Source organism: Melozone crissalis, unplaced genomic scaffold (genome assembly GCF_028551555.1).
Source record: "Melozone crissalis strain CALT ecotype California unplaced genomic scaffold, PUWL_Pcris_2 ptg000042l_1, whole genome shotgun sequence".
Taxonomy (NCBI): Eukaryota; Metazoa; Chordata; class Aves; order Passeriformes; family Passerellidae; genus Melozone; species Melozone crissalis.
Genome location: NW_026535820.1, coordinates 21,880,816 through 22,024,994, shown reverse-complemented (window position 1 = coordinate 22,024,994; position 144,179 = coordinate 21,880,816). Strand labels below are relative to the sequence as shown.

Sequence of the window (144,179 nt, the reverse complement as noted above, 5' to 3'; positions counted from 1 at the left end):
TGGAATCCCCCTTGCTTGGCTTCCAGAGCTCTCTGTCCTTATTACCACTTCAGCTGAGACAGCAGGACAGAGTGATAAGAAAAAATGTTGGTGGGAATTTTTAGATCCTAAGCTATTTTCTCCCCAGCTGCAAGAACTGAGTTTTCAGCCAGAGATTCAGGCTTGTTTTGGCACACATGGCTTTGTGGATTAGTTCAGAAATTGGCTTTAAAGAAACACCTGGAAGGATGAGGAATGTTGTCACTATGGCTTTGGCACTGCAGAGCTGCAAGGAGTCACCCATCATGGGAAGGAATCTCCCAGCTATTTTAGGGCCCAGTCCTTCTAGCAAGGCTCCAGTATTAAAAATACTGCACTGTGCACCTAAGATAATCAAAACGTAGAACCGATGTCCATCCTGTCCTCTGCTCGTTTTATTGCTTTTTAGTTTATGTCATGCCCCAGTGAGCTTTTTACTAGAGAGTTCTTAATCCTGTTTGGACTCAAACATCCTTTGTCTCTGTTCCTTGTTTTCTTTGAATGCCTGTTTTTAGAAAATAATCTTTCCCTGAAACACATGGAAAAGGAGTGATTTGCAAAGCCTCAGATAGTGTAATTAAGAACCAAGAGCAGCTGACCTAAAAAAGCAAGAGCGAAATATACAGTCAATTGTTAAACATAAATTACTCCATAATTAAGCCAAATTGCCTCATAACAGAGCTAGCTTTTTCCCTTGCCCATTACATGGGCAAAAAATCACACTGAGGGAGTTTATATGTGGTATATTCTTCCCCTAATAAGTTTATGACATTGTGAAAGATAGTATCACAGCAAAAAAGGTTTGTGTGGGCTTAGATTCAAATGCTGGTCTCAAGAAAGCAATGGATCCAGAGTACATCCAGCGAGGGGCTGGAGCCAGCTGGTGTCTCACAGCTGTGAAAGGGATGTTTCTGCTTCCTCCCTCACCACCCCAACCTCTCTTTGCTGCTCTCAGTTCGATGCAAAAAGTTTCTGGTTACCTCAGCCCCTTCATTTGGGCACACTGTCAGTGACTACAAGGCCATCAGGTGGGGCATTCCTTGGCAGCCCAGCTGGCCAGACCCTCACAGCTGGGGCAAAGCCTTCACAATTAGAAGGGCTGCACAGAGCTGCGGTAGTTCAGGACCACAGCGGTCAAAGAACTACAAAGGTGAACTACAGACAAGTAACAGAGAGTTAACAGGGATCTTCCTGGGGTTTGCCAAAGGAGTCACCTCTGCTCACAGTGTGATGGTGGCCAGTGGTGACCAAAAAAGAAAACAGGCTGACTTGTTGTTTGGTTTTCTTCAGGTTTTGAGCAAGGGCAACAGGAATCCCTGGTTCCCAGGTTAAATTGCCTTGGCTCACAAACTGGTTTTGGAGGATCAGCTCCTGGGAGGAAAATGTGTATATAAACCAAACCAATACACTGCTCTGCCAAGGTCTCCTCTAGGAGATGATAGAAGCTTTCAAATTCACTTCAGAAGAGAAGGGACTGTAACAGAAATTCTCTCCTACTATTGATAGATTCAATCTATATAAGTTATTTTTAGTTTTATAGCACTGCCTTTTTCTTGCTTTCTGGCTTTGTGAGTGGGGCAATCACAGCCATAAAGTTACTGTCATCATTGCCCTTGATGTGTCAGGGAACAGTGCAGCTAGTCTGCCCCATGGCAGGACAGAAATGTGTGGTTAAAAGGCACTGGCATCTTCATCTCCAGAAAAAAACATTATTTCTCTTACAATTGAAGATACTTTTTGTGGATATATCTGCAGTAACTTCACCAGTTGCAGTTAAATTACTCAATTAAATGTTCTTTGTATTTCACTAAGGTACTGACAGACCTCAACCTGCTTGCACAATTTAGCTGAAAAAAACATATCTTAAAATTTGGTAACAAGCTCCACAGTGTTTGGAAAGGACTACATCCACTTTAAGAGCATGTCAGCACATGTGGTCTCCAGAAGACCATGTGTTTAGGGGTGGAAAGACCCTCGAGAGGTCACCAAGTCCAACCTCCTTCCTCCTCAGAGCAGGGCTGTGGGCCAGCAGTGGTTCAGATCAACCAACACAGATCCTGTGCTTTCATCTCTCAAGGACTCTCCTCAATCCTTCCTGGAGAGAGGGAGGTGCACTGGCAGGTTACTCACATCCACCACATTCAAGCTGTGAGGTGTTTTCCTGAGGTGCACTGAGTTAAGAGCTAAAGCTCAAGATGCAGCCATCTGGGAGATGTACAGAAATACTTTTTCTATGTACACCTTTCCAGCCCTCTTTTTTGAGGCCTCTCTGAGCACCCTCTGTAACATAAATGCTCATATTCACAGCTCTTACTTTAAAGTCCACATGAGCTGCTATGAAGCTCAGCGTTTCTCCCCTCACTGCCTTCAGCTCTGGCTCACTTTAGAGGTGACATTCACACCATCTTCATTAGTGCCCTGAATTCCTCCAATAAAATGACTGTAGGTAGCTTCAGAGAATCAACTTACAACACCCACAATATGTCTTTTACACATATTAAACAGGGTTTATATTTGCCCCATCCCAGATAGTCATCCAAAGTCTTTTCAGCAATGGTGAAATCAATGAAATGGCTGCTGTTCTGTCTCCCTAGGATGTAGAATAATGGTCTATGTGAAGTAGCTATAAAGGGTGTTGCTCAGAAGGTGGAAGCCTCAGCCTGAAATTTCTCCACTCCTGCCACAGACTTGGAGCCTGCAGGCCCCTCCTAAGACACCCCAGGTACTCACATTTGGGGCCAGGGGTGCTTGGCTGCTTGAGGCTGCTGCATGGCCCAGAGTGGCGAGCCACCCTGGAGCTCAGCATGTACCACAGCCCCTGCTCCTGCTGGAGAGGGCCATAATAAAGTTTTCACCGTTTCCAGCAGCAACCAGCCACATCACACACTTCCCAAACATGTGTTAGGGCTCAGCAAAGCTGAAAGAGTTTAAAAAGCACTGGTTACTATTCTCCCAAGGTGCCATCCAAAATGAAAGAAGTCCTTATAACACCTATGTTTATCTACAGTAACAACTAAAATTAACAACTAAAAGACAGATAAATAAGAGTTCAGCAAATGTATTGATTTCTGACACAGGCATTGCAAAATCCCTATCATCATAGTAAATTACCATCTGCCAGCTTCTTGTATGATCTGAAGGATAAAGTCAGCCTTTTCTAGATCCTGAACTAAAATGTTAATTTCAGATAAATGCAGACAGGAGAATTCATTTATTACATGCCCATCTCCTGTGCAGACTTATGAATACAAAACCAAATAGCACCACTAACAAGATCAGAAATGACAATGCATTCCTTAAAGTGGAGCTGGTGTCACGTCAGCATGAAGTGGCTGGCCTGATACACTGCCCTGTATCCCAGGTGATGCCAACTGAGGGTTCCTGTCTGCTTTGTTTCAGAACCACGACCACAAGTGCATCGCGTGCAGGATCATCTACCGCTCGGACGAGCACCACCCGCCCATCCTGCCCCCCAAGGCGGACCTGACCATCGGGCTGCACGGAGAGTGGGTGAGCCAGCGCTGCGAGGTGCGGCCGGAGGTGCTCTTCCTCACCCGCCACTTCATCTTCCACGACAACAACAACACCTGGGAGGGCCACTACTACCACTACTCCGACCCCATCTGCAAGCACCCCACCTTCACCATCTACGCCAAGGGACGCTACAGCCGCGGAGTCCACTCGTCCAAAGTCATGGGTGGCACAGAGTTTGTGTTCAAAGGTAGAGTAGCTTGATACAATGGGGAGGAAGGTAGTTATGGACCAGAGCAGTTTGCTCATAATGACTTGGTTGCTGATGATTTCATTCTGGGATTTTCAGGAGTTCATCATTTCTTGGGAAGTTTGCAGGCATTGTGTCAATGCCCAGCCAAACTATACAGCTGCATGTCATTTCACACCACTGAAGCAATACTCATTTGAGGCAGAAGTCCTTAAGTACACACAAGAAAATAAGACTCCACATTACTTAGTGATCTTGAAGGCCAGTGGCCAGATGTCAAGCCTCTAAGAGAAGTGGTTAGATCTGTGTCCTAGGGCTCCTTCCGTAGAGAGAAAAAAGCATCTTCAGAAGGCATTTCAGATCTGAAGGGGTATAAATAATTTTCTCTGGAAAACAGATGCAGCAGCATGCATCTTTTCATGTGCTCCCAAGGGGCCCTAAAGCAAATAAGGGTGTCCCTAAAGACAGCTCTGATTAAAGATGCCAGAGCAAAGACAAAATGTATCCAACCCAAACCATCGGGTACTTTGGAAAGCAGCTCTCGGTGGTGACGCCACCCATGGCTGAGAAGCTTTCTTTTGCAAACAGACCCATGGAATCCTGCTTAAAAAGGGCTCAGGGGCCTGAGCCACTCACACAAACAAACATCTCCAAAACACAACATCCCACCATGGCACCAGCCCCAGCGGAGCCTCTGGTAGCCTCAAGCCCTCTGTAGGCTCTTCTCCTTATTTCAGTTACCACATTAGAAGTGTAAAGCATCTTACATGGGTCTAATTTAGAAAAGCATACGACTAGAAGAAATAATTTATTTATCTGAGATTTTTTGTAGGAGGTGGGAGATGCCCTTGCCTGTCAGAACTTTGGCTCTTAAGAGCCGCATGTGCAGCATGTCCCAGCTCAGCTCCTGGCATCAAATCCAGCTTGCATTTCTGGTTTATGTTGTGCCAACGTACCTTACAGATCAAGGTCACTAATTTGGGCTTAGGTAAAACTTTCAGGTTCAATTTCTATAAATTACCTTTTACTCCAGCTAGAGTAAATAATGTGAATTGTAGAGCTATTGAGTCAAATGGCTGTTTATAAAAGCTCAGGAAAAGCTCACAACAAATCTTACTATGAAATGATCTGCAAGAGAATTTGGGATTTTGGTATGTTGGGAGGCATGAGGGACGGTTATTTGCTTCTGTTTTGGTAGCACCAATCCATTCAGATCCCTTTTTCTTGATTTACAATGTCAAACACACACCAGGAAAAATCTCTAGTCAGCTTCTGCAGGCTCATTCATTTTGGCTTTTCTCAACTTCTTTAACTTGGCTAGAAAATGAAACTTTATATGCCTTAAACTCCTTTGAAATACAAGCAGGTTAGAACTAAAGAAACTGCAGCAGTTCTACATTTGATACTGCAAGCTGCAGCCAATGTTGAGAGATGAGAAAAAACATCTTTCTGTAGGTCGTCTATATTTTATAATTCATGCAAAAAAGGACAGGTAATATAGGATGATAGTGCAACTGTGTTGTTTTACAGATTTCCCAGTGGGAAGTAATTATTTTATTAGGTTTGCAGGGTAGCTAGCAAATGTTAAGAAATGATGAAAAATATGTGATAAATGCCCCACTTACGAATTAATACAGGCAGTAATAAAACATGAGTAAAGTTTTATTGTTTCCTCTTTTCCTTATCTCCTAGTACAACAAACCAGGCTTTATCTGTGAAGGATTGTCTGGAATTTATGAAAAGCTCTGCTTAATCTCTGGCTGAGATACGTGGCCATCAGGTTTTCTTCAGCTGAGTTGGAGGGAGGTTGTTCTTTGCAAAAAGCAATTTTTGCACAGGCAAAGACAAAGACATTAAATGGTGCTCCTAGATTTGCTGGCCACACCTGTAATGTGAAAAACAAGTTTAAGAAGAAACAAGGGGAGACAATTTTGATTTAACAGGTGTGCCCCAATGTGCATGTTGGCTTTGCTGTTGTTTTCGTCCTCCCGCTCACAGCTCCCCTGTTCCTCTCTCACAGTGAATCACATGAAGGTCACTCCCATGGATATATCCACAGCCTCGCTGCTCAATGTGTTCAACGGGAACGAGTGTGGAGCCCAGGGATCCTGGCAGGTTGGGGTTCAGCAGGACGTCACCCACACCAACGGCTGCATCGCGCTCGGCATCCGCCTGCCTCACACCGAGTACGAAATCTTCAAGATGGAGCAGGATGCCCGGGGCAGGTACCTGCTCTACAACGGCCAGAGACCCAGCGACGGCTCCAGCCCCGACCGACCCGAGAAGAGAGCCACTTCCTACCAGATGCCTTTAATTCAGTGCACCTCATCAGAGCCCAGACCTGAAGAGTCACACGAGGAGAATAAAATCAGGCTCTACAGCAGCAGGGCACCAGAAAAATATCGCAGCACCCCAGCTCTTGCTCTGTTGTTTATTTGTACTGTGTCATATTGGGACATTCTCAGCTAGAAGCGAGGAAAACTTCTTTTTCATGACTACAGAGCCAGGATTCCACCAGACTGGGGGTTGTTTTTCTTCAGACAGAAAAGGACATTTATTTTCTTGATGCACTTGAATGCCTGAGAACTGTTGTTCTTTTCCTTACTTCCCTCTTCCTCCTCGAATCCCGAACGGCACTCGTTTGATGTTTGTGCTTTGAACTTCATCCAGTCTGATCCCTGGCCTGACACGACTGCACAAAAGTAATTGCACTTTAGGACTGCAGACTTCGGGGGGGAGGGAAGGGGTCTCCGTTTATTTTTTTTTTTTTAACTGCTGGGATGAACTCTATGATCCTGCTTCAGTCATCTCTGCCATCTTACTGTTGTGGTACTCTTATCCCCAGTGCCTGATTTCTCATCAGAATTTAGCTCTGGGGAAGGGCTCGGTGTTGTGCCAGTACTGTGATAGCAGCTTCCCCCTCTGACTTCACAGCTCTGATGTAGATATGTATATAAGGAGGAAACCCACAAAGATTTATCTTGCCATTATCTCACAGCTCATAATACAGAAAGAATCAGCAAATCAACAGCCCTCTGTTCAAAAAGTGCTAAATGGTTGATACCCCTAATTAAAACAAAAATACTCCAAGTAATTTAAGCTATTTTTACAATCATTAAGTTGTAAAAATAACCAGTGGTTTAGTATTTTCTCATTCAATTAGCTTGGCTGTGTAATTGCTTCGAGGCCTCCCTTTTTATCTAGAGAGTAGCTACAATGAAGCCCCCTCAAAGCCAGCCAGCAGCAGCAATTTTCCTGTCAGATGCACAGAGTGCAGGTAGCTGCCAATACAAGGCTGCAGGAAAGACTTCCCATATTCCTGAGGCCTTACATACTCCACGTGCAGTACTTGGGTCAGCTGGGTGGGCAGAGTAAAACAAATGGGATCTAATGTGTTCTGCAGCCCTATTTAGCAGCATCTTTTTAGTCATCTGACCTTGTGTAAGAACAGAGAAAAGGGTTACAGCAGCAAACACGCTGTGGCTCCTGGTAAAACAAGAAAGCAGCTGGAAACACCCCCTCAGATGGAGGAACACCAGCCCAGTCTTAGAGAGGGAGGAGCAAGAGATGCACTAATGCAACCACGTCCTTCCTTTTCTCCTTGCTGAAGTGTCCCAACACATGCCATGGTTTCATGGAGCTTAAATCAGCTTGGTATGGAGAGACACTGCTGGGAAGGTGGAGAGACAGCCCTCAGAGAGCATTTGTCAACTAGAGCCTGCCCTGGAAACTCTCAAGTTCCCCTCAGTGGTGAATACATCCTTTTGTGCACTGATGCAGGTCAGAGCAGACTCTGGAAGCAGTAGGGGAGATGTTTAAGGCCAGCAAGGGGTTGGAAGTTCATAGATGAACCGCATTCCCATGCTTTAATGGGGAATGAACTGAGAACGTAGCTTAATCGTGTGTTTGGGCTGTGGCTTTTACTGATGTACACATTTTGGCTCACAAGAAGAGCAGGAACATGTGTAAGAAACATAAGGAAAAAAGTTGTAGTGTTTCTTCACAGCATAAGCAGCTGCTAGCTGCCCAGCCCAATACTGTGTCAAAAAAAGAACCTTTAATGTATTATTTTCAGTATCCTAGGGAAAGTATGTTTTGAATGAAAGTCTTTCAACTTTACATAGTGAGTCTTCATAGTGACTACTATAGCAAAAGCATTCCTTGAAAACATGGATGTGACTTTCCTCAGAGTTGGAACAGAATGAGTTCACCTAGTTTTGAGACAGCAGGAAGACAGAGGGAAGGAGCAGTATCATGGATAGATGCACTGCTGAGTCAGACCACATCTTTCATATTTTTCCTCAGACAAATAAAAACTCACAGAAAACTGTTACTTAAGAGTCAGGAATGGAGCTCTGGTTGGCTCAGTAATCACCAGACAAAGTATTTATCCATCCTTTTAATGTTAGATCCTTCTTCAGCCTGTTGGAAGGATCTGAAAGCCGTGGTGAATTGAGCCCAATGAACAACAGCTGTTCTGATCAGCATTTCTTGATGTATTTTTTGCTCCATGCAGTCAAATGTACTTGAAGAGCCAGCTCTGGATCCGTTGCTGATGGGGAGCACAGTTTTAACTAGAGGGTCAAGAAGGAGGCTGGATGACTCTGACAGAGTAGTTATGAACCAGCATGGAGTTTGGTTTTCTCTAGATTGAGTTTTATAGTCAGCAGAGTGATACCAGCATTTCTGTAACTGGGCTACTGAGCTGTTACAGTCAAGCAGTACCTGCTGCATTTGAGATCTCTTCTATTTGAGATGTAGCACCAGGAGTGAATCCACATTTGGGTTTTTTTTAAAGGATGGGTACTGTGTGGCATTCCTTAGATCACACAAGACAAGCTGCTTTTACCACCATCGACCACTCCCATATGGTCCTATCTCTGAAAAAATATCCATGGTTAGGAGTTGTCAGACTGTGTCACTGGCCTGTGCAAGTGCCACACACACTCGATCCCAGCTGAAATCTGCACATCCTTGTGATGCAGGATTAAAGCAAAGACCAAAGGAGCTGTTCCACAACATGATTTTCTATACTTATCAGGGCAATCATCTACAGTTTGTTAGTGCCTTGTGACTCCTCTGTGAATTGTCTAATGTCAAAAATGTTGCAACAGTTTCAAGAGAAAGATCTGTCCAGTTATAACCTCTAAAAGCACATTCACATCTCAGCTGTTTTGAATCACAGACTTGCAAAGGTCTAGGTTTTAAAAGGTTTATGATTAGACTACATGAAAATGTAACTCACGGTACAAATTGTACCATAAATGTTCTTTTTCCCCCTGTTATTTAAAGACACTTAAAAAGGAAGTATTTTTAAAAGGTCTTCACAATGCATTACATGAAATCTGACTGGGGACTTCTGTAGTTTATTTGTAGTGTTGACAGAAACAATTTTATGATCTGGGTTCTTAGCATTTGCTGCACCAGCTTACCTCCACGTGCCTGTATATTTTTAATTTTTCTTTTAGCCAATACAAGTCAAGTTGGACAAAGCTGTAAGTCTTCAGAGTGCATAGTTTATGTGCTGGTCTGTATTTTCTGTGAGGCTTCTTCTTGCTTGCAGGCGCAGAACGAGGAGCTAAGCTTACCCCCTCTTTTGGTTTCATCACTCACTAAATTAACTGCTGCACAGCACCACATACATGAGTGACACAATATATTCCATTCATTTTATTTCTCCAACCTGACCTCATGTGCTGGCAGCCCTGGCTGCTGAAGAGGTTAAGCTGCAAGTGGTTTAGCAGTGAAAGACCTGCAAGCTGGGTGATTTGTCCCTTGCTGAAATGCAGAAGGTTTAAAAAAAAATTAATCCATTAATGTTGGTATCTTCAGCTGTTGCCAAGACAGGTGAAAGCTTTTCCCTCAGTAATATCCTACTCAAGGATCCACCTGACAGAAGAAATGGCAACCTAAAGAAATTCTTAGGCAAATTGTTTCAAGAGGCTCTATTCAAGAAATAGGACAAAAGGGATCAGAAAAGTCAAAACAAGTGTTCTTACTCTGTTTCTATACCATTTACTTATTGTGCCTGCTGTCCTGGAGTAGAATGTCATTTCTATGAACTGAAGTTTGTATTTTAAGATATAATGTCAGTCTTGCTTGAGTCGGAGTGTGCTTGCCTAAAGTGCAGGATTTTAAAAGAAAAAAAAATCTTTTTATTTTTGTAAAGTTATAGAAGATATTTTTCTTCTCAACTATGTTCCAGATTAAACTGCTGGGGAAGTTTAAGCACTTGTTAAACTATTGATTGAAATAAAAAAAAAGCCTAACTGTAAAATTAAGGCATTTTTGCCTCTTCTATATGTTAGTTTCCTGTTCTGTTGACTCTCTAAGTGTAAAACAAATGTTTGGTGTCTTGGAAAGAAACAGCCAAAAACCTGAATGTTGAGTAACTTGTGCACAGAAAAGCTCACTTTTTACTACATACACATTATCTGTTTCAGAACACGTCTGTCACTAGGAACAGTTCTGATGGACACAGACATGGGATTTGGGGTTCACAGCACATCTCCAGGTTTTCTGAATAAAATTGTGGCTGGAGGTGCCCAGTGAGTAACGAGAGAGTGTGGTGAGAACAGCTGTGTCAGGACAAAGGACATTGTTCAACAGAAACCTAGTATTTTTTGTAAGTGAGATGTAAACAAAGAAACAACTATTGCCTCTCTGCTGTTCCATCCCAGTTGCTTTAAGGGCTACAGCCTGGGGCAAGGAGCAGGGAGGGAAGAGACACTTCTTAAAAAGAAAGAAAAACCTGAAACAAACCACAAAGGGAAAGCAAGACACGGGATAACAGAATTATATTTGCTCAGTGCTCTGCAGTTTCACTCCTGCCTCACACACAGAAAGAGGTGAAAAGCAGGCTTTGAGCCTTCCACCACCACGATAAAAAGCTTTGGAGTTTACCCGTTCCTGAGTTTTTCAAAGTGACTCAGGAGATCCCTGAAAGATGAGTTCTGTTTTCAGGAAATATGCCCAAAATTACAAGGTACTCCAAGTGCAGAGGCCACAGCCTCTGAAGTGGCCTCCCTTCCTCACAAAGCAGTGAGTATGGATAAATTCAGGCAATTTATTGCAAAATTCTGCAAGATTCTACTTGGCATAATTTACTCGGTCCTGACAGAACAGGGAAGGACAGACAACAAAAAAACAGCACCACTCATTCTGGTTCATTCTGTTCCATTAACTTTCCATCATTTTTACTCTCTACAAGTATTTTTTTCCTTTTAGCCTTCTCTAGTGCAATCACTTTGGATTTTTTTCATTGCCATTTTCTACCAGCAATAAATAATAATAAGAGACTCCACTTCTGAATCAGGCAGAGACAAACACAGTTTTGAGGAATCATACCACGAGTATAGCCCTAACAGCCAAGGCAGAAGTGCTGTTGGCCTGAGCAATTATTTATCAGGCACCCTCTGCCCATCTATATTCTTCACAAGTCTGTTCCAGGGTATAGACCAGTCCGTGGCATGGATTCTAACTAAGGTACTACCAAGCCCTGAGGACAGTAAATTAATTCCTGCATGTCATCCAATAATGGGAACTGCCCACGATCACCACCTTAAAGCAGGCAGACATCCGTTCCCATGAGAACACCAGTGCTCCTTGTCTCCTGCCATTTCCAAGATGGTCTGTTGGAAAATGAAAAAGCACACTGCACAGGGTAGTGCTGTCTTCAAAGAAATAAATGAAAAATGCTGGGAGAAAAAAGTTTATGCTTGGGATAGTTGGGCATTATACCTCCTAGATTAACACAGTAAAATAACAGAATCAGACATATGTACTGTCATTCAAAGAACAGATGCTTACTGGACAGACACATGCATTATTAATCTACTGAAGTAACTGTCCAACTACTGAATCCCTTTGCATATAGCGCCAACCAAAGACCAAAAAAATAATCTAAATTATCTATGGCCATCAGCTTTATTAACTGCTCAATATGAGAGCTCACCTGCCCATCCGGAGTGCTGCATCCAGCGCCAGAGTCCTCAGCACAAGAAAGACACGGACTTGTTGGAGCAGGTCCAGGCAAGAGCCGTGAAGATGATCAGGGCTGGAGCACTTCTCTTGTGAGGAAAGGCTGAGAGATCTGGCACCGTTCACTTCAAAGAAGGCTCCAGAGACACTTTATTACTGTGTTTCAATACCTAAAAGAGGTCTACCAGAAAGATGGGTACACACTAAAAAGTGTTTTGCAGCAAGGCCTGCTGCAAAAGGGAAAGGGCCAAAGGCTTTAAACTGAAGGAGGGTCGATTTATACTGGATATTAGGAAGAAATTTTTTTACTGTGAGAGTGGTGAGGCACCTGTTGCACTCTGGCAACAGGTTGCCTGAGAACCTGAGGATGCCCCATTCCTGGAAGTGTTCAAGGCCAGGCTGAATGGGGCTTGGAGCAACCTGGAAGATGATCTTTGAGGTCCCCTCCAACCCAAGCCATTCTAGGATTCTCTAAGGCCTTTCTGGAAACAATCGCATCTTCCAACAAACACTACAAACAATAGTTTCAACACTACAAACAAGAGACACCAAGTCTCCAGACACTCCGCCGTTTTCTGGGAGAGCGGGAGCGGAGTAAAGAGCAGCGCCCGGGCCGGGCTGTCAGGAGGCGGGAGCGGGGCCCTGCATCGGCCCGGGCCGGGCTGTCAGGAGGCGGGAGCGGGGCCCTGGATCGGCCCGGGAGCGGCGCGGGCCGGGGGCACAGCGCCATCTGGCGGCGGGAGCCTGCGGGACACCGGTTCCCGTCCCAGCGTCCTCCCGCCAAAATCCAGCGGGAGCACGGCGAGGGAGGGGAGCGGCGCTCAAACCCTGCCAAGCCGTCAGGCTCTGTCCGCTTTATCGAGCACAAGCTGCAAAAAGAAACACCCAGAAAACCTGAATGAGTAACAAAGCCAGTTTCTCTACGGAAACCATGGTTTTAGGGTACAGAAAATAAAGCATCCATCTCTTCAAGCCAGTTCACAAGTTTTCCCTGAGGCTCAGACTAACGCTGCAATTTCATTCCACATGATGCATGATGCTGTTTTCTTACCAGAGGGGCGCACCATCCATGGGAGCAGTAGTGATAAAAGAAATCAGGAATTGCACTCAGAAAAATGTGAATATACACTCCCAGAAGCTAGGAAATGCCAAAATGAAGCTTTGCCCCTGCAGCCTTCATTGAAGCCCTCCTTGCACGCCCAGTGCCATATGATCAGGTCAAAATTTGCTGAACCTATGCACGAAACAATTCCCTTTTCTACACTCTGCAAGGAAATACAGGGGAAATGGTTACATGACCTAAGCTGTACCAATCACTTCTGCATTTATGCGTTTTCCATAGAAGGAAAATACTGTTACTAAACTGGCAGCCTTGCACTGCCTTAACATATGACCATCTGTCCATATTCAAAATCTGGCCAGAAATGTATATATAGGTACCAACCAAAAATTGTAGTGATACATACACAATGCATGTGAAAGTACTTTATCCAGGGAATTACTGACATTTATAATAATTATTTCACACTCAATTTAAACTAAGAGCTGTATAAACTCTCAAATACACTAAATATGGGGGAGAATTACAGAATTTTGACAGATACACTATAATTTTAAATCTTAAAGTATTATTGTCTCACCCTGTTATAACAGCAAGTTTCCATTATTAGGAGATAACTATCCATGTTAAGTGACACAGAAGGGGGCATACAGGACTTAGGGGCCATCAGCAATGAGACCAGGAAGGATGTCCTGTAAATAAAATCTATATTTAAATTACTTTAATATAAAATGCTTTTTCATTTACAGCAGAGACCTGTGCACTACACAAAAGCAGTAGCAATTGCTCCTGGATGTTGGAAGTTCAGGTGTGTGAGAGCCTTCTGCTGCTTAAACCTCATGTTTCTCTTTGAAGGTCTCAACACTTGCAAAGGCTCAGAGTGCACTTCAGAGGGGTTTCAGATGAGATGGCTCCAATTTGGCAAGAAGGAAGGAAGTGTGCACGCAGCCACCCTCAAAATCAGCAGTATTAAAGTAACTCAAAAATTAGGAGCAGCTGAAGGAAGAAAATTGATTAGAGGCAACTGAAGCAATTACAAATGCATGACACAATGCAAAGCTCTCTAGAAAGCCAGTCTGCTGCAACCACCAGCCCACAGACAGGCACCCCAGAAAGATCAGTCTTCGCAACTCAGACGTAAACATGAACAGACACAGACACAAAAAATGGTTTTGCATAACCCCCTTGTCATGCCTGCCCACAGGGCAGCTACTGCTGGTGTGGCTGACCTAGTGTGCTGAGTTGTGTGCACAGAGCACCAGAGGACTCTAGTCACACACTACTGTTCCCTGCTGCTCTCCCTGAGCAGTAGCCAAGGAAATCAGGAGGTCCCTTTCATATGCTGCTGGTTTACTTTTGATTAGCTGCTTCATTTCTAAACCTCTACTTCCACAAATGCAACCTCTACACACCTCACAAAGTGGATTTAGAAATCCAGAATTTATTAAAAACCTCTGATCTACAAGGAGCTTTGAGCTCAGTTTTGGCCACTCTGAACAGCAGACTCCTCTGATCTCTTTGCAATCATTGAACCATTAGTGTTTCTGAAGTGCCTGAGCAGACCAGTGAGGATGCATAACATGCAGAATTATACTTTCTTCCAATTTTTAGCATTTTTCAGCCCATTTATTAGCAGTTTTCTTGGATCATCCATTCCTACTCCCTGGTAGATGAAGCAGTCTTACCTCCACACCCCCTCCACAAGCTTAGTCTGGGGACAGCTCTTGCCCCCACTGCTCCTGCCAACCCAATCCCTTGTAGCCCACTCATCCCATTGCTGACAAGAGCAGGGACACTGCCAGCAGCTGCCAGGGTGTTTGATCTGTGCCCATGCCCACAGCTTGGCAAGGATGCCAACAGCAGCAAGAAGAACAGATATCTTTCCAGCCTGCCACACAGGCTTGCCCAGGCTGGGAGACTCAATTGAAATGTCTTTCATCCGAGCTCTAATCTTCCTTTAATTGGAGGTAATTGGTATCTGTGAAACATGCACCTCTCTATCAAATGTGGCTTGAACTAGATTTCAAATTCACACAGGGAACAGCAGCATTAAAATGCTGCAATCACATAAATCTTGTCTCTTTTAAGTCAGGTTTTTCCACAAATACGCTGACCTTCCTTTGCCATTGTAACCTGGTTCCTGTGGAGGCAGGATGAAGAGATATTTCACCTAATCAGGAAGGCAATCTGTTCTCATTTTCTTGAAGCTGGGATGTGAAATGAGAGGCCCAAGGGCTAAAGTATTTCAAGGTATTCAGTGCAGCCAGAAAGCACTGCCATGAAGCTGAAGGCTGCACTGGAAATCTGAAGTTAGACAATCCTGGGCACAAACAAAATTAAAATCCTTCTCCTGGCGTTCTCCTGTTTACAAGGGCAACCACCATGTTAGAGGCTTTACACCCTAAAACTGGAGAGAAATCTCCATGCCTGGAGAAGGCACGGCAGCTCCCAGCATGTGTCTAGAGAGAAGGTAGCACATACAGACCTTTCTAAGAGTCCAGGCGTCCTAGCACTACAAAGCCACCACAAAGCCACTTCTGATGCAGTCCACCTCACTTTTGTCATGGCCATCTCTTCCTACCATACTCTGAATTTCTTCACTTGACACCAACCACTCCTGAGGTGTGGGACACATATCTCATACTTATCACTTCAACATTTTAAACTAACCAGAGAATAAGGCAAGCAGTGAAAAATAGCCACTATATAAGCTTCCTCTTCTAAGAATCACTCACTTGATTATCAAAGCTGCACTCTTAGTACTTCTGATTGCAGTTCCAGAGGGCTGGACCCAAAGTTCAGGTTTTGTTTTCTGTAGACTTTCTTCCTAAACCTTTCCATAACATGGTTCCATAGACTCCAAAAGGATTTAATGTCTTTCAAGCATTAAGAAACAGAGATAATTATTCTCATTACTAACATTTCTCAGACCAACCTTCATCCTAGTGCAGAAATCTACTGCAGTCTGAAAAGCAGTAATAGAAACATTTACTAATTTTGAGTGAAAACACATCAGTGGGCTTAACCTCTGAGTCAGATGGATTCTGGAGCATCTTTGCTTGCAGGAGTCAAACATGTTTAGTTTTTAAAAAAAGAAGTGCTTTTTTTAAAAAAAGAAGTGCTGAAGTATCTGTCTGTATCATCTGTGTTTGGGCTATCAAAGCAGCAAAGGAAAAATACTTCTCCACTTCCATGGGAAGAGCAATTGTGGTGAGTTGACCGTGGCTGGATATCAGACGCTGACCAAAGCTGTACTATCACTCCCCTCCCCTACAATGGAAGGCTCACGGGTTAAGATAAGGACAGGCAGAGGTCACTCACCAATTACCATCATGGGCAAAACAGACTATTGGGCAAATTACTTTAGTGCCAACCACATCAGTGTAGGATAATGAAAAAGACAACCAAATTTTAGAACATCTTCCCTCCACCCCTCTCTTCTTCTCAGGCTTGATTTTATTCCTGATTTCCTCTCCCTCCAAACAGTGCAGAGGGAAGGGGAATGGAAGTTCTGATCAGTTCATCACACATTGTCTCTGCCACTCCTTCTTCAAGGAAGGACTCACACAATATATCCCTGTTCCAGCATGGGGTCCCTCCCATGACACAGTCCTTCACAACCCCCTAACATGAGTCCTTTCCATGGGCTGCAGTTCTTCACAAACTGCTCCAACATGGCTCCCTTCCACAGGGTGCACTCCTCCAGCAGCAGACTGCTCCAGCATGGTCACAAGTGCTGCCAGAAAACCTTCAGCATTGGCTCCTCTCTCCATGGGTCCATAGGTCCTGCCAGGAACCTGCTCCGCTGCAGGTTTCCCACAAGGTCACAGCCTCTTCAAGCATCCACCTGCTCCAGCGTGGGGTCCTCCATGGGCTGCAGGTGGATTTCTGCATCCCTATGAACCCCCATGGGCTGCAGGGGAGTGTCAGCACTGGTGCCTGGAGCAGCTCCTGCCCCTCCTTCTTCACTCATCTGGTGTCTGCAGGGCTCTTTCTCACACATATTCTCCACTCTGGCTGCAATCTGCTCTTAGGCAGTACCTTTTCCCCTTTCATAGCCACGTTACCCCAGAGTCACTACCACCATCACTGATAGACTCACCAGTGTTAGACCTGTCTTGGAGCCAGCTGGCATTGGGTCTGTAGGACACCAGGGAAGCTTCTGGCAGATTCTCACAGAAGCCACCCCTGCAGCCCCCCCACTACCAAAGCCTTGCCAGGGAAACCCAATGCAACAGTATATACCCCCACCAACAGGGCAGCTGTACACATTTAGGACAGTTTGCTTTCTTTTACTTGTTAAGTGCAAACAGCACTGGCTCCACAGAAGTTTTTTGCAACACAGACCGACTTTTATGTTTCAGGACTACAAACACAACACACCCAAATGCTTAGCATATTTTTTCCTTTTTTCCTCCCTCAACTATGTTTGGCTGAGGTCAGGCATTATAATCCCAGTGAGCACATTCCACTTCTAAACACCTAACAGTTACATTTTCTGTCTGTTCAACACCTGGCCTCAGGAACAGACAAAGCAACAGCTCAGTCTTTAGGAGGCTGCTTCAAAAGACTATTACAGATGTCTGAGCAACACGAAGCAGGATTTTTGAAATCCAACAAACAAAAAAAAAGACTTGGACGTGGCTCAAGGAATACTTGATGAGAAACAGGATAGAATGTATGCTAGAAAATAAGGGCTGTGCTTAAACTACCTAGTCATTTGCCTCAACACTGATGCCTCAGTTTCCCTATCTCAAAAGCCAGGATAACCCATCCTTGACAAGGCAGACCAGGACATTCACAAAGACTGCTATTTAACTATTACCCACTGCGAGAAAAGTCTAGATACTCATACCAAATAAGTCTCTCTAAATTGATCTTTGCATGTGAGCCTCCACCAATATTAGTAAAAACTTTCCATAAAATCCTGAAATAATTACTCCTAGGCTATGGCAATCTGTTGGTTGGTTGATTGTTGGGGGTTTTTTTCCCTTTGCAGAACTTGGATGATCAGCAGTCTAACATTAAGAAAAAAAAAAAAAGAACAAACCATCACAACTAAACAACTTACAAAGCCTTTTTTTCTTATCAACCAATTCAAAAGGTAACAATAACTATTTCAGCCACCCTTCAATTACTGTTTCACTTATTCCAAGTGCTTGAGCTCAGATTGCTTTGCTGTAATTACAGCTGTCTGTCCATAACTCTGTGCTTGGTTACCACAAACATCCTTTTAAGTCTTTTCTAAGGAAGAGGGAGGACATCAGCCTTCCACCATTGCCAGCAGGAGAGTAGCTGCAGTACAAACACAGATTCAATACCCTGCTGGCCGTGTTACCAACATGACATACACTGGTACCAAGTTTTAAATAAAATGGCACTGCATGCTTATATCAGGATTCAGTTAAAACATAATTTGTAGTGGATAAAACAGTGATTTCATCCAAAGCAGGTTCCAGATCTAGTTCCCCACACAAACACATAAACTCTTCTCCCAGCAAATGAGGCACGGACCTTACCAGTCCCTGCCAGTAACAACGCCAGATAGAAGAATCAACTGTTCTGCCTTTGCACAAGACCTCTGTTCTATGTGATCATTTGTCACATACAGGGCAAATAAATAGGTGACAACACCAGCACTACCTCTGCTTATGCAGCCCTGTCAGAATCAGCAATTCCCCAACATACCTAACACACACTGAAACAGAAAAACACAACAGACCAACTTCAATCAGACGCTTGCACTATTTCAGTGTCCCTGGGAAATACATTTGTACAAGAAACAACCTACTTCATTTTATCATCATTAGTTTCAGCACTTCCCACAGGAAGGAGCTCAAACCCTTGTGAAAACTGACTCCTGCATTTAGCTCCCCCTCTTGTCCAACACTCCAATGTGCCACCACCCTAAAGCTACCACAGAAGCTCAGGATCAGCCAAGACAGAGGCTCCCTAGCAGCAGTGGCGAGTGCTACACACAAATGGGCCTTCCAGAACAATCCCCCAAAAGCCATTCCACAGGAACCAGAGTAGCAGGCAAGGCAGTGAACTATTACCTTCACAGCAATGCAGCTGAAAAGACAGGCTACAGAATTTCAATCCCACCTGCAAACTTGGAGAGGAGGGCATTGCAGTGTTATTTATTTATTTATTAGGGTTGCTCTGTAACTGCATAGCTCTCATTCCATCTTTTGCTACAGACTGAAACAAGTGTTTGCTCCAGCAAGTCAATTCACACCTAAAAACCAGTGGACTCCCAAAAGGAAAAAGAAAATTTGTCAAGATGATTCTTCTGAATCTGAGACCCATGAGCATCCCCAGTGCTGCCTGGATTGAGGCACCTGTTCTTCACTCAATGGAGTCAGGGAGAAGTTCCAAAATAAAAAGGACACCGCTACATTTTTAATAGTTTATTAACACTTCAACCTTTAATAACTTTGAAGAAGGCCTGAAAGATAAGTTTTGCTTATTGACTTTGTCTTTTCCCCTTTGGCAAAATGTCACCTTTCAACTCCTCCCTCCACCCTCCCTCCTCCCAGGAGGATAATGAATTTCCAAGCTAATGTTTGGTTGCTTCTTTTAAGTAAGTTGGCTTCAAACATAGCAGCAGAAACATGCAAGCCTGGGCAATAGTGTCTGTCAACAGCTTTTAGAGGATGAGTAGAAACACACAATTAACTTGTGCATTGATACAAATAACTTTTTCTTAAATGAACTTTATAGATATATTTTTTTAAGTGGGTTAAATTCGGTGCCCAGAATTACTACAGCAGCTGTATCTTCTAGTTAGCTATGTTTTTTTTTTCCCCCTGAACCATACTACTCTTTTTTAAAGTGCTATATTCATAAAAAAATTTAAATAACTACTTTGATATTGTATACTTGTATCATCTTGCCCTTTCCAGAAATTAGAGGAGCAACCTGCAACATATATTTAACTGAAATTATGCATTTACCCTGACACAACTTTACGGGCATCATGGTCTGCTCATCTCACCAGGAGCAGATCAAGAGACTGTATTTCCCTGTGCTTACATACATGAGTAAGCAGGCAGACAAAGCAAGAAGTTCTAACCATTTCAGGAACAAAGACAAACAATTTAATCCATATTACATAATTCACTGAATACAGCTGATCTCATCCAAAGTGACTCCTGAGAGCAAAATAGTTTTAGCATTACATTTTATATACAGCTATGAAGGGATTACGGGAAACCAAGACAGTCTCCTTAGAGCATTACTGAGAACTCCGGTTACAAGAGCGCTGTACACTTGAAAGCATCGCTTAAACCACGACCAAAGTTTTACCACCAACTTTTTTCTTATTTATGAAAAAAAGTTATTTCACTCTGATTTTATCATTACTTTTACCATATTTCTGCTGCCAGATATCAAAACCTGAGTCAGCTGCATCGAGCAATGACTTTTTTTTTCTGGTTTTAAGTCCTCTAAGTGCTAGCACCTTTGAAAACCTCCGCACACCACGCTGTAAACATTTTAAGATCTTCCAGAGTGTTTTGTGTGGTTTTTCTCCTTTCAGTGCAGGAATGACTGCTCTACATGAAGCAAACTACATCTTGCACAATATTGCTTTCGTTATTTTCCACGTAATCAGTTTGGAACAGGCTATGAAAGTTTGATGTGGAAATGTTCTGTTAGAGAAAAAATTAGAAGAAATACACCATTCTGAACCAGCGGAACCAAAATAATCAAAACCTTAACACAGTTTTTTCCAGTCACTGGGATGGAAGGAGACTTGAATGCAGACACTGGAACAAGTAATTGGAAACATCAGTGCTTGCATGCTTAAGTGAAAAGATAAGCAGTATTTGCATTTTCTCCATCATCTTCCTTGTACATGTGCAAGATTTTATAAAAAAAGTTTATCACAGAGAGTTATGACAGAACATGATGTAATTAAAAAAAAAAAGCAGTAGAAATCAAAGGCAACCAAGATAACGTACATCTTTCCCAGAACATTTTTCTCAGCTACGTAAGGTGTGCATACACCAAGGTCTAACACACTTAGCTGCACCACATCAAGTCAAGCTGTCCAAAAGCATACACAATTTTGCTTACAGGAGTATATCTCTTCCACAATTTTTCAAGTTTACAAGCAATTCCCTGTATTGGATTATGCTTACTCAGAAGTACAGATAATATTTTGTTTCAATACTACTGTTTGTTTTTATGACATATTCAGAGATGAGGCAAGACGTAAGATTAAGTGCAGGGAAGCATTTCAGACCCCAAAAATGCATTTTTTAAAACTTAGCTATACATGGTTAAAACAGGTAGATCTGCCAAGAGTTGCATAAAATGATTTTTATTTCCCAAAGGTGAGCAACTGAGCCAAAGGTGAGCAACTCAGCAAATATCAACTCTTCTGCATCATGGAATACGCTACGGGTGTCTGAATGTTCATCTTGCATTTTTTAGTATCTGCTAAGACAGAATTATAAACTGAGTAAGTTAATATATGTGAATTAAGTACCCTTAAGAAATCAAAGAATAATGTTGACTCCTGGAAGACACCCAGAAGATCCAAAGATGGAACAGAAGGTTGATTATTACACTCCTGCACAATCCAAGCAAATTGTTAATATATTGAAAACATTCATGTCTGGCATTTGCACCTGCTGGATATCCAAATTGTTCTGTCCCAAAACAAGTCTGATAACCATCTTCTTTGTAGCTGAAAGCAGCCAGAAAACAGTTCATTTTTTTAAACAAATGGAATGGAAACCTTTTTTTTCTTTCCCAAGCTTCAATTACAACAGTCAAAGCCAGAGACTTAAGCAAATAAACTTCAAAATAGCCATTTGTTACAAGTAGCAAATTACCATGAACAATGAACTTGTTAAGAATCCCCTCTAAAAGCACGACACACACAAACAGGCTACCCAGCAGAAAAATCTGTTAACAATTTTATTTCTTTTGTCATGTTAAATATTATGGGACAGGACTGTTAAGGATGAAGAACTCTCAACAATGCCTCACAAGGAATAAGAAAGAAATTCTGCCATGATATTAGCAAAGTAAGGTAAGGAGAAAATTTACACAGTAAGAGGCACCATTTCCCCCAGAATACCTCTTGTCATATTCCTGAATGAGTGGGATTAGCAATCTAATAAATCATTTGTCAAGAGGTAACAGCAACAGATAAAATTTTAAAGGATTATTAAAATAACATTTACAAGACTCTGAACAATTTTCGAATTCTTATTAAAACCACAGAAAGAAAGAACAATTCTTTATTTATGAATTTTCATAAAGGACTGACTGTGCAACTGATACCTGCTATTGATGACTGAATGTACAATTTTGTCCAGCAGCTGAACAGTTTGTCTTTTCAGATTGTGTTTTCTAACCGTGCGAGATCATTAAAGGCAAAGCCTGTTATGATGCTGTACACAAGAACGGCCGCTCGGGCCATACTACCCATGATGTGGTAGGTAAACAAACCTTTTTCTGGCCAAGAGAAAACAAAAAAAAAAACAAAAACAAAACAAAAAAAAAAAAAAAGGAAGCTGCAGTTTTGCATGCTTCTTTCACTCATTCTTTCTACAAGATGAACTTCCCTAGAAAGAATCCAATGAAAATGGCTGCAATTACAACAAGAAGTGAAGGAAGAGAATTAGAGCCATTATCTCTGAGGGCCAAAGCTGCGGGTGATCCAGATTTATCCGAGTGCGCTACCTTTCTGAGCCTCAAGCCTTCATCCTGAGGGGAAGAAAAAACACAGATGGAAAAAAACCATAAATACATCACTAGGATAGTAAAAGCTGAACTCAAAAGGCCATATTTACTGGTGAATATTTAAATGAAGTTTAAAAAAAACCCCTCAACAGATACAACACTGCATCACATCCAAATCCAAAACATGAACATAGAAAAACATATTTTAAATAAGGATCATAATTCACTAGTCTCTCTGCTTAAAAAATATACCAAAAATCTTGCTAAGCCAAATGAAGCATTCTGCTCTTACTTAATACGTGTCAAAATTAAATAGCAGTAATTCCTTATTGTTAAGGAGATACACCTGTTTTGTTTAGTGTCAATGTCATCAGAATAACAGGTGTGGAGGTATCATATTATAGTTCTTTAAAAGACTACCATGGCAAATGAAATTGCCAGAACTGTTCCAAAAGCAAATATATAGAAAAGACACAAAGCCATGTATTGTCACTGGAATGACACCTTTACATAAAGGTACAAGGAAGTAGTGTTTGCTTACCTCCTCTGGCCAAACAATTGCTCTTGTTCACTAGCTGTTTGTAATACAAAATGTTACTGCTCTAGAGCTCACTCATTATTAATGAAAAATAAAGCACTTTTACAAAGCTACTAATTCAGTAGCTTCAACTTGGACTTAAAGTAACTAAGATCACCTCAAATAGGACCACTTCATTTAAGAAGAAAATTCTGCAGCTTCACTGTCTCCTCCAGGACAACCAAAAAGTCTCAATCACTGACAAGTTCAAAATATACATTATACACAGGACAGTGAAGTCATATTATGAATCGATCTTGATAGTCTAACAGCTTTATCTACTTGCTGGAATGTACATCTTCTGGCCTAATTCAAAACCAGACCTTTCACTCAAGAAGCCACTTCAGTATAAAGGTGGATGCAGAACTTACTCTCAGGTGCCGATTTTCATCTGTCAGCTTCATAATCTCTGCCTGAAGTCTTTTGCACTCCTCCACCAGCTTCCTTGTTTCAGTGTCATTAAGTGAAACACTATGTGGTTTTGGCATCGGTCCATCCTGCTTAGATGTGTTCAGTACTGGGGTGGATTTGCTTGCATCTATATCATTCTACAAACATCAAGAATGATTTGAGAATTTACTTACCTAGAGAAAAATCATCTACAGCTTAAAAGTGAAACAATGAAGCTACTAATATAGTTCAATGAGGTTTGTATTTACAGTAAGCTGAACAGACACTGACAGTTCAATTCTGATTAGCTCAAGCATTAAAAAAGCAAGAGCAGATTGCACTGTCTACCTGGTATTATTACTCTACTGAGACACAAATTGATATTTTAGCTGCTTAACACTGACCCAGGAGGCATCCAAAAGAGGGCATAAAATACACCAAAGAGCATTTGAACTTGGGGGCAAAAAATAAAAGCAAGAAAGTAATCCTGCAATAGTAAGAAACAAAAAGTAAAATCAGAACAGGTCATGTCACAAACTCCTATGAAGTATGTGTGACACAATGTTTTGCGCTTGTAATACCTTTTAGTGAAGGAAAATAAAGTGCTGCACAAACATGAAAATTAGGTCTGACAGCATCTGAAATACACATTACTAATTTTGAAGAGTCACAAAAAGCTGTGAAAAGAACAATATTAAAAATAACAATCTAATTTCCACAGCTCTGCTAAAAATCACACAATCATAGAATAGTTTGGGTGGGAAGGGACCTCAAAAAAGATCTAGTTCCAACCCCTTCCCCCCAGCCCACTACAGGCAGGGACAATTTTCACCAGATCAGATGTTCAAAGCCTGATTCAACATAGCCATGAACACCTTCAGGGATGGGACATCCACAATTTCTCTGGGTAACCTGTTCCTCACTACCTCCTGAGCAAAGAATTTCCAAAGATCTAATCCAAATCTTTTCTCTTTTAGTTGAAAATTATTCCCCCTTGTGCTATCAGTATCTGTCTGTGTTAAAAGTTGCTGCAATGAGGTGTCCATGGAGCCTTCTCCAGGCTGAACAACCCCAGTTCTCTCTGCCTGTCTTCATAGGAGAGGTGCTCCAGCCCTTTGAGGATCTTCATGGCCCTCCTCTGGACTTGCTCCAGCAGGTCCACATGCTTCTTATGTTAGGGAACCCAGAGCTGGACTCAGGACTTTAGATGGGGTCTCACAAGGGCAGAGTATAAGGAGGGAGAATCTCTTCCCTTGACCTGCTGGCCACATTTCTTGTGGTGCAGTCCCAGATGCAATTGGTTTTCTGAGCTGTGAGCACACACTGTAGATTCATGTCCAGCTTTTCAACCATGAGAACCTCCAAGACCTGGCAAGCCAGTCAAGGTTGAGGCAAAGAAGTCAGTGAGTACCTCAGCCTTCTCCATATTTGTTGTCACCAGTTCCCCTTTCTTGTTTATCAGCGGGGTTCACTCTCCTTGTCCTTTCTTTTCTAACATACTCCATACTTACAGAGTCCTTTCTTGTTACTCTTCACATCCCTTTGCATCTGTAACTCAGTTTTCCTGATCCCACCCCTACACACCCTCAAACCATACCATACCCCTGTACTTCCCAAGTCACATGTCCCAGCTTCCACTGGCTGTGCATTACCTTCTTCTGCAATGCAAGGAGCAGATCCTTGCTCAGCCATGCCGTTTTCTGGCCTGCCTTCCTTGATTTCTTACATATGAGAATGGAGAGTTCTTGCACTCTAAGAAAAATGGCCTTAAAGAGTTGGCCCTAAAAGGGCCTAAAGCCCCTTAAGAGTGTAAAGAGGTGACTCTTTAATTAAAAAGTAAGCTCCTCTGTCCCTAGGGACAGTTTCTTAGGAGGAAGTACAAAAGGAGGTAGTTTTGTATAGCCCATTACATTTCTCTCACCACATTACACACTTTATAAAATTAAAGCCAGAAAGTAGACAACTAAGTACCTTGATAATAAATGCTCAACCTTTACATTTTTGCTGTTTAATACACATTTAGGAAGTTTACACCTTCATCTCATAATTATCCTTTCCAAAAAAGAAAGAAAAAACAATAAACCAACCCCAAAATCCCCAACTACAAAGCAATCCCTACACTCCCTTCCCCTCAAGATTAAACTGAGATTGCATCTGAAAACTTTAAAGTATAAAAATAACAAAAATATAGTTTTTTGCAACTGCTCTCAATTGCTGGAGTTTTTAAAGATGTGGTTGGACAAAGTGCTCCCTCTGGGACAAGATCCTGGACCAGATGGTATTTCAAGGTCTCTTTAAACCTGGGACATTCCATGATTCTGTGAATCCTTAAAAAGTTATATAGTGAACACCCCTCCTGTCTAATTTAGTACAAATTCCATCAATTCATTTAGTCATTAAATCAAATAAGTTTAAAAAAATCCCTGAAATTTCTGTGAGATCCTACCAGTCAGTGTATGACAGTTTCTTATTCCTTACTTACCAGTTTATCATTTTCGTTGGGCATTTCAAACACACATCTCAATTTGGAGTCCATCAACTCATCAGGTTTTGCTTCTTTCCACTAAGAAAACAATTAATAGAGTTATTTAACATGCTGGACTCATGCAAACATCTCAACAGTTCACAAGCTTGCTCTTAGCAGTGACCTCCTATACAGCTGAATAGCATGCTTACCCTCCCTGCAATTTTCAGACTTGCTTATGAACAATGCTTTTTGTTCACACTCACTGCTGTGAAGTAACAAAAGCTAGAGATGGTTATTCAAGTCTGGAAATGAAAAAGAGTAAACTGAATGCAAGGATGGATCCATCAGAGGTTTGTATGACACAGGGAGGGGACAATACAGTGGTTTCTTAACACACAACAAGAAACAAGTAGCATCTGAGTCAGTTTGAAAAGAAAGTTCTAGCCCTATTATGCCTCAGTAAATGCACTGCTTGTATCCCATCTTGAAAGGACTGATTTTAAATAAAAGATTGAAAGACACCTTTTAGTGACTCTACATGTGTTCTAGAATAAATTTCTTTAGTTCTTCAAATTTTAGACTTCTACTCACTTTCTCCTTTTACTGTGTATCATGTGACAATTTGAGCCTAGAGAATTTTTCAAAGCTGTTTATAAAAAACTAAATTGTAATGGTTCTCAGTATTAAATAACTACACTATGTTGGAATCTCTCTACTCAACTGACAATTAACTTTCAAAGCATGCACTTAATGTAGTTGCCTTAAATTCTAATGCTTAGAGACAGGTCTGAAGTCTGCAGCAATTTTTCTAATAGGCCCTCCTGTTACCTTATAGGTGTTACAGATTCAAATATTCAGGTTTTTCATAACATGCTTCCAATTTTTTTTTTTCCAGCAGTATTAATTATACAGTAACTTTTAACTACAATTAGCAATTTTCTGCAAGATCCGTTTCTCAGTACTGTATACCTGAACTCATTAGAAAGCAGTTATTTGAAAGGTATTTCTGAAGTTGGTTTTTATATCCTTACCAAACATAACCAAGAGCTACTAGAGCAAATGAAGAAAAACAAACCAGTTCAAAAAGGCAGACAGATGTTAACATTCATGTCTCCACAGCTTCACAAAATCTAGAAGGTTTTCTACTGCTTCCAGTGAAGACTGATGTCACTGAAGACTGATGTCTTTGCCTTCATATAAGGGGACAGAGCCCAAAAGGTCTCTTGGAATTCAGCAATTTATAAAATCTCATCTTTATCCTTTGTTTCCCCTCTCCTTCCCTGCCTAGAGTGAACATCAAATGTACCTGTGTGAACCCAGGCATTACTTTAAATAGTTTGTAGAGTTAGAAGCATGTGCAACGTTGACCTCCACCTTAGGACATACTTACGTGAGTCCACATCCACCCTAAAAGGCATGTTCTGACAACTGAGGGCTTCATTCCCATTGGTGCCAGCCAGTAAAATCAGAAATAGGCACCTCACTTCTGAACTAACAAGCACAAACCTACATACCTTCTGGATCTTGCATCAGACCAATCCAGCCTAAGAACTGAAGTTACAACATGTTCTATTAAAACAGAAAATAAATCTATCATTTGTGCTGTGTTTAGCCAGCACTTGGTATCTTGTAGGGAGACATCTTAGTCTTGAAAATGTTTTAATTCGTTATAATCCCATTCAACATTTCACTTAAACACTTTTCGTACCAAATGAACCCATTAACATACAGCTTCAGGCTTGTTGTTTGAATAAACATTGATTCATTTAAATTAAATCTGTTTATCTCTTTTAAATTAGCTGCATATAAAGGTATAATATGCCCATATTTTAACACTGAACTGACCTTACCTTAGACTCACTCCTATTTCCATTCAGTAACCTCTATGTTAATCACTACAAGCAAGTTCTAAGAGGTCACCTTGTTCAGAGAAAACTCAATTCTTCAAAAAGGAATCATTTCTAGTTAAGCCAAAATTTTTAAGGAAAAAAATACATCAGCCATTTTACTCCAATTTTACTTACCACTGCCTCCATATCTGTAATATTTGGTGGTGCATAGGTTGTTTGTACCATAAACTTGTGTTTACTCTTCTCATTTGGGTCATAGTCAAAAGGCTGCAGCATTACTGTTCCAAAGGAAAAAAATAAAACTGTGATTCTTCAGCTACTCACTACAGCAAGCATGCACATACAGCAACCACTTCAGATTTAGTCCTCAATGAACAGACACTGAAGGTTAAAATGCAAAGGCAGTGCATACACTGTAGAAAAAGGGACTAAGAGGTCAGAGTCTGGTGTGGCTGACATTATTATTTCTGTAATTACTATACGAAAAGACATTTCATACACAAATACAAACAAACATCCTGTAAAAGAGACCGAAAAAAACTACATCTGTGTATGTGGGAGCAGACTTGCAACTTGATCTACCAGAGGATGAGGACTTAATGAACTGGAGAGATAAATTATTTCTTAGTGTACATACACCTGTCTTCCACAGAATGGGAATTTCAGTTCAGTATATCTTTATACAAAATTAAGAGAAGCAGAGGCAGTTTCAGAAAAATATAAGAAAAAATACATGGAGTCCTATAACAGTTACCTATATATGTACTTATTTTATAGCAATGAGAAAGCTATGGCAGAGATACTGATAGAGCTAGAAAAATGCAAAAGCAGAGGGGAAAACATTAAAAAGTAACAGTAACAAGCTGTGAAGGAACAAGAGTAACATGGTATATTATGGAAAAAACTCAACAACAAGCAATTGCTGTTAACAAGTTAACAGCAAACAATACATGACAGGATAATAAATAGTAAATTTAGAATATCAATGTAAAGAAAAACAGCTCTTATGCAATTTGTATTTCCGGAAAAAAAACAAAAAAACATGGTGGAAGAAGGTTACTTAGTGATTCACAGTTGAAAAGTAATAAATGATTAAAAAATGTCAGTGGACTTCTTTAAAATGATTGTCAAATCACATTTCCAACAATGAATTTAAAAACTGTGAATCAGCACAATGCATTAAACAGGCTGAAGACAGCTAACACTACCACAACATTCAGTTTTGAACGTAAGAACTTCAGCCCACAGTATCCTATAGTTATTTCTCTCTGCACAACAATATGAGAGAAATCTATTTTTAATTATATGAAAGATGACTCAGCACTGAAAACATTCAGCTGAGAGACTGATGAGATAAAGTGGGTCACTAAAAAAATAATCTGTGCACTTATCTTAGCAAATGACCCAAAAGAAATTATATGCCTAAAAAAAAAATACGAAGCTGACACTGTGGGGAAGAGACCTTCGTTTTGCAAAGCACTGTGGAATCACTGTAACTAAACAATGGCACTCGAAAACATCTTGAGGTCACTGTAGCCGAATAACTGCATGAGAATCCAGCAATACAGAAATAGGCACATCAAAGACTTCCTGCCATGCCAGCTGAAGACTCAAGCAGTGTGACATGTTTCCCTTTATTGGAGATCCTGAAGCCACAGTATTGTTTACAGCTCCAGTACTGACTCATTTAAAAAACCAAAATATTTAAAGCTTTAAAAAGATAATTTATAGCTATGAAAACACACAGAATGTAATCCCTCCATCTATTCAATTCCCTGAAGAGAAATGCCAGCAAGATCTTGATTGTGATACTGAACTACCCAGTGGAAAAATCCCAGATACCAGGTCAAACACACAGCTAAGGTAAAATGGCTCTAAGTTGTAGTTGAAGACAGAAATAAAGAAGTTTTTGACTATTTGAATCTTAAATCAATTCCTAAATCTTTCATCCCCAAGTCAGTGAATAAATACCACGAGTCCAGATGCTGGACTGCCCATGGGAAGCAATAATGAAGTTTTAAAAGGCTCCATACTACAGATCATATTCAATTGGAAAACTCTTACAAGGAAAGTTACTCTAAGGTTTTAATCAATCATAAACTTGTCTTGCCTTCTTTGCATCAGTTGAACATTTCACCTGAAGATAGCTCTCCAGCTTCTTTCAAACTTCCCAAAGGCTGTAAGAATGTAGACCTGAAAAGCTCTGAGGATTGCTCCCTTATTTCCCTTTTGCTTTGCTACAGAGGTCTCCAAGGGTTCTAAAATAATCAGTTTTCTAGACCTAGGAGATCTAGGAGTTCACATCTGTATTGCCTGTGATACCTGCAACCTGAATGAATATCCCTTATTCTAGAGATTCTACCACAAAATGGTCAGGAGAATGACCTACAAAAATCATTTACCAAATCTGCAGACTATTAGCTAGTCTTCCCATTTTCTTGGAAAAAACTACTAGATACAATTGTAAACTATTTTTTTCTTAAATGCTATGAACTATGAAATGTTACACTTTAAGCACATCAGAGCAGCCAAGAAATGTTCTACTTCAGGACACAAACATGAATATTGTAGTCTGAGGCAAAGGTACTGTTAATGTCACTGCCCATTTTCAACTTGCTTTTCCTCCTTTTGAGAGCCACAAATAAATGTGACAAAGGCAAGTATTTCTACATGGAGGATTCTTCCATGTATCATTGCAGCTCTACATCAAGTTGCCATCACACTAATGAGGGGAATCCTTTCAATTGAAAAATAAAAAGGTTTTAAAAAGCTGACATACTTCAAACAGTCTTTAGGATCAAGCATTAGGGAACTGCATCAGAGGCCTTAAGAACACTTAACCTACAACTGCATACATTTATTTTTACCTGAAACAATTACAGATGATCCTGGGTCAATAATTCCACTGTTTGGCCTCACGCAGTATCGGCGAGGTGCTGTGGTCTTCACTTTGAAGCATACTTTTCTATCTGATGGATTTCGTAGTTTAAGATTTGTAGTTACTACATCTGTAAAGGGACCTAAAAAAAAAAAAGGTTGGTCTTTTTAAAATTGCATCTCTGGAGAAGAAATCTGTTCATACAGTACAAGTAATTCTTAAAATACATCTTGTTGCCAACAAACTGGCAAAAGCAGGTTAAATCATACACCTGTTAGGCACACACTCTGTTACATGCAAAGAGTGCTCCATCACCTTAGTTATAACAACATACATTACAGCAATCAAGAACTCTTAAATATTACAACAGACTCGAGCTGCTGGCACAAGTGGTTCATATATGTATATGCTATTCTTACCAAATCATTCTTAATATTTGAAATACCTAGAAGGTACTGGTCACATGCAAAAGTAAATTTCACCGAATTGTTCTTCAGGAGTAGAAGTCACATATTCTTTGGAACTCTTTCAATTGTTTAAAGAAAGAAAACACTGAGACTAAAACATAGTCACTGCTCTTGAGGTTTCAACTTCTGTCGGCTTCTGACCTCCTACAGAGTTAAAAGAACAAGGTATCAATCTCCTCTTTTAAACTCAAAATAAGCAAGAGAGATTATACTCTGTTTATGCATGTACTCTAACTGATCCACAGAAAAGCAATAGTTGCTATAGTAGTTGAAGTTGCTATATTTATGTATTCAATGCAGTGTACTCTCTAAACTGTATTTATGTTAAACCTTCAGGACAGGAATTCCTTCCAAGTCTGGACAAGAGGCATAATTCTAATACCAAGCTTCAAAAGCAAATCTTCCAGCAGAGATCACCATCATGCAATGCCACACAGTAACAGCACAAAAAATAAGGTTCACAGCATTTGAGCAGTGTTATTCTTCCTTGTTTGTGTCATCTGAAAGCAAGACTGCAATGGGCTCTAGAAAAATAGTGTTTCATATGAACATGAAATTTATTCAAGAACATTCCATGTGTACATTAACTTTTAAGAACCTTTTTTACAGTTCTTTAAACACATTAAATAACTACAAAATAATTTTTATCAGTATTGAAAACACAACAACAACTTTTCCGTTAAAAAACTACAATGAAAGCAAACTTCAGATTAAACTGGATGAAAAATATAAGTGATACGAACAAGTGGTAAAGTACAACAAAACCACTAATTGCATGAGACATAGGAAGTCAATTCAGAGAAGTCTGAACACCGTACTCCAGACAGGAGTCTGCACTTCTCTGAAGGAAAAGGCTCTGCCCGCTAGCAAACACGTTAGTACACTAGAGGGCTCACTATTTGACTGATGCCTTTATTTCTTTAACTCATTCCAAGTACTTGATTTTGAGAGAGCGTTAAACAGCCCTAACACAAAACACCAAGATACAAACACATAAAGACTAAAAAGAGAATCCCTGAGAACCAGAACACTGAGATGCAGATGAAGATACATGAGAGCTAGGTTTCCATTCACTAAGGTTCTTTTGACAAAACAGGAACTGGTTTTATTTGTCTGAAACTTCACTTCTGATCTGACTTTACATGGTGGATGAAGTAAGTCATCCTCTCAATCCAGGCAAATTTGACACAGCCCCCAAGATTTACAAAATTACCTGAAAGTTTCCTGCCACTTATCTTTTTGATGGTTCTTGCATGATCTAGTTGTCTTTACCTACAGAGGGAGAGCCAAAAAAAACATCCCATCACCCATACCACAAACTGAACTAAAACCAGGCAGCTGAATACTCTTCTCATTCTAAGACAGGTGATACACCCAACATGTATTTTTTCCAAGCTACACACACATTTTTGAGGAAGTTATTCTGGGAGTTTTACTAACAACCACCTAAGCTATTAGTCATCTAATAACCACTGCTTTTGCAGTGCCCAGAGGCAAAGAGCACTTTGAATCTGACTTTTAAACTTGAGGGTTACTTTTTTTTAATTGCAACTCTAGGCAACGTGAGGTGGTCTGCTTTTCAATCTTCTCAACTACTTTTACTAAGGACACTCTGCACAAAGGAAAAAAATTACACAGCTCAGAGGCTCATTTTGAAAAGCACAGTTATCAAGAAAAGGAGCTATACTATTGAAAATCAGCTTGCTTCAAGACAAAGCAATAGTGAATTTATAAACTGACGATAAACTGGTTCTTAAGCAAAAATAAAAGATGTTCTGTTTCTTTTGAGACATGAAAGGTCTCCTCATGCCTGCCTTTTAAAAGTGTGCCATAATGAGATAGGATTCAATATATCCTTCAAATTACTCTGCTATTTACTGTCAGTTTCAACACCTCAGATAATTAAAAGAAATCTGCTTTTCTTTCCCAGGTACATGAATGCAGTGACCTCCTTTGCATTTCCTGGATACTTCACAAAAAAAAAGCTTTTAGCTCGGGGACACTTTTTAGAATCAGACATTTCTTTCAGAGGTGACTGAAATCTTTTTCAAGGTCTACAGGATGCTTATGACAGCTTTACCTTTTACCTGCTTTCTAAAAGCTTTAAAGAAAATAGCTGTATAAAGACTCTGAAGACTTGGAACCATCAGATTTAATAAATAGGTGGTAACAAATTGGTGCACAAAAGGAAGAGATGACTGAATTTCACTGTTCCTGCAGAACCCAGGTGTTTGGTAGTTTACTGGCAAACCAAGAGCATGGATCTGAGCAGGGACAGGCAGGAACAAGACAGGAGGATAGTAAATCAGAAAAAAAAAATCTAGTGCCTTTCTGAGGAGCTACATGATCTAAGTTAGCATGACATACCCTTCAAAAAAGAAACTGCAACACCTGAAGAAGATTCCAGAGTTCACTATTACACAAACATAAGCACCACTACCTTTGCAGGAGTGGGGAAATTAAGCACAAGCTGGCAGTAACAGCCTAAGTGCAAAATCCTGAACTACAAACATTCTTGAGGAAAAGTGTGGGGCACAGGCACAGGAACCAGGAAGGAGAAATGTTTGGATTGTACTACACAGACTGCAAGTAAACAAGGAAAAGAACTGGCAAAGACGGATACAAACATTCTGCTCATGCATCAAAATGGACAAATGTACACCCACTTCATCTCACTAAATATTCAGCTACACCAGGGCAGCATTATAATCTCAAAAATAGCATCTCACCTGCTGCTTGCAGGATACTCAGGTCCAAGTAGATTTTTATTTAAATCTCAGATAGGCTCATGTCTAACTGTACACATAGAAGCTGTGGTAATTCAACTAATGAAATCCTCAGGCTACATACCAATGTAACATGATGTCTAATGACAAGAGGTCACTGCTTTATAAACCTGTAATCTCAATCCAATAACCTCTGGAAGTCAAGAGTTACTTCAAAGGGGACAGTGAGTTCAGTAACTCTCTTAGTAGTGTAAATTCAAGACACAATTACAGCATCTTCCTGGAATAAAGGTTGTGAAAATGTCAGTTTATCCCAACTGGTTTTGAATGGAGCCGTGACAATGCATGCCACAAGTCTTCCTGTCACTTTGACTTATGAGGGCCTTAGAAAAGAAGGACAGACACCTGCCTAATCACACCCAGAAATACCAGACCTACCCAAAAACTTCCTGTGCTGAGTTTCTATTTCAGCTAGCTTGCAGTGCAGTCATCACACAACATTAATGTCGGGGTTGCCTCTGGCAACTACACAGCTTGGACTACAGCAACTAGTGGGCAGGAAGAAATGCCACAAATTCTGCAGAGCCAGTTTCTACTGCTGAAACAGTGCCAAGTTTCCCAGCTTGCCACGAGCTTGCCAGTTATAAACGCAGTAAAACCAAAATATGCATATTACTGGATAGGTAGGACCCAAACAGAGATCTTTTTCATCAATGGTGTCATTTTCATTTCAGATTCAGGTCTCCTTCACTGTCCCAGCTTCAAAACCCATTCTTCTACCATCTGAGACAGTCAAACATCAGGGAAAAAAAGACGATGTGAACACACCTTCCCTAGTGTGGGAAGGAAGAGCTTAGATAAATCTCCACAGGTTTGGTACCCCTGGCAAAGGTGAGAGACCCATGTCAGAATCTCTATTTGTGCAGAGCAAACAAAGCACTTCTGAGAAGGGGGCAGGTTTGGTCAGCAAGAAGCTCCATTCAAAATTAGTAAGGCTGCCATAACGTACAGAAAAAGCCTGTATTAAAATACCACCTCTACATAAAATTGGATAAGAATAAATTATAATTTTACTAAATTACACAAAATCTTTGATAATTAGAAGGCAGATCACTTGTAGAGTTGTACAAAAATGAGCATGTATTATTTAACAGCATCAACAGCATTCTATGAAATAGCTTAAATGTTAAGCATATCACCGGCTTCAACTTAAGACAATGAACTGTAGCTGCTGCAAAAGCCAATGTCTAAGCCAATTCTGCCAGAAAACATTTTAGTTCATGCACTGAAGTTTATTTAAGCTGTAAATTGACACAGCAAAGTGATATATTCAGCCACATCTAAAAACAATGTAAGTACACATAAAAAACTTACAGACTGGCAAAAGGAATCCAAACTCCTTAAAATGTGTTACAGTATTAACCTCAAAAATATGGGGATTATATGCTTTAAGTAGAATGCTGTTTTTTAAAAGCTGCTGCATCACCTTTGAATTTCCAAGAGCACTTGAAACATACAGAACACTTCAATGCACCTTAACTAAAACAAACTCAGGGTAGTTTTCTTTGGGTGCACAATACAGTTAGGTTGGGCAGACAAAGAAAACTCATTTATTGCATTTGACAGTTTGAGCCCTATTAAATGAGAAATGAGCTCAAGTCAGCAAAATGAAAACTAACAGCAATATTGTAAACCAAGCAAGAGAGATTTTGAGACCAAGTAAACTGACTTTTCAGATAGACCTGAGAGGAACAGAGTAAGATCTCCAGCAACTTCTTCTGCCAGAATCAAAATACAACAATGGAGTAAAGAAAGAATAAGTTAAATTAAGAAAGCTCCATGTAGTCTATATTTGTATGATGCTGTGTGGAATTTTTTAATTAGGCCAAAATAGAATTGTTCTTCTTTCCCATCGTTTGACATAGCAATCACAAAATGGCTGTGGCTGGAAGGGACCTCTAGAGGTCATCTGGCCCCAACTCCCTGCTCAAGCAGGGATACCAAGAGCCAGCCACCCAGCGCCATAGACAGAAAGCTTATGAATATATGCAAGGATAGAGACTCCACAGCCTCCCTGGACAGCCTGTGCCACTACTTGGTCACCCTCAGAGTAATAATGTGTTGTCTCACGTTCAGAGGGAAGCTCTTGTGTTCCAAGGTGTGCCCAATGCCTCTGGTCTGCTCATGGGCACCCATCTCCATCACCTTTGCACCTTACCTTCAGGTATTTTATACATCAGGAAGATTCTCCCAAGCCTTCAGTTCTCCAGGCTGGAGCAGCCACAGCTCTCTCAGCCTCTCCTCCAAGAGAGATGCTCCAGTCCATCATCTTCCTGGCCCTTCCCTGGACTCTCTCCATGGTGGCAATGTCTCTCCTGTACTGGGGAGCCCAGAACTGGACCCAGCACTGCAGCTGCGGCCTCATCAGTGCTGAGCAGAGGGGGAGGATCACCCCTAACAACATTCCTCCTGCTGCACCCTGGGACACCACTGGCCTTTGTAGCAAGGGCACATTGCTGGCTCATGATCAACCTGGTGGCCACCAGGACACCCAGGGCCATTTCAGCAAAGCTGCTTTCCCAGCTGGTCAGATCCCAACCTGCACTGCTGCTTGGATGGCTGTTCCTCTCCAGCTGCAGGACTCTGCACTTTTTGTTGAACTTCACAAGGTTCCTGTCAGCTTGTCTGTCCACCTGCCAGCTCCCTCAGCACTCACGTGTGCACTGCACCAGAGTCCTTGGACATACTCTGTGTAGCTTACTTAATTATTCCTTGACCAGATCACCTTCCACCAGAGGTACTGAAGGAAAGATGTCTAAAAATGAGAAATACTTGTGTTCTGTAGCAAGTCAAAACTACCTTGACTATCAGATAAGAAAATCAATCTTAAAGTATACCCAAAGCACTTTATTGCTCGAAATTGAATTTTATAGTCCTTTCTGAAAAAAGCATAGGTGACATAGCTGACACAAAACAAAGTGTGTGAAATTTGTTTATTTCCATACATTTGTTTTAAGAAATTAATATTCAGACCACTATGAAAAAATCTGAAGAGAATAACATACATTGCCATCAAAAATAAATAACTCCTTCCTCTTGAAATACCAGAACCATGAGCATTCAAACTGGAAGAAAAATCCCAACAAATCACCTACATTAAAATTATTCATGGTCTATGAAGCATAATAACTTAGGTTTCATGGATTAATACTTAAACATGAATATGAATGATCAGGAATAATCAGTGGATGAAGGTAAGAGATTAATTACACCTACAAATAATCATGGCTCTCACGAAGATATTAATATATTAGAGCAGCACTACAGAATCTTTCACTTCTTATTCTACCCTGGCACTTGAGAAACAGTTATGTTTTATCATCAACCTGCATGTAAAAAAAGCAGAATGCAAAACAGGCTTTGTAAGAAAGCTGACACACCTCAATGTTCACAATTCCTGAGGGCTGATTCTAGGCTACCACTGTTTATAAGGGGTAACATCAGATTTTATCTGAGCTCCCCACGATGACATGCTGTCAGCATTCATACTGCTGATGTGTCTATCATAGATTTTTCTTTCTAAAAAATGCTGAGACAATGCCCATTTTTTAATCCTAAAATAGCTCATCTTCCTCTGTCAAAGGGGCAGAGCCTGCATATGGCTACACAGCTTATTAGAGGTGCTTGTGCAGATGCTGGCACACACGCCTTACTGGGGGCTGCCGTAAGAGAAATGGGAGCTGAAACCTTTTGCCTGCCATTCTGACAGAGAAAAGACAAAAATACAACACAGTGACATTTCAAAGCAGACAAAACATTTCCTTACATGTTTTTTCTGGATCAAAACTTCTTATTCACCCCAGCTTGTGACTAAAATGTTGTTAGTAGCCAAGGAACCACAGTAAAAATACAGTAAGCATCTATCTCAAGGGTAAAGTACAACCACAGATCATTACCAGGAATTCTGATCAAGAGAGCATTGTTTTCTTTATATATTAGATAAAATACAGACTAAATGTAGACTGTCCTGTATTTAATGTTAAATATGGGCAATGGTTTTTTTAGCCCTAACAACAACAAAATATCACTAGCTGTAAGATAGTATAACATGGAATAACTTCATCCAAAGATATTATTGCTGGTATTTAGCTTAAGCTTTAAAATCTAGCAGCCTAGGCCCAAGTCAATCATAAACATCTATTCCTGTCATTTTCACTATTGAAAGAGTGCCATTACTAAAGGATGATCTGGTTACTAACATCAAAGGGATGCTCGTACCTTAAACTTAACCTCCATAATAGCATGAAATTCTTACTCACAATTTAGCTGTACTCGATTATATTGTTATTCTTGTCAGAGACTTATTAAGAGCATACTAAAATTGGTAGCTCTTAATTCTACTAGGATAAAGTCTTCAGGATCTAACCATAAAGTATTATTCATACCAAAGCACTGCTGAAATAATAATAACAGTAGAAATATTTCAATGGTGCTTAACCTGAACATTTAAACCATCAAATTATCCCCCCAAAGTCCTGAAGCAACTAATATATACATGCAATCTTTCAGTATAGATTTAGTTCAGTAAGGGCTATGTTACAAACCTTTCCTACTGGAGCAGCTATTCTCTTTGCTTGCATAAAGTACGGTATCTAATGAGTGTGACATTTACAGGGTTTCTTATATTTCCAGAATACTAGCATATTTGATCAACAGAACTAAATATACAAGTAAATTTTCCCTTTCCTTTTTCCTTTTAAACTTGCTTTGTATTTAACCTGCTATTGCTTACCAGTGGTTTCAGTGATGCTGAAAAACCCAGATGCGCTGCTTAAAATATTCAAATATCCAGCAACTCAAAATCCGTATGCATCGTCATGTAGAAATCTCCCATTGGATACACCTAACTGATCTGCATTGCAACATACAAGATACTCTTCAAACTCTATAGCAGTAATCAGAACACTTGTGATCATCTCAGATGACAGCTGTAGTGGCACATAGAAAATCAGTCTTCCCACAGAAGACCTGATCTAAAGCTCTTGCCTTGCACTTTTCCCAATGTGCTCCAAGAACTGGGTATCAGAGGCCAGACACAAACCTTGAACAGACCACCAAAACTCTTGTGATTTTCACTGGTTTCCTTGCAAGCAATATCCCAACAGCATAACAAAGTAACTTTAGAAATCAATCAAATTCACAAGTCTTCCGCTATGGACAATAGCCCAGAAAAATCCTTAAAAACAAACAAACAAACAAACAAACAAACAGTTTTAGCTGTGGGACCTCTACGTGGTATCCAACCTCAGCTCGTAACACAGAACATGGCCAAACCAGACTTGTGTATCAGACATTAAAATCTCCTACAGACACGGCTAGCTGACACTGCACTGCCTCCCAAACACACCAACAGATCACTGCAGCTTCAGGGTGATTTTTCAGTCTCTGGAAGCACAGGCCACAGGTCTCCATTTCCCAAGCCACTGAAAGCCAAGCACAACCACTTCCTCCAGTCACTCAGGCAAACAAACACCTGCTTCAAACAGAAGTTGCATTTAGTTGGTCTTTTCCATCAGGCTTTAGTTGGTCTTTTCCATCAGGCAGGACCACAAACTCCACTTCCTCATCAACTTCACATCCCAGAACTGAGCTGAGCTAATGCAGCCACACTTCTCAGGACCAGCCAGGTCACTGCTACAGGAGCAGCTGGAGTTCCAACCTGAGCTGTAACACAGAACATACCTGGTAAATGGCTGGTGGACATTCAAATTAAAAAACCAAATGGTTTTTACTTTCAGTGGGTCTACTATGGCTTTATCAGCACCATTACTGGCCTTATTAGCACCATAGTGTTAAACATGATAACATGTTAAATTAACATCATATCCCTATGGACTAGAAATACTAGGTTTATTTTACATATGGAGCAGTTAGTCTCATATACATAATTTTTAAATTCATGGAGATCTCTTTTTACAAAGGAAAAGTTAAACATATCTCAATCAAGCTATTCCAATGTCTTGGAATGTAACACAACATACCTGCTCTAGCTTAAGTACATAATTGTGTACCATTAATGTCCTACCAAACTATCAAGAACATTGCAAACTCATGACCTAGGAGAAGCTTTCTGAAGTCCACATGAAAATTATAATTTTGCAAGATGGTATCTGATTAATTTAAAAATTTTTTTTTCCACATCATTTTTAGAAGGTTGGCTCAGACTGACATGATTTACATTCAGCTATGTTTCTAATGATCTAAATACATTCACAGCCACTTGAAGCAAATTTATTTTTCCACCATGTCTATCCTTTAGTCTAGATAGATTTTCTTTTCCCCAGTGCTTACCTTGCTGATGTATTTATAGATAGCAATCAGATCCCCTTTCAGTCTTCATTTTGCTAAGATTAACAAGCTAAAGCTATTCTACTTCTACTTCACTTGTGTTAATAAAGTTGTCTTTGCATCATTCCCACCTGGGTTCATTTTATCTGACTAGGTGTTGCTAGGGATGCATTCAGATGAAGCTTCATCAAAGCCAAAAATTTGACATTAATACTTTCCTCACTACAAAATTACAGTCCTGTATTTGCCCCATTTCATGACTTGTCACGTTCTCAATAAACCCATGATTAAGTTCTAGTCACTAGTTTTACTTCTTTTTCATCACGTCTAAGAAAATGGTTTATTATTAGCACACATTCAATTCTATTTTTTTGCATTCATCACATCTCCTAACCTTGCATTACCAGTGAGCTGTACCAGCATACTCCCACCCATATCAAAGTCATCAATGAAAAATGGAACAGATTTTCCTCAAAAATATATCAAAATGTATTGAAGACAAGGAGTTAGTGACAGCCAACATGGCTTTACCATGGTCAAATCAGGCCTGACTAATCTTGTGGCCTTCTATGGTGGGCATCAATGGACAAGGGAAGAGCTACATGCATCACCTACCTGGATATCTGTACAGCCTTTAATGTGGTCCCCCCAACATTCTTACCCCTAAATTAGAGAGATAGGGGTTTGGTGCATGGGCTGTTAGATGCACAAGGAATTGTCTGGGTGGTTTGCCGAAGAGTTCTAAAGAGTCAATACCAGAATGTTCAAGTGAAAACCAGCAACAAGTGGTACCCATATCCCCCAGGGATGCACACTGGGACCAGTATCACCCAGTGTCCCCATGGATGACACTGACAGTGCAAGTGGCATCACCCTTGGCAAGTCTGCACCAAGTGACACCAAGGGAGCCATGCAGTGGATTCAATGGAGGGAAGGGAAGCCATCCACTGAGACCTGACAGGAGGGAAAGGTGGCTGAATGGGAATCTCATGAGGGTCAGCAAGGCCAAGCACAAAGTCCTGCAAAGGGGTCAGGGCAATCCCCAGTACCAGAGACAGAGAAGGTCTCAGGTCAGACTGCCCCATTCTACCTGGGACACTGCATGGTATTCCATGTTCCATCTACCTCAACGACTTCATTCTTTCCTCTACGGCTTTGCTTACTATTGAAGCCACACCAATTCAAGCACTGAAGTGTCAGAAGATTATTTTAATCCAAGTTAGACCACATTTTGAGAAACAAAAGGCAGAAAAGTTCTAATTTGACCATCCTTATAAATTTCATGCAAGCACTTTATTTTCTTCCTCTTCCATGTTTAATTAAACACATGAAGTCCTACAGCAGGATAATACTCAGGAAACTATCTTAATTCACAAGACTTTGCTCATATAGGAATGAGCAGAAAATATCTGTTTTTTCCTCTACATAACCATCTATTTCTAAATACATTCAAATATTAAAATGAAATATGACATCTACATTGCTAAATAATTTTAAATGCCAGGAAATAACTTTATACAATCCAAAACAACACTAAAAGGCAAGAGAAGCAAGAAGCCAAGATAACCACACCTCAAGTAAAGCCTTACCACCTTAGGAAAAACAAAGTTAGTAAAATTCTAACTTGTTTTTATGCATTTTTATTTTCAAAAATACAACATCAGAAATTATCTTAGTAGAGTAATTTTGCTGATTTTTTTCTTTTTAAAGAAATTAGCTTACACTCACTTATCAGGTTCATCTGACACCTCAAGCCTTGTAAACTGACAACTTCCAAACTGGAAAGTGTAATACTTATCTAGTTAGTCAGGGTTGGTTTTTCCACTTTAATACAGTAAGTTCTCTTCAGAAACCTTTTCTATTTAAATTCATGGTTTATAAGGGAAGCATGTAAAACCCTTAGTGACTGATAGTCACAAAGATCTGGTTAACAAACATCTCCCAAAGACAAAGAAAGTAAAACGTTTACAAACCATGGTCAGGCCAAAACAGGAACAATTTATATTTCCACAAGGGACAGTCGGTGCACTAAATTCTCTGATCTATTTACTGATGCAATAAAACAGCTCCTCTCAATCCTCTCAAATTTTCTACTTTTCAACCTGGCCTTGAACAGCAGTACACTGTTCATGCATAATACAGAATGTCTTTATAATATTAATAAAAATGTCTTGTGGTGATCTAGAACACCTGCTTATGCTATCAACAAGCTGCATGAATAAGCACTTTATATTAATTACAATGCAAAGGTGAAGCTTTTATACCAATCATTGGTACACACTGGAAGGATATGATGTGAGGTTTGGATAGTGTTTCACTGTTCAGTGAAGCAACAGCAATATTAAGCAAAACAGAGCCCTATAATTTTCAGGTAAAGGACTAAACTTCTAAATTTTCACTGTTGTATACCTCTACCACCACAGGAAAGCACTTCATTACTGAATCTTAAACCAAATTACAAACTAGTTCTGCCAAAATATAATCTAACACTGTAACACACCTGACTTCACAGATCAATATAATTCCCTTTTTACAAGGCAGTTTTAAATGCAGTCTAGCACAGTGGTAGAGATGATTGTATAACATAATACCACCTAATAAGCAACACCTGGTAAAAAAACATTATCCTTCTTTTTCTTCCTCAACACATTCCCACAAATCATCCTGTGCTTCGATCTTCAATAACACATATAATGTAAAGAAATTAAAATACTAACAAATACTACATTTGAGCCATGAAACAATGGATAGAAGTATACATACACGAAGAGCAAACAATGCCAAGAATCGCTCTTGTATTTAAAAGAAAAAAAAAGTCAGACTATGTGTTGAATACTGAGTCATTTTATTGCCATTATGCAATTCTCAGCCAGTAAAAATATTAACTTAAATGGAACCATTTCAAAGTATCAGAAAGTCACAACTATATTAGTAATCACTTACAACCAGTTTTTCCCCCCTCTACACTCCCACTCTTTTAGTTTCAAAAATGTTCCTGAATGAAGACAGCAGAAAACCGACATCCCAATCACCTTTTTTTCTAACCTATCTTAGAAAATCGGGACATCACAAATTTACTGGTACCTTGAAGAGAGTGAAAATAGGCATAATTTGACATAATCAAGATACACACAAGTAAGGCAGTAAGATCACACTTGAATACTTCAAACTCTGCCTACACCAAAAGGCATCCTAGGCCAATTCTGGCAACAGACCTTGAGGGCAGGGGATGCATTTAACGTTGAGCTATTTTTGCCTTTAAATTCCACCTTCTCGATTTGCAGCAACACATATCCCGTGGCTTTCAGTGTTACCAATAGCAGTGTAATGATTACAAAATAACCTACAGCAATATTTCTGTAGTATTTAAAAGGTTGTCGAAATCTGCATTTCAGAATAAGCTGCAATACTTGAGTGAAGTGCTCTCTACCTCCCATGAAAAGTCATTTGAACATACACCAGCTGATAGCTGATTTTATACACTGACAATTCCAGGCTATGATGCAGATCAACAATCAGAAATGAAATATTCTCTGTCACACTGATCTCTCCTAGTAACTCAACCCACCAAAAAGAAAATTTACTGCACACAGACACATTCCAAATTTTATTTTAGTCTGCTAAAGGAAAAGAGTAGCTCACTATTTTGAGATGTTTACAAAGGTAACATAACTGGACTTCACACTCTTGTAAGCAAGAACTTCAGTAAAGGATAACAATTTAGAAAATTCAGGCATTTTTAGAATCTTGCATTGCTAGTCAGACACCTCTGAATCACATGAAATTCAAATTCTGAACACTGTCTACTAATCTTCCAAAGCTCATTAAATCAACTAGTGTTGATTTTCAATTAGGTGTTGCAGAAGCATGTCTTATGACTGATTTAAACATTTGGAGAAGGCTTTTAATTTTTTTTTTAAAAACTACCATAATCCAGGATCAACTTAAATCCACGTTACTTAAAATTGCAAAAGTGGCTTCTTTGGCCTTAAGGAAGAAGGAGTTTCCATAAAAGAGCTACAAATTTTTGAACTTAAAACTTCAAATGTTGCTATTAAACTACATGACTGCTTACAAAAAAAAAAAATTAAAAACATATTTATTCACAGGGCACCAATTCCAGATTCCCATAATCTTCACTGAACTAGAACTACCAACAATGACTACATGTATGAGTCACATGAAGAAGGCACCAGCAAGAAGATGTTCCACCTGCCAAAGGGGTTGCTTTTAGGTGTCTTGTGTTTCAATTCTTCCTATCCAGTCCTAAATAAAACTCCAACAACTTTAGATTTGGGAAGTTAAACAAACACATGAGAATACAGAAGAAAGCCAGCCTGGAGGAGCAATATGGCTGAAGAGCCTGGGTGCAAGACCAGAGTTTTGCCACGGGGCAAATTCTCAGTGCTCCATGCTGAGTGTCTGAGAGTGGTTTTACAGAGTTTATCAACTGCCTCTTGGTTTCATCACTTTGAAGTACAATTTTTCCCTTTGTCACATTTGCACAACACTATGAAAAGTACTTAATTGTTCTGTAGGCTTTCTTAATATACTCCTGATGTTTTCAGAATCCAAAGAAATCCACCTACCAAAGAGGGTCAGAAGGAATCAATCATGACCCAAACACTATTAATGACTGAATTTTCTAGAACTACAAGGACTATAAAAACAGGATTGCAATCCTGGACACCGAGGGAACCATGTAGGTACGTGTTAGCTACCACAGGACACGTTCTTAGAGCTCCCCTTGAATCCTGCTGAATAAAATTCAAGGATAAATGTATCACAGACCTTATTTTTGCTGACAGAGTAAATTAGGTTTTATTAATAAAAAAAGCAGTTTCATCAGGCAATGATTAATTTAAAGGCTTGTTAACAACTCCTCATGTTAAGTACTACATATATTTAATGAAAAAGTTGCTTGTAAAGGGACACACTATCACATTTCACTGTTACCCTAAAGGTCAGCAAACCCATTATAACTTCCTGAGGCAAGAAAATTAATAAAATTATTTGCTCAATTCAAATGTTTAGACTTAAACTGGATCTCTGTTCATATGCATCAACAATAATAATAAAAATGGAAGACTGCACCAATAAAATATCTTTGAATAATCTACTGCACTGAAAAAACGCAGAGTTTTATTCTTTTAACAAAATGTTATGCTCTTCCTACACTATGCTACATTTATTCTGAGTCATATTTTCTCTTTCTTACTAACCAATTACTTTTTAAAAGGTGACACTCAGAATTCACTACTGCCAATATTGTATTCTTCAACACAGTACTTTAGAAGTGGGTTAGTTTGTGGCCCACAAACCTTTTTAAACACCTCTAAATAATAAGCAGTTAGAAAATATTTCTTGAGAGTGCACTCAATGCTCTCTGAATTGACAGCACTTTCTATAGTATATTACTGCAATAGTACAGTAATAGAGAGTGCTGCAGTCTCATTATGCTTCATATTTTGTTTTTGCTTAGTCTGCTCTACAGGAATTTTCCTAATATATGCATTAGCCTGAAACAGAAGTTTATGCCTAAAGAATCCACATTTCATGCTCTAAGTGCATAGACACATAGCACAATAAAGATCACTGACTGACAACAGCTTCACACAGACAGAATTTCTAATCTAGTATTTATTCTATCAACACACTGTTTCATATCACATCAATACAGCTTAGTTCCAGCTCAAAGACATCTCACATTTGCAGGCTTTGAATTAGAGACAGCATTTTTTTTTAATTAAAAACAAAAATTAAAATAATGTATTTTTCCCCAACCTGTTCTGAATACAGCACACTGAAATATGAGTGCAGCCAGACTGGCAGCATTTTAACAACACAAAACCCAAGTGAAAATGACAAGTTCCTGCAACGGTTTTGAGTCTGTGTATGAAAGTGCAATTTAAAAAAATTTAAACTGAAGCTATCGAGAAATTAATGTGCATAATTAGACAGATGCTGGGGTTTAATTGATTTGACAGATCAATAAAACAAGTATAGTTTGCTAATGCTAGGCCAGACCAAAGGTATTTTGGGGGAATACAGTGTTCTCTTCTAATACAAACATTCATTTGCTCTAGTTGTCCGTGGAAGATTTTTACAACATCATAAATTCCATTCTGTTCTCTAAAACAATGAAAAATGAGCATACTTAAAGTACAAAACAGAAGAATGCACAGGATTAGGCACACACATGTGGTGACACCAGTCACAACACTTAAAAATATAAGTTCACATAATATTAACTACTCTTTAAAAAAAAAAATCTAATACTGATGATTCCAAATCTGAAAGGTTCTGAGATTTTTCTCAATGCCCCTTACAGGTACAAGAAATCATCACAAAAACTACATGTTCTGACACGCTTTTTTTTTTTATGCCCTTGCCTTTCAACGATCACTCATTTCTGACAGAGCCTTTCCTTTCACAACTATCTAATTCATGAGCAGAGAAAACCACAGGCACACACGATACCAGCACTAGCTGGGACCTATTTTGACAGCAGCACGTCAGCAGTCACAGCCATGCGGTCGGCACGCAACACACATAAAACTTCCGAAAGGCACGCATTCCATCTCCCTCATTCCCAGGAAAGAGGCGAGCTCCCTGTTTACGTTCCGAGAGCCTGCCTGAGACGTGACAGCTCTGGGGAAAGGCGGGGAGCCTTTGCCGGGCTGGGATGCACCGGGGCGAGGGCGCGGGTGCCGGGCACTGCTGGTGCAGAGCCGCAGCGGCTCCGCGCGGGCACCGGGCCCCAGCACGCCTGAGAGGAAAAGTGGGGCAAGGCCAGGCGTCGGGGCAGCCTCGTGAAGCTTGGAACCCCGCAAGGCTTCCACCGCCCGCTCCAGGGCCTCTCCTACCCGCTGCTGCCAGAGGGAGCCCGCACGGCCAGCGACCGGAGAGCGACACCCGCGTCCCCGGGCGCCGCTGCCGCGGGGCCGGGCCTAGGAGCGCAGCGGTGACTCGGCGGGGCGGGCGGGGGCAGGGGCAGGGAGGGGGCGGCCGATCCCACCCGGCACCGCGGATCCCCGCGGGATCCCAAGATGGCGGCGGCCGATCCCGCTCGCCGGCTCGGCGGCGCCCCCCATCCCCCGGCGGGCGGGCAGCGCCCGGCACCGCGGCCCGCCCGCCGGAGGCAGCGGGGAACGCGGCGCCCGGAGGCGGCCCGGCGCCCAGGCGGAACGGGACACCCCGCCGCTGCCGCCCCGCTCCCCTCCGCCGCGCCGCGTTCCCCCCTCCTCACCTTTGAATTTGAGGTCGGTGGGCGGATCGAGCACCAGGATCTGCTCGTGCTTCGCCAGAGCCCCAGCGGCCGCCATCTCGCTCGCTCGCTCGCTCCGGCGGGAGGAGGGGCAGGGGGGAGGGCGGAGGAGGCGGAGGAGAAGGCGGAGGAGAAGGAGGAGGGGCGGAGGGGGCCGGCGGTGCCGCCGCTCCCTCACGGCGGGCGGGCGGTGTCTCGGCGCGGCTCTGCGGGCGCTGCCGGCAGGGCGCGGGCCGAGGGCGGGCACTGCCGCTGCTGCTGCGCGCCCCCGAGCGCGGCCCCGCGCCCTCCCCGCCCCGGCAGCACCGCCCCCTGCGCGGGCACGGCGGCGGCGGCGGCGCGCTCCTCCCCCCCGGCCTTCTTTGTGCGCATGCGCCAGGGCGCCGCGGGGTCGTCCCACACACACGCTGATACCGGGACACAGAGGGACGTGGAAACAGACGGACGTACACTCCCACACACACCCTTCCTTCCCGCTCTGACGGCTAGAGCGAGTCAGAAACCCCGAATCAGTTGGGTTGGAAAAGAGCTCCGAGGTCATCGGGTCCAACCTGTGAGGTAGAACACGGCACTCAGTGCCACGTCCCGTCTTTCTTTAAACACGTCCAGGGACCGTGACTCCACCACCTCCCTAGGCATCACATTCCTATACCTAATCATTCCTCATGTGAAGAAATTAGTCTTAATGTCCAACCGGAACCTCTCCTGTGCAAGTTGAGGTTTTGTAGTCTCATCCTATTGCTAATTGCCTGGGAGAAGAGACTGACCGCCAACTGGCCAAAACCTCCGGTCAGCCATGGACCTCCCCGAGCCGCCTCTTCTCCAGGCTAAACACACTCTGCTCCCACAGCTGCTCCTCACAGGATATGTGCTCCAGACCCTTCACCAGCATCGTTGCCTTTATCTGGACATGTTCCAGTACCTGAATATCTTTCCTGAATTGAGGTGCCCAGAATTGGACACTGTTCTCAAGGGCAGTCTCACCAGTGCTATATATAGGGGAGAAATCACTGCCCTGGTTCTGCTGGCCACATGATGCCTGATAAAGGCCAGGATGCCATTGGCCTTCTTGGCCACCTAGACACACGCTGGCTCACGTTCAGCTGCTGTTGGCCAGCATCCCCAGACCCCTTTCTGCTGAGCAGCTTTCCAGCCAGTCTTCCCCCAGCCTGTAGTGCTGCAGGGGTTGGTGTGACACAAGTGCAGGACCCGGCACCTGGTCTCGTTGAACTACACCATTGGTCTCGGCTCATCGATCCAGTCTTGTCTTTCCCCGCCCCGCGACTTAGCCTGGTCCGGTCCCCACAAGCAGCTCTGGCTGGGGCGGAGCGGGAAGAAGCAGCACCCCGCTCCTCGCCTTCCCAAGGGCACACACACACTTCGGGCTGGAGCGGGAACGGTGCCGCTGGCTCGGCGCTTTGGGCAGCCGCGCCGGGAGAACTACAGCACCCGGCATACCCCGCGGCAGTAGCGGGGCCTGCCGGGAGTTGTAGTCTTGGGGGACACCAGCGGGCGCCCTTCCCTCGGGCCTCAGGGGCAGCGGCTTGACCGGCCTTTCCCTCTAAGCTGCAGAAAGCAGAGCGAGTCTGGGTGGTGGGTCTCGGCGGCACTGGTGGCTCTGACACGGATCAGTGCTGTTCATGGATGAGGCAGTTCCCAGTTGCTGCCAGGTACCCTCGTTGCAATGGCTGTGGTCCGGTCCAAAGAGACCTGGGCACTGACGTGAATGGGCCTGACCTTCTGGCCTTTAAAACAGCCAAAACCATTAAAGTAGGAAAATTGTTGTTACATTACGTCTTAGGAATACTAACAGGGAATAAATGGACCTGTTTAGTCTAGAGAGGAGAAGATCTCATTAATACATGTAAGTATGAGGGGGATCTCATTAATACATGTAAGTATCTCAAAGGCAGGTGGCAAGAGGATGGTGCCAATTATTTCTATGGTGCCGAGAGACAGGACAAGGAGCAGTGGCCATAAACTGAAACACAAGAAGTTCCATCTCAACATGAAGAAGAACTTTACTATGTCAAGAGTCACCGAGCACTGGAAGAGGGGGGTTATGGAGTCTCCCTGTCTGGAGGCATTCAAAATGCACCTGGATGCGTTCCGGTGTGACCTGCTTTAGGTGACCCTTCTTTGGGAGGGGGTCGGGACCAGATGATCTCCAGACATCTCTTCCAACTCTGTTAACAATTTTGCAATTCTGTGAAAAGTTGAGAGAGATTGAGCAGCAAAACCTGAATGAAAAATAAGAGCCATTAATTATTAGTAGGCAACATGAGTTGTTTGCCATCCTCCTTGCTAACACTTTTTGTCAGATACAGTGTTATCACCGTGGGCCTTTTCATTAGTACCATACTTTCAAGCAGATGGTGCATCCTGGGGTATTTGAATGTACCAGTATCAAACAAACAAACAAGAAAAAACAGTTAGACAGTCAAATTCATCCAAACCTTGATGATTTCTGTGTCCTAAATGTGCTTCTGAAGAATTTTCCTGTAAGAGATAAGTTTGTATTCATGCAAAGTTGGAGTACAGGTGATGAAAATTTAGTCAGAAGGACTAACACATTTTTTCTCTCTTGCAAAATCTGGTGTAGGTATGCTAAGAGCATATATAGAGACATAATAACCCATTTCAAAAATATGTCCTGATAATAAATACATTGAGAGGACTTGAATTGTTTGCATTCAAAATCAGCTCTTCATAGTAATACTTGTAGATCACATAATTTCTTTGGTGAATACCTCTTGTTCAGCCGAGCCATGAAGGAAGGACTGTGGACTGGTAAGGCTGGGGAGACCCTCTGAGTAATTTAGGTTCAGATTCTGCCCTGGAGCCTCCACCCTCCATTCCAGCTGTCTCCCCTTTCTCCAGGCCTGCCACCATCATTCCTGCCTACTTTTTTCCACACCACCCTTGCCAACACCAAAACCCACCTGACTTCTAATACCATCACTGCCTGAAGAAGAAACAAGTAAAAAGTGCTCCAGAAAAGCACCTCAGAGCAGGTTTGCCTGATTGGAATTGGCTTCAATAGGTGGAGTTACATGACCCATGTGTGGAAATGTCACTAGAGCTCTGCAACTACTCTAGCTGCAGGTTTTTTCCAGGCTTACTTTATGATCCACATAAAACAGCATCCTAAATTACATCTTTTATTTACAATGCAATATTTAAAGTTGCTATCTGGTGGTCTGTTGGGCTTTGTTAACAAAACAAATGTTCCACTCTGTTTATGCATTCTTACCCTTGGGATCTGGAAGATAAACTGGAAAATAGAGGTTTTTCTTCTTCTATCTTAACACAGAAGAAGAATGTTAACTCTGTTATCTTTCTCTGTTTCTGTTCATGAATCAAGCAAAGATTAAGCCATAGTGCACACTTTTCAGAAACAGTAATTCAGCCTCCAGAATTACCTGCTGCTTATGTACCAGAAGAACTGGGTCTCAGCTGGCAAAAAATCAAGACATGGGAAATGGCTGCAAAATGCTGAATGCCACAAAAGTTTCTGTCTTTTGTCCTTTTAATGAGGTAGAAAAATAACAGAAAAGAGTATAAATGCAAAAGAAGCTTCAAAGCTTCTGCTATGCAGATTCAGAAGACAGAAGTATCTCTGTTGTCTAATTCTTCTACACACCTCTTGTTTAAGAAAAACTGAGGAAAACGAGAAGTTTGGATCTCTCCTTAATATATTAACAGGTCTTAGAGGTTTTCCCATGCAAACACCTTGTTAGGCATGGCTGTGCAGTAGATGGGACTGACATCAGGGGGTGTGCACACTTTGGGGGAAGACTGGTTTGGTACTTATCAACAGCACAGTGAGAGGCACTGAATGAAGAACAGGGCACAGCCCCAAGCTCTGGGGGGATGTCACATCATCAGCAAGGCTGCAAAGGACCCCAGTAAGGCCACAGTTTCATTTCCAACTCAAAGCTGGTTTTTACTGTAGTCCTTGTTGTTGTTTGAACACATTTTGAAGCTTGCTAATGCATTGATCTGTTTTATTGCATTTAGTGTCATTTCTGATCTAATGCTTCTATTTCATCCAGACTGATGTAATTTTTTATATTAAAACAACACCTGTGCTGTTGATAGCAATATCAGGCAACCTTCCCCAACATCTGATTAATTTCATTTCATCACCTCACAGCACAGCTCTAGGACGAAACTTTGGATGTATTGCAGTCAATAGAACTCCTGTCACTGATTTCAGTGAGATAATAATGTCATTCCAGAAGTGCTATTAGTGAATTCATCACTGCTTGCAAAAGGATAACATTTGCTTAATCTGAGGTCAACATTTGTCCTGTGTATTTGTAGATCTTGATGTTTTTCACTCTGCAAATTCAGCATTGTTGTTATAATATCTCAGTTTCGAGATAGTTTGACATCTTTCAAAACTGTTTGCTATTAAATATTAAATAAGCACTTTCTGTTCCTGAGAAGTAATAGAATGGATTCAGATTCTTAATAGCTTTTTCCTGTTTATTGTGCAGGTTGTTTGGTCAGTCCCACCAATTCTAAACTTGAAAATGCCTTGCAATAAAACAATATCACAACCTTCTTTGCCAGTTCTTGGTGTTACTGTCAGAAAGAGTAACCAAGTGCTGCATTACTTGTTGTGTTAATGGGAAAACTCTGGATCTCACTCAGTGAAGTGTCTCATGCGTCCTGCACTGCTAAGTCAGTGAATATTGCAAAATGCAAAGGTATAAAGCCAAGAATACATTCCAATTTCTCTTTAGGGAAATACCTGGCCTTTTGTTGCTGCTGTTTTTCTTCTGAAATACAAAACTGTTCTTACAGCAGGCTCTAGTCATCATTTACTTGTCTGCTAGACATCCATATATAATTTTAGGCCCACTTGTTATATCGTAAATCAGAGATTAAGTCACAGTCCAAACTATTATTGAAGATTTATGGCAATATTCAAATGTTTCCATTCCACAGAATGGAAAAGTAGATCTTGATTGAATATCTTCAACGTGGTTCAACTACAGTGTATTTCTTTGCCACAGTAAATTACATATAAAAACACACAATGCATGTTGAATATTCATGAAGAAAGAAGCCAATAGCACATAATGGCATTCTCATAAATAACTAGCATGAAACTATAGCATGAAATTTAATGTGCTTTTCATATTTTGGACCCAATGCTGTTCTACTGAACACAAAATTGCCCTGGACCATTGACTCCTGTAAGAGCAAGACAGAAGTGTTGTCTTGTCTTTGTGGTTTAAAGTACAATTTAAAGAACCAAAGGATTCCTCAGACAATTTCAAATGTGCTAAAAGCTATTAGTCCTTTGATAAAAGAAAAAGTTATTAAGGAAGTGGAGTTTTGAATATTGTTTCCAGAATTTATTCTTGCATTCATACCCATTCATGAGGGATGTAAGGAGACAACTCAATATACAAAATACAGTCTCTGTGTGTATATGTGTTGGCTGTTGTTTGCTGATGATGCCTATCTAAACTCAACAAAGACTTTCCTAAAAAGTAGCCAAAAATCAAAATTGTAGCTAAGTATACAAACATAAGTACATAGCTGACGCTTGCTTCCAGAAGAGGAGTGTTAAGGCCTCCTTAAAGACTCTTAAAAGACTCAAATGAGTCTTACCTGAGAAGTAATTCTGCAGAACCAGCATGATAGTGCTCTATGGCATCACATACATCTCTTTCTCAGGCTGATATTCTTGCAAACAATGTCATGGTCTTTCTGAATCTCAGCTTGAAGAAATCATCTGGCAACTGGGATTCAAATTCCCCCTCTCATTTGCTCTATAGCAGCTCTGCAGTGCTAGTTCCACCCTCAGCATTTCCCCAGCCATCCCAGGAAGCCCTCAAATTTTAGTTTTGATTTATGCTCTGTTTCAGTTCTAATGGGTCACAAGGTAAATGTGAGCCAATAGTGTCATATCAACGTGTGAAAGACAAGCACTGTGCTGAGGCTGTGCCTGACACTTGAATGGCTTCCTCTCTTACAAAGCATCGATAAAACCTGTGCTGAAGAGATTTGTCTGGTTTGGGCACTATCTGTCAGAAAATATGTGGGATAAGTGAAGGGAGTCCAGAAGAAAGGACCTATATTGACTAAGATCCAGAAAACAGATGGATTGAAGCATAAGAACAGATTGAAATACCAAGGTTGTTTAGCCTAAGGAAGAAAAGAGGGTCTCACATGCTCAATAATAGTCTTCAAATACATTCAAAGCTGTTGGAAAGAGAAAAAAATAGTCTTCTCCCATTTACTTTGAATAAAACAGGAAGTAATGGGTGTAGATCAGAGCAAGAATTGATTTAGAGCAGGTATGAAGAACTTTTTAAGAGTAAGGATAGTAAACAAAAAAGATTGCCTGGAAGCACAATCCATGGTGTCCCAGTCACTGACCTTCAAGAACAGGTTAGACATCTGCTGGGAGATGTAAATTTAGCTGATCTTGCCTTGAGATGTGACGTCTGAAGTCCTTTCCAGCCCTATGAGTCTATCATTGCATGAATTCCAGCATGCTCAAAGATTAAACTGATCATCTGCAGTGGAAATGTCCACTTCCCGAGGTCTGGGCTACAGCCCATTAAAATCAGGGGGAATTTTCCAAGTGACTTTAATAAGCATTGGATCAGGCCCTAATTGAGTGTGTAATTTGGAGCTGCATATGGAATTTGGTCCACAATTTTGTTAATGGTATTTGCAAATGGGAAGGATCCAATTCCTTTTCCCAGGGCACATTAGTTTGCAATGGTTTTACAAGGGAAAGTAAACACACTCTGAAGGTGCAGTGCTAGATTTTACAAAATTGAGTGGAATTGACTGGAGGCAGACACAAGGAGAAGATCTCTGGGGGGGAATTAGCAACTTTTCTCAAGGAAGAACATTTTAAACAGCTATTTTTTACATCAATTAGGCAGGGCCAGACAGAGGGAGACAGCTGAAACTATGTTAACAACACTTTAAAAATAAATAGGTATCATGAACATGAGAATGAAATGTTTGTCTCTGCCAAAAGATCAAATTAGCTAAGAGCCTGAAAATGAGCCGAGCAAAAGAAGGGGAGACATTAAAGCTGTCAGTGGATTCAATCATTTGTGTAGTGACTGATGAGGAAATATCCATTTTCCCATTGTCTGCTACCAAATAACATAAGGATTTTTCTCCACTGTGAATGATCAGTTAAATCACAAGCACTTATGCCAGCTAAAGTTCTGCCTCTGCAATTGCACTTCTGTGCAATTGAGAGGACTGCTGGATACATGAAATTCTACATGAAGTTATGAGCTTGCATATTTGCAAGATCACAGCTCCTGTGGGCATCCATAGCCACTCTGCTTTTGTGGATTGTGGGCATCTCCTGGAAATTCTTGCATCGTTACCTTTGTCTTGTAGCAGGAAACAGGGATGGCTCCTCAAGCTTCTTTAACTGATGCAAAAAGCCCCTACTAATGTGGGGCTAATACACAGATGAAAACTCTTTGCTTTTGACTAATTTATTATGTCTAGTAGTAAAGACACAAGGTTTCTAAAATCATCTCCCCACTCTGGTTTGTTTGTTGCAGATGTGTTCTGTGTCTGCACAAAAGCTTGAACACTGTACCTGAGAGATTATTTATGAAATATTTACTTTGCATTCTGGGAAGAAAAAAAAAAGAAAAAAGTCTGCATATTATTATGGATGGAGTCTCTGACTGCCAAATACTGAATTATTTATCGCTTAATTGTACAAATGATATCCATGAGGACCTGTTAGATTTCAATATGCAATTGATACACTGCACAAAAACAGGGCTGTGTCTTTCAGACTTTGTTCTGGTACTTTGGTGGGTCACCTTAAAAGAGGTATGAACACTTAGCAGAGGCCAAGCAGGGATACCTGGCAGCATTTTCTTGTTTGCAAGGGCTAAAAAGACCTGCAGAAAGCCCCATGTAGCAAACAGTGCTCTGACCTGGATCAGCTCATGTGGGACCTTTCCACTCCTCACCCATGTGCAGTCACCAGCCAGCAATCTGTCATGTTTTTCTGATGCTCCCCTTCCCTGTGGGCAACCCAGTCCCTTCTGTCCTTTAGCAGAGTTCTACCTATGCTATGGACACTGGACCTTGTGCAGGGTTTTCCACCTACAACTCTAATATCTGTCATTTTCCTCCTCCCACAACAAGCATGAGCAAGGAAGGTTAGGAGACTGTATCCATTCAGCTGCTACTTTGGCCCTGTACCTACATACCTGTTGCAGACAAAAACATAAATAGACTTGCACTGTTAAATTCATTAAGTTAAATGCTTGTAAATATTTGGTGAGCATGCCTTTAATACAGACTTTAACTATGCAGTCACTATTTTAATGCCACAGGTTTCCTGTCTTCAATTCTGCTCTTCAGTGGGAAAAAAATTAGAGTGAGAGAGAGACTCTTCTGCTCCCAGTCCATCACCCCATAAGTAATTCTGTCGTCTTTTTCTGGGTTTTTTCCCCTTTTCCTCTCTCCTAATTCACATTGTTCCTGCCTCAGTGTTCTCAGTAGCTTGCAGCAAACTTCCCCTACTTTCCTCTTCAAAGGAGGCTGAACACTTTTTGCCTCCTTTTTCCCTAGTATGAGAAAAAGAAATGTAATAAAAATTAATCTAGTCATAAAACAGAATTAGACACTGCAAATCTGTAATGTATTTTTTTTCCTATATCAGGCCATTCCTTGCATTTTTTCCTTCTGTGAGTAAGATAAATAATAGAAATGAGAAAAAGGGGAACCTCCAGTGGATCAGGGAGTAGTCTCTATTCATTAATCACCCTCCCTCTCTGGGTCAGCACCAGAAGCTTCAGAGAATTCCACATTTGAAGACAGAAGCTAGTGTTATCTTCCACATTGAGATTAATCCTTTTTTAAAATAGTGGCTTAATGCTCAAGATCTGAAGCAGCATCTTCAATACCATTATGTAATTTTGTTCTCTTCATTCTTTCCTTTCCAACAATTCTGGTGTAATTTGTGAAGTTAGCAGCAGAGTTTATGTTTTCTTCCAGATCACTGATAAAGATATTGAGCTGTATTAGCTCCTTTGAAGCTGTTAAATAACCCATTAGAAGAGAGTAGAAACATGCTGATGTAGCTGCTAATTGGTTCCCAGAGCATTTGATATGGGTAAATTGATTTTGTATAGTACTGCATTTTTTTTACCAGATTGTCATGCAGGGCTACAGCAAATGACTTCAAGTAATCCATGTGTATTAAATCAATATATCTATCTTAAGCAATGTATTTTAGTCTCATCTTGTTGCTTGAATGTATCTATTTTCCACACAAAAAATATATTTATTAACATTGCATAAGATACTAACTATGAATTAATTTATATTTATTTCTGTCTTTATAATCTGTTTTCATTAGTATTTTGCCCAGGGTCTATATAATGCTTATAATTATCCAAAACTCCTTGCATTTATTCTTTACAGTGTGCCACATTCACTTTTTACCAGTCATCTGAAATCTCCCCTGTGCACCGACAATATTACTTCAGAATGAAGATGAATATCTCCAACAGTATTTCCACAATTTTTTTTGGTCATACTCTTTGGGAGCATTGAAGCCTGAAGATTTAAATGTGCTTTGTTTTCACTGATGAACATACTCTCATACGTACAGTGACAGAGAAAAAATATATCACTTCATTATGATAACAGAAAGAAATCCAACTTTTCAAAGTAGCTTAGTAAAAACTGTGTTTTGTTGTCAAAAAACTAATCCCTATGTGAATTCATATCAAAGGCAAAAAAGAAATCATTGCATTTTGTTCTTGTTGTCTATTCAGAGACTGTACAATTGTGACAGAGAGAGCTGAGCTGGATTTTAGACTAAGCATCAGTAACAAAACTTTTAACCTAGTCAAAATATTGGATGTTCAATCTTAGAGGTGGCTAAGCCCTAATAAGATTTCACTTTAGGCCATTTCCACATTCTATCCAGTTCACTCTCTAAGAGACCAATGTAAGATTAAAAACCTCATTTCACTTTTCAGTAAATATAAAGAGAAAAAATGGTCAAGAAATATCACACATGATGTCAGTGGAACGCACTAGCTTTCCCAAATATTATGGTTTTTAAAGAAGAGTCTGATCCTCACAGTTAAAGTGTGACTTAGTCAAAATGTAATGATAGAGCTTGTTGCTTTGTTCTCCATCAAAGCTGTCCAGATCAGTCCTCCTGAGATTTGTTGCAGATTGCACTCCAGGCTTGGAAACCCAACTCAGAATGTGAAAATGGCCTAAAGAATAATCTCATTGGCTTTGCCCCCTCTAAGATTGAACATCCAATATTTTAACTTGGTTAAACGTTTTGTTACTGATGCACAGTCTCCAAGGACCTGCTCTGAGTATAAAGGATGCGAGCAAATGACAACTGTGACATAGCCATAGTAATGGTTATGTTTAAAATGGTGACAACTACAAAATTTGATAGAGTTTTGTTATCTCCTCATCACACACTTTCTGTGACATGGTTGTGTATAAAATCAGATGGCCTAGCTTGAAATATGGCTTCCTTACATTTCCGGAATGATCCAAAGATACCAGTAGAAAATCACAAGCTCCTAAACTCAGATTTCCTGCCTGTGGCCACATTTCATGGCTTGAAATATACATTGGACTTACCTAACATCCAGGATATTGTTATGGCTTGGAGCTCCCACTAAATGGAAGGGAAATTTCCAAAGCTGGTTGAAAATGGTGGGGATCTTATCTTTCCTTGAACTTCTTGAGAAATGAGGGCTCCTTATGGGAATCCTGGCACCATTTCACCAGGAAAACTAGCTGTCTTCGAAAGCAGACCTGTCAGAAAGCTGCTGTCAGTAACTTCAGGCTCTCCTGCACTACCAGAGAGTCGGGCTGAATCATTTTGCCAAAGAGCTAAGTAACCACTTTCTTAGAGCTTTGAAACCTGTGGCTCCCAGACATCCTTACCTCGCTGTCATGGATGTGATGAGGAACAGCCTTCTCAGATGGCAACTCTCTTTCTAATCTAGTAGTTGCTTCAGGCCGTGTAATTTTTTCAGCTATGTCTGTCACACAGAGGAGGGTGCAATTTTGTGCCATGGTGTGCATCTTTCCCTGGTGTGTGAGTCACAGTGAGATAAGGTGAAGTGTCTGAAAGACATGCCCGCTGACAGTGATGACATGATGACTCAAGCGCTGCAGATTTTCTAAGGCATCAATTTCCTCCCAAGAGATTTAAAATAAAAATCCCTCCATTTTACCTTTCAGTGATGGATGTTGTGTTATTGTAAAGGCTTTATACTGCCAGCAGCAACTACTTAAGTACATACTACATGCTGTGGTTCAATCAGTCAATATAAATCTACTTGGATACGTTTATCATCGCCTCATCCTTTCTTCTTTAGTTTTCTCTGGAACAATTTGTGCAAAAGCACCTATCATTCCAAGACATCATTCAGACAGCATCAAGCATCATGAAAAGCTAAACCATACAGCAGGGTGGCTACATAAATGTACTGGAATGTATTAGCCAAAGCCCTGTGTCCAGAGTTCCAACTCAGTAACTGGTGTGTCATGGACTGCATGAATGGGTATCATCTTTTATTCCATGGACTTTGCACTTGGTAAATTCAGGCATACCCACATGTAAAGATATGCTATCATTTTTAATAGGTGGAGCATAGGCACCTGGTGTACTCTAATCTTGTGTTTGTTTATGCTTATTTATTAGCTAGGGTTCTCAAGCAACAGTGGTGTTAAGGTGGCGTGGCTGTGCCATGAAATGAGTGTATATGCACTCTGACCATTTACAGCGTGGTATCCTTTTTACCCCGAATCTAGATTTTGTACTTCAGACACAGCTTTTGTTTCTTATCACCTCACAGAGGTTGTGACCCACTATGAAGAGAATCTCCCAGGGTAGGATATTTTCATGTTGTTCATCCCTTCTTTTCAGTTCTAAACATTATTTTCCCTCTTCAAATTTTGTAATCAACAAGACATTCTGGATTCATTCTCATTCCAAGAAACCTATTTCTCCTCCAGAAATTTCAGACCTAAAACATTGCAGGAAAAAAAAATACTGTGGTAAAAAACTTATATATATTAAAAATAGTTTGCTTTTCTGGTATCTGTATCATCAGAAAACAAGTTAAACTGTTGAAACCTTTTCCTGCATCAAAATGAGTTCATATTTCCAGCACATCTCAAGACTTCTGTCCCTTCTTACTGAGATTATGGGGAGAACTATTGTGGTGTCAAAGGCTGCAGAGTAGGAGGGGAGCTGGTTGGGTGCCAGCAGGCAGTTCAGGTTGCCACCTTGAAAGAAAATTTTCCTTGAGAATCAGGAATGACTTACAGAGTGTGGCAAAACTCATAGGACAAACAGTATCTCTAAAGGGAATGCTGCCAGGAAAGCTATTTAATTCTCATTTGTGTTTCTGACTGTGTCAAGAAATAGCACAGAAAAGCTACATCTTTATTTTGAATGTCCTTCTTTCCAAGGGCTCTTATTGGACTACTTCTACATATTTTATTCTTTTTAGGTAAATATCTATGGTGCGAAATTTTCCCATGTTATGAGTGATGAACACACACAAGAGCTTGGATATTTGGTAGTGATTCTATAGGTTTGGTGATGATGTGTTTTTTTGCAGAGCTGGAATATAGAAATGCATTGTGTCATCCAGGCTGAATCCATTGCTCTTTCTTGCTAAACCCCTGTGACAACTCCCAACACATATTTGTCAGCAAAGCTGCCAATGTCTGAAGATGACAGGTAACAGGGATTGCTTTTATAAGATGATTAACCTACATTTCAACCCTATTAAACAAGTGAAGAGAAACTGTTGCTATCCTCCTAAGCATTTTTAATTTATTTTTCGTCAGTAAAAACAATGCTATTGCTTGTTTCCCCAAGTCATGTTATATTGACCAAGAGGAAGGAATGTGATGTTCATTTTCCTCAAGGGCATCTCTCAGACATGTAAGCTGACTTTCTTATTGATTTGTTCTTGTCAATATGTAATCAGAAGCAGAGGGATCATTTCTGTTTTAGTCTGTAACAGATCATTTCCTCAGGGTACCCTACTTGATGTAGGGGAATAGGGGTTTAGTTGTTAGGTATTTATCTTCTTATTTAAACATGTATTTTACTGCTGTGGAGGGAGCACAAGTGCCACTAAGTAAAACAAATGTGAATTAAATGGACTTTAGGGGAAAGGCATTTTTGTTTTCTAAAATTCCCAGTGTATGGTTGAGTCTTTTATCATAAATAAGGTGTGTCTCAAAAAACTTTTGACAGATGATGGGAGAGAGAAAGCTTGAGCTCTTCAGGAGGTTTTCAGAAAACAGGGTCAGTACTTTTCAAAGAAAGCTCTTTTCTTTTTTTTTTGTAAGTCTTTCAGGCAGTCTCAGGGATAAAAATATGAGTAATTTAACAGCCAGATAAAAGAAATCCTTCCCAAGCTGTTAAATGTTTAATACCTAGCCAGGATCCTCAAAATTCTCTTCTCCGCACTAAATAACAGAATCTTATTAAAAACTTGTTAATTGGTGTGACACTAAATGCAAGTTTGTACAGGTCTCTTACACTTCAAGTTCTATCAGTGTACTATCTTCAAATTTTCACAATGCCTGTGTTACAAAACAATTCCAGTAACACTTCTAGAGCTATGTCTTGAAAACAAAAGGATTATGAATGAGTATCAAGAGCCTGTCTTCCTATTTGAACAGAATACACAGCAGTGGTAGGCAATAAGGCAAACTAATCTGCATCAAGACCCACTTGGTAGTAGCAGAAATGCAGGCATTTTGCAATAGAGACTCTTCTTAATTGAAACACAAGAAACCCACCTGAAATAGATATGAAAAAAGCTATATTTTGCCACATTATGCTAATACTTATTCTTTCTCATCTTTAACCTGTTAAATGTGGCTAGCTATTGATTTTATAGTTTTTTTGTGAAGTCTTACTTTTGGACAGTGAGAGAGCATTTATATCAAGCAATTAATTTATCCCTGGTCCAGCTGGCAAAAAACAGTAGTCCAAGAGAGGACCTTATTGATGGCCAAGAACCCCATTACACAATGAAGACATCCATCCTATCATTGATGTCAAGTCCTTAGGGAGTAACCAGCACCAATTAACAAAAGCATTTGTACAACACCTTTAGATAGTCTATCCCCCTATGAGTGTTTTAACACTTTTAAAGAAAATTATTCTGTAGCCTTGTATAAAACAACACTGAGAGGGGATAAAAAAATAATAATCCTGCAGTTTACTCTTTTCCTTTCAGGGAAGGGAGGGAAACCTGGTAGTGGCCTGAACAGTTTTGCAGATTAGGTGAGGGGGTGGAGGTATGAAGTTGCTGCACAGACTATTTCATCAGCCTTGCTGTCCTGATTTCAGTGCTCAGGAGATCACAGCAGGGTGTCCTATGATGCTCTTTGCAGAGGCTGAAGCTGCAGTGGTGAAGATTTTGAAGGCCGAAATGTCAAATACTTTTCCTTAAGTACCTTGAGACACAACCTTCAATCTTCAAAGGAAAGCGGAGGAGATTTATTTTCTAGTCAATTGTATAGCTCCCCTCTCATTGCTGAATTCGACTTCAAGCTAACCTAGAGCACCACAAGCACATGCTTCCAAGCCATGTAAAACATCCCACTGACAACACAAGGACTGATCCATTCAGGGGCACAATTCTCTTCAAACACCTAAGGGCAAAACAGCATTCACTTCAGATTTTCCAACACAGTGATAATAGTTAAAGGGCTTAGGCTTTCCATGAATTAAGTACATCACCCTTTAGTTTACAGTTATCTACCTGGGTTCCTTCTTGTTTATGCACAGCTGGAGGTAAGATACACAATTTTTTCAAGATAATTTTAATTGCTTTAAAGCAAGGAAGAGATCCTGTGTATCTTCCAGCAGTAACTAAACTCACCATGTATGAAATGTCTTTGAAATACTGGTTTCTCATTATACAGAAAAGTGGTGTTCTGTGCTGTTATTTGAATGACACTGCTTCCTGCATACTGCTGTGCATTGAATTTATCATGGCAGTCAGAAAAGTTTTACTCCAAAACCCCGTTCTTCCTTAATAAACCCAGCTCTTCATTCACAGTCCCCATAGTTGTTGTAACAACTGTGAAAATATGAACCAAACAGTGCAAAAATCTGCTGGTGCAGTTAAATACCTCTTGAAACAACAGCACCAAAGGGAATGAAACACTGCACATTTCTTAAGAGAGTGTTAATTCTTCTAGACACAAGTCTGAGGGAGGGACATAAAGTAGGGTGAAAAATAAAAGCATACAAAAGATGAAGTGTCTTACAAGCCATACTAGTCATTGCTGTTATTCAAAGCAAGTGGTAACTGGAAGCTCACTTTCTACTGACAGCTACTATTCTAAATTTCTAAGCAGATGCTAGCCACTCAGGTCTCTCTCTTCTAATGGATAAATCAAATAACATAGCAAAAGGATTTTCAGATCTTCTTTTTCTGGTTTTTGGGAGTTCATCTGGACTGCAGGATCCCCCAGGAATGCATTCACTTTCTGTTAAAAGGCCATCCACACACGTTTAAAGCAGCATTTAAATCCCAGGCAAGTAATCCACAGACTGCAGAGAGGCCTTTTTCAAGAGCAAAGGACATGCAAAATGGAAGCTATTTCGTTCTGCTTTATTGAAACCAGAGAAAGTCCCAATTCAGAACCATTTAAAACATTTATTAGCGCTAATCATTGTAGGTTAAATAAAACACAAAAACTACATTTTAGGGGGGAAAATATTATTAGGTATGATACAATTAATATGTAAAACAAAAGGTAAAGTATTAACAGATTGCAGCATCCCATACATGAAGCAAGTGGGTCCAGCCCAACCAAAGCTCTTATATAAACAAAACAGAGGAAGAGTACCTAGCAGGTGATTTTAAACTGGAAATTTATCACCGACTCTGGTATAAATAATTAAGGGTAGGTTAGTAAAATATATCACTGTAGTGAAACAGTGTGATGACAGCCAGAATGCTCACATGTGTAACCTATCTAGTCACGCTTATTCCCATGTGCCATGAAGGATCAGTGAAGACATGGGATGACAAATAAGTTTCTCAGGTATTGATACAGACTCATATTACATTGCAGCACTTTAGATAACATGTTGTACTGTGAGCAAAAATAATAAGCTTTTTGAGCGTCACTTTATTACTTCTAAGTTCCAATTCCTGAAAAATAATGGCTGGTTTTAGATTTCTCAATCTGCAAGACAAACATTTTCTAGAATATGCCATTTTCATGCACAAGAATGGCAAGTCAGAAATTGTACCTATGCATAGCTCTATCTTCTTGCTACCTTTGATCCACAACTTTATGTTCATAAAGGTGAAATGATCACTAACAGAAAAATGTACTTACAGAATAAAATGTATAGTATATGAGAACCAGACATAGCGAAAAAAACACTACATGTCAGCAGAACCATACAAAACTGTACTTTATATACACACATATATGCAGAGCATATACAAAAACTAGTTCCTTCATAATTTTTTTTTAAACTTGTTCATGACAAGCCAGAAAAGCAAGTCACCCTCAACTGGACAGTCACAGTCCTGAGTCACAGTGCAAACAAGCTCCACCAAATATCCTTGGCACTACAGCCTGTGCCTCAGTCCTGCTACCAGCTCGCTTGAGAAAATCAGTCTTGGACAAATCCAGCACCAGCTGGCTAACCAAGAACTGCAGCATTGATATTGTTATTATTATTATTAGAGAAGATCAGTTACACAGTCAGGTGCTTCAGTACGGTAATTCAGCTTTTCACCAGCCATTAACTACTAAGAGGAATTCCAGTTGCTGCTAAAACTTTCAACTCTGAGATTGTCATTTTTCTGACTGTTTATGAAGGGTGGTGGTACTTTCCAAGAAATACAGGGAACCAATGGAGCAGAAATCATTAATTTTACATTTTAAATTCACTATTTTTAAACAAACAATTGCACTATTTGAAGGGGCTGCACCTTTGCTTTGACAAACAGCAGAGAGGCAACAATATTGTCAAAAGTGGGCCCTGTGTTCAGAGAAAATGCGAGATGCTCTACACAGCACATTGGCCTGTTATTTTTATTCTGGTTTCAGACTTCCCTACTGAAGCTTCCAGTAACCCAAATCTCAAGAACTCATACATTCAGATTCCTTATTAATTTAAATCTTTTTCTTGACTAAAAGCAGAATAAAGTGATTTAGATTTGCCCTACCAAAAGCAAAACCTCTTTAGTCACCATTCAAATTTTAAAATCTGTCAGAGATCCATTATAAAAACTTCCAATTTAAAAATATTTTAACATATAACTCAGAAACCTGTTCTGATTCACATACTGCTTAAAGCCAGCTGTGAGAGCTGGTTGTTCAGGACAACATCCCATAAAGATCAGCAACAATTGCCATTTCTAAGATAAATTAGAGTATACAGGATACTCACAAATTGTCTTAAAAAGCTTTCAGACATCTCAGTTAGGATTTAGTAAGTTTTGAGATGCCCTGGTAGAAAAAATAAAAATATGCAACAATGATTTACAAAAGTTTAAAAATCAATTATGGACAACTGCTATATATTGAACAAAAGTTTATGGCACCTCTAAAAACATGGGTTCGATCTCATCTTGTGTTCTGGGTAACTGGTCTAGCCTCTTACTGGCTTTTACAAAGGAGGAATCAGATCTCTTCCAGCATTGGGTCATGGACCCATAAAATGTATGAACCTCTGATGTTGGTAAGTTTGGAATTTCCTTAGCACTGAAGGCCACATTAAGCTTTTCCCTCCCCAGCCAAGTGAAAGAGCCAGGCATCCCTGGCAGACTTGCTTGTACTGGGATGGAATTAAATGTTCCCTGAAGGAACCTGTCTCCCTCCCCTGCTATCCACAGTGATGATTACTGAATTTTCATTTAAATAACCCTAGATTATCAGTTAAATACTTGCTGCAATGAGACAGAGACATGGATCATATATCAGCACAGCTGAAAACTGAAAGTTTGGCCAAAATATCCAAGGCTGTATTTTCTAGAATGAGTGTTTTCAAAGGAGGCTAAAATATAGGAGAAACTACTTATATGTGAAAAAATAATGCAGCATAGGTTCTCAAATAAAATGCAGAGGGATATTTCCCACCTATGCTACTCCAAACCCTCGGAGACAAAATGTTCCTGTTGATTTTATCTGGCTCTGTTTCAAGCCCTAACAATTGGTGACATTTTATCTAAGCAATCTCACAACCAGCCAATAAGGTCTGGTTTTCTATGTATCAACACGGAAACGACGCTCTCGGCTGCCTGCTCATGATTTATTGTGGAAAGTTATTTTTCCCTTTTGTTTGCTTTTCATAAGCCCTCCTGAAAATGTGCAGTGGCGATAATTTTCCTCATAAGAGAACAAATTAATGTTGTGGAATTCAGGCTGGGCTCTGGTTTTGAATACAGCATTTCTTACTCCAATTCCCACTTCCAATGAAATTGATGAAGAAGATAAATTTGGATTTTATCATCTCAGTCACACACATTCATAAAAGACAGAAATTGAAAACACATACGGTTTAACATTATTTCTACTTCATAACCCTCTGTAGGAATTCTTTCCTCCACTTCATTTCCAAGTGCATCACGCTTCAAAGATATCACATAGTGTGCCTTCCACACCACATCCCCACACAATTGAGCAGATTACTCCACAAATTCAGGGAATTACATCTGTAAGCAAACATTTACGTTTGTTTTTTAGATTCCAGCCTCTAACCCCAAATAATATTGTGCTCTCTTGTGCAGTTTTTGTAGAGAAATATTGTTCTTTGAACTCAAATACCCCTTGGAGCAGAGCACTGAGACCACACGGAGTGGGGCACTGTGGCACCCTCTTTCAGAAACCAAGGAATACGCAACCTTGAACACAGACAACTTTGGTCTGGGGCACAGATCTGCAGGAACCCTGGTAAGCAGTGGATATTAAGCCTGTATTTATGCTCATTTTACATTTTCAGCAACTATTGAAACCCACACCATACACAGGGAATCATTCCACTCTACACAGGGGCTGCATTTTCACTTCTTTCTGGAGCACACTGGAACTGTATGGGGTCCAGCAGTTTCCTTTGCGACACCTCCTTCTTCCACATACACAGCACTTCCTGACACAGATTTTGACTTCCGGTCCATAAAAACTGCATTCACTCATCCTTTGGATCCTTTTTTTTTTCTTCAGTTAGCAAATTCAGTCCACTTCTTGCTAATGTTTACTGAAAGTAGGAGATGAAGCTGCAGATTTAGAAAAATCATGAAGCAGAGTCCAGCTAAAAAGATGGCAGAGAAATTGTAAGCCAAAATTCAGGTTTTATGAGATTTTTTCACCCTATTATTACAGAGAAAACTCTAAAAACAGGCCAAGTCCACTTTGCAAATGTAAGAAGATAAGTTTTTGCAGAAAACCTAAATTTTATTTAAAAACTGATCTTTTTATTAAAAAAACCCCAACAAAACAGTCACTGGTTGAAACAGAGAATCGGAGTACTTTGTAATTTTGACAGGATATTAGAGAGGATTTTCCAACTGGGTTTTGCAAAATCCCTTTGAAGTAAAGCCTTCTGCTTCTGGTCCTTGCGTTATTGCTCATGGGAAGTATTGAAATTACTGCTTTCAAGATAAGGAGCCACGTCACTGAGATCACGAAGTCCTTTCTCAGTGAAAAAAAAAGCAAATGATGCTGTTTTTCAAGTAAATCTAAAAAGATCAAGTTGGGTCAGCAGCACCGCCTACCCGTCTGTGAAGTCTGCCTTCCAAGTTTGATTGCTCCATTGTTACTGTTTTCATGAGGATCTAAGGGCGGAATTTGCTGACCTGAAACACATGAGGAGACATGAATTCAATTTTCCTGATGTGAGAACAACACACCATACAGGTAACAGTTAGAAATTAGCTTGCATAAGAATTACATCTGTGAAATTTTACAAGAAAACAGCTGTACCTTGAATAGTTTCCCTTGTATCCTGCTCATGAAATAAAGACTTTCACATTAAAAACAATACATGAAATATGGCTATTGAGAAGACATGAAGTACACTGAAATTATATTATCCATGAATTTTTTAAATAGTTATCTTACTGAGCTCCTTACAACTTAAAATGAGAAAATTCACATATTTCTCCCAGTTCCACCTAAATGTGAATGGTGCAAGTTTAAAGAGATTGTGCCCGTCCTAAATCTGCATGCCATTTAGTCCTAGCACACTGGAGTTTTACAAAGCACTGTATCTAAACACATGGTGCCTACAATTGACAAAGAAAAACAGATCTGTTCTTTCCATTGAATCCCTTCCTCTTTTTTAGGTGTACCCACGTCTTTCCAGTTGACAGCTCTGATTACCTAACATCACCACCACCCCTTTCCTTGCAAACTCTCCTGATTTTTTAATCATCTTACGGAGCAATTATTTAGAGTGTTCGAAAGAATTCCAGCCATTGCAGGAGAGCCAGAGATCTCTCCTGGGGCAGAAGGGCACTGCTCCAACTCCCTCCCCGTGTGCCCTTTTAGTACTGCTGCATCTTTTGTCTAACTGCCTTCCTATTAGTGGAAAAACATACAATGTGCTTAATAAGAAGAATAATAAATGGGGAAAGAAATTCTCCCAGCTCCAGTCCATCCTGTGTCTCTCTCTCCCTCTCTCGTGTGCATCTGGCTTTTGCATTAAAACCTTGTGTGAGCTCTCCATCAGTACCTTGAGATTTTACAGTCATGGTAATGTACTTTCCCATCACTTTGTGGATTTCCTAAAAATTTTTTTCTGAAGCTGAATCCATTTTTATGAATTATTCCTGGGTTTACCATTACCCATGTTTAATAACATGAGTTAAAATATTTAACACTTGTTTCTTATATACCACTTTCAGAGAACACAGAGTTCCTGTGAACAGCTCATCATAATCCAGGTGGATTTTACAGCTTAGATTTCCCCATCCTTTGCTTCAGTCATTCACAGCTCTCTCTTACCAAATGTTCTATGAATTATGTACTACCTAATAGTCCTACAAATTATTTGGGGGAGTGGTTGTGGGTGGGCGAATTAAAAGCATTCAGGTAAAATCCAATCCCAATGAAATCAAACAGCAAAATTTGATCTGTAAAACTTGTCCTTAAATTACCTTTAGCAATGATTCAAATTTTCTCTTATTCAGTTAGCTCTGCACAGGTATGCTGTACAAGAAAAGTGTGACTTTTAAAGCAGATAATTTTGTGTGTTTGTACAGCTGAGTGAGAAGGGGAAACATCCTCCCATTACTAAGGTAAAGATACTGCATCTGGTCCAACAGAGTGAAAATGTGTATCTTGAGGGCCAAAGCATGTATAAGCACTGACATTCCAATGCTGAGCTCTATTTGGGTCACTAAAATATCAGCTTCACATCCTGCTTAACATTCTGTTCAGACTTCATGTTTGTAAAGTAAAATAAAAAGGAGAATAGGTGGTTATATACCCAGCTGTTACATGCATTAGTGCTGTTGGCTTTGTTTGGAGACAAAGAGAATCCACTAATTCTTAAAACTCTAGAGAATATGAAGAACATGGTATCTGTGAGAGGCTTTCCAAGAAGGCAGTGCTGTCATCATAGAGACCTGCAGGGAACTTGTGCATAGGTACCTAACCCTTCTAAAGGGCTTTCAACTCAGTCCCAGCAAAATAAAACTCTGTCAATCTGACCCAGACAGAGCACAAAGTAGCTAAAAAACCTGGAAACTCCAGACATGGCTTCCATAAATAATTTGCCATTAATCAAATACCTCTAAACATTTGTTCTTCTAACAGTAACTTTGGAAGAGGAGAGCTTTAATGTGCAAACTTTCATTTTAGAAATGAAAGCCTAACTTTCATTTCAGAAATGAAAGCCTAACTTTCATTTTAGAAATGCATTAAACCAAGACATTAACTCTATTTTTTTTCACTCAGCTTTTCATATTTCCTATGAGAAGTATTTTCTACAGTAGTCCTGATGTGTATGCCAAGAAGCAGGCAACTCTTATCTTTGGAGCAAAAACCTTGCAGGCTTCAAGGTCAGCAAGCAGTTTGTCCAGTTCAGACCAGGACACAATATATGTTGCTAAGAATCACCCAGATTTAAGTAATTTCTCAGAACAATAAAACCCACATAGATAACAACTGTAAATAATGAAGACAAAAAAATCTCTAGACCTATTTGCTGCTTAGTTATTCTTGAACTTAAGTACAGTTTGTCAGGAACAAGCCATGTTTTCTACTGTTTTGATACCACTACCCCCTCCTTGAACTCAATGTAAGGAAATAAATGTTTAAACAGTCTAAACTTTTATTTTGAGTCTGAGAATATTTTTCCAGTAGGTGATTCTTGCCTCACTTATTACTTCTCTTATTACCAGAATTATTAAACCATGAAGTTAAACCATTTTAGTTTTATTAACAAGACATCCCTGCCCAAGCAGCTTTTACCATGATAGGAATCTTGGAGCACAAAACTCAGTCTAACACCTGAGAACCAGCTCCACGGCAAATGATACAGCAATTTTTCATCAGGCATCAGGGAAAGTGAATTAAAAAATCAGTCAGAAATCTGTCTGACTTATTGTCTTTCCCTAGGCCTCCCTGACAGTAAGCACTGTAACAGAGAAAGGCCTAAGAAGCAGGAGAACACTAAGGATGAGGAGTGAATCCTGCATCTACACTTCCTGCTTCTAACCCAGCTCAATCACTACTGCCACCTAAAAGCACTGTGATCATCTCATCTTGTCATTCAGCTCCTGATAAATATGGCATCAATATTGCTGACACCAACTCAAATATAGCTGGCACTGAGTCAGGATCAACAGAGGTCACAAACTGAATTAATTTTGGAAAGTATATACTCATTTAAAATTTGCATCTCACTGGCATCCATAGTCTCTGTTCCAGAGTAATAAAAATATCCCAGTATTGAATACCATAAATTAAAAATGCTGTAGGCTATTTCTTTCATGCAGTTTATGTCAGAAAGAAGCAGCAGTGCTCTGACATCCAGCCCTGGAATTCTCATACTGAAGAAATAAAAACATAAAGGCAATTCCTCTTCAAACTGAAGACTGCTTGGTAAAGATAGAGTCAGCTTAAAAGCACCATCAGAGGTTGAGCTCCTGGAATTATAGAATGGCTTGGGTTGGAAGGGCCCTTAAGATCTGGGGAGTTCTAACCCCCCTGCCCTGCGCAGGGATGTCACTCACCAGATCAGAGTGCTCAGGGCACCTGGCCTTGAGCACTTCCTGGGAAGGGGCATCCACACCCTCTCAGGACAACCTGTTCTCATCTCTTGCTTAACTTAAGATGACAAACTAGACCACAAATAGTCTTCACCCTGTTTTGAAGAGCAGGACACAATTTGCCAGCTTGCCAAAGATCAACAGGAGTGTGTTTTAGGATTCCAGAAATAGTTATTCACAGAGAATGCATACACATTTATCTAAGAATTCTCCAGCTGAACTGGTGAAACAAGGAACTTGGGGATAAAATATTACTGAGCTGGTATGAAAATTCCATATGGTTCCTATTGCTGATATTCCTACAGAGTAAGTTGCTGACTACAACTTAAAATCTGATTTTGCACTATTATTAAATGTAAGATTATATATTTCAATTTTATTTCACTAAGGTTCAGACCACATTTCACAGATTTTGTGCAACAAAACTGTTTGTAACCATCCACCTCTGCACATTCCTGAAGAGGTCTTGGTGTCCTCCATCCTCTCATTCCAGTAAACACTGGTGTGTAAAACAAGAAGTGTCACGAGACTGCTCAAATGTAGGGTTACAGAAATTGTCACAGCTCTGAAGTGAATCATCCAGATTAACAGATGAAAAGCATTAAAGCAATTGCATCTCCTCCTTTCTGGCATGTTTGAGTCGGGCTGAGGCAGTCCAGGATGAAGGTCAGAGTCTTCTCCAAAACCTGGTGGAGTTCCAACTCCTGCTACTGAATCTGAGGTTTGTTAAGAGATTAATCAGCACTGTGGGCGTTGCTGTTCTAAGAGTGCCAGAGGCAAAGAGATTGGGAAATGGGAGGGTGGAATAAGAGATAAACAAAATGGGAATGAAGAAAAATGAAAAGTGGAGCAGAGAAGCAAGAGAGACAGCAGGGACTGGGTAGCAGCTCAGTGAGCAGAACTTGAAGAAAGACAGGGAGTGCTCTAGTGCAGCTGGAAGCAGAAGGCATCATGAAAGTAATAAAAGCTGCTCTCTTTGTTCCTTTTTGAATGTGATGCTCCAGTTGGAAGCTGTGACATTCACTAGCTCAGAAAAATCAGACTTGGAGCTGAGTTTTTTGCTCTTGTTTGAGTTTTTAAACATTAAACTAGTTTCATCATTGACCTGTAAAAGACTGCATGAAAGGAAAGGTTGGGATCAGCCCTAAAGCTGAGCATAAGGCTCAGTAAAAAACCTGCAACAGTTACCATGATGACAGAGGGACAAACACAACAATGCATTGAACAGATGACTCATTTACTGTGGAAACAGATGTGTTGTGATCAACCTGAACTGGCACATCCAGATGATGAAGTCAAGTCCCAAGGACTTGCAGAATCACAGAATATGCTGAGTTGGAAGGGACCCACAAGAATCAGCAAGTCCAACTCCTAGCCCTACACGGGACACCCCAAGAGTCACACCATGTGTCTGACAGCATTGTCCAAATGCTTCTTGAATTCTGTCAGCCTGGTGCTGTGACCACCTCTCTGAGGAGCCTGTTCCAGTGCCCAAGCACTCCCTGTGTGAAGAACCTTTTCCTAATATCCAGCCTAAACCTCCCCAGACACAACTTCAGGCCATTCAAGAAGCAGAGTCCTGCTATCTAACACAACAACAATTACTCTAAGGAGAAGAAGCAATCAGAGTCCTCTGCAGTGGCTTTCTCTGCCTTTCTTTCCGTCTTCCTGAAAATCATGTACCAGGTAATTTTTATGGGGCTGGAGGAATGTGAACTACATTCCACTCTGCCCTAGAGCAGCAACCTGACACCTGTCAGAGCTCGGGTGAGCTTTTCTAATGGCTCACCTGAGAAAGGGTTAACTTCTTCAAGCAGGGTACAACAGCTACACAATGCCCAGAACCACCTCCTCAAATTGCCAGCTGTATCCCAGCAAGTCGAGCCCCTGCAAGCCTCATTAATAAAGAACAGCCACCTGTGAAGACCAGGCAGAGCAAAGCAGGCACATCTGATCCAACAGTTTTAGCAGTTTCCTGCACCTATAGGACTTAAAACAGTCCCACTTCGCATCTCCCCCAATTCTTTCATGCTCTGAAACCTATTTCAGTGGTATTTTAGAAGTTTCTCACAAGAATTATAAAGCTTGGCTAACTAGTCTGTCTCTAGTTCTTTCCCCCCAACCCCCATATTTATAATTAAGATTTCCCCAATTGACTGTTTACTCATGTTGTAAGTTTTCATGCAAGGGAACACAATAAATAAAATCGACTGCATAAGTAAACACATTTAAGTGGCAATTATTTTAATAGTCCTAATAGCACAGCTAACAGCTTCTCCATGCAAGAAAATAAAGCCTTTGGTTTGGTTTGATCTAAAGGAAAAGCATAGATTGCTGACACAAATTCTTGCTAGGGGAAGCAGCAATACAACTATGTTTTGCTCATTTAATTAAAATCTCCAGAAAAAAAAAAACCCAAACAAATATTCAAATCTTGCATGTATCGAAGTAAACAACAGTATTCCTAATTACTTAATTACTAAGATCCAACCTTGACTCAAGGTCCTGCTGTAATTAACTTTGGGCTATGTCAGTTTATTTACTATTGTTTTAAGTTGAAGTGCTCTCCTTGGAGAGGAATCCAGTACCTCACATATTTAACTTTAGGAATAGTCCAAAGGTCATTAAGTTTTGCTCCATTCACTGAAGTTTGAAAGCAACAGGAGAACTGATCCTGAAACACAGGGAACATAAACTGTAAAGAATATAACCTCAAATATTAGTTTGGGTAATGTTCTTCCATCCTTTCACATCCTGTACAAAAATTCAATTATGAGTTTGGACTACCTTAAAAATTGGCATATGTCAAATTTCTTTGTAACCTAAATGTACTTTCTTTTCTTAAAACATCTTTCATAGACCTCTTCAAAGTACTTCACAAATATCTGCAAATCAGCAGATAAAAGGATGAAAACCACCACACTCATCACTCACAAAGCTTGCAGACTGTCCATCTGCAATTTCACCCATCCAAGCCCATCTCAGTCAGTGTAAACATTGAGTGTCTGCTGGAAAGTATTCCTTACCCATTTCACAGGTAGTTCATACCTTACACTTTAGCTTGTCCAGCATACAACTGGTTAAAGTGTAAACTCTAGAGATCGACTTTGATTGGGTTTTTTTAATCTCCCAGTATTTCTAGGAAATGAGTATTTGGGTTACATTAAATATTCAATATATGAGCTGCTGGCAAGGCATCAGAAAATCAATAGCTTCATACATTTATAACTGAGCATTTACCACATGAAAGGTTGAATCCCAAGACAGAAACTGCTCTAATTAGGAAGCCTCATCTAGGAAGAATGTTCTTATCTGGATTTTAAACATCAGCCAGTCTCTCCTTCTCATAGTAGGAGCACCAGTGTGAGTGAGCATGCTAACTACTCTTTGCACAGTCTCCAGAGTGTTCTGATAGTGCTCTTCCCACTTCCTTGTCACCCTCAACAGATGATGCTGGAATGATTTAATCTTGCCCCCTTTGGTAGCACGCTGATCTCAGACTTTTGTTGGATGGGGCCTTGAGCAACCTGATCTATGAGGTGGCATCCTTGCTTGTGGTGGGGGAGCTGAACTAGATGATCTTCAAGGTCCCTTCCAACCCAAGCCATTCTATTGCCCTATGATTTGCCAGGCTTCAAAGAAAATAACCCATGGCCATCATGCTTGTTTTGTTTAAGCCCAAGTTTATTTCATGTTTTCCTGGGACATTAACCAGGGAGCCGCGGGCTCGGCTCAGCGCGCACCGAGGGCGGCTCTTACGTAACCTGCTCCTTCATATCTGGGCCACCTTCACACTGAGGGGGCAGGCAACACACACGGGCTGGAGAGAAACACCTGGGTGTGTACCAGATTTGAGTAAGGTAACTCAGGCTTATTTGAGCTGGTAAATGAACAGGTGTCTGAGAATTGCAAGGGTATGATTGCCACTAAATGATAGCACACATTGGGGAGCTTGTTTAGTCTTTGAAAAGCAGCCAGGCACAAGCAAAGGTCAGTGGGCTAAAGTCCCACAAACAAGAAGGGGCAATACAGAACTGGTATGACCCCCTGCACAGGCACAACTTTATTATACTGCTGTTGTATAATACATTCTTGGCATTTTTGCTGCTGCCAAAAAACCAGCAACAAGGAGCCACTGTGCCTATGCTTCTTTTAAGGCTGGGAATAAAAAGTTGATAACATTTGTTCCTATAGAAACTCAGCTATTAAAAAAGAACTACTAGAACAAATTAAAGAAACACTGAACTGTTAAGCCCTTTTTATGTCAGAAACCTTTAAAGAAAGACATTGGGAAAAATCTACCTCCAGTGAGGAATATACAACTGTATTAAAAATACTCATTTCATGTTTACAGAGACATAAATCAGTCATGTGATATTTCACAATCACAGCAAGCCTTCAGCCAGGCACTGCTAAACAAACCCAGGCTAAGTGCAGTAGCTTATCATTTGAAATCCCATGGGTACAACAGAACCCAGGAGCTGCAGCCCATTACCCAGCTCAGTGCAAACTCCCAGAGAACACTGCTGGTTCTTGTGCTCAGTCTGCCTCCTCATCCTTATTTGCCCAAGTATAGCAACTGCAGAGTACCCCTCCTGTCAAATTTGACCCATCTTCAAAAAGATCTGAAACTTGTACTGATTCTAGTCTTTCACATCTTGTATTTTCTTGAGACAAATTAAGGCGATAGATTTGTGTTGAGACTGTGCTATGAAGATATCCCTCTAAACAGCCAAATCCTCAAATTGTGAGAGAAACTTATTTAAAAATCTTTTAAGCACAGTGTAATATAATAACTTTAGAAATGAAGCAATCTTTCTATAATCTCTGCTATTTTTCCAAGATTTATCTGGCTGTCAACAAAACATACCAGTTCCCCTTTTTTCTTTATGCCTTCTTCCTATCATTATGAGTATACATTTTTTCCATCATACTATTTCACTCCATTCACAACAATGTCCCTGGAAAGAGACAGTTGTTAGACATCTCGGGAAGGAAAAATTTTATGTTAAAACGCCCCTGGGAAATGAAAAGCATAGGCAAGAAGGAGGTAAATTTTTTTAGCTAAAATAAAATGAAGTCTAACCTTTGGGCTGCTTAGGCTATCAATTTCAAGGAGGATTTAACAGAGAAATTCTCCACACATGTTGGAATATCCTTCCAAATCCAGACTATAAAACAGATAACACAAACAATCTACCTGCAAAGTCCAAGGTAAACAGAAATTGCTGCTTCCTTGTTCAGAGGCCAGGGAGCTGCACCATGCCCTTCAGGAGCAGCACAGGGAGAAGGGCAGGAGCTCTCAGGCAACATGAAAGCAAATCTGAAGCTACAGAGTGACTTTTAGGGCATCACACAAACAAAATTAGCCAGCAGAGTAGGAGACATTGCCACAGGAGGATTTCATACACTGAAAAGGCAGAAATGTTGCTATGCAACTTGGGCAGAGACAGACTTTTTTGGAAATTGCACTAAGACTGAAGTGGTATAAAACATCAGAAAGTTACTTATCAATACTCTCTGTCCAGTCACAATCACACTAATTAATTCTACTGCTAATCAAGCATTTTTCACTTGGTTTCCACTATATTTCTATAAACATACTCTACCAACTCTCTCCTTTCTCTCTGCTGAGTGCTTGATAAGGTCACAAGTAGATCCACTGAGACCAAATATTTCTATATATAGAAGTAATTGCCTGTGGAATTAAGTGCACTTGCCTGGGTATCTAGTTCATACTAAACTTAATTTAGCTGATTTTCCTCGTCTATTATATTAATTATTAGGGACAGTGCACACCGCCAGCTGCAGCAATGCCTATCAAAGCTGGAAACTAATTATCTAATTATGTGGCAAGAATGAGTTCCTCTGCAAGAACATCCACAACCATCAGATGCAGACAAACAAGTAAACTATCACAGGAAAGAACCAGTTCCTCCAGACACCCATGTGGCACACACCTCTTTTTTAAAAGGAGGCAAAAGAATGGTAATGTATTCTAGGAATACTGGCTCTTATTAACCACTTCAAATACATCCCATGTAAGCAGAGCAAACAGTTCCACAGGCCCCATCACAGGCAAAGTGTGCTAGACAATATCAGCTGATTAAAAATATGTGAAATAAAAAAAAAATAAAATAATGGGAAACAAGGAAAGGACACAAGGTTGAGTGTCTGGACATGCTGTCTCCTAGGTCTCTGCACCCCAGAAGAGGATTCAGGGAGAAGAGGAAACAGCAGTAGTGGAAGAAGATCAGACCACGGATCTCTTAAGAAACCTTAACCCATACAAGCCTGAGGATGCATAGGGAGCAACACTGTTCTTTATAATCCCTGTTGTTTCTGAAAGGTTGTGGAGAAAAGTGAATGTTATATCTGTCTTCAAACAGGGACATAACAAGCCATGGGTCTGCAGGCTGGTTAGCCTCACTCTGTTTCCTGGGAAAACCCAAAGCAAATCGTCTGAGAAGCTGCTTCTGAGCACAAGAAGGTGAAGAAGGTGGCCAGACCAGCCAGCATGGGTTTACCAAGGGTTAACCATGTCCAGCCATCCTGGTTGCCCTCGATGGCAGCATGACTGGATGTTGTTTACCTTGACTTTGGCAAGGCTTTTGATACTTCTCCCTGCAGCATCCTGGAACATCCAAGATGGGAAGTTACAGTCTAGATAGGCAGGCTGTTAGCTGTGAGAGTAGCTGGCTGGAACATCCAACTCAAAGGTCAGTGGTTAATTGTGTGTGTCTACCCACAGGCCAGTTACCTTGATTAATACCTTTTATCAGAGCCTGAAGGATGAAAAAACAGGCACCAAATTCTGCCCTCAGATGACACCCAACTCTGAGGTGCACTCAGTATCCTTGAGGGCAAGGCTGTCCTTCATAGGGCCTCAGGCTGGAGGCAGATAGGGGTCAAAATGAGCCTTCACACACTTCAGAAAGAACAAATGCCAAGCACTACTCGTGGGAAGGAAGAGCCCCTGGCTATGAGAGAGGCTGGGCACTGGTTGCCTGAGAAGCAGCTCTGCCCAAAAAGGACCTGAGGGAAGCAATCTGAGCATGAGCCAGCAGCAGCTCTGGCAGCAGAGACAGCCAGCAGCACGCCACAGGAGCCAAGACAGAGCATTAGGCAAAGCAGTTATCCCCTCTAGATGTGGTCCAACACCACCTGGGTCACACTTCCTTTGGGCCCCACAACACAAGACAAATGTTGACAAGCTGCTACAAACTCAGAGGAGGGCTGCAGGACAGTGAGGGCTGGAGAGCTTGCCCTGTGAGGAGAGGCTGAGGAAAAAGGGCCAGCTCAGCCTGGAGACACAATGGCTTTGGTGTGCCACAGAGCTGCCTGTCAGAGCCTATGGGAAGGGCTGCTGAGAAACTGAACACTGAGGTGCACCCAGGACAGGGAGTGAGCTGAATGAGGATAGGCTCTGGTTGATGTGGGGATGTCATTATGAGGACTATTTGAACCAAGGAGGCTGTGGAACCTCTGCTCTGGGGCCCAGCCAGACAATAGCCTGGTCTGAATTCACCACCAAGTCTGCTTGGGCAGAAAGTTGGACTCAAGTTCTCATGAGGTCCCTTCCAACCCACAAAATCCTTCCCACTTGCAAACAGTGACCAGCACTGGAAGCCCTGGGAGGCAAACTGAACAAGACAGTTTTTCTTCTCCTCATGACAAGTGCCAGCCTCATCATGTTTAGCAGGCCTGGAGTGAAATGTATCTGTTTGGGTTTTTTTAAAATGACTACCTTCCACTTACCAATGCCCTCCAGGAGCATTTATCAACATTTAAGTTTTTTAGCAACATGATGATAAGATCAACAGTACTGCCTCTAGAGCATGCTTGGTCTGAAACAGCAGATGTGACCCAGGCCAGAATTTATATACAGATTCAGAAGGAACAGGTTTACTCTGTATCTACTATCTACTATGTTTTGCTCTGGTGTATTCAAAGCTGTTCTTAGTTTATATCTGCATAAATAGCAGCCATACCACAGGCTTCGTAGGATTTATTGATGTGCTTGGGAAAGTAGTCTATAGACCTGAAACAGACAGCTATTTTCAGAAAACTTCTAAACAATCACAATTAATTAATTAAAGAGAACATATACTTACTTATTCCTTGAAAAAGTTCTTCAATGTTAACAGCATTCTTTGCACTGGTTTCAACAACAATTGCACCTATAGATTCTGCATATTCTTTGGCATCCTTTATAGGAACCTCCCTGAAAAAAAAATATAAATAAAAGAAGCCAAATTAAAAAAAAAAAGTTTATTTTTAAGAAAAAACCCCAAACAACCTCAAACACAGCCTAAGCATTAATATGCTCTTTACCTCCATAAAAGCAGTACTGTCTTTCTTCAGATGGCATTTAGATAATCTTATTAAAATATATCAAAATTTCAACAAAATTGATCAATCTGCAGATTTCTGCAACTTGCTGCTGAATTCATGTCTTGAGAAAAGGAAGATAATTTAAAGAAAATCACATTTGTTTGTGTTTTATATTTGACTTTGATAAGAAAAGCACTCTCCACATGCCAAATGTTCAAACATGATAGGGTACAACTGTTGAGGATGAAAACAATAAGAGCATCATGTGTCTTGGTCTGCAAGCAGCAAGGAAATGAGAGATTCTGAAGTAAGAAACCACTGACTCTGAGAACATCAGCAACAGCAATCTGTGAGTGCCAGTTCACTGGGGAAAAACACCATTCTGTGCCATTTCACCAAACTAACACCATCTTAAAATCACCAGCAGAACACCCTCATTTTTTTAACCAATACTTCATATGCCAAAAGCTGGCAAATGCAGTTTACAGCACTCAAAAAGAGCTCTGCTTTAAACAAGCTAGCCCTATGCTGGCCTTGTATCTCCCTGAGCCAGGTGGCAGAGCTGGATCTGCCCCTGTGCACTGCTATCTGTAACCACCTCTACTCCTGATTTTTGGGCTACAGCAGACTCTGCACCCACTGCTTCACCCCACAGCTCCAATATACCAATCCAGAGCCTCCTGGTACAATTTCCTCCCAGTATGAGCGTGTCAGATACATCACTCAGCTTGATGTCATCAGCTGTGTGATGTGTCTGACACGCTCATACCCTTCTGTGTCATTACTTGTTATGAGTAGAAAAGTTGCCCATTTTTTAAAAGGTTGCAGAGTTCACAGGTTGGGCTAGTTGCTGCCAGGGTGGAGTTCCAACTGCTTGTTGTTGTAATCACCTGTTGTTAATAGTTTTTCATTAACTATCTGTTGTTGATAGCTGGGAATTCCCTTTTTTGTCGAGTGGCACCCTGCTGCTTCCTGGAGAGTGGCACCCGGACAGTGAAGAGGAGGAGACATCAGGGTTGGCATGCAAATGAAGAAACCCCTCACCAAACCTAGCAAAAACCCCTAAAAACAACGAGCCAACACAGAATTAAGGGATCGAAGTGACGTCTAGATGTGAGGAACAGAATCCAGTATCTGCTAAGACCCTTTTTACGTCTCACCTTAACCTAAAAAAGATGTCAGCTGGAAAGGGGACCTCCAACGTTGAACCAGAAAGTAGGGACTTTCCTGGTGCTCTCATGAGGATGGAAGCCCCAGCTCTGCCCGCAGACCAGTGGACAAAGCTACATTTTTCCTCCTCCTCCGTGCCACTCGTGGAAGCAGCAGCGGCAGCGTGAGCATGACCCGTTGATTCTTCCCACCCAAAGCTGATTTTTAGTAAAGGCATAAAAAAGGAGAAAGATCTCCTGCCCTATTTATTTCATTGCTGAAGGTATTAAATAACACTTGTCCCAGTATGGATCCCCAAGGGACACCAATGGTGTCCAGCAGGACTCTGAGCCATTGACCACCACCCCCCAGATGCGACAGTGTGACCAAATCCATCAAACAGGCCACCCACAGAATCCATCTCTTTCCAGTTTAGAGAGAAGGATGTTGTAAAGCACCATGTCAAAGGATTTAAAGAAATCCAGATAAATTACGGAATAAGGAAATATTATGGATGCATCGAATGAAGATCTGAGCATGAAATTCTGCTGAATTCTCTTCACCAAGGATTTCCAGAGAACACAATTTGTTAAAGAGGTGAACCACACTTTTAGGGAAGTGAACACTTCTTAGCTGCTGTTACAACCATTGAATTCTACAATACTCAAAAAAATATTATGGACACTTACAACATTTTAGCATTGAAGTTCCAGCTCCCATCTTTTAAAGTACTTTTTAATGACCTGTCAGAAGAAAGCTTTATTCCTATTACTTAGAAGTATGCTGAACATTCAGCAGTTCTAAGAGTTGACAGTACTACAACAAAGATGAAGATTTACAGTTGATAAAATTGCTTGCCTATCTGTAGAAATTCCTTCAAAGTGGAGAAGAAATTTACTTCAACAGAGCACCAAGAATTGCTGATAGCTTCTTAACAACATCAAGGAAAAGCAGTGTGATCCCTAAGGGTCCCAAGGACATCTTGGCGGCTCAAAACCAAATTTTAGATGCTAAACAGGGAGGGTAGCCTGGTCAATTATGAGAAACACATTAATTCCTCCTTACATTATCTCTTACACTCAGAGATGGCAGAATCAAACCAGCTTGAACCTGGTCAGCTTGACCTCTTTTGCATCTATTCATATTGGTCTTAAAAGCAGCTGTCTCTCTGATATCCAGCAAAACATCTGCCAAAAGCTCTACAAAACCAATCAGAGATGCCAGAAATGCATACAAACAGCAGCTTGCTCCTGTGCACTCACATTATCTTACTTGTAAATTCTCTGTGCCTAAAGGCACGCGTATTTTCTACTCATTGGAAACAATCTGATAAATTGGTGACATGTTTCACCTAAAACCATTTTTACTGAAGTAAATCTGAAGACATAAAGCAGACAGAGAATGCAAACAGCTGCATGCATTGCATAAACAATCAGATTTCTGGAAGAACTGTGAAAATATATCACATATGAGAGTCTACTCTCTATTTTTTCACCAAAATAACTTTAGCTGGACGTCACTGGATAACTTCAACAAGAAAAAAGATTGGGGGATCTTTTTCAAGCAGAAAGAACAACTGCACAAAAAAATATAACCAAAACTATTCATAATTATGAGGAGAAAAAGTGTCCTCTCCCATAAAAACTAAAAAGATTAAGAGACATTAGCTCATGGACTACAATGAGGACCATTCACACAGCAAAACAATTTGTGCAAAGAAGAGCTATACCAGCTGAACAAGGAGCAAGAATTGGATGACCAGCAATCAGTAAACGACAGGTAGTGGTTGATAATAATATGGTGAGAAGATCACATATCACTGTTGCTCTGTGAGGAAGCCCAGTACTTTCACAACATTTCTGGGATACAGGATTTTTTTAAAGTCTTCAATTGGTGCAAGAGCAAAGAGAAAAAGGGCTGGTTATGGACTCATTTAAAATTGTTGCCATTTGTCACCATCTCCAAACTTACTACCCTTGAGTTAATCTGGCAACTGTATTGGGAATTGGTATTGGATATTGTAATTGCTGGGAACACTTATGCAATAAATTTGAAAGTGACTCTCAGGGCAACCAAAACCCCTGATTTGTGCTAACTGGCTTTTGGTTTTATTTTTATAACCATCCTTTCCTCTTTTTTTTCTCCTTCGTATCTGGAAATTTTTGTCTTGTAGGACGCAGTTTCACCATGTTGACCAGCATATCACAACATCACGTAGGAGATGCCAATACATCTGTGTCCTTGATTCTCAGCCCAACAGAAACCACAAGTTTGCCAGAATTAGGGCTTGTTCAGTTCTTACAGAAAGCAGTGAGTTGCAACTTTGTCCTGGTTCATGGCTGACAGTGGCAGAGGGGAGAACAAAACAAAACCCACACAGGTCAAACCCTCGTGTAGGCCTTGATTCCATAAAAGCACTGCAGCACTTGAAGTTACACACATGCTCCAGAACCCTGGTAAATCTGGGCCAAAGTAATGATAACTAAACACATGGGGATGTATTTGAACAGCCATGAGAGCCTATGAGGTCATAAGGGGAAAGCATCAAATATGATCATTGAGTTTGTACTCACAGATGAAGCAAGAAATAATAGTCATGGGCTGACAAACAGAATCACTATTGTACAGCAGAATGTGCTTCCATTTCCTGAAAGGATAAATGCAAATCCAAAGTACAGCTAACAAGCAGAAGAGCGATTCTAGCTTCACTCTCACTCCAAATATCATCATCTCAGCTCTTCTGCAGGGGATATGGATTCAACCCTTCCCTCCTTTATCTAGGAGGTTCTTTGCTTCACACAGGGGACAAAAGTTTTACTTGAGGATATGCTCCAAAAAATCCTGAAAGTACACTTTCTTCATCCAGTATTACGAAAAAGTTTCAGTTCTTGCAAATCACAAGTTCTCAAAGTTCTATTTTACCTCTTGTCCACACTCACAGCTTTATATTGCTGGTTTTGCTCATCACTTACTACATTCTGCACCTTTTAATAGAATGGAAGGGAGAAACAAAAAAAGAGAACTCTTTTCCATTCCCAGTGAATCAGCAGATAAAGGATGTAGAGACTGTACAAATCAAGAGGAAGGGCAATAAAAGAGGGGTTAAAAAAACCATAATTCACATTGTGCTGTTGTTGTTAAGGTTGTGCATCACCAGAATCACTGATTCTAGGAGTTGCTAGAATCACTGATTCTACAGGAGGCCAAAATGATATACTATTATAACAATGAAGCAAAACTATTACCTGAAGGGAAGAAACAATATAGTTACCACAATGAAAACAACATCAAAAAGTATTACCTGATATCAGACAGATCACATTTGTTTCCAGCAATGGCCATTACAATGTTTTCAGGACCATGTTCTTTTAGTTCTTTCACCCATTTTTTCAAAGTGTGAAATGAATCCTGTATCAGAGAAATAATAAAATAAGCTACCAGCACACTCTCTGCCAATGTATTTGCCTATTTTTTAAAGTAGAGGAGCACAGTTTTGACAGTATTAATGCTATAATGATTATATAGATCACAAGACTGGAAGATCACTTATCTATCTCTGCAATTTGCTTTTCAAGCTTTAGGCCATAAGGCTTCTTCAAATTAATTCTTGAACTTGGACACTTCCCTCTTTTCTGCTTCCCCTCCTCCCTGCTCCAGTGCAGCACTGAATATTAAACTTCCAGCGATGAAGAAACTACCCCAGCTCATCTAATAGCTCATTTCCTTCACCTAATGTGAGCTTCATTTGTCTAATTTCTCTTCTGTCCAGCAGCTTACCATCTCAATCACTGTCATATTTTTGGTAGTATCCAATGGAGCTTTCACAGAGACACCCACTTCCCTGCATTTCAAATCTGTGATCTGGTAAACCTCAATTTACTCATTATAAAACTGAAGAGAGAAGTGACAATTCACTTGACTTTTTTCCCCTCCAAACATGAAAATCAAACTCCATCTGATGCTACCTACCTTTTAATAGTAATTTTTTTATTTCTTTACACCAGTGAAGTAGTAGCTTCAGATAAGATAACACTTATTTCTGGAGATTCTAATTATAATGCACAGTTGAAATTCTTACTGACAAAGTGAGCTCCCAAACAGATGATAAATAATTTTTTCCCCTTCAGAAATGCACATAAGAGTTGCCTGTAAATCAGCAATAGCTGCATCAGTATAAGCAAAGGTAGAGCCCTATCAGTCACTTGGGAAAAAAATCCATTCTGCTTTAGTGATTAACACTGAATATTAAGCATCAGAAAGTGAAATACACATTGACCTTCCTCTCCTATTTCCCCCTCTTTATTCTGAGAGTTGTTCCACATAAGCTTGGAAAAAGGCTGGCAAAACAAAGTTTTATTCTTACAATATATTACAAGATAACTGTAAGATATTTAAATCCAAAGTATCAATCCAGCAGGATTCACTCTCCCTCACCTTTTCCTGGCAAATTAGCAGTGGAGAACAGCACTGCAGCACAACAGTGACCACCACTGTCAGCGACAGATCATTGCACTAATGCACTGGGGAACCAAACCTGCCCTCCCAGCCTCGGAGTAAATAAGTCAATTGGCAAGAAAGGAATAAAATGCCAGTGAACTCTCCTGGCCATCCATCCATTAGCACTGCCTCTAAGTCTGCTACATCAGCAGGGGTTTCTTCCAAAGGGAGTGAAAGACGCATTCAGCTGAGATCTCCCAGCCTCCTCTGCCCGAGAAATGAGCCAGAGAAATTAGGGATCTAAAAATAAAATTTTCATTCTAAACGAATAATGTTGAGACAAAAGGTCAGAGACTTATGATTTCATTATCAGTTTGAAAATTAAGACATGATGCTTGCAATACAGACATGAAATTATATGCTTAGATAAAAAGAATTAGTTTTAAAATCAGTAATATGCAAACAACTTAATTTCTACTCAGATGATAAAGCTAACAGCTGCTTTTTGTAGTAAAAATTCAACTCCACACAGAGAACATAGGTGGTGGTGGTAGGGAGTATTGCAGGATATGAATCCTGTCTTCTTAGTCAGAGGAAACCCAAAGAAAATTGACAAAATGCAGTCTCAAACCTTTTGTCTACATGAAGTTGAAACAACACAGAAGCAGGACTTTTTATTTAATGTTTTAAGGCAGTTGGATACCTCCAGCCAGATCTACACAAACTACCAAAGCTTATACATGTCAGACAAATTAAATTCTGCAGTTGTGGGGTTTAACTCAAACTCAGGCCCAAACAGAGGAGTTAACACAGGCAAAAAGCATCCCAAAGGTCTCACCTGTTTGGTGATATCATACACTATCACAGCTGCTGCTGAGCCTCGGTAGTACATTGGAGCCAAGGAATGAAACTGTTAAAACACAAAACCCCAGGAGAAAGTATCATTAATAAATAGAATTATCATATGCTTTGCCAGGTCTCATAGACTTGCCACAGCAGGACCACCCCCTTTCCTTCATCCCACAGAGAACAGACCTTATCAGTGGTCACCCATCTCTCATTTTCCTTTAACACAAAGAAGCCAGATCTCCTTTATCTCGTGCTGTTCTTCATCCCACTGAATTTACACAACCAGCCCTCACTGATTCAATGCACCAGGACAAGTTTTGACAGGAAGATCAACTGCACTTGGAAGCCCAACCTGATGGCATAGGGACCCCTTCCCCTGGCAAACCACAATCTTGCGTTGTAGATCTAAGACTGGATTCAGCTCGGGTTTGAATTTTGTAAAACATTGCAAATTACTTGTATCTGAACTCCTGTCTTGTTTATCTATCCTGTATTATGATAAGATATTTCAAAAACCATGGATTCTTGCAGTTGCTCTTCAGCTTTTTGCTTCAAGGAAAACATTCTTTGAGGAAAAAACCCCAAGAAATAAACATGTTTGTTAGAACAACTGAAGAACAGCATAATTTTCATAATTTACCAATGACTAAGCAGCTGATTTAGAATTTCAGCTTACAATTACAATTAAGAGTAAGGAAGTAAAAAAAAGTCATTTTGCTGATTCAACTAAGCTTAGTCTCAAACAAACCAAAAATAATCTTTCTGCGAAAATGCATTCAGTCTCAGTGTGCTCACACAGCCATTTTATAATTTTGTGGAGGGGAAGCTATCTGCAAAAGCTGCATATTAAGCTGCAGCTAATAACTGAGGTCAGCGCCTAAATCAAATACATTCTTAGGGCAGGGTCTGAACCTCACTGCCCAGCAAACACACAGTGTCACACTGCAAACCCCTGCACATTTACTGGACACATCTTTTTCCCAGATCTGTGCCTACTGACTGAGCACTTAGACTTTCAGCAGCCTCCACATTTCTTGCTGTTTCACGTGCAACAGATCAGGCAATTTATTTGTGGTGCCGGTTGCCCTGCCAGTCTGTAAGCCATTTATCACAGACCACGCACACCAGCTCAAGGTCGGCGCTTTCTTTTGTAACAGTGTGGATGCACAGCAGCAGTGACAGATGGCTAAGTGCTCAAGTGTTTTGGGCAGCGAGGCAGGTGGGAGAGCTCATTAATAAGGGAAAACAGCAGGAAAGAGGATGAGAAAAGAAAGAGGAATCAGTCGAGAAGCGTGGTCTGAAGAAATGGGATCAGCCAAGATCCTGAGGGAGCTGGGGAGATGTGTGCTTTCTGGGGTTTTAGTATGCAGCTTTATTACTTGCATGCTTAATGCAATAAATGCTTTCCAGAATTTTTAGTCTTCTAAATCACAATAGAAATTTTCAGTATGTTAGGACAAAGCACTTCAGTTGGAATGGACCTACAACAATCATGTAAACCAAGTGCCTGATCAATTCAGGGCTGGCTAGAAGTTAAATTATCTTGTTAAGGGCATTGTCCAAATGCTTCTTAAACACTGACAAGCTTGAGACATCACTTCAGATAACAAGAAGGGGTTTTTCAAGTATGCTAACAGCAGAGGAGGTCTAAAGAAAACATCGAACTCATTATTTGTTTCTCAATCACTGTGGCCAAGGTATCCCACCTACTACCACACCCCCAAAGTCCTTCCCAATCACAGAGGAGTCTAGGAGGGCATCTTGCCTGGTTGGCTCACTGAATGCCTGCCACTAGAAGTTATCTCCTACTGTCTTCAAGCCAAGACCATCTCCTCAACATGTGTTGTGTTGAAGTAGTCTGGAAGTCAGGAATCTTAACCATGGAGGGTACATCTGACCTTTCATGGTGTATGCACACTCCTCCCAGTCTGTAAACTCCAGGAAAAAAAACATTCAAACCCTATACACATGCTGATTTGGCCTTAATCTAGATTACATTTTAATCTAGATTACACAGTATTCATGAATTTACAAAGAGCTCTCAGATAACAGTAATCACATTTCACAGGAGCCATGCAGTTAAACTCACATACTCCAAATTCCTTCAAGATTGGCCTTGAAAGCACACTGAGAACCTGTACAACATCTTGGTAATTTCTCTCCCTTTTCTTCTGACCAGCTGACAAGAACACTTCCCTTAATAGCTGTTTCACTGAAGAATATTTGCAGTGTTAGGGCCAGAAAGGAAAAAAAAAAAAAAAAAAAAAAAGAAATGTAAAACAAACAAGCAAACAACAATAACAAAAAATGCCCTTTGTCATTCTCTTATTCAGGCTAATAAACAAACATATCAATACACTATGTCCCAGTCACAAGAAATCACTGTTTTCTACAAGAAAACAGAAAAAGCCTATTTGCAACACTGAATAAATCAAGAGGGGCTGAAAAATTGTAACTGCATGAATTTCATGATCTAATGATAGACTCTCAACAAATGGGCTTCATGAACATGAATTTTCCAATATCGTGCAAATTATGATGTTCAATTTTTTTTTAAATCAGTGTCCAAAACCAAAGTCCTCTTGAACATTTTTCTGGCCTAATTAATTGGAAAAAGAGAGTCACACCATATTAATTAAAGGGATACAAAATACTAATCTGCACATTTTTCACCTGCCAAGGACCAAATGTGGGACAGATGCCCAAAACAAGTGACACACAAAAAAACAGCTCACAAAATTATATCTCACGGGACTACCCTCTGTTTAATAAATGACAATGTCTATAACCTTGATTTTATAGTTCAGTATTTCTGTAACCAGTAATTCCCAAGAAAATTAGGATAAACAGAAGCAGTTTGAGATTTGGCATAAGAACAATACTGCTTGAGAAGGGCCCCCTAAAAATGCTCAGGCAGGCACTCCACACAAGCACTCAGGTCACAGCCCCAGCTTTCCAGGGAGCCAGCCCCTCCATGACCTGCAGCCAAGAGCAGAATCTGCCAGATGTCACCCCTTCCTGCAGGCAGCAGCAGCTCACATCCCCTTGGCCTAGCAGGAAAACACAGACCAGAAAGAGATTTCCATCAGCTCCCACCATCACAAATAATCACACTCCTAACCCATTTCAAACGCTGATCAATGTTCTGTCTAAAATAATTAGTTTTCTTTCTTCATTATACTGCTACAGGGATCCTATTACTTTGACAATTAATAACATCTTGAATTCCTAATTACTAAATTACTTGTAATTTGCTTGCACCTTGACTTAGTAAAATTAAGGGATCACTGCTTGCCTTTAGCTGAAATATTAATATAGAGCGACAAGTTTGGAGATTTAGCTTTGCCAGTCTTCTATACCAGGCTCTTACACTCTGAGGTAAAAGGGAGAAATCAGGGTCTAATCACCTTTCCTTGTGCCTGGTCCATCTTCAGCTCATCTTTCCTGAGTGCTGGTGACCAGGTTTCTATGCAGCATTATGGACATTGAACGAACAGCCTTAACTGCACATCCCCTAACACTTTTCTCATGGCTGCATCATACTCACATGATCATCCTTCAACTGGTGAATACATTCAGAGGTGGCTTTTCTCCCCTGTTTCCCAAAAAAACCCCCAAATTTAAAAACTCACCTACAACTTTACAGCATAAATTTTTGTTAGGAGCAAAAAATACAGAACCTTGGTACTTACACTACCAAACTTCATCTCAACTGCTTTCCATCTTCTAAGTACTGGGAAAACCTCTCATCTCTGCTTAATGAGTAAATTACCATTAACAGGTCACCTACTGAGGGAATTTAGAACTTTCATGCCTCATTCCATGTCCACCAATAAAAGTTTGCCTATTTGCCCAACTACATCACTCATTAGTCCCATTTTGCTTTTGGAGAGGCTGACAACAACTGGTGAGGCTGAGGTTGTTAATCCACACAGTGCCATACTCAGGTTGCAGGGGTACATTTTCCAATCCAACAGCCAGACTGAAAGGACCACTCAAAATATAAATAAGAAACTTATTTTTCCAAAGACATGCCAAAACCCAGAATCAATTACTTCATGCAGACTTCCAGGACTCTCCTCCTGGGAGATAAACAGTGTGCTCCTTATCTACAGTCACCTGAATCCTGGAGCAATGCTGACTGGGCTCAGAGCACCTTCTTCCTTGTGCTCCTCTACCAACACATCCACTTTGCCCTTGTGTTCCACCATCTCTGACACCAAGCAAAGAAGTGAGGCCACATGTGCATTATGAAATTTCCTCTGAAAGCAGAACCCAAGGGTCCAACTAGAAGCTGCCCAACCCTTTACAGCTGTAGAGCCCAACAGTACAGGGAGCAAAATCAGTCTTACATGGTGCAAATGCAAGCATAACCTGAGTTTCTCTCATTGATTCCAGCAGTATTTTGGGATTCTGCAACCCCTCATCTGGCCATGTCAATGAAGTCAACAGAAGCTTTGCCCTTGCAAAGGACAGAAAGATGGAACCAAGTAGCCATTAAGGAATGTACCACCTATTTAAAAGCAGTGTAGTACTTTGCTTTCTGTTTCCTGTGCATCTCATCACAGAGGGGTGTATTTGGCCACAGGTAACACCATATTTCCTCTTTACCAAAAGTAAAGAATGGGGAAGAAGGAAAACCATCACATCCTACTTGGAATAGAAAACCAAAATCAAGGGAAAACTGCATAAATCACACCTGAGCTGTGGTAGTGGAAGTCTCAACCCTGTCTAATATAATGCTGATTTAGAAAGCAAAACAGAGGCCAAATGAACACAGAAATAAAAAACTAGCACTCCTGCTTGTTTATATACAGGCTGACAAATGCTGCTGAAGACAGTTGGGATTCATTCAATCTGCTAGGCACACCAGGGAACATTAATTCATGTCAGCAGCTCTCTGCACCATCCTGTGGTGCTATATCCCAAGACTGGCATACAGCCACAGCAGGGCTGCCTCTCCCCAACTCCACAGTCAAGAGTCAAAAACAACTACAACCACCACTAACTCGTGCACTTGGCTGTTTTTTTCTATTCTAGACTGTAAAGAACATCACCTGCTCTCACTGCAAAAGGATGATAATTCTGCCCATAAGCACAGCTGGAGAGGATAAAGGAGCACAGACTGAGCAGAATCACACCAGTGCTCAGCAAGTGTTGCACTCTTTGAATTCAGCTATTTCTACACAGTGCCTTCTCAAGCACCTGCAGGTGCACAACAGCACAAGATTTGCTTCCTGACAGCTGTGATCATTTGACTAAATTTCATTCCCTTTCCTATGAAGCTCCTCTCTGACAACATCTGAGTGACCAAGACCAAACCACTTGGTTCCTCTCAAAGTCAGAGATCTTTACTCTTTACTCTTTATCTGGGTGCCACTAAAGGCAAGGACAGCCACAGCCTCTGGCTCAGCTGCTTGCTGACATGCACAGGCAGCGTCACAGCCCTGCAACTTCCCCTTCCTGTTACACCCACTCACAACTTCTGCACTCTTATCTCAAACATACATCAGGTCCCTTTGCTCAGCAGGCCATTCCCACACAGGTGATTTTCAGTGCCCTGTTTCTCCTGCCCTTGGCCCTTCCTGCCAGGCCACTCCCAGAAAACCCCTTCAGTCCTGCCCCAAAAGCCACCTGAAGGACACTTGCCCAAGTCTGGAAGTTGCACTCCCCACTCCTGCCACCTTCGAGGCAGCGGCTGCCAACAAACAGAAAACTGTGGCGATGCAGAGAGAAGCAAAGCCAAAACCCAAAAGCATTAAACAGATTATCCTGACACACAAAGCTTCTAGAACAGGGAGGGATACAAAATTCCTGACATTCTCAGCTGGCAAAGAGCAAATGGGAAAAATGTTATGCATGAAAGCCACTTTCATGGTATCATTTCAGATACCATTTAGCATTTTAAAACCTTGAGTAGTTTTCTTTACGTGATTGAAGGCTGAAATTCCAGTTCTCAGGATTTGCAAGCTGAGTAAATCAGGAAAGATCTGTCTCTGACCTACAGGTATTTTTTGCTAGTTAAATTGAAAATTAAATATAAATCTATATGTATAAAAGAGTGAGCATTTTTTTCCAATGTCTAAGAATTCTTCAACTGAAGAAGGAAAAATCTCAACCTTTTAAAGGTTAAACAGGCAGAAAACAAACCTTGGCAACACCACAGAAGTGACCTGTGCTTAGCTGTTCTGAAGTTTACAGTCATTAAAGAAAGGATGCAAAAGACACTACACCAAAACCACGACTCACCATCAAGCTACAAGTGCTGCAAGTTTGCTGAAGATTAAGAAAAAACACATTTAAATGCATCCCTTAAATTATTTACTGTGCTTCATGCTAACTCTGAAAATAGTAAAAATAACATATTGGCTTGCTAGCTCTACTGCCACTTGTGCTCTCACACACTGCCAAATCACTTGTCAACATTTGCAGCGTGCAAGAGGTCCTCACACCACACACAGTGAACCACCCCACCTCTGACTGAGCTGTGGGAGACCATCAAAGCCACATTTATGACGCCACAGAGCAAAATTCAGGCTGTGTTTTGCCTGCAGAAATAATTCAAGTCATTGATAGATGGTGTTGGGCCACTGTCTCTGAATCACCAGGACAGCTGCTGCCACTCAGAAAAGAGGCAGCTATAAAGAGCTGTGGACATGTCATCAGTCAGTCTTTTCCTGAAAATGGAGAAGGTTAAAAAACAAAAGAAGAAAAATCTCTCAACTCAGGATAATTCCTATCAAGCTTTAAACTGGGCTCAAGGAATTGAGGCCTCTTCTATTAAACAAAATTAAAAAACACAGTAAATTCACAGTAAGTTCAACACAGTAAATTTTAAAAAGACAGAGATAAATTTTCCTGCCCTAGAAACACAGCCCTCAGACTGCCTGTTTGCTACAATATTCCTCAGCTGGCAAAATGGAAAGCTGGCAGCCACCCAAGGTATTCAAACAAAACATTGTAATTAAAAGCTACTTAGGGCACCATGAACCAAAATATACGCTAATAAAAACATCATTAACCAACTTGCGAGGAGACTCTTCTTAGGGGAGGGAATCTTTGCTAATAACAACAATTATTGGGCATGTAAGTCCCATAGTCTGCAACAATTCAAAGCTAATGGGGAAAACGTGAGACAGAAGGGGAAAGTGACATTTGGGAAATTCTGGAGTGGAGGGAAAGTGACTGTGAAGAAAAGAATAAAGCAAGTTTGTTGGATAGCACACCAACACAAAGCAGCCAGGTCCACAGGGAGCAGTACTTAGGCACAGAAGATAGGGGGATTTTGTGAAGTGTTCTACCAGTTTGTTTCTTTCTAGTCAAGAAAAAGGGAAAGAAAAAAAAAAACTAAGATAAAAGGATTAAGAAGCTCTGTCTCCTTTTGTAATCAAGTACTGCGTGAATTTTTCACCACAAGCCACATACCCCTCTCCAGGGTCTCCTCCTAAGAAGCACACTCAGCACTCACCCTCACCAGGGATATGACAGAAAAGCTTTTAATCTCCATTTTCTGCTGCATTATTGTCACTCTGCAGCATTGACTCCAAGCTAGCAGTTTCCCAGAGAAAATCATGAACAGGGAAATGAAAACTCATTAAAAAGGACAAACTCATGCACGAGGACCACGGAAGCACCACTCCTTTGTTTCTGCCTGCCTGCTCCACCATGGTTAAGCTTTGAAAGTTTTTAACTTTCATGGCATAAGTGAGGCCTCAGTTAAATCTCAGCCAGGGCTCTCTGCTGTGAGGGCTCCACATCAGCACAGAGACACAGCTGGCACAGCTGGGGAAGCACAGGGCACCCCAGCTCCAGAATAAGCACAAGCCTTGCTTGGCCTCGCATTTAGGAGAGCAAAACCAAATGAAGGCAATGTTGAAAGAGCAGGGAGTCCTAAACACTGTTCTCAGCAGTACAGACTGACAAAACTGCCAGGCTTCAGCCGTGGAACAAAAATCAAAACCCCAACAAAAATAGCAAAGAACAAGGGAAGGACAATTCTCAAAGCAGAAACAACATTCAGAAGACATTTATTGGTACATGGTGAAAAGAGCAATAGGGATAGGCTGGAAATGTTGGGTCATCATTGTTGGTCAGAGAATAATCAAAAAATTACCAGGGGGGAGACATTTGTTCTTGAATCAGAAGGAGGAACACAAAACAAAGCAACAAAAATTTACTGATTATAGTAAGAAAGATATTGAGAAGCATTTTGTGTTTAGCTGCAATGGAAAACAGGAATATTCTAGGACAGGGAATGACCTGGACCAGTATGGACCTCACCTTGGGAAACTTGTCTGCCTCCAGAGCTTGCACTCAACGCCAATAAACTTTGTTTACTGTATCACTCTACACCTTCCTAGTCCTAGTGAAGGACTGGGAATACACTGTGCAAACACACAACAAATAGATGGTCCCTGGACTAATTCGTGATTACTAATTAATGAAAACCTTTAACATGCTGTATCTGTAATAAATTCTAAGCAATCTAACAAAGGTTGTGGTGCTCACTGCTCACCACAGTTTCTCACACACACATATACACAAAAAAAAAAAAAAGGAAAGCAGATGTTTGAAAAACGATGAGCTAAAAAAAAAATTGAGAGGAAACATAAGGGACTAGTTGGGAAGGATGAATTGTGCGTCCAAGAGTTACAGCTCAGTCACAGATTTCCTGCCTCAAATGAGGCATCAATTTTTTCAGTAAATATGTAAATATGAATATTACCATTCACCAAATTTTAGAGGGCTTTGAGAGTCCTTAGACTATGTAGGAAAATAGGTAAATCTTGATATAAGTATTAATCCAACTGAGTTTTGTGTGTAAAGTGCTAAAAAAAAAAAAAAAAAACAAAACAAAAAAACAAGGAGAGCAGGGCAGCAGAGGGAAAAGAGAGAGAATAAGCAAGGAAACTGAAACCATGGGAAAGAAAACAGAACTTTTGCTAGCTCTTGCAATAATTAGTCAGTTATCAGCTCCAGACCATGCAGAAATGGAACAAACAAGATTCAAGGGAAGGAATTAGGCTTCAAATATGTTTTTCAAGGTCTATTTTCCCATGACAAATAACTTACTGAATTGTTATGAGCCAACAGATTTCATCAGTCACTTTATTTCACGCTGTGCACAATAAATAAAAGCACAAGAATTTCCTGCAATTAAGAGCAAAAATCTTCTTTGCCCACAATTCTCATACAAGGTATGGAGAATACAGTAGGATGTATCAGGACTGACATCCAGTCTGTATAAACACCTAATTTTATCCCAACCTAATGTGAGCATAGCTGCAATTTCCTATGAAGAGACACTGGCCATTTCACAAGTTTGATGTTCTAGAAGTGTGCATAGGTTTTTCCATTTCTCAAGGCAAACATCGACATATATTAAGAGAAACCTTCAGCTCTACCATCTAGAGTCTAGTACTGCATACTACTGTCACTGAGGCTATTAAAAGAAAAAGAAAATATCAATCAGACTTACATATAGTCCAGATGAAGTAATGCCCAAAATTCTATTATGGTTTGGTTTTGGTTTTTGGTGGTTTTTTTTTTTAAAGTCAAAGGAAAAGCTGCTCAATCTGAGCAATTCGCTTCATACACTTGAAAAAAATCAAGATAAAAACCCAAAGTGGTTCAGGTTGCTGGTGGTAATTTCTTATAACATAAATAATAACAGCAGACACAAGCCATGCCCATATTCCCTGTCCCAATCCAAGACAACACCAGAGTCACCATCTAAGTTCAGACCACCCCAGCCCATGGGCTGCAAGTCAAAGCCTCCCCAACGCCAATGAGAGCTGCCACAAGGAAACCTGATGAAACCAGAGGGGAACTGGATGCTGCAGGGGCACTGCTCAAGCTGTCTTGGGGAAGGTGGCTGACAATTCACACCATGGTTTGGGGTTTTTTAGGTAAGTGACATGGTCAGTCTGTCTGCATTTTCATCATCCGAGGAAAGGGAACCCACATCCTTGGTGCCTGCTGGCCACCTGCACTGCAGAGCCTTGCAAAGATGCAGGAGGTTGATGCTTACAAAGTCTTCTGAAGATGAAAGGTTTAGAAAAGGTACAGCACCACATTAAGAGAGAGCAGGATAATGAAAGCATTCTGCAAACCAATACTCACCCGTTCCTGACCAGCTGTGTCCCAGATCAGAAATTTATGAAGCTCATTCCCACATGGCACAGTTTTAGTCATGAAGGATGCTCTGGAAATAAGGAAGAAAAAGAAATTTGTAACATAACTGACACTCTGAATATGTAACCAGTAGACCTTAGTGAGTTCTTCTGGATTAGACTGCATTTGGGGGAAACTCCAAAACCTTGATAAAATACCTGCAGAAGTCTCCCTTTTCTCAGATAGGACATATGCTACTTATAGATGTATTTTTTTAAAAGAAGGGAAAAGCCTCTGAAATTCAGAGGACATTTGTTCATGGGTCCAGGAACACAAATGCTCCGGCTGCTTGTTAACTGCATCTTCTTGGTGCTACAGACCTGAGAGAAAGGCAACAGACAACATCAGGTGCCACTTTTCACTTGAACATATGAGACTGGATCACCAGGGAACAGAAAAGTCACCTGCTGGAGTGCACATGGTAAACAAGTGCAAGAAAGTTGTTCTCCATTTCAACTGGGATGAAGAAGTCTTGGTAGTTTCTTTTATTTTCCATAGGAAATGAGATAGGTCTATATTTTCAAAGTTTTTTCTTTTAGGAAAGAAGTTTTCAAATTTATAGGCTTTTTTGTATTACAGCAGTTCATTTGAAAGCTGGTAGGAGAGACTGCCAAACTCTGGCAGATTTCTATTTTCCCCATCCTATCTGGGTACTGCTGAACCATTTTTGTTGTGGTAACATTTTTCCTGGCTCATAAAGATGCATTTGATACAATGCATGGTTGTTACAAAAGCACCAAATGACATCAAATGACATTTTCTGAGAATGATATACCAGAGTTCTACTCTACAGCCATCTGCAAATTGCTTGAATTTAACAATGCTGCATTGTTTATGAAAATACTAACTAAGGGGAAAAAATGGCCACATTTCTTTGGTTGTTTTCAGGGTGTGTTCTCTCAGTAGTCACTCTCCTTCTCAAACCAATAAGCAGCACTTTACAGCTTCAAAAATGGGAACTTTATAGATCCACAGTGGCTACTGTCGATTGCAAGGATTATATACTTAAAATAGTTGAATAATTTGGAAGAAAAAAACCCTTATCTGTGCAGACAAATAATATCACCTGTGTGAAGCTAGCGCTCACATCTTAATCTCCCAATGGAAAAAAAAAAATCCCTTTAGTTTTCATAATTATGGTAACAGAGGGAAATTGTTTTCCAAATTGAGCAGAAGGCATTTACTTAGCAACAACAACTACTTGGGGAAAAAGGCTGCTAACAGTTTACAAGTAAAAAAACGCACTCAAGTTGCCATCAATTGTTTCACTGCAAACAAGTGTCCTTCAGCCAGTAATTTTATTCATGACACGCTTCCTTTTTCTCTGTCCATTTTTCTCTATTTATCTCATTCAGAAATCCAAAATTGTCCTGGAACTTCTATGTGCAGCTTCCACCTAAGACTCCTCCTTGGATTGAAAGGCAGAGCTTCAGAAGGTACTGTCCAACCCTCTGAACAACACACAGCAACCAACACCAATCCTTCACAGACAACTTAAAACACCTCTGGCACACATGCCAGATCAGCCCTTTCCCCCCAAATTACTCCTTTCTGTAAATTCCATAATAGCTTTCTTTCCCATAAGAGTTTCCTAACTTTAAAAATTTTCCAGGTCGCATTGGACTTGGAAAATCTGTCCCTAAGGTATTAAAAGAAAACAAAAATCTGAATTAAATCTACTACAGGACTACTAGGATTCTGATGGTCTGATACATGGAAGCTTAGTAGTTTTAAAGAAGTTATATAAATTAATTATACTTAGTTTGAATTGCATTGTTCCTATTTTAAGAAAGGAAAATGTGACACATCCTAAACTTCGACAAAAGCACATCCATACGGGGAAAGGGGCACTGTCCATGTTCCAGCCCAGCCTACCAGGACACTCAACAAAGGTACTTCAAGGGCTTCCCATGGTCTTCCTGCCATTCCTCAGCTATGGGATGACCTGGTCATTGTGCAGGTCACAGCCTCTCGGGTCGTGGGGTGCTGCTTTTTGTCTTGTCAAGAGATTCCCACTTTAGACTGTTTTGGCTGTAGGACCTAAGGACTTAAATCACTCAAGGGTCAGATCTGAAACCTCACTGACCAGTGAAAACCAAAGTGATATTTTGTCTGTTACTTACCCAATAGTAGGACTAATATTATGATCAAAGTGGTCCTGGACAAACCGACAGACGATGCTCGATTTCCCAACCCCAGTATCCTGAAAAGCAAAGAAAGCACGACAGTGAGTCAATGAAGTCACATCCACAAGACCCCAGATGTCAATACTTCACTTGATTTATTTTCAAGAATAAATATTTCAAGATAATTTTCAAGAATTAATATTTGACTCTTTGTTCTTGTCCTGTGGCAAGCAGGGCACATTACACATTTCAGAGGAAAAGTAAGGACATGGCTCATCCTTTTCAAACATCAGCACTGTGAGTGAATCTCCCTGGCCCTCTTCCCAGGACTCCCTTCTCTCCAAGCCCTCTATTTTATTGGGTGGATTTTATATTCCTGTTGCAAGGACTGCAGTCCATCCAGCAGAGCCATTTACTTGTACAAGCAAACCCTGTGCTTTCCAACCTGCGGCGCATTGCACGGCACTGCCAGAGAAACAATTCCATTCAGGCCTGTTGCACAGCCAGCCCAAGCAAACTTCCAAAACAGACTAATAACACCAACATTTCAGCACACTGACAGCACTGAGTTAGTGAAAATAAACTTTTCATGGCAAGACAAACTAGCCCACTCAGTGGAAACTTTGCAGAGGCTTTGGGTGGTTTTGAAAAGGTAGGAATGCAAAGATCTGGATCCCCAGGGATGTGCAGCTCTCCCTGTGCATGCCATGCTAGAGGTCTGCAGTGCATTGCTTTAAAGGCAGCACAGCTTACTTTCTACACTCCAACATGGCAGGCTGATTCCATTTGCAGGAAGAGTCTTTTTTTTCTTTCAACTCACCAAATCAGTAGGGAAAAATAACAGCAGTACAATACTGAAATAAAATTCAAAATAACCTAAAGCGGCAGGAGAAAATTTGAAATTATGCAGAAATATTATTTGGGCACCTAAGATATAAACAACTTCCCTAAAATGCAACATTTTTCAGTCTTTCTGGTTTTGCCCAAAGCCTTGGATGGTAGGTAGAACTTAAATTATACAGGGAATTATCAAGGAAGAAGAGTAACATTATCACTGTGTCTTCCACAGAATTGCAAAGAGCCTCCTTAGAGACAAAAGGATGCCAGGAAATCAATACTGACCTTTCCAAGACATTAACAATGACAGCCCAGGGTCCAATCTAACTCATTAAACAGTCAATGGAAAGTTTTCTATTAATTTCATTGAAGTGATTGCAGAACTAGCAGATTGTACCTGGTAGCTCCATTTGTATCCACATTTTAAGATGACTAATTTACAAAACACTCCTGAAAAATGCCAAGATAAGACAATAGAGTTTGTTAACAGCAAAATGCACATAGCTTTTCTATTAAAAAAATAGAAAAGCAGCTTTTGCCCACACATAGCTACATATTAAAAATAGCACTTCTGCCTCCTATAATCAGTTTTGCAATATGTTATCTTCTTTTTGAGTAAAAAAGAAAAAGAATGCCGGTATTTACATTTCCTTCCACCATGCTTACATGAAATTGTATTGTCACACCACTCTTTATGGACAGCACTTATCAGAAAACCATCATTTAAACTCTCATATTTAATTCAAAGCTGTCCTTAGTCAGCTTAAAATCCATAATAAATGCTCATGTTACATAGACAGTTGTTTATCTACTCTGTTCAATCAATAGGAAAAAAAGATCAAAGAGAGGAGCAGTGTTTAAAAACAGCCCTGTAGCCTTTGATCAATAGCAGTAACACATCCTGTTACTATTCCCAAATTCTGCCTTCATTATCGATTCCAGCTGACATCGCTGTATAATTACTACATCAGGGTGGCAGAACACGCTAAAAAAAATAAAATTAAAAAAATCCCTCTGCCCTGAAATTGAGGATCTAATTATTTTTCATGGTTTCAAATGGTGTAGAGAAACTAGAATTACCACCCACTGGTGGCAAGGAATTACATTTCTCTCTTGTGGGGACAGCGTTTCTGCCACGGTGTTCGAAACTAGACATTGACTCTGGTGACCCGATGATGCTTCAGATCCATCTGCTCCCCCCAGCTCCCCTGACAAAGTCACTCACAATGGCAACTGAAATCACAAGAGGAGCCAGGGTCTCTGGCAGGGACGTGACATCCACAAGCATGGATTAAAGCTCAGCTCATTTTCCTGGAACCTCTTCATCTCTCAGTTCGTGGCTCTTACTAATGCTTCATGATAAAGCTAAAAGGACCTTTCAAAGTTTCTACTGCTTTCACATCTCACAATGAGCACAGTCCGACTTAAGCATGTGCCAGGCCCACCAACAGCCCTCCAGAAGCTTAAAGGCTTTCTTACACTTTGCTCCTGGGGTTGCTTGCACTACCAAAGGGCTAAGGATCAACCTGGAGTAACTGGAGTGAAACCAATGGACTTGGGCCACGAGTGAACCTGTTCCTAGGAGGAGCACTGCTGCAGCCATGGCTGGTGCTTTCCAGGAGCCAGGCTCTCCATTGCACCAGGGGGGCTCAGTTGAAACAAGCACTCCCAGCTTCCCTTTTGTTGCCCAGAGGATGCAAACCACCACCTACCAGGGTATAATTAGAGCACAGAGGGGAAGGAAGTAAAATAGAAAAAGCTTCCTACTTAAGGCAGTGATAATCCAACATGGGATTTAAAACTGCTTCAACAGTGTTCAGTCCATGTTACTGAAAACTGTACTGGCACCCATCAATCAAGACATTCACCTGCCTGAAAGCAAAGCAAATCATCATATGAACATTATACAACAACTTGAAAACAGTTAAGGAGACCTTAACTTTTACCAACAACAGGGAACTGTCTTTGAAGTCTCTCACAGAAGACAAGGAAAGCAGAATTGTTGCTTCAAAGAAGTAGAAAAAATGTTTTTTTCTCAGCAGTGCATTGATATTGAACCTCCTTGCTAAGGCTGTATAAACCTTTCCTGCAATCATCTGCTTTGTACTTTACTGTATGGTCTTTCTCTACACAAAACTATTTTTCTAACATCTGATGGGGATGATCTCCCTTGTTTTGTTCTTTTTTCTTCAAAGGATTATAGCAGATTTATCAAGCCACATGTCTGGGTAACATTCAGGCATACAGAAGATTTATTTTTCCAGTTCTCAGAATTCTGCTACTACACCCTCTAATCTGTTTTTCTGTTTTGTTTTACCTGATGTTGGTGTACATAAAACATCAAACACACACGAAGGTATAACATCCTGGCTTATGCAAAAGGTCACGGTGGCACTGAGCAGAGTGGATTGTTTAAGTTTCAGAAACCAAGAAGATGCCCTCAGGAGTTATGTTGCACTTCAAGGAACAGATCCTGCAATTCTTTGGGAAAATCCTCATTCACAGGAAACCCAAGGGCTTCAGCACTACAGTCATTGACTCATCACGATCAAGAGCATACCCATTAAGGAAAGAAGTGGCAAGAAATGAATAATATAAAATAATTATTGCAAATCAAAGTGTTCACAAATCACTCAGGGAACAAACTACAGGTTTCCCTTTATTCTTTTTCTTCTTCATAAGCCTCCTAGCACACTTAGAAAATATCAGTTATGAACCACATTGTAGCAAGATAAGCAAAGTGGGTGGGGTAGGGAGGACGGAAAGAAGTAGGAATGTATTTCACAGTAAGTGAGCCACTATTCGTTTGCCAGAATAAGTAACTACAGCTTCAGAATGTCCCCTGGTCAGCAAAATGGATTCAAAAATCTGAAACTGTATCAGATGTTTCTGATAAATACAAGGAACCAATGTAAGCATGACTAATTCCAGACTTTTAATGTTTAACTCTGGAAAACACATTCTCTGTCCTTCCAAAATCCCTTAGCAGCAGATTTAGGTGTGAGGATTTTAACAGCACCAGAATGGAGAGCAGAATGCCACAGAAAACAGTGCCTCCACCCACACTCCTGCTCCTGGGGAACCACCCCACTTGGCTCTCCTTGGCTCTCATTGCTGTAAGGGAGATGAGACTGTATTTCAAGCCAGCAGCATTACAGGATGCTGGCAACTCATTTGCAGGCAAGCAACAACTGAGCTGCTTCTGGCTGATTTGCAGCAGCTTACAGGGAGATAAAAAAAAAGAAAGCAGAAAAAATATGAGCAATATATTAAAAAGGAAAACCATTTTCCCATTACAAATAGGCATTTGGTATATTCCTCTGCCTATTGTTCCAAACACATTTATCCCAGCAAAAAAAGCTAATGCAGAAAAATTGAGTACTTTAATTTAAATCTGGATGTCTCATTTATATCTTTGCACATAGGGCCTGGTCCTCCAAGCTTTTTTCTAAACTGGAGGAAGCTATAGCACCCTGTGAACACATCCCTGATTAGGCTGTTAGTCTGCAGCCTTGATATTATAATAGCTTTTAATAGAGTGAGGGTCAAGCCCTATTGTGCTGACTAAACTAATCTCTTCATGTAATTTTTTTTCTACATCTGAAATTGAATAAATGTTGGATTCACAAAAAAAAAAAAAAATCCACACATATCATGACTGATGACTAAACAGCAGCCCTATAATCACGCACGCTGCTGCAAGAGCTTTTTTAGTCTCCACTATGCAGAGTCTTTCTCTGCTATGTTAACACACAGGGCTTCCTAAGTATGTGTTAAATTAGATAAACCATACAAAAATCCTTTATGACTCTAGGATTTTGGAAATACAAACAAAACAAGAACACTAGACAGCACTTCACATGAGGAAATGGCATCCTAAGAATGAACACACTGAAGAAACTGCCTTCTGTCCTTCTACTTGCAGAGTAAGGACAAAAAAAGAAAAAAAGAACATCTGGCTTGTAACCACCACAGACCTCATGACTAACTTCCCATTTCAGCTTTAAAGGAAGGTTGAGACACCCTGGAGACAGGCACCACAAAAATCTGCATTAAGAAGCAATGGAGAACTGACCTCTATATAAATAGGGATCACACACACAGCTCCTCCAAAAGGAAGTTTTCTCATCAACTTGGACAAAGCCAGGATTCAATCAAATTTACAATGTGAATTTTTAAAAATGTTTAAAAATTAAAAATGCCTGTCCCTTCAAAACATTCCTCACAATAACTAAGAGTCACTGAGACATCAGCTACAGACAGGTCTCATTAAATCTGACAGGGTTTAACATGAGTTAGTCTTACAGATCAAAAGAAGAATGAGCCCTAGCAACCTGGAGGGTATAAATACTAAGTGCTCAAAAATCCCCAGGCAAAGAAGATGTTATTTCAGTAATAATATGAGAAACATTTGGACCTGACAAGTCTTTATCCTTTCCCACATGCCAGAAACTGATCCCACAGCTCATGTGGCTTCCATCAAATTCAGCAGACTTCCTTGCACCTCACAGCAGGAATACATCCGCTCCTCAAAGCCCATTTGTGCCAGGCTCCCCAAAATCTGAGCAGCCACCACCCTAACTTGAGCAAAGGCACCACAAGCATTTGGTGGCTGAACCCTTCCTCTGAGGATCCCTGATCAAGAGAAAAAGAGCGCAACCAATGCAGTCAGGGTTAGTTTAATGTAACCCCTAGGAAGCCTCTCATGGCAAAGCTCTTTCAGCAGGTATAGGGCTGGAATTACAAAGCTGCTCACACTGATGGAACTCAGCGTTTCAGTCAGAGAGCAGTACCAGCAAGCTGCTCTGAAGCTTTCTCCAGACTGGTCAGCATCAACAAGTGCAATTTAGTGCATGCACCAGAAACATCTGTGGTCAAATTTGTCTTTAACAATTCGCTCGGTGTACTGTCCAGTGAGATAACAGCACCTTCTGTCTTCCTTCAGACAAAAAACAAAACAAAATAAAAACAATAAAAATCCCCAGGCTTGATGAAACACACAGAACTGGGGTGTAGTCAAAAAGCTGTCCCACTCTCCTGGGTGGGGAGGAGAGGATCTGCTCAGAGAGGAAGCTGGCTGCTCCTCATTGTTAAGAGAAGCAACAATTCCTGGCTCCCTGTTACATATTCCCACCACTAGACACTCTTGGCTGATTCTGAAAAATAACAACTGAAAAATAACAGAGGAGCCAGTTTATGCTCAAGATTTCCCAGGCTACATTCCACTTTTTGTAACACTGATTTGATTCCTGCCAGTGCTAGTGCAGAGAGGAAGGAGAGGTTCTTGTCTTGTTCCAAGCAGAGCCTTCACTGTTGAGGCATTAAAGATGTACAGATGAAAACACTTGAATTGGTATGAAGATACCAAAAAGGAGAAAACTATCCTTTGTTTTCAATGTATTTAGTATTTTATATACCAAAACCAAGCACTGAAAAGCTTCGCAACTGGCAAGGCAAACCTGAGGTAGAAATACAGAATTTAAACTTTAGGGGAAGAAAAATAATCAATGAGTCACAAAAAAAAAAAATACAAATGCAGAGAGACCATTCATTCCAGTAGCTCTGTAAAGCACAGCTGGTTTTGACTTGGCAAATCAGCTTCTGCACATTTGAACAGCTCTTCTTTCCACTGCCAGAATTGGCCACGCTTTCATTTTTGATTTACAGTTGAATCACCCTGGCCCATTCCCATTACCCTCAGCAGGACTTTGATGGAATCTGAAAATTCACAGCAGTGTAATCGCATCTCAGAGCTGCTAAATGGTTTGCATTTCATTAGCTATCATCAAACAAATTGCAGGGCCTGGGCTGTAAAGTATCACTGGGCTTTAGCAGAAATTTAAGCTCAGCTCTGGTCAAGCCTGGTGTCCAGGAGGAATGCCACTCCTCAGGCATGGTCTGGCATGCAGCACTGACACCCAACCTGCATTCTGAATGTTTTCAGGGTTGCCAGTTCTTAACCCAAAGGCATGTGACAAGCTAAGGCTGAGCACAGGATTATGGCTCTCTTTTAAATTCCAGTGGAGGCAAAAAAGCAACAAGCTGAAAAATAAATTAAAGCTTTGCAATTTGCAGCCTGCTTTAGTCCTCTGTGCCTGCCTTCAACATTTTAATCATTACTCTACTGATCAAATGCAGGTAGCATTGCAATACTTTCCATGTCTTACTAATCCACTTACAGCTGCTCTGGAAGGCTGTGACAGGCAGCTTGAAGAGCATCTGAAACTGCCTTTGGATTTTTATCAACTGTATGAACATAGAAGGAAGAGTTATGCACAACAGATTCCTGATGGCCGTTTCCAAGGGCAGTATTTTAATCCAAGAATTACTCTGCCCGATAAACTTTATACTACCCTTAAACACATCCTTCGCCCTTCCCTGTGTTTGGGTATCACTTTCAGTTGTCTGAAAACACTGCTGTAAGGAGAAATACCTTGCAGGAGACTGAGGTTCAGACACCCCCGGGACTGAATTGAATCTGCCAAGTGTCAGGCTTGTCCCAGCGAAAATGAAGCCATGCACTCTGGAGTGGTGTCTAGGAAGAAAAATAAAAAGCTTCCCGCCTTTATTCAGTTTTTCCATCTGCAAGATGTATCAAGTGGGCAAAGCTATCACTGCATAACTGCACAGATGAAAATACAAGAGCAGCTCTTAGACTCACACACTGGCTCTCAGCTGCTTCACCAAGACAAAACTGCCTGAGGCTTCAGCCTGAACCAAAGGGATGCAGGTACATGTGCTCTGAAGCCTCACTTCCAGTCAAAATACAGGCATCTCATCCAGGACTAATGACTTCTGTAAACTCCAAATTAAAATTTTGTGGCTGTATACCACCAGTGATCTTCAAGGAATTTCTGCAAAGATCTGGGAGATACTCATCTGCTAAGCAAATTTTTGAAAGGGAAGAACTAGGACCAGAGCTGGCTTCCAGAAGTGTAATTTTGCTGTCATGCTCTTTCCTGAGAGAAGGGTACTTGCCAAATGAACAACATTCACACTGAATGTTGGAACACAGCTGCCCACGATCCCAGCAAAAAAACACATGGATCTCACTGCAACTCAGTTTTCAGAGGGAGGATGGCCACCACTGGCCTTCTCTGGTGGATTCTGCAGTGTCTCACTTCAGTAGGAACCACCACAGTTCTTCTGGTCACCTGTCCCCGTGTGAACTTCACACAAAAATCCCTATTTGCATTTCCCTTTGTAGCATTCCCTTCTTTAAACTCATAATATATGGTAGTAAAGGTGTCTTTTAAGTCAGTTGGTGCATTACTCCCACTAAGTTAGGATGACCTATGCCAACTCCCACACAGTAAAAAACCCTACACACCATTTCTAATTGCTTTCAGACCAACATTGCTGTTGCAGAGCACAAATTAGCTACAGAATCAGACTTTTTCCTCTAGAGCACATTGGAATTATATCAATTCCCTCTACACACAAAAGTGCAGCACTTGTTCTACCCACAATCAGGTCAGTCCTGTTATATCAGAACGCAATCCCTCCTCCTAGTGCTGCAAGGACTGCATTTGGAACAGTAATTCTTGGCTCTATTGTTCTCAGCTGCTATGTGAAAATACTTACTTGATTTTACCTTGCAACAGCATTATGGGGATGTTAAACAGTGATAGTTCTAAAGCATTCAGACAGTAGAGTAACAAAGGGCTATTTAAGTTCTTTAAGAGATAGTCAAGCACTGAGTTGATTTGTTTGGTATTTATAAGCGTCTTCAATACCACCCATACATTTCTACTGGCTGCTTTAAAACAGAAAAACATTTGCCAGTCAGGGCTTAATGTATCTGGCCTCCTGTGGTGGGCTGATGCTGCCCACCCCCACTGGGCAAGTGCCGCAGACATCTTTTCATGAAAATCCTTTCCATAGGACTTTTTCCTCCTGAGAAGCTGAGAGGCCTCAGGAACAAAATGTAAACATTGGTTATCTGCTGCTGTGGGATGCAACAGGTGGATCTGTGATTGGCCCATCTTGGATGTTTATAATTAATGGCCAATCACAGCCCAGCTGGCTCAGACAGAGAGTCCGGGACAGCTGCCTTTGTTATCATTCTTTCCTTTTCTATTCTTAACTTAGCTAGCCTTCTGAGGAGAACCTTTTCTTCTATTCCTTTAGTATAGATTTAATGCAATATACATCATAAAATAATAAATCAAGCCTTCTGAAATATGGAGTCAGATCTATGTCTCTTCCCTCATCCTAAGATCCCTGCGAACACCATCACAGGCAAGGGAGAAAAAATATAACAAAAAACCTGTGGGTTGAAATAAGGACAGGGAGAGATCACTCACCAACTACTGCCATGGGCAAAATAGACTTGAAATGGGGAAATTAATTTAATTTATTGTCAATTAAATCAAAGTAGGATGATGAAAAATAAAAATTAAATCTTAAAACACCTCCTCCCCCACATCCTTCCCTTTTTCCCAAGCTTAACTTTACTCCTGTTTCTCCACCTGCTCCTCACCAGAGCCTTGTCTCTGCCCCTCACTCCTCCTGAGGGGGAAGACTCCCCACATTCTTTCTCTGCTCACATGTGAGCCCTTTCCATGGGGTGCAGTTCTTCCCAAACTGCTCCAGCACAGTCTCTTCCATGGGGTGCAATCCTTCAGGCACAGACAACTCCAGTGTGGGTCCTCCATGGAGTCACAAGCTGGGCCAGCAAAGTTATTCCAGCATGGGCTCCTCTTCTCATAGGTCCACAGGTCCTGGCAGGAGCCTCCTCCTGCATCAATTTTCCATGTGGTCACAGCCTCCCTGAGGCATCCACCTTTTCCAAAATGGTCTCCTCCATGGGCTGCAGGAGGATGGACCTCCATGGGCTGAAGGGACACAGCTGCCTCACCACGGTCTCCATGCAGGCTCCAGGGGAACCTCTGCTCCAGAGTATCTGGAGTACCTTGATACTCAGTAATCTCTGCTTGGAGTACTCCACTGGCCCTGGTGTCTGCAGGGTTGTTGCCCTCACATATTCCTCTGCAATCTGCTCTTGTGCAGTATTTTTTTCCATTTCTTTGCCATGTTACCCCAGAGTCAGTACCACCATCACTGATGGGCTCAGCTCTGGCCAGTGGTGGGTCCACCCTGGAGCCAGCTGGCATTGGGTCTGTAGGACACCAGGGAAGCTTCTGGCAGCTTCTCACAGAAGCCACCCCTGCAGCCCCCCCACTACCAAAGCCTTGCCAGGGAAACCCAATGCATCTCTGAATGGGAAACATCATCTGATCTCTCTTCTAGGTTTGTTTTTCTTCAGTCCACATCCATTTGCCAAACATGTACAGTGACTGACCATCTGCTTCACCTCAGAGCTGAAGGGAGGCTACAACCCTGTCCACCTCTGTTCCCAGCCAGTCCCCAAAGCCAAATGCCTGCTGCATTATACCAGTTTTGGCACCCTTACCAGTGGGATTATTCAGCATGTGGTTTCCTTCCTCACACATCCTGCACACATCTTCCTGTGGAATTAAACTCAGGCCTGCATAGCTGCTCCAGTATCTGCAATACCTGGAGCCAGAGAATGCTGTCCTACTGGTCCTGCTATCTGTAGGCTTCTTTGGAGTTAGCCAGTCTCTTTGTAGTCACAGGCCCCTTGCTCTCCATCAGATCCCAGCCCAGTCATCTTTCAGAGACAACAAAATCTCTAATGCCCAAGTTTCAACTACAGTTTCTTTAATATTTTGCTACATCCTTTTCTCTCTTATAGATAAAAAAGAGTATTTCCATCCCTCCCTCACTCACAGACTGCAATATTAATTACAATCTCTTCAAACTATCTACTTTTGTCAAAGACATAGCCAAAGATCACAAGCAACAGTGAAGTTGCTTATGATCTTTGGGTATGTCTTTGACAAAAGTACAAAATCAAGCAAGCATTGATGGCCAAAACCACTTTATCATCCTACCAAAGTGATGTGCCTGGCCAGAGATAAGAGAGACTGAAGAGCAGCTAAGTCTGTATTGTAGCTAATGCTAGCAAAGATTCACTTTGCCAGAGATATTGATATATCCATGCATGTAATATTATATAAAACCAAAGTCTTTCCCAGAGTGTTTCCAAGATAATTGGCATTTTTCTGCTATCATCACTAGGGCTCCAATCCCAAGCTCTTCAAGCTGGGTTGATGGCATGGAGAATCATAGTTGCAGCCTTAAGAATCACAGAATCATAGAAAGGGACCTTAAAGATCATCTATCTCCAGCCCACCTACCCTGCAGGGATATCTTTGAATACATCAGGTTGCTCAGTGCTCCATCCAGCCTGGCCTTGAACACTTTCCAAGATTGGGCATCCACAGCTCTGGGCAACCTGTTCCAGTGCCTCACCACCTGCACAGCAGAAAACTTCCTCCTAATGTCTAATCCAAACCTACTGTCTTTTTGTTTGAATCCATTCATCCTTGTCCTGCCACTTACAAGTGATACAATGTCCCTCTCCACCTTTCTTGTAGGCTTCCTTCAGGTACTGGAAGGCCGCAATTAGATCACCCTGAATCTCCTCTTCTCTTCTCTTCTCTTCTCTTCTCTTTTCTCACAATTCCAGTCCTCTCAGCCTTTTGTTGTACTAAAGATGCTCCTTCCCTCTCATCATCTTGGTGGCCTCCTCTGGACTCTGTCCAACACATCCATGTCCTTCCTGTGCTGGGACCCCAGGGCTGGATGCAGCCCTGCAGGTGGGGTCTCACCAGAGCAGAGGGGCACAATCCCCTCCCTTGCCCTGCTGGCTATGCTGCTGCCTTTGATGCAGCCCAGGATGTGTTTGACCTTCTGGGCCGCAGGCTGACACTGACAGCTCATGCCCAGCCTCTCACCCAGCAGAATCCTCAGCTCCCTCTCAGCAGGGCTGCTCTCAATCTGCTCACGCCCCAGCCTGGAGTGATACTCATTGCCCCAACAAAGTATTCCGTGTATCTGCTGCACATTTTCTCTTCCAGCACTTACAAATCGTGCTGCTCCTCCACAACCTGCCAACTCTTTTGTCTATGAAGCTGGCACAGGAATATAAAGAGATCCTGATTTATGAGAAAGGGGGCTGTGGAGGGAAAGGGACAAGAGCTATTCTTCAGGAATAAAATTAACACTGCAGCCAACCTACCTCTGCTTCACACTTTTTAGAGCTCACCTACTTTGGTAAAAAAAAACCAACCAACCAAACAAAAACCAATCCAAAACCCAAACCCATAATCCAATTCCACTGCTTATGCTTAATCACTGCATGTTACTATACAAAGAGCAAGCTAACCACAGTGCTATGCCACCATGAGCGTGGACAGCAAAGATAAAAGACTTTGATTGTTGCTAATATTATTTAGAAACTGCTTCCCCACATCAAATTTCCAGCTAATTCTCTGTGTCTTTTCTCACACCTTTCCTTCCCCTTTGCACACAAGTTATCAAATTCAGAACAGCAGCTGAGCTGCCAAGAGAAATGGGGGATTTTAAATTGAAATCAAAGAGCAGAATCTCAATCAATTTCTTATGCCCTTCTCAGCATGTGGTAAGGGCGGCTGTGGAGAGAGAATTGCTTAGCCTGGTGAAAAGGAAGAGGGAACTTGGTGTTTATTTGCATTCCTTCAGCTCAAATTGTGGCTTTTGGGGGCACTGGCTATTCATTTAAGATGCTCAGCTCCATGTTTTGAGCTGCCTCTACAGTTTCAAGCAGGAGCATGATGTCTATAAAACCAGCTGCAAATAAGGTGGTATCAATCTGGCAGGCTAATAAGATGAGAGAACAAAAGGAGAAAGAAGAGGAGCACCTTTGAAGGGTCACACACACACAAATCTCCTTTGGACCAGCAGCACATGCCAATGAATGAGCAAAAATCCCTCCCACTGGATTGCATGGGGGACCCAACAGTACAAAGCCTGAGGATATCCTTAATGAGACTTGCTCATGCTCCACACTACAGTGAAGCAGCTTTTGAGTTTTTGAGTTTTTTGAGTTCTGCACAAACTATCCAGAAGCAGTCCAGCCTTTGGGGGACCTACCTCACTGTCAAACAAGGCACTGATTAAGTCACAGGAAACAACTTTGCATCAAGAAAACTGACTGAACAACTTTGCATCAAGAAAAGTGACTCAAGACTGAACCCATGGCAAGAAAGAGAACCCCTGGCAGTACCTGACCCAGGTGCCCACCAAAGCAAGCTCCACCACAAACCCAAGCCCACCGAGCCCCTGCACAAGGGCTGGGCTGTGGCAGCGCACGGAGGGCATTTCCCTGGGCAATAGCACCACCTGGTGACTCCAGGGACTCGGGAGCAGGAACCGGCTCCACTCGGCCACGCTGGGACTGGAGCGCAGCAGGAAGGGACACTGACTCTGCCCGAGTGAGCTGGGAGCCAAAAGCCTGGGGAACGAGGGAAAGAGGACAGCAGGATGGACTTGCAAGCACTAGAAAGGTGATGCAGACTGAGAGGGAAAGAAGAGTGCCTGAGCACCTTCCCTTGGAATCACAGGCATCTCCCACTGCTGGGACCGCCTTGAGGAGCGCTGTGCGGCAATGGGTAGTGTGAAGGTGGCAAAGGCAGCTTCAAAGGAATGCTCCATCCCACAAGTAATTTATTGTACTAATGAATAAAGAAAGGAAAAACCTCACAAAACCCATAAAAACCCCACCCAAACCTGCACAGTATCAACAATGCTGTATGCCACAGGGGGGAAATTTTGGGTTAATTTTTAGGAGACCATAGTTGTGGGACTTCATGGAGTCACTATTTTCCTCACAAGAATCACACTTCTATTTGCCTTTTACTGAGCACTGGATCAGAGGATCCTCCTGACCATGGCATAACACAGACCAGACGACAAACCCACTAAACCCACCCTGAGAGGTGCCTTGTAAGTGGTAAGAAAGTGTGTTACAGAATCATAGAATTACAGAATGGTTCGGGATGACAAGGACCTTAAAGATCACCTATTTCCATCCCCCTTGCCATGGACAGGGACACCTTCCACTAGATCAAGTTGCTCAAAGCCCCATCCAGCCTGGTCCTGCACACTCGCAGGGATGGGGCAGCCACAGCTTCCCTCAGAGACCTCAAACCATGTCTGAGGTGCTCTCTACCACCCTGGCTCACCCTAATGACATCTCCCTGCTGCCAGCTTGCTGATTTCCCATCTGAGCTCCACCACAGACACTTCAGGATGACCTCTCCAATGTTCACCTTTTCATTTTGCAGGTGAGGATGAGAAATGGGCCCTGGTTTACCACGAGTCACATTCCCAACACCAACAAAATAGGAACTAAAAGCAAACTTCACAGATCACTCCAGCAAGTCAAACCTCAAACAGGGAGGAGCTAAATAAAGCTAAAATAAATTAAAACTGCAGGTACTGCTTCAATGCATTACCTGCAGTTTTAATTTAATTTATACAATACAATTTTATTGATAGTAATACCTGGATTTTGGCAATTCCAATGGTCAGAGTTAATTTTCTAGACAAATTTGGGACACTTTTTAACATCTGCATGCTGCCATCCCTTTCCTACCTGCTCTATCTCAAAACACACATGGAGTCACAAAAATCCACTTGATGTACTAGTCCTCCTGCAGAGAAATTCCTATTTAAAGATACAGTAAAAAATGTGTGAATAGTATCTACTTAGAAATGCTCATAATTGTCCCTGAAGTTGAAAAATTAGGTAAGGGAAGCAACATACAAGTCACTGCACCTCACATTGTCAGTGATAATGAGTATTGATTGCAGGGGTTTTATCTCCATTGGCCATATGCACACATACCAGCATAACAATTTGGTTAAATATCTTTCTTCACCATTGTGCAATGCAGTGATCACAGAAACTAAATTTAGTTTTCAGACAACATGCATAAATAACCTGAGGTTTTCACAGTTAAGTAAACACATTAAGCAACAGCATCCTGACAAATGTTGTTTTCAAGTACAATTTGCCAGCAAAAAATGGGATAAAAAATTCTGTGTAGTTCTTTCCAAACCAAATTCTTTTCCTAAGTGAACCTTCCCCACATATACTGTAACAGCTGCAACTTTCAAAATACTGGTATGATGAGGAGATAATCTTTGACTTGAATTGCTGTTTGACACAAGTTGCTGTTCATATTCCAACACCCTACCTCTTTTCATTGTCAAATTCTATCATCAGGGGTCATGATTTAGAAATATAGGCGTGTCAGTGTCACCTAGTAAATACAAAAACAAAATAATTTATATTCCTGTCCCAACATAGAAGATATCAAAAATCTTCCAACCAGTCTGAAATTGATAATCCAATCCAAACACTATAATTTCACACTGCAGATTGCCAACAAGCATCAAGTAATTTTCTTTTATTAAATGAAGGCAGTGGCTCTTACACAAGCAACAATATGCCCATCAACCACAGCATTTGACAAAATGGCTCTTGTGTTCAGCTTGCTATTTCACTAGTATAAAAATTGTTCAGCAATTGTCTGGAAAAACTGTAAAAGGGCTCAATTATCTTCAAATTTGTCCAACCAAGCTCAATAAGTGCTATTCAATTCAATGTTCAGACTTACTCATCCCACTTTGTAACTGTCCCACCTGCAACTTGTTACTGCATTTCATAGCAGAGAGGAAGAAAAAAGCCACTTAAATTATGAGTTCCAACTGAAACATTGGTTGAAAACTTCAGTCCTGGAGACAAGAAAGCCCAGTCCCTTCTCTCTTACAGAAACAAGTAAGAGAGAGGAAGAAGGCAGTTTCAGGGGCAGCTATAAAAACTCACATTTCCTCTAACAAACAGGAACCAGCCTCATGGCCATGGAGCTTTGCTCCAAATTAGCAGAGCCCTGGTACTGGGTATGTCACCTACCAACAACCAGAAGCAAATAACTCCTCCACTGGTCTCTACTGGCCAAAGGCAGCTGGACACCATCAGCCTGGAGTGGGTCAGGAAACACCACAAGGGTGGGACAGGAATTAAGGATTTCATACCTGGATGTATTGCCAGAAACTCTGCCTCTGATTATCAGCTGCTTTTAGCTGATACAACAACCTGCAAAATCAGCAGCCTCTGGTGACCATCTAAGGTGAGAGCTGGTCTCCTTTATCAGCAGCCTAAAGGCTGCCCAGCTGCTATGGCACCCTCTTTATGCAAGCTGCTTTTACAATTTGCCAGTCTTTGGAAAGCAGCCTCCATCAACCTTCCAGACACAATAAAACAAGTTTCTTCTGCAGGGGGTATCAGGAGAAGGGGACAAGTTGAGAGTTTCTGAAATTTGCCATTATTTGTTATTTCCAATTAACTGCAAATGACGTGTAGATACTATGCATCCATGTGGACATTCGGTGGCAACATGAAGGAGAGGCCTAAAATCCTTGAAACTGGAGATTTTCATTTCCTGAATTTATGTGCAGGATGGGAAATGGACAAACAAAAGTTTGCCTAAACCTAAATCTGTGCTAAGAAATGTTTTACCCAACTGTTAGGTTTAACTAACCTCAATTAGTAGTGATTTCATATTCATTCCACCTGCTGTCTGGATGTAGTTTTCCCTAAGACAGCAAACATCACCACTTATTTTCAACAGCATCATATAAAGACCCACCTGGTGCTTTCCCCTCTATCACTCATGCAAGCAAACAGAAGAGATAACAGCAGGCACGGTATAATAAATCCCAGGGCTGAGTTTTTTATCTGTGGATTTACTCAGTGCTGCTGTGAAGTTTCTAAACCTAAAGCTATCTGCACCAAACAGGCTCACAAATGGGAGAAATTATCAGTGCAAGGCCGTAGCCCCTAAGCAGTTGACTTCTTGAATGTGTTCACCTCCTGTTGATTTCATCAGGAATAAAACTTCTGAAAGCTGGTAACACTAGTGCCATGAAATTCAACTTTTTAGGGAAAGGTCCTTAAGGAAAACCAGGTTTTGTTGCTCTTACTGTTAAGGCACCCTCTTCTCTCCATCACAAAAATAACTAGGAAACCAGTATCTAACTTACAAGTGACTTGCAGAAGGAAGTTTTTATTCACCTGGCCATTTTTTCTCATGTTCACTCAAAATCTGGGAACCAAAAATGGTCAAAAGTGTATAGACTTTGCAAATCTCAACTGAAATCTCGCTGGGAACATTTCAAGTGGAATGCTAAACCATGGAGTTCAGTACATTTAAAGACATCTCCTCAAAGGACAAAGGGGTAGAAGAGTGCATTTCATCTTTCTCTCAAAAGTAGGAGAAGCCACATAGGAGGTGCTGAGGAGTCACCCTCAAGACAGACTATCTGGATGGATACTAAACACTTCCAGTGTCACAGCCAGAGTGTTTGGGACCACGTGGAACTAACTCCAAAGTTCCCACAGATCCCAGACACGGCAGAACAACAGGCACAGGGATTGAGGAAGAGATATCCACTGGCCAAGGAGATCCCACCAAAGCTTCCCTGTGTCACATCTGTGACAGTGGTTTTGACTGGTTGAGAGATACAGCTGAATTTAAAGCAATGCAAGCAACAATTCTGCCGGCTCCACTGGCCAAAAGTATTTTGAAACACAAATGAAACAGCACTAAGACAAAGTCAGGGGTTTAAAATCATTTAAAAGGAAACTGAAGGCTAAAACCAAGGGAGAGGTTGGCAGGGTTTTTTCACCCCATGTTATTATTTCTACTACCTTTTCTTGGTTTGCTCTGTCTAACTTTCTGTTTTGTTATCCTCAGCTTCTCTTTCCATTCCTTCTGACTTTATGTTCTTCAATCCCTCTCACCAGTCGCCCTACAATGCTCCCATATGTTCTACCCTGGTCTCACAGTTTCAGTACTCCATCTCCTCCTCCATTATTCTGTTTCTCCAAATCTCCTCCATGCTTACCTCTGCACCCCTTTTTCTATTGATCTGCACATCCTTGCAAGTGTTCAAGGCCGGGACCAATGTTGTCTACAGGAACGTGCCCCTGCCCAGGAGGGCTGGAATGAGATAATCTTAAGGTCCCTTCCAACCCAAACCATTCTTTGGTCATAAACTATTCCTGAAGAACTTTTTTAGGCTGCAGAGCTACCACTCTCCTTCAGACAATCTCTGTACATTTGGATTTATGGTGTCAGAGGTTGGCTTTCTCTCTGCTATTTTCCACACCAGTCTAAGGGAGAAGACAAACCTGGCCACAAGATAGGTAGATCTCAGCTATTCTGTCTGGCTTTAATGTCAAATGGCAGGAATCACTCATGAGCTGTATAATCTCAAATACTTAATTTACCTAAACATTTTATCCTATTCTCCACACATCAGTGCATTCAGCTGTGCATTAAAGCATGTACTGAGCTTTAAGCACAAGATTCAATTTAGCCCATGCAGCAAAGGCTGAAGGATGCACCCTGACACTCTGCTGAAGGGGGATTACCCTAATGCTCAGAATCAAACATATACTAAAGGATGCTACTCAGATTAGGGTTTCAGTAACATAATCTCAAATCAAATTTATGTTATTTGGTTTTATCCAACTACCATTTTTGTCACATAAAACATGCTCCAACTGTCTGATGAATGCCCTGGCATAAATTTATTCTTTCCAAGTGCACTATGCAGGAAAAAAAATAAACAAAAATATCCACGGCAGAAAAAAACCCACATCAATTTAAGACAGAACAATCGATTCTGAAGATTATTCCCATAAACTACACTCTGCTGCTTGAGTCATAACACTTGAAGACAAGGTTTAATTCCCTCACTGACATTTAACAAAACCAAGGCAAAAACAAAGTTCAGCATTCCTTGGATTTTCCACAAGAGCAATAACGTTCAAAAAAGAAAACTGCTGGTGTAAGGGATAATGTAGCAAAAAACCCCCATGTTTGTAGCACATCCAGAAAATTAATATCCTAAAAGGAAGCTTGTCTACACAGTATTGGAAAGGTTGAAGTCAGCATGGACTATGCACCATGAATAACTTCTGGCCTAAAAGTGGTTGGAGGTTTCCTGTTCATATCAGCTTTAAGAAGAGGTATTTCAAGTCTTGCTATTATGATTCTTAAAATAGGCACTTAAATACTTATATTTAGTATGCAAAGGAAAAGGAAAAAAAAAGAGATAGATAACGGGCTTCCTATTCACAAAAGAACATACTCCCTTTCTCATTTCCTAAACCCCTCCAGGAATTAATCAGCTGCGAGATTCATCCACCAAAGTGGAAGTGCACCCTTACAGGCTTATAGTGGTGAGTATCAGTCAGTGAGAGGTTCACTTTTTTGTGATTTGAGGGTTTTTTTATTAACAGAGACTACCTAAAGCAAACAAAATTAGTATTTGCTTCCATGGATAGTAGAAGATGCTCAAAATTAAACTGTGACTGTACGTTTACCAACACCTCAATATCTCAGTTGTAATATTCTTCTAAATCCTAAATTGTTGACCATAGTGATAACATATTTTTGCCCCCTTAAACCAAGCACCTAAAAATTGAAGTCTCAAGAGTCAAGCTGAATCTTGGTGTGACACCAGACCACATTCAAGAAAATGCTCTTTTCAATCAGTCTTTGGCAAGTCTGGTGATTCCCAGTACGGCTTCTCTCTGCTGGCACACACCAGATGTTGACCTAAGGATTCTTTCTTGCCACTGAATTCCCTCACAGGAAGAAATGGGTAGATCTGGAGAATTGACACAGCAGCAGTACTGGAGATGATTTATCAGTTACCAATTACAAGCATAAGATAGAGAAGGTTAAAGCTATTCCAGAGGTATCCCAGAGGTCATCAGTGAGCGTGGAAAGAGATGCAAGTGACTTCAGACACGTTCTATCACCCAGAAGCACAGCTTTGCTGATGAACCATGAGATCCTATCAACACTTAAGTTTTGTTTGCTGCAGAATTAAATGGGCCTCAAATTTAATTTTTTTTTCAGAATTAAACCCACTTTAGTAATCTCTTGTAACTCATTTTGGCTCCGTATACAGGTTTTAAAGGGAAGGAGAATCTGCTTCAGAGAGCCCTAACTGTAGGTGAATTCCTGTAAGAGCCTGATATTTATAATTTACAGTTTATTATAGTACCCTGCAGGGACTACATTCCCCTGAGGGGTCCAACCAGGACACCCAGTGACGTCTGCAGCATCCTGTCACTCTGCTGACAAAGGAGGAAACAATAACTCAGGGACACTAAGTATTTAGTGGCTGGATTTCATGCACATGCACTTCCACATGTTGCCCAAATAAGAACATACTCTGGCCAAAACAAAAAGTGAAAAACCATAACTTCTCTACCCTCGCCTGCAGAAAATATAAAACCCATGCACTAACCAGCATTTCTGTTTAAAAATATCCCAGCGAAAATAAAAAGCATTTGTTCCACTGCCTGTTGTTCGGCTTTCAGCACAGCCCTGCAAGGCCAGAGACTGTAAATCAACCACTGGCATGTGCTTACACAAGGCTGTGCTCCCAGCTGGCCTCCCATCCACCTCCGCTGGCGGCTTCCTAGAGCTTGGATTTGTCCTTTGGCAGTGGTGTTCAAAACGGCGAGCATTCACGGAAAGGGTGCACAAGATGTTTCAGAAGAAAACTGAAATGCGTCCCTTTCCTGGCATCCTACAAACTGAGATGGAATTTTAAAAATTTCCTTTCACCTTGACCTTGACACCACTACCCAGCCTCTACAAGGTATGTAGTGAGAAGAAAAACAACTCTGTAAGAATAAAAACATCTTTTATTTTGGTTTACTTTGGAAGCACGTGTCCCATGGCAGCTCCAGACACCTTCTGCAGAGTTAAATTCACATCAGCTGCCCTTGGCCTACAGTCAGGAGGTAGTGGGGGACACGACAATGAGCAAAGCACTGGAGGCTTGCTCTGCCCTCTCTAAAAAGCACGGGATGATCCAACTCATTGGCACGATGACCTAACCCATAGGTGTGATGAGCACTGGATGGAGGTAAGACTTGCAGGTAGCTTGTGAGCAGACCAACTCTACCCAGCTTCCAACCTCCTTTCCCAACCCTCTTGGAAGGCACCTCTAACCATGTGTTGGGCACTCAGCTGGCCCCAGAAACACCTCGAGAAAAATCTGAGCAGAGGAAGCTCCAGACCTCTTGATGGAGAGCACAGCTCCAAAACCAGCCCCCACATCAGTGGAGGCTGGCGAGACACCAGAGTTGAGAAGAAACTCCTTGCCCTAGTGTCCTGGTTTGAAAAGGAAGTGAGTTTTTTTTGGGATGCTGTGCAGTTTTCTGAGGCAGCACCTGAACTGTGGGGAAGGTGGGGCCAACAGCAGCCTGCTCTAGGGGAAGGTGACCCTGCCCATGGCAGCAGGGTTGGAACCAGACGGTCTTAAAGGTCCCTTCCAACTCAAACCATTCCATCATTCTTTAACAGTACAAACCTGCTAATGCAGCTCAGTTCAAAGTGTTCGCTTCAATGTGCCCCTCTCCCTTCCCCTCGAAACCACAGCACAGGAAATGGAAAAAAAGAAAAAAGTGCCTGTCCTGATCTTATCTGGAGAGAGATGTGGCCAGGAAATCCATGACTAATAGCAGTCCTGGGAGGGTCTAGCAGCCCTGGTGACTGGACAAGTGGCATTTGCAAGAAGGAGCAGCAGGGAGGCAAAAGAGCAAGAGCAGCAGAGTTATGGCTCCAACCTCCTTGTAAATGCTTCTCTCAACAAGCAATTAGCTTGAGAAATTTGGGACAGAATAGGTCAAGAACAGGTCTCTCCAGCCTGTACGTGCACTTGCAGTCTGCAGCACCCACACTGCACCCAGCTCAGACACAGCCCAGCACAAGCAAAATGCACCAGCACTGTATAATTTGTGTAATTTATAAACACCACCAGAGGCAAAAGCCCTGCAGACTCAAAGGTCTTTGCCCATGGGCAGCTCAACTGCACTGTAACTGCAGCACATCCTACCAATAAATCAAATTATCACCTTAGAAACAAGTCCTACCATCAACCAGAGTTTCAGAAAACACACTTTAAATGCAAATTAAAAATGGCCTTTTAATATGGCTTGACTTAAGCTAGCTAAAAGGAACCACCTGATGGAAATGAGAGGGTTTTTCTTTTCCTTATGTATTGTTTGCATGCAAAGTTTCTGCCTCCTTCACATAGTCTCAGCATTACTTCACTGAATAGGGCTAAAACTGCACTCAACTATGTTTAAAAAATTGAGTTTATCACCATTCAACTTCCTTATTTTGGCAGAAAGAAAGAAAGAATGTGGGGGTTTTTTTCTCCAGAACTACTGTAAACCAAGAAGTTTCCCAATTTTTTGGCCAGAAATCAAAAAAAGCATGGGGCTAGGGAAATCTAAATATAAAGAGAATTTGAAAAACAGTAGAACTACAGCCTGCATATGACATCTGGGTGATAGTTACTGCGGGGACTCATTCAACAGGCAAGTTACAAGCATGGGATGGGAGCTCAGAGATGGTTATCAGCAAATGGGAGCCCATGAAGTGCAGCAACAAGCACCAACCACAGGGTGCTCTTTTGCTACCCAGGAGATGATCAGTAACAAGCTTCCCCTTTGAGGCTTTCCTGCTACTGAAACTAAAATCTGCTTCAAATTCCTCCTTCTGCTTCTTCAGAAATCCAGTTTGGTTGGGCCACTGGAAACGAAAGCAGAGTGCGGCCTCCATAATCACCTTTTCCTAGAAGGATGTTCCAGTCTACCCTTCTAAGCAATCCCACACAACACCCTTGGAAGTAATTAGTAAAGAAAAAGTTTTGTAGATATGTTAGAAAGCAATAGGGCCAAGATCAACATGAAATCCTGAATTCCAAATTACAAGAAATTATTTACCTACTTATTTAATGGATATAATGCAAGAAATCTGATTGTAGCCATTTAAATGTCTTATGAAATAATATGAAAAGGCTGCTCTAGGCTTCTGAAGACACTTTTTTATTGATACAAGAGAACAGGCCTTTCTTGCTCGGTGCATAACTGGATTGTTATGCAATATTGACAAACACAATAAAAACAAAATCACCAGTCTCAGTCTCCTTGTATGCTTCTTTTGACTGGCAAAGCAGGCAAAGGAACATGGAAGTGCTGTGTGCTCACATTAAGTGCATATTTCAGAGTATTCTTCACCAAAGAAGAATACAAAGAAAAAACATTTCCCAAGAAAATCAGGTAAATGCAGTTCAGCTGACCACGTCTGTCTTTCAGTTCTCCATGGACTTAAAATCACTGTTCAGTTTCACCTGTAATTTGATGTTTCACTACAATGCAAAAAAATAACTGGCTAGGAAAGAGATACAGATCAAAGGGCTCCTTTGATGGAAAGCCTGAAATGATGGACACTTCAAACCAGTGACTTCACAAGACAGACAGCCACATGGTCACGACTGAAAAATTTCTCTCACGATAGAGCTACTTGTTTACATAACAAAATAGAATGAATGAGTAGGTAACGATGAACCATTAACATGGGAGAAAAAATTGCTTGGCAGTCTCTGTTCTTCTCTCAGACAAGACACTTTTTGTGGACAAAATTACAGAAGGCACACATTTACTTCATCAGTACATTCTTCCTCTTTTCATGACCCCCTTTGTTTGCTCTGCTCTCTGTTTTAGGCTACAGCACTGCAGATGTTGATGCACTCGTGGATTCTGCACTGTGCAGCGTTGCTGTCTCCAGCAGGACGCTCACCTTACCACTGAGGCCACCTTGCACACACCTGGTGACAAGAAAGCTCCTTAACTGGTCCAACCCTGCCAGGGGTGATGCTATTCTGTTTTTAACAGCAGCTTTCCTGTTTGTGCTGGGACATGCAGGCCATAAAAGCATTGACTATGACAAACATTTTAGACACAAATGAAAAGATTCCCAGTGGTCTGTGTATACATCTATATCATAGTGTAATTTCCACAGAGGAAATGTCACTCCTTTTACAAATGCAGGCTCACCAGCTTCAGACAGCATCTTCATCCCAGCAAGTGACTTCTTAGGAGCAAGAAAACGGAGGCAACAAATGGAAGGGTGAAGAAACAAAGTGTCAGCCAGGGAAGACGTGGGCACTATGTTCAGGAAAAACTTTCTACAGGAAAAGCAGTTAAGCCCTGGGACATAACCCCAGGGAGAAGACTGTGTGGTTTTAAAGACAGAGGAAACAAACATATGTCAGGAATAAGAAGGGCTTTAGGGACAAGGGATGACCTCTGAGCCTCTTCCAATCCTACCTCCTTTGGTCCTGTGATGCACAGTCACAACACAAAAATGTAATAAACAAAAACAAAAGGAAAGGAGTAATGGAGGTCACTTTAGATGGTAGTCAGCAAACCACCTCCCAAAGCCTGAAGAGTTGTCAAAGTTTCCTCAGGAAGTGACAAAGACAAGAAACTTTGCCTTAGTCGTAAACCTGGCAATCTCTTCTGCGGCTGCCACACACAATTATGTCAGGATTTGGCAGGGAGCTGTAAATCGCTCCTCCAGCCCACATAAAGAAAATGTTGGGAGCTAGGCACAGGGCACTGAGCAGCCACAGACAGATTAGGAAAGCTGGCAGCTGCACAGCCAGCCACATTTCAGCACTGAAGCACGGCTCAGGAACACAGCAGCTCCCCGACACTCCTCCCTCCTCCAGCCCCTCAACAAGGTGCCCACATGGAAACACCATGCAAGTCAAAGGAGAGCTACACCTCATTTCACCACACACATTGAGCTGCAGCTAAAACCTGCTCAGACCCAGAAGCATGTGGCATCCAACACAGGGACAACTGCTGGGAACAAATAAACTGTATTGGGAGAGCAGGAAGAGTCGGGGGTAACAGGACAGGACTTGGAGCAGAGCTCAAGCATTTGCACTCAGGAAGATGAACACCTTCCACATGCAGACACCTCACTGCCCAGCAGCAATAATTTACTGGAGGAAGTAGTTCAGGAGCAGGCTTGAGGACACTTGCATGGCAACATACTAAAGAGAGCTGTTCAACTGCACCTCCATGGCTCCGTGGTTCAACTACACCCGAGGCTGCGAGGCACCGGACAATTAGACAGGCATCCTGCTCCTCCTCGCCCACTGGCAAGCTGGAACCATCCCTTCTCAGAGAGCTCTGCAATCAACAAAGCCTTCCTTCCAAACTGACTCACTCCCACCCTCCTGCTGCCCCAGATTTCCCCTGTGCCCTTCCCTTGCTTGTGTCTCCTCCAACAGCAACAAATCCCACAACCATCATCTTGTAGAGCACTACTCCTGCCTGCTCCAAATCACTCCTGTGACACCCACAGAGAGGTTTTAAAACCCCAAGATACTCTGGAGAAAGAAGAAATGAAATGCAGACACTCAAATCCTGTTTTGTTAGGTTAATGCTGAAAACCAGAGGCCAGGTTCCCTCCTGGCAATGTGGGGTCACATCCAGGAGCCAATAACCTACTCCCCATCTTTAGTGCAATGGCTCCAGGCCACTCACTGGCCCTGGAGTACTGCACTGGCCTGTACGGCTGGCAGCGTGCACCAGAGCTCTGGTTTCTCTATTCCTCTTCATCATATTCCCATCTAGACCCTCTATAGCCAAATGGGGCTCCAGAGCTTGTGGAGAAGCTGGCTTTGCAAACATTGTACCAGCTGCAATTTTTTCCCACTGGGAAATTCTGAATAGGCAGAAACAGCCCAAGCCCAGGCCCTCTGCACAGCTTGAAGCCAAACTGTCAGTGATCCCCTTGTCTGATCCAGAGGTGCAGTCTAGGGCTGTGTTCAGAAGTGGAGAGGGATATGGATTTACAAACCGATTTAACCCATATTTCTAACAAGGATAAGAACTTGTCTTGGGACTAGAACATGCCAGACTGATTATCAAGGGATCTGTGACATACAACGCAGATTAACCAGGGTTTTTTCAGGACCTACTGAAAAAAAACAACTGTCAAGATTTCTTTTGGTAGATCTGAGAATGTATTTTGAGTTGCCATCTAGCTTTCAAGCAGATCAGGCAATTATTGCCTCCATTTGTTCACACAGACAGGTATGGAGTTTCCCTGCTCTAGAAATGTCAACTTCTTAAGGGGGTTCATTATCTGAAGGAGTCCTCTCTTTTGGGAAAATAGTGTCAATCCCCACAGGAAATGAGATGTCTGTGATCAGAAGTAGAAGGTTTTCTATGACTATGCCCTCTTAAAACAGAAGGAACATATCACTAATCACTAAGTGACTATAACTACAGACACATCTCCCTAAATGCTACCACTGCCACCCCATCATTTTAATGAATCTACACAGTAATTGCATACTCTTAGTAACACAGAGCTGCACTATAGGGTTCTTTTCCTGTCTTAAAAAAAAGCAAACAATTGCCTTACAAAATCTCCAGTAAGTTTTAATGTTACAAAACATCAATAAATTATGGACATGTGGAATCTCATACCACAAGACATTTCATCTCTATAAAATTACAACATTTTCTGCTGGAGAAGAAAACAAGCAAAGACACATCCACATATTCTACCACAGACTCCTCATGTTTGTAGAAACCACATTTATTTTTGTCACTATGCCATTTTAAAAGTTGAAGGCAGGAATTCTGACCAAGAAAGGAGGGATGGTCACTGCCAAATACTTTGGGTTGAACTCTCCAGAGCCCTGGCATCACATCCTGGCAAGAACTACTCCAGGGCAAGGTACCCACTCCCGCTGGGCTAAGTGTCAACACAAATCAGAGAGAACTGGAGCGTCTATTTCTGCTCGGTTTTCAAATGTTCAACTCACTTGGATGGCATGAAAGCAAATTCACTCTCAAAAGCCTTCATTCATGCACTTCTCTGAGTGCTTATGGAGATGTGGGCCTAAAAGCAGCCGAACTTGCAGCGGGTAATTTGAGATGTTTGACTTTTAGAAAGAAACTTGTGTACTGGAGTAGTGATGCTCTGCTGGTTACTGTCAGGAGAGGTGGTTCTGCTCCGCGGCGGTGTTTGTGCCAACTTGGTGGGCACACTTTGCCGGGAAGCTCGCTCGGTGCCGGGCAGCGAGGGGCAGGCGCAGCCAAAGTGCCGAGCTAAGCACATTGCTGCTCCAGATGTGAAACGCACGCGCGAGTTCGCCAAAAAAGCGAAAGAAGGGGGGAAAAAAAAAAAAAAAAAAAAAGGGAATGGCAAAAAAGGACGTTCCTGTAAGGAATCAAGTCAAAGAAGCGCTGCTGAATAAAGCCAGGCAAGGAACTAAACAAAGCACCGAGCAGCACATCGGTGAGCCGGGAGCGAGCCCCCCGACGCAGCGCCGCCGCTTGTCTCCGGGCGGCTCCCACCGCTGGGACGGGGCTCGGCACGGTCACCGCCGCCTGTGACGAGCCCCCAGGGTGGGCAGCAAAGCCCCCTACGCCTCCGGTACCTTCGGGGCTCTGGCACCAAAGGGAGACCTCGGCGGGGCCACGGCAGCCGTGGGGATGGCTCAGTGCCGGCAGCCGCGCCGCCGGGGAGCGCTGGGGGAGACCCCGAAGGAGAGCCGCTCTCCGCCTCCCCCTACGCCCTTCTCCCTTTTACAAAGTTGAGAAACAAGACAAAAACAACCAGCCCCAAAGCCTCCCCCCGCCCCGTGCGCGGCTGCCAAGTTTCGGCGTGCAGGAATTTTCTGCGGCCGAGCCCCCCTGCCCCGCCTGGACCGCCAGACACGGCTGCCCCCGGGAAAGCGGGACAGCCGGGCCGGGAGCGGGACAGCCGGGCCGGGAGCGGGACAGCCGGGCTGGAAGCATTCCCCCGCTTAGCGAGCAGCCCAGCTCCCACAGCCCCCACCTGCGAGGCAAGAGAGGAGGCAAAGAAAGGGGGAAGCGACCCCGCGGCCGCCCTTACTCACTCCAAGCAGACAGACTTTCAGCTCGCGTATCGCCATCATCTGCCCGGGGCCCGGCCGCTCCGCATCCCCGGCGCTCAGCACTGCCCCGCCGAGGCGGCCCAGCCCCACCGGGGCCGCCCCCGCCGCCGGTCACATGCGCCCGGCCCCGCCTCGCTGCTGCCCCCCGCTCCCATCCCATCCCATCCCACCCCACGCCACCCCATTCCACCCCACGCCATCCCATCCCATCCCATCCCAGCCCATCCCAGCCCACCCCAGCCCAGCGCCCCCGGAGCCGCTCCGGGGCTGCCACCGCGCCCTGGGCTGAGCCCCGGGGACAGCACGGAATGGTTAGAGGTGGAAGGGAGCTCTGGAGATCATCTGGTCCAACCCTCCTGCCAAGACAGGGTCACCTGGAGCAGGTTACACAGGAGCGCATCCAGGTGGGGTTTGAATGTCTCCAGGGGACATGGAGGTCCAGCGCTCTGCCACCCTCAGTGGGAAGTTCTTCCTTATGCAGAGGTGAAACTTCTTGTTTTTCAGTTTATGCCTATTGCTCCTCATCCTCACTGGGAACGACTGACACCATCCTCTTGGCACCCACCTTGAGATACTTACAGGTATTAATGAGATCCCCTTCAGTCTTTTCTGAGGCCCAGAGTCTCTCCTCATAAGAGAGATGCTCCAGACCCCTAATAATCTTAGCGTCCCTTCACTGGACCCCCTCCTGGAGCTCCTTGTCCTTCTGGTACTGCAGGGTAAATATTTGCTGTTGTGAGAAAAACAGTCTGTGAGAGATGGCATCCTGCAGGGGGCTGTACATATGCTTAGTCCTACACACCATGTGCTGGGCTAGGCACGGGATGGGGACTGCTCTGGTTGTGAACCATCTGAATCCATCTCCTTTTTCTTTTCATTTTTTTTTTTAACTTTTCCTGCTACGTGCAGGAATAATTGAAAATAGTAACTCCATTTTTACCCAATCCTGGTAATACACACCCAATTTGGATTAAAACAGTCAACCTCATGTTAGTAGTAGGTTACAGGCCACACATCACATACAAAATCCAAGTTAAACTCACCAGCTTGAGGCTGGTCCTCGGAAATCAATGAAGAATAACCACTCTGCTCTTGGTATGCAAGGTGCTGGAATTTATGGAGAAGGATTGCACATAATACCCCCAGGAAGGGAGAAGAACTTCATCCATCAGATATTTTAAAACAGAGCCTCTCTGTTCTGCTTACAGTTTTATTTTGGCTTCTTTTTTTTTTTTCCCTGCACTAATTTAACAGGTAAAATTGCTAAAGGGAATTGAAGAAAATCTTGATTAGTCATTGTGAGATTACTGCCAGGTCATTAGATGCTTCCTGGCAATAAACTGTTGTGGCATTCATTATAACACTAATTAGTTCCACATGAAGCCCTGCACTCACACCAATAGGCTGGATGGAGATGTTTGCCCACTTCCAGAATCCCAAATCCTAGGCCAAGGAGATGCCTGGAGCACAGCAGTTGTTATCTCCATGGAGGAAAGCACAAAGTATTGCTAGCAGAGTATTCACAGCCTGTCAGGAGACAGATTATCAAAAGAGAGAGATCAAAGGAGGGGCTCATCACAGAGATGTTTTTGATTTAATTAAGCTTTTTTTTTTTTTTAGGAGAATTTAGCAGAGAAACAAAACACCGCAGGTTTTTTAGACAACCAGCAAAGAATATTGCAAGGATTCTGGCTGCTCAGTGCCTTTCCACAAGAATGCATTATATACTAAAGTATTTCAATAAGCACATGGATACACTCCTTGATGTGGAAAAACTACAGTTCACACTCAGGATATTCAGTTTAAAGCAGCTTCCAATTAGTTTTCCAAATTTCAGCCAGTAATTGGTTCTACAAATTGACAGGAGATACAAATTTTTAAGGTTTTATACCATCCCACTGCATTCTTTTACAAAGTGTTGTGGTTCAGGATCACCTTTCCATAGATTCTTTTGGGGGTTTTGTGATGTTTTTAAAAATTTCTTTCATGTATGCTATTAGTCATTTATCCCTTTCCTTTGGTCCAGATTTTGTAATTCTTGAAGTCTGGGATTTTTTTTCATTACTGTGTATGTGAAACATTATGCCACCTGAATTAATTTCAGCAAGACTCACTGGAATTACATTTTCATAGAATCATAGAATGGCTTATGTTGGAATGGCCCTGAGAGATCATCCAGTCCCAAGCCCCACTGCCATGGGCAGGGACACCTGTCCATTTTTCAGACAGTAATACATCTCACTGACTTCAAAGCCATATTACTACATGGCCACTGGCTGTCTTGACTCAGTACCACCAAAATACAAAGCAATGCCTGAGATATTTGCTCGGGAAAGCAAGTCAGATTCCCATCTTTCATCCTACCTGGGGAAATTTCTCAAATACACACTGGTGTAGCTTGAGCTCTCACTAAAAGAAGTTACAGCCCAGACCCCAAAAGTTTCCATGTTGAATAGAACAAATAACTAATTAGCTACTTACAAACAAGCAAACTGTTTAAAACAGTACCACAAAGATGACCCAGTGGAAGTTGTTCAGGCTGAAACAGCAGAAGAGAGATTGTTAAGGGCAACTTTATTGTACAGTCAAAAAATCTAAAGAGTCAAACTAAAATTAACAACCAGAGGAAAAAGTAACGTATAATACTTGTTTAAACAAAGAGCCTATGAACAACAAAAACAACAAAAAAGGTATCCCCAAAAGTTTTGAGTATCCCCAAAATTAGGGAAATAAGAAGAGAGAAAAACAACAAATGTGTTCCGGTATTTAAAAAAGCTACTGATGCTCATTCTTCCAGGAACTGGCATAATCCTTGTGTTTGTCTGCATGCAAGACGCTGTGGTCAGGAAAACATTTTTGCAGAATTGGTCATGTTGCAGTGTTTTCAAATGGCTTATTAAAAATAAAGGAAAACAAATCTTTGCATCCCAGAAGCTTGCTTTCTTTTTTTTTTTTTCTTGCTTTTGTAGCATTTTATTCAATGAATAATTGTAAGTTTTGAAGCAATGGTGTACCTCACTTCTTTCTAACCAGCCGTATTTTTGTTTTGGGAAGTACAAAGCCAAGTGGCTTTGGTTTTCAGCAGCCTTCCTCTGGAGCTTTCAAGTCCTGGCAGGGTGTCCTCCAGTGGTCTGGGGCAGTGGCAGCTGGGGCTGCTGGTGCCCTTGTCTTTGCCCCTGCTCACACGTGTCTGCCCCAGTGTGGCTCATGATGGTAGATTAGTCCCAAGTTTAAAAGTTTTCTATGACCTCAGTCTCCTCCTCTCTAGAACTGGTGTAATGGTATTTAGAAAGCCTTTATTGGCAGGAAACTGGATGCTTTTGAGGTTCTGGCAGTGTTTGTAAGCTTATGAAGGCATCTACACTTCCTCCTCCTGCTTTCTTTCTCTGTGAGTGACGTAGGTAGAGAAAGATCCATCCAAGAGCCTGATGTGTACCTAGATCCTGAAACTGCTGTTGTCTGTCCCAAACACTGATGAGTTACTTCCTTTCTCCCATGTTGCTTCCCCTCTCGATTTCTTGGCAAGCATCTTTCTCACACAAAAATGTTATCCCCCCCTTCACTGGCGAATTCAATCCAGACCCTCCTACTGTGGGCTGCCATCCCAGCTCTTATTCCCAAGGCAGGAAACAGGAGGCAAGTTAACTCCCTGCTGCCCAGGAACAAATGCCTCCGCATCCTTTGGATGACACAAACTTGCAGCACAGTGATCACTGCCACCACAGAAATCTTTCTGGTGCTTGCCCAAGAAACTGCCAAAATCTCTTAAAAGGAAAGCAGCTGCTGCTGAGCAAGCTGTTCCTTGAGTGGGAGGAGCAGCTTCCAGCTCCTAGATCCCATGCAAAATCCAGTGGTTATGAAATTGCTAAAATTCTGGGAGATGCTATTTTTGTTTGTTTGTTTACTTGAGCTAAGTAAATGTTTACTTAATCAAAGTTTTCTTACTTAAACAAAGGCTAGAAAAGGATTGCCCTGGAAAAGCATCATGAGAGTCCTGAGACAGGAAAGCCAGAGAAGTACCTGGGATGACCTGGTGGAAAAAAGAGCATGATTCTGATGTCAGCTACACAAGTCTTCAGCCACTGCAATTTTTAATTTTTTTTTAGTTTGAGAAGGTTTATTCCACTTCATTGCACATGCAAAAAGTGAATTAGGTTCTTTATAACCCACTGGTTCCAGCATTAATGCCTGGAGACTATGTAAGCTGGCTGCTACTTCATTTTGTTGTAGTGTTGCTTCATGTTTTAACATCTTCTGTTTATGGCAGTTGGATGGTCCAGTCACTCCCTTCTGAAGAGAAAAATCTGCTGGAAAAGGTTAGAGGGGAGTAAACCTCTGCAAGATGCTACTTGCAGCTTGACTGCCAAGAACTTTGAAAAGCACCATTATTGCTGTTGAGCAAAATCTGGGAATTGTTTGCACGAGGCTTTACCAGCATGATTCTTGTTGGACCTTGCAAGAGATGCACTGTTCCTGAAGTGTTTGGGAAACATTTTGACATCTCTGGCATTAGAGATGTATGTTTGTCAAGAGGGTCAAGATTACTCTCCTTATTCACTGCTAATCCCCAAGGCAATCTCCTATCCAAGGAGTGAAAAATGATGCAAGACTTCTCATTCTTTGCAAATGATGTCCCATAGCCTCAAGCTGGTGATAGTGCAACTTTTCTCCGCTGTTAGATGGGGAAAGAATTTTAAAAAAAGCTTTTTGCTTACATCAGAAAAACAGGAGATATGTTACAACTTGAGAGCACTGCAAATACCATAGTGAATTAAGCACCAAGAAGGGACAAGAACTAGCTAAAGCAAAATATTGGCTCAATTAAAGAAGAGACCTAAATTAGCTTCAGATGGATTTAGTCTGGAAGCTAGGATTAGGGCTTTCTAAGTCTTTGAAAAGTTCAGTCAGACAATAAATGAAAAGTAAACTAATTTAAAGGTACAGCCTTATACAGGTAAAAAGAAGTTTCTGAGATGTCCTGGAGAGCCGAAGTCAAGACTCGGTGATCCAACAGATTATTTGTCCATATTGCTAAGTAAATTGGCCAGTGGGCTGGGTTTGACTGGGGTAGAGTTAATTTTCTTCCCATTGGCTGGGATGGGGCTGTTTTGGATTTGTGCTGAACACAAATTAATAGGGTTGGTAATACAGACATGTTTTTGTTATTGCTGAGCAGGGCTTACACAGATCCAAGGCCTTTTCTGGCTCTTCACACTGCTGTGCTGGGAAGGAGGCTGGGAGCATGTGGGAAACTGGGGGGAGACACAGCTGGGGCAGCTGACACCGACTGGCCAAAGGAATGTTTATTTGACATCATGCTCCATTTATAAAGTGTGGGAATAAGGAAGAAGGGGGGGACATTTGGAGTGATGGAGATTCTCTTCCCAAGTCACTACCATGTGTAATGGGGCCCTGCTCTCCTGGAGGTGGCTGAACACCTTCCTGCCCATGGGAACCTGTGAACTTATTTTTTGCTTCACTTGTGTGCGCAGCTTTTGCTTTGCCTAAATAATGGTCTTTATGGGAACTCGGGAGTTTTCCAGCTTTTACCTTTCTGATTCTCTCCTCGGTCCCACTGCTGGGGCAGAGTGTGAGTGGCTGCCCGGGGCTTGGTTGCTGGCTGTGGTTAAACCATGACAGCCAGTCAACACCAAGTCTTGAGGTTGGACATCAGGTCACAAAGGAATCAAGTTAGAGCTCTTTCTGCTGAGATTAAAATCATCTATGTGATTTTATGTATATGATTTTATTCATTGTCCAGCAAAATCAATCCAGTTGCTGCATCCTGTAAATTCCTTATACTGTATGAATTCATACAGTCAGTTCTTGATGAAAGCCATCTTATTATCAAACTCATTTTCCACATGAGCCTTATGAAAACACTAATGTGAGCCCACAAGGCTGCTGAATCCTTTGTCATGTATCATCCCATACAAAACCATGCCTGAGCATGCAGGTGTTTGCAGTGTAAACACCAATCCAAACAAAAGGCTATTGTGATTTCCTGTACCAAGGCACAGTTCAAAACACAGGGGGCACTGACTGGGGGGATAGTCAAGGTTGCAGTTTTGTCGTGTCTGTAGTTCTTGTAACATGCTCTGTTTTGCAGGTCCTCATTTTGGGCAGTTTTGAGAACAGTTTGTAAAGACAGCATGACAATTGTCCTGAGTGAGCCCCTGGAGATGACAAGAACTGTCTCAGTTTACTTTTGGTGGTGCTGGCATTGGTTTGCTGGGTTCCTTTCATGGTTCTGGCATAGGTGACACCTGGTACTTGCTGCTTGAAAAGGGAATGTGTAATCAGCTTTTCCCAACTATCAGTTATCTGGTTGGAGTGATAACTGGAGACCTCTACTTCAAAATTCAGGCAGTCTTTGCAGCAGGTCAGTGATACCTTCTTGCCTTCCAGCTCACTGCAGGAGCAGCCCAGCGAGGTTCTCATAAATTACAACTGGATTTACTGAATAGACATGCTGTTTCCTTCTAGCAGTATATTCCACAGTACACCATTCTTGTATAGAGTGGTGCAGTATCTGGTTTACCACCATTAGCTTTGTATGAGGTGAAGGAGCCTGTGTTTACTACCAAATGAAAGGAGAGCATACACAATTCTCCTTTTAATTAAGCTTCGCCTTATAAACTATGAAAAGGGTTTTATATCAAGGCCAAATATTGTCAAGCAAGCAGGCTTCTATTGTGCATACTGCCAAAGAGAGATAAGAGCGCTCTTATACTTCAGAAATTTGTCCTGCCAAGGCAGCATCAGGTTTGTCTAAAACATACCCAGCGTGTGCTGCCAGCCAGAGAAGGTTTGAACTTCACATTGATTCTTCTCATTAAATCTGCAGGCAGTGAATGTACATTGATGGGTGCTTCCTCTGGTTACAGAAGACCCAAACAGGGACCTTCCAAACAAGGCCCAAATGAAAAATTTCAAATGAGAATGCATCTATCCCTCCTGACCTTACAGTAGTTTAGGCAGTGAGAAGGGTGTCTGTAGCCAGCTTGTGGTGTCGCTCCTACCTTTTTGTCTGCATCAGTGGAACTGGGTGCTCATTAGGAACAATCATGAGGCAACTGCAAAGGAGAAATTAAAATCCAATTGTAAGCCAGGTGGTGACAGAGAAGACTTATGTCTTAGTCTTACATACTAAAGTTGATTCCTTTCTTTAGATTTAACAGTGAGAGGGATCGTTGCATTCCCGAAAGAAAACAGGAAAACAGTATGAGAAAGGAATTTCAGAGGGATAAAAATCTGATCGTTTTGATGATGAGAAAGAAATTCTCATCAATCCAAAAAATCTACAGCATAAAAGATAGAGTTCTTTTTTTCCCCCCCTTTTGTATTGTTTCTGCTATGAATAACACTTTTGTGTGTTGAAATGAGCTTAAGTCTGAGCTTGGACTCTGTGACCTCTCCTCTTCCCACCACTAGTCTAAACAGCCCTGAAATGCAAAGGATTTTTGATGCAAATTCAAAATTCCCTTTTTGAGTCTATGTCATCTATGAGGATAAATTAACCCTTAAAGAAATCTGCAGTTTTTCAAAATTTTGACCACATAATTTATAATTATTACTGGTAATGATGTCAGCCCCTTTTCATTTCAGGACAACTCTTTGCTTAATGTTTATTTCAATTTCCTTGTACAGCTGCAGTAGTACTGCCTGTTTATGGACCTCAGAATCTGGCTCCAGCACAGACAATCTCAGTTTGTTCAAACCTAAAAATAAATAAGAAGTTAGTGTGCTTTGTTTTGTAGATTTTTTAAAATATATATATTATTAAAATATTTTACAAGGGGGAAAAGAATGCATTACTTTATCAATAGCTTTAATTTTCTAATGAGGAATAATAATATAGTAATCTCTTCTAATAAGCAATAACTTGTCAGGACCTTAACTGCACCAAGAGGTGCAGGTGATTACCCTGACATAACTAATAGCTTAGAAACTTGAGGAGCAGAAACTGGAAATATGCACAGTGCAGACTGTTTTATCAGTCCAGCTATTTTACCCTCCTTCTCAATCAGTTCTTGTGGTTTCTTTAAAGATGATGGGTGCATTAGCTCCAGAAATCCTGCAGTACACTAGGAGGCTTTAAATGCTATTTTTAGGGTAATTAAATGCAAAAGAAAAGTTCTATACTAGGTCTGCACTCTAGGGGTCTGCAGACTTATCTTCATCACACATAGATCATGGAATCACACCTTTCACTTTCACAGTTAGAAAAGTTTTAAGAATAGATGAGAATAGAAAAGTAATAGAGTAGTAAGTTGTGAAGGTATAGCTTAAAGAGAACTAGCACCATTTATCTTCAGCAAAGGAATCAGCAAAGTGAAGGCCTATCTGCAGAACAACCTTAAAGAGAAGCTACCATGGTCATAATCTTTCTTATGATACCAGGAGGGTGGTAAAATGGATTAAAAAATAAATCTGATGCTCTGGCAGAGACAAAATATCATTTCACCAAAACCCAAAAAGAGTCAAAAATCTCATTTTCGTGTTAGAACATACTAAAAAATTCTAACTAAATCTTCAAGCCTTGGATGAAGTAACATTAAGCTAGTAGTGCCAAGTAATTCCTTTCAGTAAGAGAGGTGGCTGGAATGGCGATGTGGTCCTTGACTCCCCGATCCAGGTGTTCCTGCAGTCATTAGCAAGGGAAGAACCTATTTTGTGAGCAATTTGGATTTATGTGAGCCACTGTTGTTGACTTAACTTCTGGGCATGTGACTTGACTGTAATTCCTTTTCTAAACTAGCTCAGATGATCTGCATCTTGTGGGAATATCCCTTTGGCTTTGGCTTCTACATGGAGAATGGGAGCACTTGGGCATCTGGGTGACTTAGGTCATAGCAATTTCCAATAGCCTGAAAAGTAAGGAAATCAGACCACTGGAAATAACAAAGGATCTGGGAAGCTGAATCCCAAATTATTTGCAAAGAGGATGAGGAAAAATGGAACTACTGTCTGGCTTTATCCTGCAGGAAGGGAAGGTTAACAATACTGTGGGAGTTCAAAGATTTCCAGCCAGATGCAGAGCTGCCTGGGCGTGTTATCCCACAACACCAGAAAGTCCATAATGCCTTATTTATTCCATCACAGGAACAAGGAGATGAAGATGTCTTTGAGGAGGACACCTATGGCACACCTATTTTTTTGGGCTTGTCACCCAAAAAAAATAAGCTCACACTGAGGGATGATTGATTGATTTACCTAGTCCAAGGGAAGAAGTATGATAGACAAGTAATCAGACTCAATGTACATATGCTGTGTTAGTGGCATATCAGGAGTGAAATGTGGAAGAAAAAAGGATGCAGAGATTTTTGAAGATAAGATTACCTAAATCCTGCCTTAAAGCAAGACATGCAGCTCCCTGCTCTTATCTTCATGAAGGATCTGTCTGCAGATCAAAGAAACAAAATCACGCTACAGCTTCTTTTTTTTCAAGATAAGCCAATTTTTCACTGCTTCTCCTCTAACTTGCGCTGGCATGCTGTACACGGCTTGCTTTTGTGTTTGCTTATCAAAAGGTATCATGAGATAATTAATGCATATAAGCTAGAGCTTTCCAGGAGAAATGATTTTTCTTTTATTCTCAAGCTCTTAATATCCCGAAGTTTTGTTCTATTACTGTTCTGAGAACTTTACAGATTAATTTTTCATGGGTAGCTGAAGGACGCCACAGCAAGTGGAGCCTTCTATTTAATCTGTTTCTCACTGAGGCAAATTACAAACCAAAATCTTCCCTGTGCATTTAATCTAATAAAAATCTTAACATTTAATTGAGGGAAAGGATGTAATACATTCTTTGAAGCTAATCCATTAACCTATAGGTTAATAGCATTCATACCCTTAAAAAAAATCACAGATGATAGGAAATTCTGAGAATTAAATAACATCTTTGGTACATTAGTTCCCTATTCACAGGTCTTGCAAAACAGCAGACTACTTTTCAAAGGAGAAGGTGGAAAGCCCTCTGAGAACATTGTATCTGCGCTGATTCCTGCACCGAATCCTTTCCAGCGCTAGGGGCAGACCGAGAGCCCTTTTGGCTCCTGCTAGCAGGAGGATTCGCCTCGTCCCCTTCTGTCCGTGAGTCCTGCAAGCTCCTTCTCCTCCTTCCTTCCTCTTGAAACAGAGCATCCACAGCCTTCTTTTCGCTAGTTTCTCTTTTATTTCAGTAAGCTATCCCACCTCACAAATGCATGAATTTCGCCAAGGGAGCAGTAAGGACTAGGCATGGCCAGGCTAACAAGGTGGTTCTGCCCTCTGAGAGCATCTGAGTGGACAAAGCAGGGATAAAGGCAGAATGCTCTGTTCCTACTGTTTAGCAAACAGTATATGATAAAAAAAGATGTAATTCTTGGTCAGGGGTCAAAGAAGAATCAAACATAATGTATTTAAACAGATGTTTCATAAATGGAACAGCTTGATTTTTAATAATAGAACTCAGGACAGGATTATCCCTCCTGCCAAAATGAAGCCCTCTAAGCAGGGCTCAGTTTCTCAGTGTTAGAGCTCCTTGTTCTCAGTACGAGTGGCTTCTTAGTCTCACAAACAAAATCAGCACTGTGGTTTTCAAAATACTGCCTGGAAGGAGATGCAAACAGGAAGAGTGCAGAGAGGGTGAGGTACATGCATGCAAATGTACAATCACAGCATACCCAGCTCAGCATGCTTATGGATGCAAATTAACAGCAAAATAGCATTTAAATAAAAATGTTGCAGCCACTCTGTTAGGGAACAGATAGAATTTTCTTCTGTATTGCAACTGAAGACAGTGTCCCTTTAAATCAATGTTATTTTTATTAATTTTAATACTTTTCCTGTCTTTTACTTCCAACAAGTCTGACTGTAGTCTCATTGCCAGTGGAATATCCGAGGGTGAGTGCTGCAGCTTTTTTAGTTTTTACTTTAATATTTTCAAAGGGTGGAGGGGTTCACTGGAATAAATGGCAGTTGGAAATATGCTGAGGTTCTCATGGGCTAAATCCATCTTCATTCAGAAAGAAGATTTCCTGTATGCTGTGCTTGACGAACATATTACACAAAATCAGTACTTTGATCCCACCCAAATTCCAATACCACTGTGCATACTTTGTCTGTCTCACTTTATGAATCACTCAATAAAACACACCCAGTTTCAGATATTATTGGCAATGCTACAGTGTATGTACATTAAATCTCATTTTAAACAGAAACCTTGGAACCGGGAATGTTTCCAGTGCTTGAATCCAAGAAGAATTTGAAATGCATAATGTAAAGCTTCTTAATAAATTCTTCTGACACCCTTCAACTGTTCCCACAGTTAAAAAATATTACAGCTTACATTTGAACCTCAACCAGGCACCCAGGAGGTCAAGCCCTATATGATGGTCAAAGAAAAGGAAATAATCATTTTTATATGAAGTGAGCAAAGCTGATTTGGAAATTATTGTAAGAATCAGCCTAGTCAGGAGCTGCTTTAGGGCTGTAGTTGCTCTTTCACATCTTAGCCAATTTAATTAAACAGAGAAACTATTTTTGGACTAGACAGTTCTTTAAACTTTTGGTACCTCCTATTACAAACCATCTGGCCCTGTACGTAGTCAGATTTCTTAACTCCTACTTTGTCACTATCTTCAGAAATTATACATGGGGGTTTGTGTGTATCTGTATCCCCTATAGTTCTGTGTACATTTATTTCAGAAAAAACACTTAATTCTTTGCAGCCGGTCCCAGTTCAATAGCTGAAAATTTCAGTGTAGGAACCAGCACATCTCAAGAACCATCATTCAGTTCTTCTCTTTATTTTGGGTAACTTTTTGGTGGTTGTTTCCTCTGTTATAAAATTCTTTCCTCATAGTCTGTAATCCTTTTCTAACACTGTAAATAAGATAAGCATTGAGTCTTTTTGGATATTGTCCGCCTTCACTTTGAGAGGAACAACAGTTTCAGTTTTAATTAATTCTTCAGTGAAAGGACCTCTGCTATATTTTGCATATATTTGACTAGTCTCCAAGTGTCATGCCACGGTCTGTCCGTACCTCTGAGCTCAGTGCTACCTGGAGTGTAATTACACAGTTGCTGATTGAGGTGTACGAGAAGCAGAATGAGCTCACATCTGACCTCAGAAGACTGAACAAACACATCTGAAGGCTCCCTCCCCCAGAGGTCTAAAATATATGTGTGTAACTGACCCTGAAATTCAGTGTTCTTCCTGCAAGAGCCAGGGTTATCTAAACAAAGGATTCTTAGGAAGTAACCTCTTGACTTCTCCACCCCTCACATTTTTAAGGATTGACAGGTCCTAGCACTTGCACAGACCAGGATAACAAGCCGTGTCCCATAACAATCATTCTCCTGACATGCTTCCCACTGGCACCTACCACCCTTCAGATCAGCAAAAAAAGAGCTTGGCTGCCTGCATAGGCATGTACCCAGTCCTCCCTGACTAAATGGATTACACAATTGTTGGCTGAATAGGGTGCCAAGGAGACTTCCAGCCAGCTCGTATTCACGTGGGTTATGAAAGAGTGCTACTCCTGAGTCCAACCTAAGTCCAGTTAAAAAATGACAAAGGTCTGCAGACAAGGCGCCATACTCCACTTCTGCCAGGATTTACGTTTTATTTCTGTTTTATTTTGGAAAAATGCAATGTGAGTATAAGAAAATAAGCAAGAAGGTTCAAAAACTGTCAAGAAGAGCAGAATTAAATGTGCTGTACACAGCACCTTGCTGAGAGGAGTTTGGAATGGAGGAGAGTGGGGAGAGCTGATGCTGAAGCAAGAAGAGAAAGGATCTTAGGAAGAGACCAGCTGGAGGGATGTGAAACTCATGGAAAAGGAGGTTTGGAAGTAGTGACAATTCAATCCCATTTGTCCCTTTGAGATATGTTCTGGGATTTTGGTAACTCATCTCTGGTTCAGAAGAATGTGAGCCATCATCTCGCATGTGTACGTGTGCCAATATCTAAGCAGATCTAAAGAGATGCAAATTTAAACTCAGTAGACCAGGAAGCAAAGGAGTGAATAAATGCAAATTTATTAATCTGAATATCAGGTTAGGTATTTCCAGGCAGGGACTAGTTGGGTGGGGAGGTGAGACTGTGTGGGCTGAGGAAAGGCTGGAGAGTCCAAGGGCTAATCTAACAGGGAGTGTCTGGCCTGGCATACAACTGAGAGCTGGCACAGTAGGGGCCATGCATTGGATTGCTACTGTCATGTATGGAATGGCAAAAGATAGCAAAAAATAGCACAGATTTTTTTTTTTTTGGTGTATTTTATTTGATGCACTAATTGTCATCTCAGGCCTGAAGCAGTATCAAGCACGTCACTTTGCTTCTTTTGTTCTCTGTTTCTTTACCTGTACAATGACAATAATTTATTTTCTTTCAAAATGATGTGGTGATCTAGGATGAAAGGTTGGGGGATAAATGTATCTACTACAATGGTATCCCAGCTGCAAATATAGGTGGTTGCTGGAATTTCTTGAAATTGCCAAAATTCACCTTGTTTTCTCTTATCAAAGCAAACAAAACAAAACAAAAAACCAAAGACAAACAAACAAATGGTTCCCTCCCCCCGCCCCCCCCCCCCCCCCAAAAAAAAAATCAACAAATTTCCTCCCAGGCAATTCAGTAAGGAGAAGATTCAGTAGCCTTGTTCCCTTCTGATATGACAGTGAGATAGACACCTCTGAGAACCAGGAAATCCAGAGCAGTACAACCTGAACTCTGCATTGTTTGATCAGTGATTCAGTGTTCCTGTAACACACATATGCATGACACCGTGATTCCTGAAGCAGAACATCTCAGAGCTGCAGCACTTTAAGTGCTCTTAAAGGAAAACTTTCTTTCAAGTGCTCTTAAAGGAAAACCTGTGTCCAGGTGAGTGCTACTACATGAGGAATCCTGCACATATGCTGCAGTCAAACTCTGAGACCCATCTCCTCAAAACAGCCCCTGATGCAGTAATTCTTTGTGCTATTTCACCATCAACATCAGCACCTGAATGGTCAGATACAGACAGAGACCTTCTGTAAGTGACAGAGACTCTCACTTCACTGCTACTGAGATGACAGAGCACTCTTTCTTTGGTCTTTGGCCAAAGGAGTTGAGGATATCACCACTCCTGGTCATGGTCTGAATTGAAAAATGAGGCATCAGGACTTGTCTCCTGACTTGCATGCCTCTCTTCCTTTTGCCTACACAGCTGCTATCTCCATGTCACCAGTGCAAGAGATTTACTTGAAAATTAATGCCAAAAGCCACTGCAAGCTCCATGTGCAGCCTTAATTCCACACTGGGATGTACCTCAGGTGGGTATTTCCTAGTTTTAAGAGGTTCCAGTCACTTGAACTTTCCACAGAATTTGCTGTTGACCTGGAATGACCTGAGAAGCCCACAAGGCAAACTTTATATTAACCAGGCTCTTTCTCAGCAAATGTAGGTGTTAATTTATTCATGGTTGGCATATTGTGTGTTTAAAATCCTTCTGCAAGGCCTTCTCTGAGAGCAGTGGTAGCTGAACTTTAATGCTAAGGTTTGCCAGTAGTCACCAGCTCAAACTCTTGCCCAGGAAACAAGAAAAATTAAACAAAACTGAGTGATGTACAGTTAAAAACTTTTGCAGCCACAAGGAATACAGATATAAGAAAAAACCCAAACCAAAACAATGAAAACACCACCCCTCTCCAGTATTTTTATTGGAGAGGAATAAAAGGGGTAGGGAAAGGAAGAAGAGAAGGAAAAGGGAAAGGAGAAGAAAAAAAACATTTTATGATGAACACCTCTTTTTAGCAGAAATGCTTTACTACATTGTCAAATGCAAATTGACTGTAAATCCCAGGCTTCAGCCACTGGGTTTTCACATGCATCCACACATATTGAAGGTATGTGTGTGCTTCTGTATGTACATGTATCTTAATCTGTATATTTACTTATGGGCCAAATTTGGTTAAACACTCTGTAAAGAACAAAACGATGGTCCAGAAAGCAGAGAGTAAATGGTTGAACCATCAAGGACAACACATGCAGGCAGATGGAATCCTGGGGGGGGGGTGGCCAAGAAGACAATGAGTCAGGATTACTCAAGAGGGTAAGCAGTTGCCTTGGTGCACTAGCAGTCTAACCCTGATCCATTTCTTGATAGGCTTCACAGGAAAAGAGAGTTTCACAGAGGAATCCAAAGGAGGATAGGGAGATGGCTGCAGGTATTTATGGGAAGCTCTTCCCACACATGAAGGTAGCCTGGGAGAAATGCAAAACAACTTAATATATGGACATTGAAAGCTGACACTATCTGATCAGACCTCCTTCTTCAAGCAAATGAGCAAAAATAGATAATAATACCTTAGATAATAAATAAAATAACATGGGTGAGTTCCATGTGCAGCAGTGTATTTGAGCCTGAGGTCCTCAGACCCAGAACAGTTTTAAAAGAAAAGATATCACCAATCAAACTATGGAATAACTTGTTGCAAGTGTGTCTAGGTGGATGTCGGGTATCTTGTGTTTAACATGCAAGTTTGAAAGGATTTATGTAGTACTTTATGTAAATACTACACTTTTACTTTATGGAAATGTCTTGCTGACTGCTATGGACTTTTTTGAGATACATCCTGGAGATAACAATGCAGGTGTCTTTTATCATGTGCAAAGGTTCTTGTCAAGGAGTCTTCCATTTGCATCCTTCCATCCCTAGCTTGAAGCAGTGGTGTAGTGTTTGTAGTGTTTTTTCCTTGAGATAGAGGGTGAGAATGTGAGTTTATAATTCTTCAGTTCTTTACTTCCCAGTGCCTGTAAGGGTACTTAAGCTGACTATGAGAACTCCAGCACAAAATCTGCTAGAAAGTTTTTTGGTAAGTGTTACATTACTTGCTCCTTATCAGGTTTCATCTAATAAAACAAGGCTGTCATGAAAATTTTGTTCCATAATTTGGTGTGCTGGTTTGGAACGGCCATTCATCTGCCAGAGTCAGCATGTCCTACACTTACAAGGTTCTCTGTCTGCCTCATCCATGACCAGTGGCAGAGAATCTTACCATCAGCTTGAACTTTGGATCAGACCCTGAAGGAGTACTTCTGGATTTACTGAGGCCAACAAGTTTAGAAGTACCTGGTTACTTATTCATGAAATGGAATTTTTCATTGAGTGTTGGCATTAAGCCTTTTAGTTTGTTTGTTTTAATTAAATAATTTCCCCCCTACCATAGTGTTGTCACTGTATGAACCAAAGGTTTTGCCAGAGTTCCTGCTCATGGAGGAAGAGACCTTTCCTGGTGGCTTCTAGTGATGATGCTGGACCCAACTGTGCCTGAGGAGTAAAGTCTGATGTTCTAGAGATAACATGAAGCACAAAACCCCCTGCAATTCCTGAACAATTATATTTTTTAACACACTGATCCTTGTTATCTGTGCTATTTAAATACCACATGGTCCTGCATACAGAGAAAGAACCAACAACCACTGAAGATCAAAAGCACATAGGAAGATTCAAAATTAATTTATATGATCTTATGTTCAGTATGACTGCTTGCAATTGTCATTGCTTGATTCAATAAATTACGCTTCCTCTCTTTAAACAAATACACACACAGAAATTTTTAAAAAATCCTAAATACTCTAGAGGCAATTATATATGAAGAAATAATTAATTGATGATAACTAACACTATTAATACACTTTTAAGAGCACTAATTCTGGTCATTGTAAACCCAGTTCTCATAGATGTATCTCATTATGCCCTCCTTATGATGATAACCCTAATAATGCTTAAGGTAGCTTTGGTGCTCTCAGATCACAGTAATCTGTGGTTTGTGAGCATTAGTACCCTTTCCTAAATGGTTGAAAAAAGGAGTCAGACTCCTTGATTCATTCAGTAAAACTAAGTGCATCAAATTTTAGTTGTGAGAGACGTTCTTAGAATCACTTCTGCTGAATTCAGTGGGAGCAAAACTGATTGTGGTGAACAATGCAGAGGAGATGCAAGAAAACTTCCCAGAAATAACTTGCAGTAATAAAGATAATAAAATGAGGTCTTGAAGTACACCTAACTTATCTGTTCTAAGTCTATTGCTATCACATGCAGCATTGCCAGAGATTTGTGATGTCAAATATTTCCCCTGAATCTCTTCTTAAATTACTCTGGCAGAGAATAGCATGGTCCATATAACTTAGTCATGGTGTATTTATTTGATTTACTTAGCTTTTGAGGTTATATACCTGAACAAAAGAAAATGTAAGATTATCAGTATCCAGTAGGCCCTAGTGGCTCATCCAAAGATTGAACAGGTGTCAAATAGCACAGAGCTTGTTATAAAAGATTATAAGGAAAGGGAGGTATGGATTTTAAAAGATTACACATTTTCATTCACCATGGCAAATAGAATGAATGACTATGGCAATTTAATCCTTGTACAATTCACCAAATAAAACCAAAAATTGTTAAAAAGCAGCTTACAAGACATACTATCAAACACAGTAAAAACAGTGCTAATGAAATTGCATCTTTTTTTGCAAGCAAGAAATGATTTATTTTGCTTTTCTGTGTATTAACAACTTCATCAATTATTATGGAGGCTTAAAACAAGATTGTGGAAGACTCTAGTAATATTCCCAGGTAGCACTAGTACCAGTACTGGTCCTTTCTTCTATCAAATGCCCTGGTTATCAACTGAATAGAGCATTTGTTTCATCCAACGGTTTCAATATTCCAATTTACAGGGGAAAAAATCTATTAAAACAGTTAAAATGAGAATCATCAGCAGTGACCAAAAGGTACAGCCAAAAAAAGCAGAAAACCACGTGCGCCTCTGTGTCTATGTACACCTAAATTGCCCGTTTCTAAAGCAGAAGTCAGAAGGCAGAGCAGTGGGACAATATCCTGTGTGTTTAAGCCATGGGATCCCAGCTGCAGAAACTTGGCAATTGACATCAAGAGGATGCTCGTGGGCTACACAGTGGTGGTGTCACGGCTACCTGCCACAGAACCGTTAGGTTTGGAAGGAACCTCTGAAGACCATCTGGTCCAAACCCCCTGCCAAGGCAGGGTCACCTAGAGCAGGTGAGGCAGGAACACATCCAGGTGAGGTCTGAATGTTTCCAGAGAGAGGGACTCCATGACCTCCTGGGACAGCTTGCTCCACTGCTCTGCCACCTTCAGCGTGAAGTTCTTCCTCATGTAGAGGTGAAACTTCTCGTGTTTCAGTTTATGGCCATTGCATCCTCCTCATCCTGTCACCGGGAACCACTGAAAAGTCTGGAACCATCTTCTTACCACCTGCCTTTGAGATACTTATATGCATTAATGAGAACCCCTCTCAGTCTTCTCTTCTTTAGACTAAACATTGCCCAACTCCCACAGCCTCTCCTATGACTCTAGACTCCCAGTAATCTTTGTGGCCCTGCACTGAACCCTCTCTAGGAGCTCCTTGTCCTTCTTGTACTGAGGAGCCCAGAACTGGACACAGCACAGCAGATGCGGCTTCACCAGTGCCCAGCCGAGGAGGAGGAGGAGGATCACCTCTCTGGACCTGCTGGCCACACTCTGCTCTGCTAGATCACGAAACCTTCCTCCCCAGGTAACCCCACGACGTTACGGGGTCTGGGAGCGCCCCCACGGTGGAGCACCTTGGGGGCCCTTCCTCCAAGCGACCCCTCAAACTCCACGGCAGGGGAAGCTCCGTAGCCTCGCCTCAGCCCGTCGGCGGGCGGCAGGAGGAGCCCGAGCCCAAGCCTCGAGTTGGCGGAGCAGCGCGTAGGACAGGTGAGCGAGCCGGGGCGTGTGGCCGAGCCCGGGCGCTCCGCAGC

At 41.4% G+C, this 144,179-nt stretch overlaps 3 protein-coding genes across 3 annotated transcripts in view; 1 reads left to right on the top strand and 2 right to left on the bottom strand.

Annotated features, from left to right (window-relative positions):
- The window catches only part of APCDD1 (APC down-regulated 1), a 26,008-nt gene extending 17,554 nt beyond the window's left edge, over positions 1 to 8,454 (top strand). The window contains exons 4-5 of the mRNA XM_054285271.1: positions 3,418 to 3,739; positions 5,760 to 8,454. Coding sequence (XP_054141246.1) covers positions 3,418 to 3,739; positions 5,760 to 6,208 — 771 coding nt within the window. The 3' untranslated portion in view covers positions 6,209 to 8,454. The remainder of the gene's footprint in view (positions 1 to 3,417; positions 3,740 to 5,759) is intronic.
- An 11,402-nt stretch (positions 8,455 to 19,856) lies between these two features.
- VAPA (VAMP associated protein A) lies at positions 19,857 to 47,643 on the bottom strand. The gene is made up of 6 exons (XM_054284940.1): positions 47,431 to 47,643; positions 30,630 to 30,782; positions 27,937 to 28,040; positions 25,928 to 26,008; positions 23,427 to 23,603; positions 19,857 to 22,502 (listed from the first exon to the last, which is right to left on the bottom strand). Exons 1-6 carry the CDS (start codon positions 47,504 to 47,506, stop codon positions 22,344 to 22,346), a joined length of 750 nt encoding a protein of 249 aa, XP_054140915.1. The 5' UTR covers positions 47,507 to 47,643; the 3' UTR covers positions 19,857 to 22,343.
- Positions 47,644 to 63,139: 15,496 nt separating this feature from the next.
- Positions 63,140 to 125,419, bottom strand: RAB31 (RAB31, member RAS oncogene family). Its single transcript, XM_054284783.1, has 7 exons — positions 125,369 to 125,419; positions 97,805 to 97,884; positions 95,631 to 95,712; positions 85,498 to 85,569; positions 83,524 to 83,630; positions 78,854 to 78,963; positions 63,140 to 67,319 (listed from the first exon to the last, which is right to left on the bottom strand). Exons 1-7 carry the CDS (start codon positions 125,405 to 125,407, stop codon positions 67,222 to 67,224), a joined length of 588 nt encoding a protein of 195 aa, XP_054140758.1. The 5' UTR covers positions 125,408 to 125,419; the 3' UTR covers positions 63,140 to 67,221.
- Positions 125,420 to 144,179: the final 18,760 nt, after the last annotated feature.

Excerpts from the sequence above, each read along its gene's own strand:
- VAPA (XM_054284940.1), bottom strand. The coding sequence starts at position 47,506 with ATGGCGGCCGCTGGGGCTCTGGCGAAGCACGAGCAGATCCTGGTGCTC. Across the intron at positions 28,041-30,629 it reads ATCATCTGTAATTGTTTCAG|TAATGCTGCAGCCTTTTGAC; the intron begins GTAAAAATAAAT and ends CCTTTGGAACAG. Across the intron at positions 22,503-23,426 it reads ATGAAAATCGGCACCTGAGA|GATGAAGGCTTGAGGCTCAG; the intron begins GTAAGTTCTGCA and ends TCTTCCCCTCAG.
- RAB31 (XM_054284783.1), bottom strand. The coding sequence starts at position 125,407 with ATGATGGCGATACGCGAGCTGAAAGTCTGTCTGCTTGGA. Across the intron at positions 83,631-85,497 it reads TGTATGATATCACCAAACAG|GATTCATTTCACACTTTGAA; the intron begins GTGAGACCTTTG and ends TCTCTGATACAG. Across the intron at positions 78,964-83,523 it reads TGTGATCTGTCTGATATCAG|GGAGGTTCCTATAAAGGATG; the intron begins GTAATACTTTTT and ends TTTTTTTTTCAG.